Source organism: Melanostigma gelatinosum, assembly GCF_949748355.1.
Source record: "Melanostigma gelatinosum genome assembly, chromosome: 18".
Lineage (NCBI taxonomy): Eukaryota > Metazoa > Chordata > Actinopteri > Perciformes > Zoarcidae > Melanostigma > Melanostigma gelatinosum.
Window position 1 is genome coordinate 7,486,630 of NC_136651.1, and position 144,179 is coordinate 7,630,808.

Sequence of the window (144,179 nt, forward strand, 5' to 3'; positions counted from 1 at the left end):
AAAGCCTAGAAATCGTAAAAAGAGCAGAAGATTGGACATTTTTTTTAGTAAAACGTAATAAAATAAGGCACCAAAGACACAAAATTTGTCGTAAATTTGTTGGAGATAAAGGAAGATACAGAACACAGATCATTAGAAGAACAGAAAAAGGACAAAATAAGCTCTGCAGCACAATGTTATTACCTAATCAGCTAATAAACCTTAAAACTAAATGTTACTATTTTTGAAATGCTTGATACATCTTCATCTATCAACAAATACTTATATAGACTCATATATGGTCATATAAGTAGATGACTTATCTTTCTACATTTACACTGCAGATTTTACTTAAATAACTACAATCACACTATTGATTTTCAAGGTAAGTGGATTTATTGTATTCATGGTTGTAAAAGAGGCAGGACCATGAAAAAAAAGGTGAAAGTGGTAAATCTGTAGATGATATAATGCTGAGACATCTCAATTGGAAGATTAGACAGAGAATACAACAACTATGGACTTAAGTATTGTTATTAGCACACTGAAGCCAAGAAAATACATTTCAAATAAAAGGGGTAGTTGAGCAGTACACACTGTAAGCACTCTTTACATGCAGTCCTTCACGACTTAGACATTCTCAGCTTGTATGCAATGATGTAGGTACAACATCTGTGAACAAAGGCTTATCAAGTGTCTCAGATTAGGTGAAGCTTCCCGTTAGTTTTGCCTTTTACTAAAACAGGATGAATACACAGAAGATAGCAATGCAACGAGACGGCCTTTGTATAATGCGCTGCAACCTCAAGCACAGCTCATGTGCAATCACTCCATTGATTACACATCAGCAAAATCATTTAAAAAAAAAAAAAAGGTTTCTCCAGTGTACTTAGTCTTTACTGCAACTGGAAACGTGTTGGTGTTCAATGACTCAGAGTGCAGTTTTTACACAGGGAAGTCCAGGTTGATCTACGTCGTTTACATGTTCTGTAACATCTGTATCTATGTTTATGATCGAGTGTGTGGTACGAGTTCCCAGTGAGTTTCAAAAGGAGGAAGTTTACAGTGCTCCCTCACAGCACGCAATCATGGCTTGATCTACTTTGTGGGAAAAAGCAAACGAATGAAAGCTCAGTTTCTGACTTTCAAAAGAGACGGCGAGAGATCGAGTGGCAAAAGCAAAGCCAGGCTCAAATAATCAGAATACTAAATGTTTGTTTTTTTACACATACATTACTTCCTACTAACCACTTACAGCAAGTAGCAAATATATCAACCCTTGGAATCATTTTTTTAAAAAGCACAACGCTCACACTGTGATTCTAGCTCAACATCTGTAGGTTCAAACTATCATCTGCAGGTTTGCAGGAGTTAATCTGGTTGTGTGAAATATTGAACCCAACTTCCACATCACATGAAGACCTACAGCTCTACACAACCTGTGAGTTAAGGTCGTGTTTAATGCTTTCAGGTCGAAGATCTTAAGTTTAAAAAGTCAACAAACACAAAAAAGAGATTTAGCTTGTGGAAGATTTAATGAAGATATTAGATTATGTAGACATTAATATGGACTTTGTATGACTGAATTTCCCATAAATAATCAACAGAAAGCATCCCAACTGTAGTTCTCCCGGCCTGCTAACATGTAACTAGCTTCAGTGGTAAAGTTTGCACGATTCAATTTGTGGTTGTAACTATCAAAAAATGACCGCCAGTTAAATGAGAGTTCAAGCGTTTCTTTCTGCATTCATTGATTTTAAAAGACACTTACATAGTTTTGATACAATCCCAATACATTCTAGTGGTTACAACAGTTTAGTCATAAAACCTCACAGTAAGTGTGTGGGCCTGTAGTAATAGACATGCATCAAAGGCCAGATGGAGTGGAGAAGACAGAATGAATCACTCACAACTAAAAAAACAAAACAAAAAAGCCCCTAATAATTCAAAACCTTTATGCAATCCATCATTTTTACACTGTATACAAAATTGGCACGCACTAACGAGGAAAAACGGGTTAATAAGCCAGCGACGAATTATATCAAAACATAACTGTGTTTTCACTGTGGCTAGCTCGAAGGGTGCAGACAAAAAGCGAAATAAAAAATAAAGAGGCGGCGGCCAGCCTTGAGGACCGATCAGACATTCTCCAATCTAGGACTCAGTCTTTTTTTTGTTTTTCTTCAGGAAGGACGGTGTGCGGAACTTCTTTTTCTTTTTGGAGGGGGATTTGCTGGGAGACTCTTCTCCCTCCTGGTCGCCAGTGTCAGCGGGTTCCTCCCCCTCAGCCGCGTCGGCGGGGGCGGATTCCTCGGCAGGAAGTGCCGGGGCATCGGAGGGGTCGTCAGGTGTCAGGTCTGGAAGGGTCTGTCTCAGGGTGGCGGCGTCGCTCTCATCCTTATCGGTCTGCTCGGGTAAGGACTCTGGTGGGAGGAGGAAGGGGGAGAGTTATTGATCTCGGACGACAGACCGATGGATCTGCGCCGCTGAGCTCACACACCGCTGAGGCTGCTGCCAATCGATCCCCGGACAACTTATTGAATCCACGTGATTTAGAATCAGTTACTGTCTTTAAGCAATATAAAGGGTACAAAGGACTTCAAAAGGCAACATTCCCACTAGATTCACAAACACGCTGATGAAATATTATGCCGGACCCTTAAACTGACCTAAACCTTCCTCAGATCAAAAGCCAAACAAAGATGCAGCGTCTCTCTTACATCACATGACAGAAAAGCAAAGACTCAGCATCTTTTTAGCTTCAAGAATAAGCAACTAAACACACCACTTTGCTCTCATTATCCTCATTTTGACAGGCCCAAGCTGACACACAGCATGTTGGTGTTTACCTTCATTTAAACAGGGAAATCTTAACGAGCGCAGTTCCCTGGCTCATTTGCAGCCTGTGTACAAACAAACAAAAATCAAAGTCTACAACACAGAAGTATAGAGATATAAACACAAGTGAGGTAACAACAAGTCAGGGGAGCGGGATCGAGTTATATTCATGTAAAACTGCAGCTCTCAAGGAGAAATAAGATGAAATTAGGACTTTATTAATTATTTAATAGCAATGTAATCCAGTTGCTGGGAGTATAGAAACTATATAGCGCTGTTCCCTCTGGTCTTAAATGTATGTCTTGTTTTCACAGATCACAATTAACAACAGTAATCCATCTGTCCATTAATGCAGAAATTATTCTTGGAAAGATGTCAACTTGCTAAAGCGGATTCCGCTTTTCAAAATGGAGTATTTTTTAAATAATGTAACTGTAGAGCATGAATCCAGCGTGTGCGTTTGTCCCGGTGTGTTACAGTAAGCGTCCGAGGACGGCTACGTTGGGCTAAGAAGCCCTGCAATAGTTTTACTTTAGTCAACTTGACACATTAAAATGTCAGGAGTAGACGGGACCAATTCATGGGAATAAAACTGAATATCAAAACCCACGCTCGCTGAAAACAAGCTCTGCTTTTGTCCCAATGCTGTCTGAAATCATGCACCAGTCACCAGATAGTTAAGATAGAAAAGCCAGCGTCGTCCTTTAAAGATACTCCCAGCAAAAAGACTCACGAAGCAACAAGTGCCGTTTCTTTAAAAGCTTCAGTCGACCATCCAGAGGGACCACCAGCATCCGAACCACTGCCTCATGCTCGGGTACAAGCTCACACGTTGCGACTACGGCTTTGTTCATTTTTTTATTTTTTATATCGCTCACATGCTACGGAGACCAGCGAGAAAAAAAACAAAAACCTTTAGACCCGAGAAAACACTCCACATTAGTCTTAATGTTACATCTCTCGTGTCTGTCAGAACAGAGACAGATAAAATAAAAAGCACCACCACAGCCAAGAGCACCGGACCTCAACCGCCTTTAAGCTAAACAGTGAGTTGCAACAGCTGACAGCAGCAAGTTTGGTTGGAAAGCGACACCCAAATAAAGCACTGATGTACCTGGTGAAGGACTCGTCTGTAAGACAAACAAAACATTCAACACATTTTTAAAACATTACCCGATTTCTTTTCTTTCCATAAAACAACAAAACACAGTAGAACAGTGATAAACATGTGCAAAGAGAGGTTTGGTTATTTTGACAGTGAATAATTGGCAGGAGGAAAAGAGAGGTTATAAACATAAAAAGGTTTGGTGAGTTGTGAGGTTTACTTCAAGAACATCCTCCACTTTTGTTTAAACATCATTAAATCTTTAATGCATATTATTACAGATCAGAGGATCACAACTGCAATACATCAAATCAATCAAAACAAGTTCTTCGTATTTCTTGCAATAGTTACTTTTTTAACTTTTTAACAGACTCCTGAAACAGTAATATGTGTCTCGTTAAAAGAGGAGGGGCTCTGAAATAACCCCCATCAACCCCGAGAAAGAGATTCAGAGGACCGAGTTCAAACGGGTTAGTTCAGATCACAGGACAGCTCTACTAGTGAAGCCATGCAGAGAGAAAAAACAAAGGGGGTAAATGACCGAACACAGGTATGGATGGGTGATGGGTAATTAGGAGGTGGAACAGTACGTACTTACTATGGCAACAGGTACTCTTTTGCATTTCCATCCCCTGATTGTAATCGCAGCCACAAAGAAGAAAAAGCACAAGTAGAAACAAATGTCTATGCAGATCAAACCACGAGCACAGTGTTAAATCAAAATAAATTAAAATGTGAAATAAGAGAGAGAGAGAGAGAAAGAAATACCAGAGGACAATCTTAAAAAGAATGGTTGGGAACCATTCTTAGAAGACCCCAAAAAGATGGAGAATGAAAGTGAAGGGGTAAGGGAGATACGGAACATCGAGAGATATGTTACACAACATTTCAGGTATTAGATTACACCCGAGATCAAAGCTACTCTTCCTCTTCCTCCCTCATGCGGACAGTAGCTCATTCAATAAATTTGAGGTGACTGGAATAATGCCAATTATTGTTTAAATGGAGATTTAAACAACGATGGTTAGAACCAGTTCTCCTATAGGTGTAATCCAATAGTAATAAAGACCAAGAGGGACACAAATGAATATAAAAGTAGAAAGAAGTCAGTCATTGTCTTTCCAAACTATTTCCTGACATTACGTCTGGAAACTGAATTACAGTGATTTTCCATCTCTCATTGGATGAACCTGGTTAAACGATCAGAACCTCTTGGCCTGTTATTACAGAAAACACAGCATAGCACCTGTAGTATTGTTATTATTATTATTGTTAAAGACCACAACATGAACACACCCCAAGACAGACAGGCAGGCAGGCAGGTGGACGGGCAGGAGCCTCTGCGTCTCCTCTGTAGACCCTAAAGAAGACCCAAAACCCAGCAAGAGGACCGGAGAAAACCCATGCCGAACCAGGCAGAGTCGGGCCGCACCGGCTGTGTCGAGTATGTCAGGGCAACCTACCTTCGTCTGCTCTGACGGGGGTGCTGGGCGGCGTGGCGGTTGGTTTCTGGTTTTGGGGCTCCTCCTCCTCCGGCTCTACAAGCGGCTCCAAGTCTAGATGAAAATCAGCAGAAAATGAAACGGTAAGGAACTAAATCAATGACGCGATATCATTTGGATTAGACCCGAAGAGATATTTGCAAATCGCAAAACACTAAGAAAAAGGGAGAACACAGGGAAGCACACCGGGGAGGAAGCCTTAATCAGGAGAACACCGCAAACGCTGTCAAACTAATCAACCTGAAGAGATCCCAAGAACGAAACGAAACATTTGTTTGATGGGAAATCAGTCAGAGGCACAGAAGGGACACACACACAGATATATATATACACACACAGATAGATATAGATATATATAGATATATATATATATCCAGGACAGGTTAGCAGGAAGAGTCCACACATGGGATGCTCTGATTGGATGACCGAGCTCAGACACAGCGTCATCGAAAAAGTTAGCGCAACACTTCAAAACACTTTTAGACTTGCGGAAGAGAGCGCCCTTAAAGTGAGGGGATGGTTTCAAATCTCAAAAAAACATTCAAACTCGGCTGCTCGTCCAATCAAAATGCAGAAAGGTTTCAGATCAGCCACAACTCTGACGCCTTTGGACAAGGCATCAGAGATAGGGGATGGGGGGGGGGGAATAATCATTGAACGAAAGATTGAACTGTGGGTAGGGAGGATGCTTGCGCAGGATAAAAACAGCGGCAACAGACTCCAAACCCCCAGAGAAAGGAGAGGACACAGCAGGCTCCCACACTCCCAGGGCACGGACCAGGGCTGAGCGGGGGAGGAGGGAAGCGGAAGGCCTGATATTTTAGGCACAGCTCTGGTGTACCTGGAGCCCGATCTGCCTGATCTGCCTGTACCACTGACGGCTCCTTGCTGAGGGCTCTCAGCACGGCGCAGTGGAACTCCTTGTGCGGGGAATCTGGAGCTGACATAACCTCGCCGGCGGTCGAAAAAGCATCGTCCGCAGAGTCCCCGCCGGAGAGGACGAGGGAGGAGGAGCCCCGCTCAGAGGCCGGCGTGGCGGCTGGGGGCGGGGCTCTCTCTAAGATGGGCGAGTCAGCCACAGACTGTAGCGGTGCGGAGACAGAGGCTTCACCCCTCGGTCGTGGTTCAGGCCCAGGACGGGGTACGCCGGAGGCCGATCCCTCCTTACTATGGTCTCGCCCCTGCACTGTGAAGTCATGTGCATGTGTGTGGTGTGTGTGGAGAGATAACGTCAACCAATCTGAAGTTCATTCGATTTTTTTGCATGATTCTGCAGGAAGGTAAATATTATTTTATTAAAAGTATCCTTGCATGTTTAAAGTAGCTGCACATCAGATAAAGTGAACATCAGAGTGTTCTCTCGAGGGAGCGAGAGGTCAAGGAGGGGGCTGCGATTTATATACATTTATATTATGAACATCATTTAATCTTCAACAGAATCACATGGTAGAAGGGTTGTGGAAAGTATTTTTCATCCTAAACTATTAATTTCATCTTTTCCACCAGTCACCTTTACCTTCAGGCCCTCTCTGCTTCTGCTCCACCTCCTTGCGGTACTCCTCCATGTCCTGGTCGGTGAGCTTGTTGAAGGGGTTGGGACCCTGCTTGCTGATGATCACCCTGGGCTGGTACTCCTTTTCGATGATGGCCTTGGACGCGGTCACTAGCTCCCCCTTCAGGACACACAGAAGGAAGGCAGAGCGAGACGAGAGGTCAAGGGAACAGTTACTGCACGACACACGAGGAAGGATTTAGTCAATTGAAAACTAGCTGCAGTGTCGAATGCTGGCAGAAAATGGACTGGATTAACAGATTAGAGACACTTTACACACACATAACTACTATGCAGCATGAGCAGAATTATCAGCCAGAGGTCTCTCCTGCAGACAGACTCATGACAGCAAGATACAAATCAATGCTTCTCAAGGATTGTATCCGGCTCAAAAAAACCAACTGTATCCAAAAATCCCAGAGTGCATGAACATGTAGTGTAGGAAAGACTTGATCACATGACCACAAAATACACAAGTGAGAAAACAGCCTCTCCATGAGTCTGTCTGCAGGCTCAGAGTGACGGTAGGAGGATGTGCAGGTGAATGGTATTTGTGACTGGAGCAGCAAGTACCTTTCTAATTGATTTAGCAGGACTATAGGACCCCTCGGACACATCGAGGCCATCAATAGTGTCTGTGCAGTCAGACAGAGGGGCGTCCTGCAATAGTAAACCCAGTGAGGGGGGGAGGGGAGCACAACCCAGCTCTTAAACACCAGCACATTCAAACCAGCAGTCTGTCAGGCAGGCATGACTGTGTGCAGACTTTCAGAAAACGTACCGCCTTCCACACACACACACACACACACACACACACACACACACACAGGTGGAAAGAGTACTACGATATCAGGTACAAATACCATTATCTAAGTAATCCTAAAGTGCACGTGAGGCCACTACTTTCGAAAGAGCCAATTTGTCAACCTGACCATTTCAATAAGAATACACATAGAAATCTCCCAAATGTAAAGTTTGGAGAGTTAAGCTTTCAGAAAAGAGCTCAAAGTGAAAACGTCCTCTTGGTTATAGAATTTAAAAACACAAAATGAAACTGTAGGCTTATCTGCAAGTGTGTGTTTGTTATGATGAGTTACTTTCCACCTCTGCATACACACACAAGTATCGGACATGCATGCACAGAGAGATGGTTCTGGAAAGTGATGGGGGGCTTTGGAAAGCATAGCAGTGACGAAACAAATAGCCAAGACCATGCATTGTAAAGACAAAGGGTCCACACAGGGGGGGGGGGGGGGGGGGGGAAGTCTTAACAGAAGAACAATCAAGGACTCATTTGGCCCTTTAACACTTTTTAAACAGCTCTGTGTTACTTTGTCCGGCTCCTCATGGGGTTTGGATGTCCCGGAAGCTTTGGAAGTGGAGAAACTGAGCTAAGGGTTGCCCAGCAAAGGGCGAGCAAACCATGCAAACTGAACCCAAGAGGACAATTATCAGCAATTTTCCATTTTTTGCATGCACGGAAGTAAAAGTGTATTAGACTGTCGTGGAGCTCTGGAAATATTGCCAGTCTGAAAGTGCTGAGCCGGATAACAGCATCAACTATAAACTACGGGAAAAGGAAAAGCAAAATAAATAAAATTCAAAAGAAGAGATGAAGGAGGGAAAATAAACCGTGTGTGATTATGGACACGACCTGAGCTGGCAGGTTTGGAGCGCAGAGTGAGGTTACCTCTCCCAAAACACTACTCACCTGCCAGATAGACAATCTCTGCGGTCAAAGAACAATGCGACAGTTACAAAGTCACTCCGTGCTCTGGATATAAGTTACTCCTTCAGAGGCCGAACTTCAAGCACAATATTCACACTTTTCAGCACTTCGGTTTAAGGGGTGAATCCTGACCTGGACAGGATATATTATGCATTTAGAATTGAATGTATTTTAAGTAAATACACGAGACCAAACATGTATTTTTGTCGGTATGAGACATGTTTAAGTCCAGGTCAGGATGGCTGTAGCAGCGAGGGCTTCATGTGCAAACTGATAGACTGACCTGGTTGAAGTTACGATCCACTACGGCGCCGGCACACAGAACCTGGGACTGGGGCCCTGCTGTCTTTATGTCCTGCAGGTTCTGCTCCCGGATCTACAAAACAACAACATTATAAGTCATGCATAATAACAGTAAACTTGAATGGTCTTAAAGGCAGTAAAAAGGAGGCAGATGCGATACCTTATTCCTCATTTCCAGGACATCCTTTGGGTTGGTGTTCATTGGGATGAACTGATTGGCTGTGGCAGCCTGGCGGAGTCCGTCCTCCTTTGTCCACTGTGAACACCACATCAAGTGTTAAAACGTTACGAAAGCCTGAATGACTTAATATCTCAAGCACAAAAATAGATTTAGACAAAATACTAAGCAGGCTTCACAATCATGCTGAACTGAAATGAACAAAGTTGGATGGCTGTAAAAAGGTTAATAAGTGAACCAATGATGATGCGATTCATTTGCACTGAATTTAGCGGAGGACTGTTCTAATACCTCTCAGACGCTCATTTATCATCCCATGATATCAGGCTGCATCTTCCCAGTAACGTGGGGCTCAAACACAGACTGCAGGGACTAAACTGTCTAAATGCAGAACATTAGGCTTGTCCTCTTACAGGGTTGATCCCATATTCTGTGTGCGATTTAGAAACTGTTGCATGGAGCTGAAATGTCGTAAAACGAAGGACTTTGTCAAGAAATGCTAGAAAACTACACACATGTCCCTGTGAGCACGATGCGCACAGGAACATGTGTTTATGCAATTAAAAAATAGATTAAAATCACATATGTCACATATTACTGTGACTAACTTTTTAACGTTCATACATAGGAGTCAATGCTAAAAAAAAAGATGCTAAAATGCTAAAACAATTAATTTTAAAAAAAGCGCGTACTGGAAGTAAAATGATCACGAGGAGTTGCGGTTTTTTCAAGTTGCTGAAAAGTAAACACTGAGTTTTAAAATTCTTCAAATGGTTTTTTGGATGAATAGTTCAGAAGTGATCTGCGGAGGTGATGCTCAGTCAGAAACCGGTGAAAAGACCTCCCACATGACGACAGCTTGAGATGCAACGCCTGAAGCCCTAAAGGCGTATTTATACATGTTTATACCCGTATGAAAACCATTTGTCATCATCATTGATGTACCATTAGAAAACCAACAGAAGGACCACACTGAAGATCAACTGAGAACATCACAGAATGAGAAAAGTAAAAAATAAAAAAAAAAAAAAAAAAGGTAAAAGGGGGTGAGGGAGGGAGAAGTGACGGGGGTGAGGGCGGGTGACAGATGAGGCTGGCTTACGACGCGAGAGTAGCAGTGAGGGGTGAGCTGGCATCACCAGAGTCATTTCCCAGGCTGATACGCAACAACAAGGACGACAGAGATAAGAGAGAAACACACTCGAGGACACTCGCCCACGTTGGGACAAAAAAACAAAAAAAGCCACAAACTGAGACAAGAGTGGATCTTTCCTGCAGAGGATGTCACCTTTTATCGTCTTGACGAATAGAAAGAAAATACTCCATCGACTTTTCTACTTTGTTTTTCTTAACCTGGTAATGCTCAGCATGATTGGAGGGCAAAGAATACGTCTTTATTCTCTCCATTCCTTGCACCAAACTGAATGAGCGGCGGGTGAATATAGAAATCAAATCTTCAGCTTTCATGCAGCATATTCTGTTGAACCTTTTGAAACGAGGCATGTTGTTCGCGGTGGAAAGGGTAAGCTCATGACGTCATTCCTGTGCTGGTCTTAAGCTGGTCTGCACTAGATGAGGGAGGGTTTCTGGATGGAAGTAGCCGAGTATGAGATGAACATGTAAACGTGATATATACTCACTGAGAGAGAGAGAGAGAGAGAGTCTCACAACACAACATTTCCTACTTTCCCAACAGGAGATAATCGATTCAAAAGTCAGGTCAAATTCCATCGCCTTTTCTCGGTTCTTTTTCCAAACAATTCCACTCATGCAGGTCTTAAAAAGGTGTTTTAGGAAACAGAGCAGTACAACTGGGTGCAGTTGAAGGTGTTTGAGGAAAATAAAAATTAGAAAAGCAGGCTGCATAACTCTTTTACGAAGGAAATTTAATTGAACAAATGTTTACAATGTATCTGGCATTATTCTGGTGATTAAAGATTCTCAGTTAGAGACATGCCACCTCCCTCTTTTACGCTGGCAATGTAAATCTTAAAAATAACACTTATAGGGTTGATATGGACTCATATCTCACTGTACTTTTGTACATTTTCTTGAATCATGTTTGAGCAAACAAAAGCTAACTTCAAGATGCAAAGACTAAAACTAAAAGAGAGCTGCTGGGGGGCGGTGAGCTAAAGGGTGGTTAGCAACGCCGGCGCCGTGTGTCTCGCCGCATTCACCACGTGAGGACTCATGCCACACACCCCTGCTGCTCGCTCCTCTGGGGAAAACATCAACACCAACAATGCATTTCACTACTACACATGCAGTGGGGCATGCTTTGAGGAGGCTGGCCCGGCATCGTGAAGCATTAGGAGACCCGAAGGGAAACGGAGGGCGGACAAAATACTCACAGCTATGCTACGGAGGATTTAACAGAGAAGGGTTTAGAAAGGTGGGTTAACAGGACGTCTGCAGTGCCTTAAAAAAGGCTCAATAAAAAAACAGTTTTAGCTTTGTGCTACACTTTTACTCCTCGCTGTCCCCAGAACCTCAGGATGCCGACCACCTGCCCATTTCCACCAACAAGGCAGCTGTAAAATCGTTACAATGAACAATAAGGTAGGCACAGACCAAGCAGTTGGTTATACAGCTTGGCACGCAGACACCAGACGAGAGAGACTGCAGCAAGGGTTTGACGTGATCGTGTGTTATGCTCGTCCACACCTTAGGCTTCGACTTGGGGCTGCTGCCGTCGGGCCCGTCCTCGCAGGGCTCGTCGGGCCGGCTGCCGGCATTGACCCAGCGGGTCTTGTCGCGCTGGCCGCGCTGGAAGCTCTGCTTCAGCGGGGAGCGAGCGCCTGAGTCGCTGTCCTCCCCGTGTGAGTAGCCACCGTGGCCGGGGGCAGCGTTCTCCGCGTCGCTGTACTTTTTAGCTTTGTCGCGCAATGCCGGGCAGCGGTAAGGGTAGCCCGTCCTGTAGCCCTGGGATACCGGAAGACAAACAACAACGGGGTTTAGCCATCACATCCAAGTGATCAAAGAACGAAGAAGTCCCAATTCCTCCTTTTTCTTTGTACTTACCAAGTTGTCGAGCATTCTCATGAAGGCCTCAAACTCCTGCTCCCCGACTTGCCACTTCGGGTGTGTGGACGACCCGTCGCTTGCCGGCTCTGGGACCCGCGAGCGTGCCTTGTATTTCGTTGGGTCCAGCAACACCAGATTATCCGGCCCTCCAGCACCGGCCAGCGTTCTCACCTGAAAGAAATTGGGAGGGATACAGACGAAGAAAAAAAAAACCCACAGACGGCGCCAGAACGCAGAAAAGGAAAATAAAATGTGGACATGAGGACGCACACGGACAAAGATGGAACACATATCAAAAAAGAAATGTGGAGAGACAAGGGACAAAGACAATTGTTATGAAAAATGCAGACAGACATATGGGGGCAAATATAACAACCCAAATGGAAATAAACTTCTTTGACATAAATAAATGTGCTTTAAGTCGTGCTCTGCAACGCGCGTCCTACCTGGATCTCACAGGCGGTGACCAGATTGTGCATGTAATAGAATGCTTCCTCCACCGTTGCACCTACAGTAACCAAGCCATGGTTCCTCAGGATGAACACCTGAAAGACAGGAAAGATTTTAATAAAAATACTATTTATCTTTAAGTCATTTTCCCCCATTGAGACACACTGTGCGTTTACCTTGCTAATAGGCCCAAGGTCCCTCTTGATGAGAATATTTTCATCCTCGTCCACCAGTATGCCGTGGTAGTCGTGATAGGTCACCTCACCCAGGGACAGTGCCTCAGGCGAGATGGGCAACAGGCCGCATTTCATAGCCGACACCTGCAACCAAACAGACCACACAACGCATGGCGTAAGACCATCGTGTCCAGGTCCGCGTTCACGTTGGGTGCAATTACTTTGTATACAGCGTCTCTTACCGCGGCGCCCGCAGCCGTGTGTATGTGCACGACGCACTTGACGTCGGGCCGTGCGGCGTAGATGGCACTGTGGAGATTGAAGCCGGCCAGGTTGACCCCGAGATTGGTGCTTCCCCGGTCAACTATCTCACCTTGAAAGTTGACTTTCACCTGGAGAGCGGGGGCAGACAACGAGGGGGGGGTCACCCAGCGTAATGAGAAGTGAACTAATCGTCACAGAAATCCATGATCGGAAAGTAAAAAGAGAAACTTAAGAAAAGACACTCTGTTCTGATAGAGATCAGCACATGTTCTCACCAGACTGGAGGCAGTGACTTCACTGTACAGCAGCCCAAAAGGGATGATTAGGAAGCGGTCCTCGTCTGAGTTCACCTTCACCTAAAGAGGAGCAGAAGTCAGTCGCATTAGGTTACAGTGTTAGTTCATTTCACTTACACACACACACACTAAAGCACGCCCTCTTCCAAACATCCAAATCAGACCGCCTAGTATTGTACAATTTACCCTATACGTGTATAAAGCACAGATTTGTTAATCAGGCCCAATGTGAACATATCTTTACTTAACTGCTGGATGAGAAATTCAGTTCAAAACCTCCGGTTGCATGATAAGAGAAAGAAGCCCATCTTACTGTGAGGTGGTTGAAGATGAGCTCGGACCAGCCGAACAAGTCGGCGAGCCGGTAAAAGGCGGCCAGCTTGCAGCGATGCTGCTTCTCGCCCTTGTCGTAGGAAATAGAGTCCGAGCCGCGCAGATCATTCACTGGAGTCACCATACCCAAACCTGAGAGGAGGAGCCGCGGTCAGACACAACTGATTCGGATTCCTTGCCAGATAATAACAATTACATAAGAGTCTACCTATTGGACTCTTTGTCCCAAAAATTAACTTTGGCATACGCTGCATTACTCATTGTGAGCACAGACGGAGCAGGGCTGAGGCCAAACAGTCACACACACACACTGCTTACTCATGTTGAGCGACGCCATGCCTCCCTGTGGTGCAGCTGGATACATGGAAGGCATGCTGGTGTTCATGAAGTCTGCAATCTGCTGCAGAGCCAGCAGGCTGGTGGGCGTCTTCCCCTTCTGCAGCTGATCCTGGATCATCGTCTCCAGCTCATCGCAGAATGCCTTCAGACAGAAACACAGGAAAATGTTAAATACATATATATTGTATATATCGATAGGCATTTCTTTTATTTAGTCCATCCATTTTATATCAATGAGGGGAAGCTAAATGACAGAAACACCTCTCTTGTATTAGACTGCAATAGGTATAGCTAGGTGAAACTAGTAACTAGGTAACTGAGTGTGTATCAACAGTACATGTGACTGAGACAGAATAAACCCTGACTGGAGCTCAACACAGTAAAATGCTCATTTTAAAGCACCACTCAGGGCTTTTTTCAGGACTTGAATACATCAGTGCTTTTCACACATACAATAGGCCTTTAAACAGAGCTGTTCTCTGTCCGCAGTATTCAGCAGAGCAGAGACAGACTGTTGATGGAGAATACACTGGATCCATCATGTGATGTTGAGAAAGCTGCTGCCTTTCCACTAAACAGAGCCTATTCATGTGTGACCACAGTATTTTGTCAGTTAAAGTAGTGGCTGTAGGGTAAATGTAGTGCATGCCAGTGAATCTGAATATATTCAACATGTCCGGTCCCACTGACCGGGCTCTGCAGTATCATGGAGACCCTCTTCCTCTGCTCCATCATGTTGAAGTCCTGCCGCAGGTCGGGCGCCATGTTCCTCTCTCTCTGGTACTCCGGGCTGCTCTCATCCACCCGGTCGAAGTACCGCTCCTTGTGGGGGGCTGTGGTGGGCGGGGGCGCCGTCACCACGCCGGCACCTGAGTCGCCGTTCATCCTGCGCTGGCCTCCTGTGAAGAGAGGGATAAGAGACAACTTTTACAGTTTTTTTCTTTATGTATAAATATTTTAGCGTGATTTATGTTTAAGTCTCCGTGTGTGTGCTGGTTGGCCATGCATCAATTAGGATAAAAACATTTGTGAAGTGAGGAAGTGAGCGTCGCATTCATTACACCAGAAAGCTAATCAGACAGACCACACTCTTCCCTACTTCCTGTCACGATCACGTGACCACCTCTCCCTCTTTCATTGATTTCCATAACGCGTTTCCTGGAATCACAACACTACTCCACAGTCAAGGCCGGGCGCCGGGAAGTAAAACAAAAACTGGAAAAGTCTCTCATATGAATATTAGAAACTAAAATCTCGGCTATTTCTACAGGTATGTTGTGGACCGAACTAATACTGTATGCTTGGGGATCAATAACTAACATTTAGCTCAACATCATCGCTTGTCCCCTTCTACTGACAACAACAGGAGACCCAGACAGATGTTCCTATAGATCCATGTCCATCCAGATGTCCATCTGTGTGGATAAACAGTCTCAGCCTGTCTGTCACTGCACAGACTACTCAAGCCCGGACTCTGAAGGACACAGTGTGTGTGTGTGTGTGTGTGTTAGCATGCATGGGTGAATGTGGGGTTGCTCTGGCCCATTAGTCGGCATCGATACAAATGTTCAGCCTGAACTACCATGACAACTGCAGAGCGAACGCGGAGCCTCCACCATCCCGCTGAGAGCTGGCAGAGACCCTCTCGCTCGTTCTGTCCCGCTTTTATCGGCGTTCTGACATTTTCCAACAGCATTTTTACACAAACATCAGGTCACCTGCTCCAATCAAGGCGTTTTATCTTTTCAAGCTGTGTTGGGCTAATTATAGGCTAACAATGCTTTGTCCAGTCTCACCTCATTTACTCATTAAATGAAGGGAGACAAATGGTGTTCTTTCTGCTTTTCATCTAGCATGTGTTTGTACCTTCAAATGAATATAATACATTCATTTACGATTTGAAAGAAGAAAGAAAGTCCACAGCTGATCCACAGATGTCAACAAGTAATTGAGATGTAGTTACTACATTTTGTGTATCCTTTTAAAAGGCTCATTCTGGATTAACTAAACAAAATCTCATATTATTTATTGAGAGAAATATTTAAATGAAATACCCTACAAATCATTACGTCTCAACTGTGACCAAAGAGGAGGTAGATGAGGTCGAGACCCACACTCGCTCTAATTTCATAAACCCAAATCCTCTTAGCGTCTTTGGTGTCTCCTCTCCGCAGTTTTCCTTTAAATCAGAACTACCGTCTTAAAATTGCAATTACGAAAGAAAGAATATGAGAAGTTGGATACTCGCTCTGCAAACATTCAGGAGGGAAAACTCTCGTTCTGTCTCGCGTGATTGGTCGAGAATTGGGACAGAAAGCGCGAGCGGGTCTCTGCCAGCTCTCAGCGGGATAGCGGAGGCTCCACGTTCGCTCACTCCCTGGCCTGTTATTAATACACATGTGTCACCGTGCACTGCAAAAATCTGTCAATTCTTAAAAAAAAAAAAGTCACTCTGGGCTAGGGCTGGGCGATATGGCCTAAAAAAAAAATCTCCGATTTTTTTACAAAAAATCCGATTCACGATTTAAATCGATTTTTTTCCCCCAAAATTTTTTGCAGATGACAGAAGCTGTTGAAAACAATTTTCTTTTATTTTGTGATGATTTTCCCAAGTAGGTTGATAAAAATAAAGTGCAAACAAAACCTGAACATTGTAGAAAGGTGCCTGTAGTATACAAAAAGTATTTGGTCACTCTTTTGTTTGCCTGAATCATTTAAATATAAAATTAAATTAAACATAACATTAAATGGCATTAAATAGTAGCCTTCCATTGTAAACAACTGTGCAAATGTAACTTTTTACAGTAAGCTTTTCTAACTGAATACACTGATACAAACACAGCATGAAATAAAATGTATGTGACCCTTTAACATTCACATTTTCAAAAGTGCAACATCTGATCTAACATCAACATAACATATTTTGCACAGTAAATAAGTGCATGTAAACAAAATCAAGTGCATTCACAACATAACCAACAGTATTAAACAGTAGTGCATGTTTTTTCTAAATTTTTTTGCCAGGAAGACAAGCCTGTCTACTACCTCTGGCTTCAGGCATGCACGGTGGCATGTAACAATGCCCCCCCCCCACACACTGAAAAGCCTCTCAGAGGGGGCACTTGTAGCTGGCACAGAGAGGTATTTCTTTGCTAAAGTACTTAGCCTTGGAAAGTTAAGTTGGTGACGCTTCCACCAGTCAAGTGGATCGGTGTCTGGGTCAACCTGCTGGACCACAGGTCAGTTGTTGCGGAGTAGAATGACATCCCCTCCAGCTCCGCAGAGATCCTTTGGCGTGTACTATTGTACAGCCGAGGCAAGGCAACGTCAGAAAAATGTTTACGGCTTGGTAGCACGTACCTGGGGTCCAAAGCTTTGAGACGGTGAATAAACCCCGGCTTTTCCACGGTGTATATGGGCACCATATCTTTTGCGATATACATCGCGACTGCATCCGTGATGGCTTTCCACCGGGCACTCTTCTTCGCATGCGGAGTACAGTTGGTGAATGTCTCCAAAATGCTGGGTGGTTGTTGTGAGGTGGCGGCGGCGGCCAGCAGTGAAGCTGCTGGCCGCCATTGTTTTAGTTTGTAAACAATGCGCGCGCACTCTACTACGGGAACCGAACGGGGGGGAGGGGTGGGGGCGATTTTCTCGATTTTCAATAAAACACATCGCCTTAAAGCACACATTCGAATTAATCGATTAAATCGATTTATCGCCCAGCCCTACTCTGGGCGAATATATACGTTTGTACTGATGGATACAGGCGGAGTTGGTCTGCATCACGCATCAAAGAAAGGTACAATGCTACAGTCTCTGCTGACTGACCCCGTGTCAGCTGGTGGAGACGATCTTAATGCTTCTAGACTGCTCGTCTGATCTCATCCACTTCACCCCGACTTGTTCATGCTGCGTTTGCCGTCTGTTGGTCATGCTCAACGATGGGAATCCAACATGCCTGCTGACAAAAGGGACAACTGGGGAACTGAAAGTGACAAACCTCTAGAGATACTAGACACCATTCCAGCATGAACATCTCTGGAGCATCTTTTTTTTTTTTTCTGTGGTGTATTTCTTGTGCACACTGTAGCAAAAACAATGGCCGTCGATGGGGGAAGCTTTCACTATCACAATGTTCAGCTCACAGCCGCCACCCCCCAGTCAGCCTCCACTCCTGTTTAAGAGTGCAATCACTATGGAAACCAAACACATTGCCATGGAAACGCGGGACAGCCTTTTGAGATCGCCGTTACGTAAGAGCAGCTGTAGGCCGACATCACGCTGCAAAGACCGTCGGTGTCACAAGGAGCACATCTTCAGACTACTCTGTTGAACTGACATGACACGAACACTATGTCTATATAGTTTAGTTAAAAGTGTAAAATAGACTTACAAATTACTTGCGTACACTTTTTTTGCAACCACCATTCAAGGAACCACTTTCTTAAACATTGTGCAAGAAGACCATGTGACAGGAAATGACCCTAACTGCTGCATGCCAGTCTCAGTAAATACAAGTTCATTTGACATCTATGGTTAGGTATGAAGGACTAACATGTCATATGGCATGACCCCAGGAAAACCGTAATCATAATAACACAAATTAGTATTTACACTACGGCATGAGCTCAAACAGGTGTCCATCATAATGCCTGTCAATTTTGGTTGTAAACTGAAATGTCAATATAGTAACCAATTAGACCAGGACCCTCGTTAAACGATGTGTTAGGAAAGAACCGTTGGTGTGCCTAAAGCTGCAAGTCATGCACGGCCCTGCAAATGTCGGGGAATTTATAGCACCCCTGACAGTAAGTGACTGGTCCTGGCACTGTATTGTCGGGCCCAACTAGCAGGGGAATAAGAGCTCATACAAAGCAGCAAAAGATTATTTGCTAGGACTTTAAGACACCGATGGTTGCCTGTGTACAGAGGGCCTCCGATACACAGAACATAAAACAGTCGCACATCAAACTGCTGTTCTTTCCGCCTCCATTTTCACTGTGGATGTGTAAAAAAAAAACCTCTTGGACTGGATGAATCCGAGGGGTTTTTACTTGTCTCCAAGCAACAGGAAAATGTGACGACGAATCAAGCATCCCATTCATACACTACAATATATGCCATCTGCATTTGTGTGAAAAATTAGAGGCAACAGCAGAGAGATGGCTCCCTCAGTCAGTACTAACAGTATGGCAAAATGTCTGATGGTTGACACATTTATTGATGTAGTTTTATGTCATGTTAAGAAATGGTGTGTCATCATATCGCTAACATAACGCTTCATCCCATAACTTGTGCTTACCATGATGATTAACACTCGAAGATGAACATTAACTCCGTTAAACAAAGCGACATATGATGTTTTGAACTTGCAATGATGTATTATGTGAGGAGAAGCTGGCTGGCTTTAAAAGCACAGGTGTGTACTCTACATTGTGCATATTTCCATTGTATCATAATTCTCTTTTGAGAGATGGAAGATTGCACTGAAACATATTTTCAGCATGACCAAGCTCACTGAAAAAAAAAGTATTAAGCAAAAAAAGATCCATTTAGTTTGTTCCAACAATATGCCAATCAAGCTCTTGGCAGTGGAAAGATCGTTATGGTGTGAAAAAAAAGAAAAAAAGATGGCCTCAAATTATTTACTGGTCTTTCTTAGTGTGTGTGTGTGTGTGTGTGGGTGTGTTTCATGGAAGCAGTTTTGAAAGATTTGAGCGAAGCACTCGGACGAGGCTCTTTATATCTCCGAGCTAGATGCCTGTCATTACGGGGGACGAAGAATCCACTAGCAACTGCTCTTTAGTGTGTGCGTATGTTTCAGACTCGGACTACTACGCCTCGTAGGAATGCGTTCGGTGTCATTTTAGCACTGCCCTTTGCATGGTCTTGTGTACCACGGAGTAATTGGCATACACAGAGAAGTCATAGCATTATGGACAACAGGATCTAACAATACATGTGAATATTATAGCATAAATTATGTCATAAATATCATACCACACTGCATGCAAACAAATTACATTGTTTTATGTTGTCTCAGCCCCAAAGCACAGTATCTATGTGTGTGACCTTACCCAGTTAAAAAGAGCACTAAATTGCATAGTTAGCAACTAGCTTGTGCACTTAGTGGAGCACTTAGCAGCTAAAGAGACAGATATTTCCCTCTGCTTTGGTGAGTAATGTCACCTTTTCCAAGCTGTCCAAACATTGTCCACCCTAAAATTAACTGAATGATCATCACATCGATTAGAGCCCAGTAATACATTTAAGTTTAAGTTGAGTGGCAAGTAAATGGCTCCTGAGACAAAGCAAACGGCATGCTTATTAAAAAAAATGGACTGTATGTAAGCGTCACCATCACTGGGACCATCGTCATGGCTCAGATATTATCTGCTGCATACCATAAAGGCCAGTCCGAACGCTGTGCTGTGTTAAGAGTGTGAGTACAGGGAGTCTTATCTGGCTGTCACATGGGACAGAGTGGTGGAAGATTGCTCTTTGAAACAACAGACCCCTCACTGTACAGTTTCTACTCGCGCATCTTTAGCCTGCAACGCGGACTCGCGCATCTTTAGCCTGCAACGCGGACTCGCGCATCTTTAGCCTGTAGCCCGCTAGCGTAAATATTTGAACCAAACATAGATATATAGCCTACTACAGCATATTGACAAGGCCATTAGTGACCTATGTGGTGTGAATGATAGTGCAAGTGTGACTGCTTTTGCATCTCTAATGTTCAAAATAAAGGCCTCCTCCTAAGTGATCACATATGGAGAGGAAGGAAGGAAAGGGTGAAATAGAGAGGATGGACTTGAAATGAGGAACACATTTTCAGCTGCACTGCAGTCAAGGGTGTGGGCGTGGGGAGTGAGAGTAAAACAAACACTGTATCTGGAGTGAGTGTGTATGCATGTGTGTATTAGTGTAGTTTGTGACAACATGGAGCCAGACTGACTAGAGCTAAGCTCTCTCCTTTGGGAGTTTCACTCATTCTAACGGAATTACCAAATCCAGGGAGTTACCATCCCTCAACACTCGCAGACCTTTTTTATCTTGGCCATTTGGTTTTTGCTAATCCTCATCCAGTATGAGGGGGAAGGGACTCCTCAGTCGACTTTAGAAAGAAGACAGACTGCGTTGGCCTAGTGGTTATGTTCTCCGGTTTGGGGATAAAACTGTCAACAAGGCACATTAAACCTTTACAAATGCTCAGGTTATTATCACCTTTCAAACCTCATACACACTCTCACTAGAGCTGGACAATCAGTGTTGCAACTAAAGCCCGGAGTGACATTGTTTTGCTGGAAACACTTGAAGATAATCAACTTTAATGTTACATAAAAATCTGAGAAAAGCAGCAAATTATCAAATCAAAAGGTTTCTTGATGATACATTTTGTCAGTGAATTCATCATAAATATTATGATAGGCTATTGCTTGATTGCATTAATTGCACTACTAATATACAGTGTATTAACATACACAATATTTGACTGTATATTTATAGTATGGTCCAACTTTTACCTCCATCTCTAGCTATAACTGTCTATAATATGTTTTGCTCAATGAATTTCACTAATAAGTGATATGACCTGGCTACTGTAAAAAACATCATTTCCCTTTAGGATTAATAAAGTACTTAATGTCTGGCATGATGTTTCCTCTTATACTGTGAAAAGACAGAATTAACAGTGACCTGCTTACAATCGTACAAATGAGTGTGCATATTGTGTATTATATGCAGGTCATGGTGCCATCTTAACAACAGGAAACTACTCTATCAACACACAACTGAATAAAGCCCATAGTCCTGCTTCAAAACACGCCCAGATTGGTAACAATCACACATACAGCACATGACGAAACGTTTCGGCCCGTGCAGCCCATATTAAATAGCTTCAGTGACCGGGGCGCATGTGAAACGCAAAAAAATAATGCAACAACAGGCCTGCTCGGGCAGCAAGCTAACGACACACACACTGGGGGCACACACACAGTGGCCCTGCGCTGTTGTTGTCCAACACAGGAAACTGCCTTGAGCTGCAGCGAAGGGATTTAAAAATCACAATAAAACGCAGAAATGCTGCGTTTTACAGCGAGAAAACGTGCACAGCAGCAGCGTCTCTGCAGAGAAACATATTAGCAAAAACAGTGAGGGAGCTAACCACACTAAGACACAACGAGAGCGGCGCAAACACTAAAAATACACACACATGGGCTATTGTATCGGACAAACCGCTGAAAAGCAAATAAAGTCGATTATTTCAAACCTTACCCTCTCTTTGATGAAGTGATGGAATATGAAAACTCGGTGAAAGCAGGACGGTGGGTTTCGCTGCCTTTATCCCCGACCCTGGTGAGCTCAGAGTGGGTTTATCTCTCTAGCGCTCGTCGTCCCTGCGTCGCTCCGCCCATCATTCCACTTTGGGTGCGGCAAAACTGCTTTTAATCTGCGGCTCGCTATTGGACAGTTTGGGAGGCACGTGACATAACCGGGGGCTGTGATTGGAGCATGGATTGTTTGCCCCGCCCCCAGCAGAAAAAGGGGGCTTTCAGTACACATCCATGTTTTTTACTTTACTGCTAGTGCTAAAGTCATGAAGATGATGAGCATGGGCGGTGGGAGATGATTTGATCCTTCACAGAATATGCAAAAAAGGCAAATTATTTTATTTCTATAACTGTTCAAGCATCAAAGAGGTAAAATTATCCAATATTTCACAAAAATGGTGTGTCAGAACTTTGTTTTTTTTCTTCTTTCCTCTCCCATTAATCACCTCAGATTTATCTGGTGACCCTTCAGAGGGGCCCATTCACGAGTTTGGGGACCATAGACTTAATTACCTAAATGTGAATAAAGTTTAAAACTAACCTCAACCAGCTGTAACAGTAAAATGCTATTATTGTCACAAAAGGTATCAGTCACAGTGATATTTGTTTCTGCTGAATGCATTTACTGAAGTAGGATATGGAGGCAGAACCTTTACTTCTAATGGAGTATTTCTACATTGTGGTATTGGTACTTTTACTTCAGTAATGGATCTGAGTACCGCAACAATAAGTTGAGCGCTGCATGGAAAATGAAAGAACAAGGAGTTCACAATTTCTAATACAATTGAAACCTGTATTTTATATCTTAGGTGCTACATATAATTCAACATTTAACCCGAATGGTATTTTAGATCCCATTCGTATCCTCCATTAGCTTGTTCCTGTGCAGAGCATGTGCTGCATGCATTTGTACATAAGTTATGTCGCACTTACAGAAACTCACAATACTGAATTGGTAATTTATCAACAGACCATATGCAATGGCTTTCAAAAACAAAGTATGATACAAGTATTTCTTAGGTTTTTTCTAAGGTTTACACAATAATTTAGTCTTCACCTCTTTGTCCCTGCGCAAACTTGTCAGATCAATAATTTTCTCTGTACATCTTATAGCCGTACATAATCATCCTCTCTATTTATATCCATATGTATTTGCACTATAACATATCCAGAACATGTGACTTGTATAAAGAAGTTGTATTTCTTATGTTACTGTTGGTCATTGGTGCTTAATATTTACATCATATTTATACTTACACCTGTTTTTTCATACTTGTGTACATAACCGCCCTGTCTATTCTTTATCCGTCTACCTTTGTTGTCCTTGTCCCTATCTGTGGAAGTACAAGATGCAAAAAAACAAGAGTCAAATTCTTTAACAGTGCACGGGTACTACTACACAGTTATATTGCAGCAGATGTCCTCATGTTGACTTTGTGGTGCAAGTCAGGCCATTTAAAAAAACAAAAAAACATCACAATAGCACTTGAGGTCAATTACATCACACTGAGGGTGGGCCCACTGCGGATTCTCAAACATTGCAAAGCGGCATTAGTAGTAAAATAAAATAAAAAATAAAGCTGTACCTGGCCTCCATGGTGTTTGACGGAACTAACATTTTCATTATAACTAAAACAAGGGACATATGTCTGCGCATGCGCAAGATACATGCATTTCCACGCAGAGGCAATGGTTTATTCAATATTTAGATGCCATCTTTGATATTTGCCACTAGATGGTGCTGCTCCACTACAATGGTGATAGTCGGACTGTAACGCATTATTGCAAAATGTTATTTCCTAAAGTTTACCTGACCAGAGTTTAGATATTACACATTATTGGTTTAGGGAAATATGTGGGCTACTAAACTTAAGTATAAAGTGCACCAAACGTCTGTATGTTTGTCCCAGAACTGACTGATTATAACAGAAAGACCTCACTCCTTCAGAAATATATATTGAGAGTATTTTAAAACTTAAGCTTTGCAGGATCTTGTATTAAAAGTTATAGGGGGCAATGTTCCATTTTAAACTCCTGAGTTTACTGCATATCGGACCAGTGGCCCTGACCTCTGACCCGTGGTGTTGATTCTCTCCCGTACCAGTCGACACACGCACTCCCCCTCTTGACTGATCTCAGACCAGCGCTGGCCCTTCCAGTGTTCTGAATAATTGTGGTCTGCCTTGTAGCATGGATACACCAGTGAGGGACTCTAAATATATCCAACTGGTGTGTCTGAAGAGTTCAGGCATGAAGATCATATACTTACACTGGAAATCAACACCTTAACTCTAAAATGCTCTCATCTATTGTGTGTATGTGTGGGAGACTTTCTGTTCCTGTTAAATTTACATTTTGGGCATTTATCAGATGTTCTTATCTACAGGAGCATTAAAATAAGCCTCACTGTGTGGCGTCTTTGTGTCTGTCCGTTCCTATTTCTCGAACATATAAACTAAGCAATAAAATGTCCTTGTGCAGAGTGGTAGTAAATTAACCATTGACAAGTTGAATTTGGGGGGCAGACAATACAAGAAAGACCTACGTATAGAAATCAGATAAGTACATATGTCTTTAAAAATGCAGATCTGTCTAAGTGGTGACAAATCATTTGAGCAGCAGTATTATGTTTGGGTTTCAGCACACATTCCTCGGTCACCTGTTTTCTCTTAGCAGCACATGTCAGAGAGTGAGTGAAGATAAACCCAGCTGCTTTACGTATTCATTTCAGGCAGCACTTACCATCCGCTTTTAACTCCAGCCAGCCTTCAACCCCGAGCTCTCAAATCACCAGGGGCTGATATGAAAATAAACAATTTGTAGTATAGCGGATGATGCCTGGGAGTATTGGCATAGTTAAGGACACGGCAACAGAAAAGGGACATTATAGACTTATTGCAGCTCGACTGAGCAGGTATATTTTCAACATTTGTTATTCAGAGAACCCACAAAGCAGCCACAGAGGTAGACTGGGACGCCGTTCTATCTTCCACCACCAGCAATCTGTCTTCTACTCAAAGATGGTATTGTATTCAGCCTGCAGTGCCATGGAAAGCCCCTCTCCCTCCTCCTCTGCCCTGCACAATGACACAAGGGTCAGCCTGTCTTTCCTCCACTGTGTTTTTGATTCACTTCTCCTCTAGGAAAATGTTGTGCAACCTCTGACCTCCAACAGTGACCCTTTTAACCCACTGGCCCCATCTACTGAGTCCCCTCAGCCAAGGTTTAAGGTAACCACAGAGGACATGACCTGTCTGGAAATGTGTGGGGTTTGAGAGAGTGAATCAAATTAAAAGGGATTCGTGTTCTCCACCTAAATTACATACCTGTAAAAAAGAAGCCATTGAAAAAAGACCTACGGTACATACAAAATGTACAAAAGTAGGGAGGAGTTAGAGCTAATTTTAACTTACTACATATTGTACGTGTATAGCTTTCTTTTATATGATGATTTTAATGTAAAGTGTCTTTGAGAATTATGAAAAGCGCTCAATAAATAAAATGTATTTTATTATAGTTCTACAGAATAAAATAACATTACTTTTTCTTTTGCTGAACTATACTCAGATATTTTACTTGAGTCATGAAATATATTGAAGTAGAAGTGTCGTTAAAGTAGTGAATGTTGAAAACAGAAATTTAAGTAAATGCAATCTTGAGGTACTTGTACTTTACTTGTGCATTTTCATTTTTTCTGTCATATACTTCCACTCCAACACAATTCAGAGGGTTAGGGTGCACACTTTTATGTGCACTGCATTCATTTGACAACCTAAATTAATTCAGATTAATACAAATTAATGTATATATTATGATGCAATATCATAGATTAGATTATCCCTTTATGAGATGCAACATTAAAGTGATGAACACAATCAATGCATCATTAAGTCCAATATTATGACATGCCATGAGTATTTTTTCAGTGCATTTTGATGCTAATACATCTGTACTGTAAACATTTGAATGCAGGACCTTTACTTGTAACACAGTATCTTTTAACAATACTTTTGCTTAACTTCAGAGTGTTTCTTCGACCACTAGGTCGCTCTCTCACCACCGCCGCCTCCCCCCCGCACCCTCCCCCCCGTCTGTTGATATCGCAGCCCGGAGAGGTTTGAATCCAGTATCTGGCCCCTAAGCCGCCATGCTGAGCTGAGAGAGAGAAAGAAAGAGAGAAAGAGAGAGAGAGAGAGAGAGAGAGAGAGAGAGAGAGAGAGAGAGAGAGAGAGAGAGAGAGAGAGAGAGAGAGAGAGAGAGAGAGAGAGAGAGAGAGAGAGAGAGAGAGAGAGAGAGAGAGAGAGAGAGAGAGAGAGAGAGAGAGAGAGAGCGCGAGAGAGAGAAACCAACCAACCAAACTTTGTCACGCTGCGACTGCACCGACGCTCATCTCCGTACACACCGGGACGAAGAGGAGAAACTTCCCCGCGGTGAGTAGCAACACGCGGCTTCAGTTCGGTGCACAGTTCGGTGAGAGCTAAACTCAGCTGCGTCAGGACTTTTCAAATTGTAAAAGTTAATTCAGTCGTGTTCGTGCGTGCCGTCGCCGCCTCCAAGCTCAGCTGCACTTGTTGCAGTGTGGCCGAAAACCCCCACCGAGACACAAAAGAAGAAAAATACAGCCGTTTATCTATAATTATTTCAGTGAAGTGTTTTTTTATGGCGCATGAAACTTTGAAAATACTCTCACCGCGACCGTTTTCAAAGCCGAACTGCGGAAAAAGAAAGATACGTTTAACGGACGACTTGCTGCGCTAAACCACGCAGTCGCTGTCACCGTCCTTGAAGCGCAAAATACCTCCTGAATCTAATATTACGTGCTCACGCAATTCTTTTTAAAGATTAAACTCCCCTTGCACTTTCAAAATGCCATTCTGGCAGCCGGAGGTCATGCTGGGGGTTCTCTACCCCCTTGGCATGCATAAATCAAGGGGGGGGGGGGCTCTTTCACTGCAACAACAATAGACTTTTTTGTTTTTGTTTTTGTTTTTATTGACAGCACTGAGGCATGCATATCCGCCTTACCACAGTTTATGTGAAGACTGGCTCTAGTTGGAGCATCAGACCAAACGAATACCCGCAGCGGCGCACTGTTGAGTCTCTCTTGTGCCAAGACAGGAGGGCAGAGCTGTGCAGCTGTGGCTCATCAGTGGATGATCATAAACCTTTCACCTGCATGCATGTCTGGCTGTGTGGGCCGGAGGGAGTAGTCAGAAGTGGTGGAGCTGCTTTCTGTCTCACCTTTTGCCCTCTGGCCTGGCGAACCGAAGTCTCTGTGTGACTCAATGACGCAAATGACTCGATAATGAAAGTGATATTTCGTTGCAGCCCTATTCCTGATTTGTCCCTACCGCATGCTCTTTAACATTGCACATAGGCTCATGGGAAATGAATGAATGCTCCTCATTTAAGAGCAAAGAAACGCCCCTCACATTAAGCACAGGCTTACATTGCGTAAGCACTGTGGAATTTTCAAACATGCCAGCTATTTAGTTTCCCCCCTTTTTTTAAAATACTGTTGTGTTTTCCAAATCATTTTTTTCCACTGCTTCGTCAGTGGCATTGACCCTCCCGCGTCTCCCTCCTCTTCGCTCAGCGTTTTCATCACATTGCACGGGGTATGACATCCCTTCCCTCAAGGCCTCAATGACTGTGCCTTCTGCCTCATCGAGTTTGACTCCACAGGTCCCTTTGCCGGGTCGTATCGGGCATCGGGGCAGCCTCCCGGATATTGTCAATACGAGGGGGCTGGCTGGCGTTTCGGTGGCACCCGGGCAAGCCAGAATGATGTCAGCCGGAGCCTCGGGGGGGGCAGGGGGCCCAGAGAACTAGCCAGAACAGGATATTGCTGTGTGATCATTCACCAGCAGCAGACAAATCATTAAACCACTGGCTGCGTGCTGCTGAGAGGCTCAGGCAGTTGTCTGTAACACTGACTTTCCCCTCGGGTTAGAGGTTGTGTTTGCGTTGTACGGTTTTCATTCGCTCTTGGAGTGGCCATCGGAAGGAAGGTTAAACACGGTAGCTGTATTATTTTGTGTGAAAATAACTGTAGACTTTCTTTGTAGACTTTCCCTTCCCTGCTTTTTATGAGGCGATCTTTGCACACGTGTTGCTTTCCCAGGACTTCCCATTTCAGGAAAGCTAATTTGTCTTCTTTCTGTTTTTAAACACGTGTGTCTGCATTTGATTTCTTTAAAATTCTATTCGTGGAGAAACTGAACTCTAAATGCAATTGCTCGGAGCGCTCTTGCTTGTTAATGATAACCGCTTATAAGCACGCAAACCCGTCTTAAGTATCCTTTTTTTTTTATTGTCAAGAATCAATTTAAAATGGGTGGGAAAGGGGAACTGCTTGGCTGAAAGAGAGCTTTGTTTTAAAGTTGAACTTTGTGCCGAAATGGCACTTGTTTTGGACGTCGGGGTTATTTACTTGGATGCCTTATTTGGTTTTCAGAACAAGTCCTGGCTGTTTGTCAAATTTCTCTCTGGGAGCATTGGAATCGCTTCTCACTGGAGCGCATCCAGTGTTGCATATATCTTTTGTGTGTTACTCTTCAGATCCAAATGCAATTATTCGACCACCTCAAAAGAGACTTTTTATTGGGAGACATCATGTTTCTTCACACGCCCAGAGTGACTGACTGTCAGGTAATTGAATAAACTCCTAATGGATTAGAGAGTGACCATTCATGAGCCGTCAGAGGCTTTCTTCTCATCTCCCCCTCTGCTGGGTTTGGTCGACCAGTCAGCCAGTCTCTGCCGTTAAAAGGCTGAAATACCTGCAAATGGCGTGGGCAGTAACTCTTCACCTCCTGCCGTGGAGGTCACTGTAAAAGGTGCTATGTCATTGTTCCCTCCTGCTCATTAGCAATTTAAACCTAAGGAATCTGCTGGCAGTCGAGTCAGCAAATTCAAAATCCTCCGCGCTGCGTGCTGAAAGATGCACACGACAGCGGTTGTGTCCTTTTCTGGGGAAACAAGGTGGGCGATTTTTCGACGCATGTCTTGCAGCAGCCTCATTGATTTGGTGCTGCAGGAGTTAAAGGGCAGAGGTCAGGGGGCCAGTCTGTGGTGCTCGGATGTTGAGGTGCGCTGGCTCAGTGAAACAGACATCGGGGACAACCCCCCCCTCCTCCTTTTGAAACACACACACACACACACACACACACACACACACACCTCCCCCTGCCACACCCTAGTACCCCAACACCCCCAGGCTGGAATAATTTCCTATTGGCATTTGGCAAAGAGAGACGCAGCAGACAGTGGCATGCGTAGGCGCTTCACGTGTGTGTTGCTGGCCATGCATAATGATTCGCTGCATTCCAGAGATGTCTCGGCAAAATTGTCTCATGATTTTCAAATCAGCTGATACAAAGACAAACACTGGACGTTAAGCTCGGTTTCCTGTTTTTCTCCGTTTGGCGTGTTGGATGACAATAAATAAAGGCGAGGAACAGTCCACGCCCTGCAGGGCTCAAGTCGCTTTGATTCTTTTCAAAGGACAAAAGTAGTTCTTGTATTCGCAGCAGTCGTCTATTTATTTGTAAATGCTGCGAGGAGGAGGAGGAGGAGGAGGAGGAGGAGGAGGACAGCGCTGTGTGACGCAGGTGAATGGGAGAGGGTGCTCTCTGAGTTTGTGCAACTTTCAAACATTTGTTTCGTGTTTGCATAGTGAGAAATAAGACCTGAGGATGCAAACTGTCTTAACGGTTTAACTGTGCGTGTGTGTTGCCGGTTTATTAGGCACAGCTGTGTAAAACTAATGCAACAGCCATGAAATGAATCATCCCGTGATCATCTTAATCTGTGTTGAAACTGCATTACTTTTATCTCGGTGTGGATCACTCGGGGCTAAATACAGTGCTGAAAGAGGGCAGCAGCTGGACCTGTAGTCCCCATTGACAAAAAAAAATAATCCCCACAACAACAGACAACCCCACAGACGCAGATACACACTACCCTAACCTCGGCCCCCTCCCCCAAGTTCCCCCTCCCCCCCTCCTCAGCAATTGTGTGCATTGACGCTTTCCAGAGGCTCGATCTCTGCGCTGTCGCTCTCCACTGGCGAGCAGCGCTTCACTGCCGTGACAGAGGAAAGGCAAACCAGACGACAACAGTCTGCCGCTGACATGCGTTAACGTGAAACAGCCCTTTAATGCAAGCGCCATCTCTCCACCCGTTGCAGCCTCTTGTGCTCTTTTTTTTGGTGTGTTTGTCGAGCGAGAGGCAGGGGGAGACCAAAGGAGGGAGTGTGTGAGAGCGGGAGGAGGTGACAGACTGCTCGTGCTGGATGATCATATTCTATTTTCTTTTTTCGTCTGTCATGCAAACCCGTGCAGACTTTCCCCCGTAATCACTGTGTGACCGAGCCGGTGTGTGGAAGAGCCTCTCTTTCTCTCCGCCTGCAGGATCGTCGCTCTCAGGCTTCTGGTAAGATTCACGTCGAGTGTGTTGACTGCTGGCGTCTCACGGTGTCAACACCTCGTTCCTCTGCCATAGCAACCAGATATGTTTTTATGCTCAGTGTGCGCAATGCGAGGAGTCTCCAGTACAGTTGATGCTATTTTTACAGAATTTGCATTTGGGAGGTAAATAATTCAGCGGTGTTGGTTGATGGCACGTTTTTCATGATGCGGTGAGTGGGGACTCTGCTGTGACTTTGAGGAAATACCCTCACGTTTCACTGGGATTAGCCTCTCTTTCATGAGTGTGATTTGGCATGTTTAAAGAACAGTATTTTCATTATTTATTATTATTTGTCTATTGTTTTGTTTACAGTAAAGCTGGGCGAACTCTGTGTGGTTTTGGCCTGACTTGGTTTCCCCTGAATGATTTTAGATTGGTTGTTGTTCAGCGTGCAGTTGGAGGATCACAACGCCTGATTAACGATCCGATGGACGCCTGGCATGTCTGAAATTCTGGTCAGCTGTCTTTCAGTTTGAGCTGTTCCCTCATGGCCGTTGTCAAAATATCGGTTCCGAACTGCAGTGAGCTTGTTTTTCTATTGTTTTACGTGTAGTGGCTCAAACTATAGTCTCTAGACTGCTGTGATATTAAACACATCTGCAGCTCCACATCATTTTTTTTTTATTATAATAGAATCGCACAAAGTAACGCTTTTCTCTCTTTTGTCAACATTGAGGATGCAGCCATCTTGTTTTTAATAAACTTTATTGCAATTGTCACGAAACAAACCCAACCAGGGGTTGTGTGCTTGCGCTCGGTGAGATCTGCCGAGTCCTGGCAGCGCGATTGATCCGTACAATGTGAGCATCAGTCGCAGGTTCTGGCTGTGCACAAAGGCTGATGAAAATGTGTAGAGTAAGTTAACGTAACGTACAAGTGTCTGCCCAGCTTCAGATGTGGAAACAGTTTGTCTTCCACTGGCTGGCTGTTGTCAGGATTTATAAATCTCCCTCCAGAGGGGAAGGAGTGGCATCGTCTCCCACAGCTTTGACATTTTCCTTTTCCTATCTCGAAGTCTTTCACTGGGCATCGCATCGCTTGGAAAAAGATTTAATTGTTTGTGAGTGTTGGGCTCGGGTACATCAAAGCTAGCTAACAGGTCTTTTCAAGTGCTATCGCTCCGCTTCAAAGAGTGCTGTGCTTCTGGCTCCAGTGCATCGCTATCTCAGCCGTGCACCGGTACAAACCAGTCCGCCTGTTCACTTGACCTTTCGTTAAACCACCAGCTGCAGATTTCTTGCAGCACGGTCTGGCTGTTCTTTATTGTTCAGCGTATACAGCACTGCATCATTGTTTGCGTGAGAAGGCAGGAGTTTAATTGCGGGCTTTTGGTTAAGGAACTCCTGGCTTTGCAGGAAAACACTACCTACATCGTCACAACAGCATGCACGTGCGAGCATGGGACATTTTTCATACAAAGCTCTCATTCTTGGGCGGATTGCCACACTATGCAAAAGCATGGACTCCTGCATACTTCAACAATTCTGTCATGTGAAGAAAAATGTCATTTGGAAATAGATTTTTTGTGCTTCTTGAGAGAAATGCTGTGACATATTTCGGAGGTAAAACACCATTTAAAAGCTTTCCCTTTCTGTTCCAGGGTCTATTACGTGTACTCGGCGGTCTGTGAATTGGTATCGAACCTTTATCTGCTTATGGAGCCTAAATCCCACTCTGTCACGTCGCAATCTGTGTTATGCCAGTTGCGTTGACACATAACCGGATCTAATCTATGAATCTAATAGTGCCGCTATCGTAATCTTTTAAAGGCAGATAAGCTGAAGAGCTAATGCCGGAGGGGTTTGGAGGCTGCTCATCAGCCAGAATGCCGGCAGTAAACAGCTTCTCATTTATGTGCATTCCCATATAGGCATCATTAGCAAAGTCATGGCATTTGTCACACCCTCTTTTATCAGTGATGATTTATGGATTATGCGAGCTTTGATGCTGGATAATGAAAACTGTCACCGTTGCTCCTCAAGTCCCACAACGCATTCTTCATGTGCGATCGGATTCCTACTGATCGCTCTCCGCCCAGAAGGGTTTCTCTGTGCTCTCTACTTATGCTAGCTGGCTGGTCGGCTGCCTCGGTAACTATGGTGACGGTATCCCTGCCCCCCCCTACAAAGTTGAAGAGACCCGGACTCGCCGGGCTAATTGTGAGCAAGTGAAGCGTGTGCGAAGTTAGCTGCAGCCCCGGCTCAGACGATGGCCGGCTCGGGGGATTGCTTTTGTCCTCTTGTGGTTGTCACAGACGTGCGGTAACCATCACAGTAGAGGTGATTTACTTGTTTTTATAAAGTGTTTGTTTCTCATCGGAGAGCGTTGAATCATCTCGGAACTTGACCTACATACAAAAGAGTAAATCATGTGCATAAATAATCAAAACAAAACTAAAACTTCTACTAATATGGGGCAAATTATGTTGCACTCCAATTATGTGTTTTTAACGGTAATTACAGGATAATGCACAACTATTATAATAGTAGCATCTTCAGCATTTTAACGTTTAACTGGATCTCTTTGGGTTTTAGGCTGTTGGTTGAATAAAACAAGCTGTTTTAAACCCATCACCTCATGCTATGAGGAGCATTTTTCACCATTTGCTGACATTTTATGGAAAAAAACATTGAATGGATAATGAAACTCAAGTCATGTTCCATTAGTGCTGGATATAATGTGTCTACTGTAGGTTTGAGTGAGTGATTTAACTCTTTCGTTGCTCTCCCTCTTCTCTTGCAGACTGGTGTTGTGACATTTTGCTCCTGTCCTCTCCCTCGAAACCGTTTCCCACCGTGTGAAGGAAAGTGAAAAGGAGTATTAATGAATCAGTATTCGCCAGCCGACGCCATGACAGACAAGTAGGTGGTTTATCTTGTTTTTTAATTCAAAGGTGTGCTTGTGTTGCGTTTGTGCAAAGAGCCCACTGTGCTCCCTCTGTGGCCCTGTTGTGTGGTGTGAAGTAAGAAGATGATGTTGTCTCTTGCGAACACACTTCTCTCGCTCTGCACACGATTGTCTCCTGGAAGTGTTCTGTGAGAGTGTTTTGTACAGCGGTGGAGGAGGATGGGGGTTCTGGTAGCACAGAGAGAAGTGTGTAGTGTGGGGGGGGGGGGTATAAAGACAGTCTGTTTTGCCTCTGAAGACGTATGACATTTGCATCAGGGCTGATTTGCATTCTTGCTCACTGTGCTGGTCTTGTCATTTAAAGGCTTTTGAGCCTTTGTCGTGGTACCTCTTCCTTTGCTCCTTCTCTGTGTTCTCCACCTTTTTTTCTCCTTTTTTTCGTGGTTCTTTCTCGGCCCTTTTCATTTGGACTCGTTCTCTACGCTCCCTATCTCTTTTTGTCTCTTTTGTTGAAGTTCGCCTTTGTCTCTCGTTTCGCCGTTTGTTTGGATTTGATCTAACTTGGAGGACGGAGAATTTGGGGCGCAGTAAGCAAAATAATCTGCTGTCGGCGTTCATAATAAGCGGAATAAGTGGTGCAGACCAGTCAGCTGAAAGGGATAGGCAGCAAACAGGCCAGGCCTATTATGTGCTTGAGTTCCAGAACATGGATGAGGAAGTTTGAAAATCATAGTTTGACCTTTAACGAAACAGGAGAAGCGGGTTGTTTGCAGACACTTTGATGAATAATGGTGATGATGTATGCTTTTGCAGGACTTTGACGAGAGGCAGAGGAGGTTTATGTAAATGCGTACATTGAAGTTTCCATGGTTGTGCGCTTAGTCAACCTCCTGCATCTCTCCACTTATTACTACTTATTAATACTTATTAATAAGTATATACTTTAATACTTATTACTGTTTACCCTTTTGACAGAGAGAGAGAAGGGGGGAGGTCTGATGACTCACTCTGTCTTTTTATGAAAAGGGCCTCAGGGTCGTTCCCCTGGCTAACACCAAGACAATATAATGTTAGTATAAAATATCGTGCATCTTGTTGTGGAGCCGGATAATGCTATATTAGATCAGAGGGGAATTTCTCTTGCATATTAGAAGGTTGTACCACTTCAGCTGTTCCTTTTTTTTTTTTTTTAAGGATGCCTTTTTGCCGAACCAGAAGTCTAGGCTTGGAAGTCTTTAAGTGTTTTTGGATGCAACATAAAAGGCAAACAAGAAAAAAACATATGTTCTTGGAAGCTTTATTTTGAAAGCAGGATTCAGCAGTATTTTTTTATTACGGCTCTGCTGGACCGAAGCAAAGTGAAGGTTGGGAGTTTCAAAGTAAGTGATGATGTTGTTGACAAGCTGTCCCGCTGGATGAAAGGTATCTGAGCAACCAGAAAGGGGGTGGCAGTCTGTGCGCTCGATGCTAGGCCTTGTTGTAGGACGATTGTTCGTCGAGAAAGAATGATAAATGTTACGCCAAAAGGAAGTGAGGGGAAAAGTTGGAGGACGTGCCCCCCGACGGTGATGGCGAACAAAGCCTCCCTCAACATGGGACTACTTAAGATTCATACAAAGGCAGAAGAAGACAGTGATTTAGTTTCTCTCTAACACACACACAGACAGATGCCTCCCTTTTTTTCTCTAGCTCACTCATGAACAAACATTTACACATAGCAGGATATCAGTGGACATTCCTGCAGAAGTATGCGTTCCAATCAGCATTCCCAGATACACACTAGCCTGCAGACACATCTCGAACAAGCAGAATACTTTGCATTCACAGATGTCCGACATTTTTCTCATTCGTATAGAAGTATTATGATTTGCGCCTGTGTTGTCCATGATGCAGATGTTGCTTTTGATTCTGGGGCTGATTATCCAGCTGCAAATATGCTCTCTCATTCTCAAAAATGAACATTGTTTCAATTACAGGACTTTTTTTTTAGTTCAGCCTCCTTTGGTACCAGGATGCTCCGGGATGAGGAAAAGTTTCTAAAGCCAGATTTTCTCCGTAGTGCTTGTAGACAGGGATTCATTCTGTTGAAATTCAAGCCTGCGTTAAACCTCTTCAATACACTGCTTTTTTTGTGTGTGTGTGTGTGTGTGTGCACATGTTTGTGCGAGAGTCCGTGCACCCTCCATCCAGGATTTGAATGAACTGGCATTTCCCCCAGTTGTTCTGTTTTCTTGCTTCTTTCAGAGGGATCTGCACCAGGGTTCCCTGTATTGCATCATGTATGAAAGAAGAGGACCAAATGCACAGTGAGACTGTAGTCGTATGAAAGTCTGCCACTTTTGTCTAAAAGACATTTCTACACGTGAGCTGTGGACTTTAGCTAAGTTCTTTCGGGAAAAACAGAAGCAAGAGGAAAAATACGTTCCTTTCGCCCTCGAGCCATTCTCGTGTGTCTTTATGCAACGATTCCATTCTTGTTTTCCATTTGGAGAATCCTCCTCCGTCTCACTTCTCCTCGTTCTTCTCTTTGTCCTCAACCACTGTATGAATTTTCACGCTTGAATATCCTCTCTCATAGCAAACCCTGTTTTCTCTCCCTCTGTCCCTCTCATTTTCCTTCCCTCCCCCACCTGTGGTGGTGTATGCTGACAGCCCTGTCAGAGACTTGGGATGTTTGTAGACGGACAGTAAGTGTGTGTGTGTGTGTGTGTGTGTGTGTGTGTGTGTGTGTGTGTGTGTGTGTGTGTGTGTGTGTGTGTGTGTGTGTGTGTGTGTGTGTGTGTGTGTGTGTGTGTGTGTGTGTGTGTGTGTGTGTGTGTGTGTGTGTGTGTGTGTGGGGCTTTTAAATGACCACGCTGATAGAGATGAGAGGCCTTTTCCCAGTCTGTTGCTGTTTGCTTTGTGTATCTGTGTCAGTCAATGTCCCACGTGTGTGTATTCATGTCGGTCTCAGGGGAGCAAGAATCCAAAAGCACCAAGAGAAAGCAGTTAAGAGCTTTGAAATGTCACTTACACAAAGCTGCAGCATGTAGTCTAGTTATAAACCTGTTACACTCCCTGGTGTTTGGTCAGAAGTCGCACCCTTGGGAGTAAACAGCCATTTGAAGACTGAAGGATTGTTAGGAGTACATGTTTGACTGAATGTTTGGAGATTGTTACATTTTTCATACTTTCCACCAATCACCTGGATGCAGAAGTTGTTTTATGGTCTTTGCTCTGAACTGCCTCACCATGCAACAGTTACTCCGTGTTGATTTTTAGGGATTTTCTAGGTTTGTCCACCGCTTTTGGTCCGGACTGAAATATCTCAATAACAATGACATGGATTGCCACAAAATGTGGGACAGACGCTCATGGTCCTTAGAGGACAAATCTACTTACGTTGGTGATCCCCCCCCTGACTTTTCCTCTCGCGCCACTATGTCGAAAACAATTGGATGGATTGCCATGAAATTTGGTACTTTGATTTTAGTGCTAATACACGAAGGTTAGCATGCTGACACGCTAAACTAAGATGATCAACGCGGTAAACATTATACAAAACATCGGCATGTTAGCACTGTCATTGAATGTGGTTCAAATACATTCACAATTCACAAAGGGTGCCGCTCAGAGAACTTGAGTTGTGCTGGTCATGAGATGCTTCTGAAAGCTGGAGCTGGGATCTTTTTATCAGCTCGGGGGAATAATCAGGTGTCACCCTGGAGCAAGCTCAATAGCCCGTCCTGTCAGTATGTTTACCATAGGCTGGGTTACTGAAGTAGCACCTATTAAAAAATTCGTTCTGGCTTGAAGAGTCTTCAAAAAGGCCAGCTTTGCCTGGTCCTCATTCAAGTCCACTCATCAATTTAAAAAAATCCAGACCCATGACATCTCCACTTCCTCTCCAGACCGCTGTGTCACCAAGGGCGTGGTTTTGGGGGGCGAGGCCGGGTTGGCAACCGGGCTCGACACCCACTCGGGACGTCCTGAATTGAGACATGTGAAGGCGTGGTGTCACCGGTGTCATTGAGATCCGTGGGTGCATTGTAGAAGTCTGTATCAGCTGTCACGGGGTTTTGTGGGAGCCGAGAGAAGCCGAGTCAAAGTGCTTCCTAAGGATGTCGAGGGGGATGCACCCTTTGGCCTACAGCTCATCAATCTTACGCAACTGTCATCTTCTCCCAGTGGTCCATTGACACTGTCTGAGGAGGGCGAGAGGCAGGGACTCGCTCCGTCGTGTATTGGTGCTTGCATGTATACGTGTTTTTTTTTCTTTGTGTGAGGAAGTGATAGGAGAATGGGAAAGTCTGGAGGAAGATGGTTTGCACTGCAACTATAAAGCATGGCTCTTGACCTTGATCTCCAGGAATAACTTCCTCTTTGGCTTTGGGAAACTGATCTGAAGTAATATGCTATTAATTGCGGTCAGCTAAAATCTATATTTGATGACAGAAATGTAATAAGCAATTCTAATACGGATAAATATTCCCCACCGCATCCAACTCATTACAGGATACTGTGGTCAGAGGTCTTGTCTGGACTTGATCATTTGTGAGTTAACTGCCCGTGCTTGTAGTCTGGTGTGCATCATCTCTGCTTAACATAATCAATTATTCTTCTTACAGTCGAGCCGGGGTGGTGGGGGGTCTGCATTACAGTAGCTTACCCCGCCGGGCAAATGCTAATGGTTCTGCATATTTGGGCTGATTTGGGTGACCTGAATTCAATTGTTTGGAAGATTTGTCTCTTTGTTCCGGGACAGTATTCGCTGCTTTGCCAACGACATCCATTGTGACAGCTGCAGTCTGTTACTTTGGGTTATTTATTCCTGAATTTTGTTCCTCTTTATTTATTTAAAGCAGGGGTCGCAAACTCCCGGCACGCGGGCCAAATCCGGCCCGCTACGTCATTTTATGTGGCCTGCGAATCTGCCAGCTAAAAAAAAAAAAATCTTTTTTATTTATTTATTTATTTTTTAAGTTAGACGAATAATAATAAAAATATCCCCATGGTCTAAATTATGAGATAGAAAGTCGAAGTTATTAGATAGAAAGTCATAACTAGAAAGTCATAATTCTGAGATAGAAAGTCAAAGTTATGAGATAGAAAGTCAAAAAGATGAGAGAGAAAGTCAAAAAGATGAGAGAGAAAGTCAAAAAGATGAGATAGAAAGTCAAAATTATGAGATTGAGATTGACAGTCAAAATTATGAGATTAAAAATCAAAATGATGAGATTGAAAGTCAAAATTATGAGATTGACAATCAAAATGATGAGATACTTAAACAGTTAGAAGCAGCTCTTTGACTGGTTACTGTACATGGAAATGTATTGTGAGCACATTGAAGACTACTTTAAACTGTGAATGCAGAGAGTTATTTAACAATATGTTTCGAGTAGTTACATTTACAACCGGCCCTTTGTGGGCGACCATGATGCTGATGTGGCCCGGAGTGAAAATGAGTTTGAGACCCCTGATTTAAAGGATGCATTTAAAGGAGGTTTTTTTTAGGATGTAGAGATAATTCGTCCCAGTTAAAGTACCAGAAACTAAGTCGAGGCAAAGCAAACATGCGAGCCCATGTTTTCCACTCGAGCACAGTTGGATTGTAGTGGACTGTGGGAATAAAGCTTGTCTACTTGTGCAGGGAGAATGTATTCAGCCTCGTTGTAAAGGTTTTCATTTTGCTCAGGGAAGCAGTCTAAGGGAACAGACTGGAATGTGTTGTGAATGGAGGTCTGACCATCTGTCACGACGGCAATAAGAAGATTTCTGCTTTCCTTCCCTTTTGACTTCTGAAATCTTGTTTTCATGCACTAAAAAAAAAGAAGAAAAAAAAGAATTTTCCATTTGACTGTTCTGTTACTGCTGATGCAGATTATTCCCTCAAGTCTGTTCTCGTCTTGATTCATTAGTGATGCACAACTCCAGTGCTGATGCTGTACAACATTCTAAAGGCCCTGAAACCTCTTTTCTAAATCTTAGCAGATTAGCTGGTTTTTTTTGAGTGTTAGACTTTTAAATCGATGGTACCGAAGGATGTTTTTATTATGTAGTCGTGTGGTTCTAGTGATCATAGTGTCAGACGTTGAGTCACATTTTATTTTGCAACACCAACGTATTAAAGTTGGTATTAAGGGTTTATTTGTCATACGTGATAGTAAACTGAATATCTTTGAGTTTTGGACTGTTTTTTTTTTTTTCTACACAAACCGATTAAATCGAGGAAACAATAACGCAATCCTCAGACTTTTTTTAAAGTAAGGTTTTAGAGGATTAAAGAGTGGTTTTACTGACAAGTGGTTGGATCCCATCTGCAATGGGGAAAAGAGAACGGTATGAAAACAGTTGAAGCTCACAATCTATACAAGTTAAACTAAAATAACTTTAAAATGCAGCGATTCTCTGCATCCCACTATCAAATTGATAATCTTATAAATCGCGCAACTTTCTCTCGGAGTAAAAGTCGTGCCGGTTTAAGGCTTGTGCCGTGGCTGACCTCTCATGGGATTAGCCCGCATAGAGCAGATACAACAGTGTTGAATGGAGGGGGGGGGGGGTTCAGTCTATTTACATCTGGTTATAAATCCCAGACGGACCGAAAAATGGTGTGAAGTTCGCCGCGGACAACCAAAAAAGTGCGAGAGGAAATGAATACAGCGGTCACAAGCCTCAGGTTCCCCCGATGGTATTAGCACACGATAATGTTTGTCATTTGGCTGCTCAACATTTATTTGTCCTTGGTTGTAAAAAATGTAGCACAGTACCCTGACCGGCATGACAGACAGATATGATATCACAGGCTGTAGATATTTGAGTCACTATGTAATTGTTTTGTCCTTCACGGAAGTATCTGCCTCACTTGTGTGTGTGGACAAATGGGTGATGGCCCTTTTATGCGGTGGTGAAGGTTATTTCATGTCAACTTTATTGTGTATATGTTCATCATATCTGTCTAACCATGGTCTAGACCAGGGATTCCCAAAGTGTGGTGCGTGCACCCCTGGGGGTGCGCGAGAGGAGAAGTGTAATGGCGGTCTGATGGTGTAATAATATTAAATATAATTTTTTTTAAATTTTAATTAAAAAAGTGGGAGTTTTCACAAAATAAAAACATGAATTATAAAAATTCCCTTTGTAAGATTAAAAATGTACAATCGTGATGTGTAACTGTATTGTAATTTGATTCAGATTAATGTAACAGCTATGGTTAATTGTAAATTAAATGTGATAATCTGCCTCTGAGCCTGTGCGTGTGTCCTCGCCATCCGTATTGCTCTTTAAAAGTGACTCCTTGTGTAACTGAAATTTATTGAAACTTTGCAGTGTTTCAGGGCGTTTTCACACCTGTAGTTCCTTTGCTTTGTTCCGATTCAGGGATTAATATGATACAATGTTGCAGTTTGTGTTCACACTGCAACATTTAACAGCGGACTAAATCTTGTAAACAAACGCCACGCGCAAGCAAACTGTTCTCTCATTGGTCCGATTTTTATGCGGCTATAAATAGGCTCTGTTGCTTTTTTTTAGTTTTTATTAATGGGGGGGGGGGTGCGCGAACCAGGTTGGGATGTAGAAGGGGGTGCGCGGCCTAAAACGTTTGGGAGCCGCTGGTCTAGACAACTAAGCGCGCAGATGCACAAAATGCTTCCTCCCTCTTGTAGGCACACACACTCTGCACAACTATCTTGTCTGATCTTTCTGTCTTCTCCCCCCCTCCCTAGCTTGAGGATTTTATAATTCTCTCCAGAGGAAGAGCGTCTCATCTTGTAAGGAGCCACAGGTCAGAAACTCTACTCCTCTCTCTCACCCCCCCCCCCCCCTCCTTTTTTTTGCTGTGCAGACCGACACTGAGCCCCTCACGGGCCAGCATGCTTCAACACGAATGCTGCATGCTTCTCCAACCCCCCTCCCCCTGTACCTACCTCAGGGCTTTGCTCCCTTTGTTTTTAATTCCCCCTGTATGACCACACCTGGGCAATCCACCTTTGATTTGATTCCGCTTGGCTTTGGTGCTTGTGTGAAAAAAACAACAACCCTTCCAATGATACTTTTTCCCTTTTCACCAATCATTTTGTCATTTGCCCTCTTCATGTGATTTGTTTTTCCCCTTAAGTTGCGATTCTCGTGTTTTTATCTGCAAACCGGTGTTCTATGTTGTGTCTATTTATGATGTTCATGGTGCACATACATGCAGCTGCCTGCTTCCAGTGGCCCATTGTACAACCAACTTTGCTCTGCATTTGACTGTTTGCTAAACCCCCCCCCCCCCCCCCCGAAACAGTGATGGTCCAATCATAGCTTGGTAACCGTAACTAGGCACGTCTGGCCTGTCAAGCTTTCTCCAAATGCTGAAGCTGTGTGAAGGGGGCTTGTAGGGTAGTTTAAAAACAAAGCATAGTGAAAGTAATGGATTAAAAAGTTGTCTAATGTTATGATTTCTGACGTTGCGTTACTTCCAATACCAAGGAGGATATCTTAAGCTTACTGTGTTATGTGGGGTAATTGATTATGTTCTATATATATATCTATATATATATATATATATATATATATATATGAGTTAGAGAAACGTTAATTTAGCTTAGCTTAGCAGTCACTCTTGAACGAGGCTTTTTGCAACATAACGGCGTGACAAGTGTTTTGAATTTTCAAGCCTGGCTTTGTGTTGTTCATGCGTTCCCTGTGCTGCGAAGGAAACAGTGAAATTAGTGTTTTATCTCCTGGTATGCCAAGTTCAGGAGGACACACTGTTAGCGCTGTGGCAGCCTGTGGGTGATGGGATGAGTTTTCACGCAGCGCTCCAAAGGAGGTATCTGTCTCTGCCGGGCCAAAATTACCACCATGAAATTGGTGTCTGCTGAGAAAAAGCAGAAGAGAAAGGGGTCCTCCTTAAAGGCAGAAAGAAGAGGAGGAAAATATAGCAGTTTGTTTTTACACTGATGTTTACAGCCCCTTCAAATGCCCTGTGCCTGGTGGGAAAGCCTAGTAACTGTCATTTAGTAGACTGTTTTAGTTTCGTCATTTATCTCATCGTATTCTTTCTCCAGTGCACCAAAAAATCTGTAAAATGTTTGCAATGTAGCGAAAGGCAATCATATTCCGATAATTATATTCCACATCAGTCGATTCAAAGCCCAGACCTCGAGTTTTATTTCACTCTGGGAGCTGAAGTCACCTGCCCTTAGTTATTATTGCTGTTTTAAAAAATACCACCAATGTGACTACCATTCACCAACTTGTGACCACAAGGCCTTCAGCTGGGCTTTCACTGCTTCCTAAAATAGTCCCACATTATACGCCCCAAGGCCTCGCTGGCATCACAGTAGCCTCACGGAAACTACATCAAGTGAAAGTTTTTTGACTTTACTGAAAGCTGTGGCTTCCATGTGACCCCAAGCTACATACTGCACCAGTATGTACCACAAGGTGACAGGTGACAAAAAAAAGTTTTCCTACAGCTTAGTTTTGGAAGGTGTCTTTTTTTTTTTTCTCCATTTACGGCAATGTGTGCATTATTAGTAATATTGGCATTTTGCACAACAAACATTATTCTTATATTGACAGTGGAAAATGGCTGTTTTCTACAGGAGTAATGCATTAATTGGCTTTAGGAAAGTGTTAATATTGCTGTCTGAAAACTACTTTTCAGGATGAGGACATAAAGGCAACCTCCAGATGTGTAAATGCATCAGCTTCTCTTTTCTAGGTGATCCTCAAAACTTAAGTTCATTTATTTTGTGCCAATGCAGATGTCAATAGTAAAACCTCCTCCACTGTTTTCTCCTTGTAATTAAAAGAAAATGTATGGTGATTATGTTTTCATGTTAGACTGCAGAGGCACATCGGGTACTCGGACGGGGAACACCACACAGGAACCCGTGTTCCTCTAGTTAGCTCACTTCACTCGCCTGTATGCTTATAGGGACGTTTTTCAGATCTTCCAGAACCACGTGGCTCGGGGAAAGGGCGTGTTGTTTTTAAAAACCTTGCCATCGGCCAACTAAATATACTCTTTACTGGACCTGACCCCTCATTTGCCTTTGCTGTGGCCACTTTAGGTTGACATGCTAGCTCAGCAAGGGCCCAACAACTAGTAATTATATAGGAGGGTTTCCATTTAACATCCCCCGTATAGTGTTGCCTTCACACAAGCTCTTTTCCTCAGTTTAGACATTTGGGTTTTCATTAATGGTACTTTTTGACTTCTACTACTTCACACAACCAGAAGTGGTTTTCTGCGTCCAGCCTGCCCCAGAAATGAGCATCGTGTGCTCCTTGTCATCATTCAGCCTTAAATGTAGACGTCAATGAATGAATAATGCTGTTAATCCTTGATCTGGCCTTTAAAAAACATTGCCTCCCATCTGTCATCCGGCGAGCTCGCCGCGGATAAACGTACGTCGCTGCTGCATCAGCTGTTGCAGTTGTCAGATGATGGTCTCTGTACGAGCAACAGTCAGCTGTGCAGCGCGGGTCACTCAGCTGTTCCCCGGCTTTCAGATGGATCTACGTTAACACGAAGTGGCTTCGACACGGTGGCTTTGCACTCCGCAACCGAAGGCTGATGTCTCTCTTCAGTCAATTCCACATGGTTTGGACGAGGACCACAGCTGCAGGTTGAACAGCTGGGTGTTGATTTATCCAGACAATTGGTGAAAATAATTAAAAGTAAGGGACCCTCCACACATTTACACATCGTGGTTGTGTAAAGCCTTTTGTGGCTCGAAGGGTAGCTGCATCTAGTCTGATAAAGTGGTTAATTTGATGTCACTTGGCATTGGCGTCTGTTGGGACTGAAGACTTTATGTGAGGCTACCAGAGTTCTGTAGCCCGCTCGTCATCACTGCTTGAGGCCAGCAGCTTCATTAGCTGCTGCTAGCGTAACTGTCGGTGCTTGAGTTGCATTGTGGGTGATGTAGGCCCCAAGATTTAACAAGGAAGAAGAATGCTTTATTCATTTTGATCTTTTTATAAGAGTATAAGAGCAGGTCTTAGTGCTGTTTGAGAGCTTTGAGACACTGAAATACATCTTCATATGTGTGTACTAAAGAAAGATGAGGCATACGATTACTGACGGACCATACTCTAATCATTTACCTAAATGTCATGGATGCAAATATCAATGTCTACCCTCATTGATATGTATTGGTTGGGCTACTGTCTAAGAAGCAGCTGTAGAAAAGATGAATCCCTCCTTCTTGGTGCTGAGTTGACAACAGCTCTAGACTTAACATGGAAGTGCAAAGCAGCAACTTTTAATGTCATATTGAACTGCCAAAAGAGAGATTCTTTCCACGAAATGAACTACTTCATTTCCCATTACACAGTTTGTTTGCGGGTCGCTCGGCACATCAGTATTATAGCAGCAGACGGAGGAAACGAAATGAGTCGCAGCCTCTTGGCTCGCAGCGGCAAAAAGGAAGAAGAGCATCTCTGTGCATTGATGCCGACGACGAGTACACGGAAAATGGAGCCAGCGAGGGGTTGGAGCCGTTGGCAGGCGCTGAATGTCCGACTCCTTCACATCGCCCTCCATCACACTCTGCATCCTCACCATACTCTCTGCTCACAGGATGCGGAGCTTCTTTTCCGGCTCTCTCTGCTTTGGAAATGAGATGCTAAGTGGTGGTACAGCTTCTGTCCACTTCAACTATTTCCCTCGCCATTTCTCTTTTTAGTATTTTGAACTGATGACCACCAACAAAGGACTTTTAATTCGTCTTCAGACCGACTTCAACCCTCCATTCATTTGAATGAAGCCGGTCCGTCGACTCAGCCGGTTTTGATTCACTGTCAGATTTCTCCCATTGTTGGCAACACTAAATGCATAAATAAAGGCCGTATCAAGCTTCAATTATATTTACTTCATGACTGAATATGAGGTTATTCCATGCCGTCACTGTTTCTACGTGGTTTCATTCACTGTGTTAGTGAGCGAGGGTTGTGTGAGAAGTGGAGATGGCTTTAATGCGTTGCTGAAAAGCAGAATATAGTTACATTTGTTAGAAAGCGCACATCGGTGCACTACGTTGTCTACGGTTTAGCTACGGGTCGGCAAGGACACGATTATCTTCATTTAATTCAATATCTTTGTCAATGTCTTTGTGACATCCTATGATGCTCTGCTACCAATGACATCAGGTGGAATGTAAAAGGAAATAGAACAAACAGGAGTAGAGCAACCAGCGCTGCTGTAACTGCTTCTACCGACCACTTTCTAGAAGTGAGTGTTAATAACGTGTACTGATTGTTGTTCTACATTTTCAGAACTTTCCAGAAAGTCGAGCTGCTTGTTTCCCACCAGTACTTCCCCGTTGACGGTAATGGACTCGGAGGGGAAATGTAAACTGTCAGCTTTTCTTCCTCCTTGATAGTTCCGTGTTCTGTCTTTACCGTAGTTCTCGCTGTAGGCTGTTGAATGTCTGTGCTGCATCTAAATGTGACTTATCTGCACCCAGCAGAGGGAAGTGGGTTTTTCTTTTCCGTTCTTAAAGATACGTCTTGTAGACCCGTTGATCTCTAAACAAAGAAGGCCATGAAGAAGCCACTCTGCATCTCTTATCTTTTTGTCCTTCACAAGCTCACTGCTCTGCCTTGAGTAGAAACTGCACACAGACTTTTTTACTCCTTTAAAAAAAAATGCTATTTTATTTTCATACAGAAATGACTGATCAGTGAAGAGTGCAGGTGTGGTGGCCTGCCTTGGTAATTCAGTCCGTTTGTGCTTGATTAGCTTAACAGTGTGTGCTGAAGGGGAAAATCGTTAATCAAGAAGTGTACAGCTGCGAACCCCCCCCCCCCCCCCACGCAGAGGTTACATCTGGTTATGCATTGATTTATTATCGTGACCGGCTTCAATCACAATGAATTGGTTGGCACACTCCTGTTGATTTGATTGTGGTGCATAAAGACATAAAATCACTTTCCAGTGTTTAGGTTCCTCTCACTTTCATACTCACGAACACATTCACAGGTCTTGTGAACAGATCGGCAGACCCCCCCCCCAACACACACACACACACACACACCCTGTGTCCTCTGTCCTCAGTGGGCAGCCTGCCAGTGTCTATGCCCCGTTAACAGCACAGTGCTGGGAACCCCAAGGCCCCGAGCAGGTGTCAACCTCCCCGCTCAGCCAAAGGAGCTGAACGGGGAGCACAAAGGGCTCAAAGAGACCTGCCAGCATGGTAACAGTCTTAAATGGCCCTGGCCAGCGTGGCCACTCCTCTAAATCTCCCAGCAGCATCGGGTAGCTGCCAGTTTGCTCTTTCTGCTACTGTAACACTGACTCTCAAAGCTTTTTTTAAGTTTGCCCCTAACGGGGTTTAGAGTGGTGAGATTGATGGAGGGCGTCGGGAGTGCACACACGGAGGGACGAGTCCAGTTTGAGGCTTTTATTTACGCAGCGTGTTCGAGGAAAACAAGCCAAAAACTAGAGGCTGAGAAGAGAGATGAATTTTTGTTTGTCTGGGATTTTCTTTTACCATGGATTTAGAATAGTTATCTCATCCGTTCACACTGTGGCTACGTCACTCCCGTTCTTTCTCCCCGTCTCTGTTTAACGGCTTCTTCTGCCGCCACCGGACAGTTTATGGATCATCTTTACGGGATGCTTCCACATCTCATGGGCTTGTGCGACCTTTTGAAAACCCTGGCTTGGCTCAGGGCTTAAGCCGCGTTGGCATTTAGATTGGCAAGACTGTAAAAGAAGAGGATGAGAGGGAGAAGTGATGCCTTTCTTCTGTACCGCCCTCTCTCTGTCTCTCTCTCTGTTCATTGTTGCCGACTCTGCGGTGATGATGTGGATGTGATGGAGGGGGTTGGAGTGGATTGGAGTGGAGGCTACCCTCATCTTCAGCAAACAATAGGTCCTTGTGTGTTTGACCCCCTCTTTAGCAGATTGGAGTCCATGGCTCGGGCTGAAGCCGGGATTGAATTCCACCGTTGCCGGATTTAGTCGGTGGAAACCCTCACAAAAAAAACCCCCAAAACAATCCCAGTGTTATGGGGGTCATAGCTCTGGGGTAATTTATTCTTATTTACAACCACATCAATAATCAATTATCGTTCTCTCCCCTTTTCTCTCGCTGTGGTGACCCTCATTGATCGCCACATGATATATCGCCCCTTCGGCTGCGTAATTGATGACTAACCTATATTTGAGCGTGATGGGCCACATTGGTGCTACAAGGTCAGTTAAAATGTGGTTGACAATGATTTATTTGTCCTATTGTCAAATTATCTGTTCAGTTGGTAAATTTAAAATGAGGACAAATGACCTAATGAAGCAGTAAAAGCGCTTTACATTCCCCTCGTTTTCATTCACTACTCCTTCTTTCAGCCGCCTTTTAAAAAGTCGACACCATTATTTTCAGTGGCTTGAATGCGAATTCAATCCACATTACCGAGACATGAGCCTGTGAGAGAAAAGTTTTGTTACCTCAGTCCTCGTCTTACAAGACATCCGATAACCTTTTATCCCCATGCGACCGGCCCCACCCATTTTGCGGAGGTGTGCTGCGGATACTTTAGCAAAACCAGAATGACCTGCTTTGTGCCAGATCGCTTTACTTCCTCAGAGGACTGCGTGCTATCGCCAGCCAGAGCCAGCTGCCTTCTGTCTATTACAACAACAACAACGTTGGCCTTCAGCGTCCTCCCCATCAACTTAAAAGCCAACTTCATCTGCGTTAAACGAGAGGAACGCCGGGGTACAAAGCTGTGGCCGACACGCCCCACACTCGCGTGATTGGATCAGGAGACGGGAAGCACTTGAATCTTACAATTGAATTATGTCAGTTCATCACTTTTCTGAGTTAATACCATTGCAGTGTGGCTAATATTGACGAGAGTAATCGCTCTTCCGTCCGTGTCAGAATGAATTTGCTTGACCGTCATGAAAATTGACCATTAAGATTATTTTAGATTTATGTTTGGCCAACCTTGCATGTATTACAAGCAGGATTGAGAACGGATTTAGAGATTTATTTTAATATTTAACTTAAGCTTTAAAGCATGAGCCCCCCCCCCCGCCCAGCTTTTCTGCTGACCTAAAAAATGCGGTTTGGTCAATCAGAGGATATATCACCATTTTAGACAAAAAATGTTGTTAGTTATAATAACTGAATCTTCAATATTTGAGATCCAAAATAAAATGCACAGCATTTCAAGATAAATCCATGTACCTGTCCTATATTGAACTGTGACATCGTTTTTTATTTTATGCATTGTCGAGATTTATTGAGGCCATTTGTGACCAAAACTACCGTTAACTATGTATTATATCACTTCTCAGCGTTTATGAATACTTTATTGATTTTAGCAGAAGAATCTGCAGTGACTTTGTTTTTTTAGGTTTTTTTGAATATGTGAAGCACGGACGTCCTGAGGTGGGGCTGGATTAATGATGGACTTCTAGAAAAGGCACAGAGCAGCCTAATGGAGTCCTTATCAGGCGCATCGTTCGTGAGCGGATGCACCGGGACGGAGCTGTTAAAAGACAGAAGGATCGCACAGCTGCACAAATTGGACAAATCGAAAACGACACCGGCATCTGATAAGAGCCGACGGATGCCAGGAATGCTGTCGTCATCTCCATTGTCGTCATCGTCACCCGAGGCAAACGGATACACCTCTTACTGTGCTTAGACAATAGTGCGGCGGAGTATAATACGTTTTCTAAAAGGGGGGATTTTCTTAAGCCTTGAGGTGTTAAGTTGTTGCTTAACACACATGCCGACATCAACTGAAGTGTCATACAGTAGTCCTAACACGCACAACATAAACGGCGCTGTTGATAGAGTTTAATGCCGCTGTAAGTGTTAGTTCAGGACCTCATCACGTGCTGCAGCCCTCCCTCTCTCGCCTCCTCACTGCCCCCTCTCTGATGGAGCTTCTCATCCATCCGTCTTCCTGCTTTGTTTTACATTTCTGAAATGTTTCCGAGATCCAAACGCAACCAGTCATTCGCTAAAAAGTTTAAGATTTCCTCTGGCAGGAACGTATCAACATTGCAATTGTCAGAGTTGTTTATGAACTTCCTTTGTTTGTGGTGTGAAAGAGGGAACGGACATGATTAGCATTAGTTCCTGATTATTAGGTGACTTTTGCAGCCGTGTACACCATTTGCTTAAAAACCCAAATGAATAAAGCGCATGAAAAATAAAAAGGCACACGAGGGTTTTTCACAACATTCCTAAACTGCTATAAATTATTCGTCATTGTTGATTAATCTGCAGATTATTCTCTCAATTCATTGATTCATCAATTAGTATTTAAAATATCAATGTTTTGTTTGTGAAAAATGCCCATCACAATTTTGCAGTCCAAAACCCAAAGATATTTAATTAACTGTCATTTATGTAAAAGAACACTTGAAAACATACATTTCACACATGCTTTTATTGTAGGAGTGTTTTTTTTTTGCTTCCATTGATTTTATTCAAATGCGTGTGCTGGCTTTACTAACCTACTAAGCGACACAAAGAGGATGAATCAGTTCCGCCAGCTTTCAGTATGAGGGAAGTGGATTTGATGCCTTCCCCCTTTTTAGCGTGTGTGCTGCGTCATAAGATATCAGCCTGTGAGGAGCCCAGTCATTTCTACATCCCTGTAGAATATTTATATTTTTCAGCACACGGTTTTAGTGTATTGCTTTTACTTTTTGTCTTGCAGAGGAAACTTCACCGTTCCGAAGTTGTCGGAGTCCAATATGGGATTTGGCGTGCTGGGAGTGTTTCTGGGGCTGCTCCTGGAGGTCTCCACCCACGGACCGCACGCTGTGCCTCGAACCTCCTGGAGACACCAAGGTGAGATTTGATGCCATTATTATATACGTTCTATAAATAAAATATTCTAAATGTAATATTTCTGAGTAATTAAACATAAGGTGTTATGCAATTGAAATAAATAATGGTTTCAGTTTGGATAACTAATCGTTCTTTCGGTAAAAATACCAAATATTTGCTAATAATAGTAAATAACACAATTTAGACGTTACTAATTATATTCATACAGAAAAACATAAAATGCAATAAAGATGTCAATTTTGGCTCTGGTAACTTTGAATTACCATGTTATTTATTTGCTTCTCTAATCAATTGATTTTAACCAACTAACATGTAATCATATAATATAATAAACAAGTTCTAATAAGAGGTTTTGTTTTGTGTCCTCTTGTAAATCACTTCTGGTAAATGTTCTCTTGAAACCTCTGTGCTGATTTAAATTGTAACCTTGCTTGAGTTACAGAGTCTACGGGCACTCAGTTTGGGAGGTCGTACTTGTTAGACTGAGTTGGTATTTATGAGCTTACACAATGTTGAAACAAGAAACAAGAGACGCTAACATGAACTTCAGTTGCTCCACTCGCAATGCGTGGAGAGCCGAGCCTTCACACCACACGGATGGATAGATCTTTGTGGTTTCTAAAAACTCTTTCCACTCAAGGTTCAGGGGACACCTGTTTTCTTAACTGTATCTCAGACAAACCTCAGTCTCACCACAGCTCTCAAGTTAGAGCGTTCAGGTGTCCGGCGGACGTTCTGTTTGCATGCTGCCATTTACATTTTTACATCATTTACACTCTAAGAGAGGCAAACATCTCAGTGTGAGGGTTCACAGCCTCTAATGAAACTATCTTTATCTCAGCTTACATCCGTTACCTTTTGTTGAACTGTTGATATTTACCCGTTTACTCCTGATGAACTTATGGTGTAACTTCAACCTGCATTAAATGTTTTGGGGGTTTTTGGCCACTTGGGGGCAGCATAAACAAGCTGTTAACATTGTACTGACATATTATCGGTTTCTAAAGTTGTTATGATCAACTTGTGAGCGAGATGGTGTATGTTTAAACATCCAGCACTAAGCAACATTAGTATTCATTTTGAGTAGTTTTTCTGTCCACCTTATAAATGTAAATCCAACATTCACTCTGCTTTTAGCTCCGTTTTTAAATTAAATTCTCAATACTACTGAATACAAATGTTAACAAGAGAGACCTTTTGGGGACGGTAAAGTAATGTGATCCAATGGTTCTGTGCTCAGATTTAGATCTGATGGAGTTTTCGGAGCCTGAGATCTTCAACTACTCCACGTTGTTGCTGAGTGAGAAAAGAGACGCGCTGTATGTGGGAGCCCGGGAGGCCATCTTTGAGCTGAGCAAGAAGAATGTGACGGTCAAAAACAACAAGGTATCAAAAATACAAATGAGATTCCTAACAGGAAGGAAAAAACATGTTCAATTTGAGTCATGATTTTCTTTAAAAAATGATTGTTTTAAGGTTCAATGGACAGTTGCGGAAAACCCCATGGTGATGTGCACGCAAAAAGGAAAATCAAAAGAGGTTGGTTCAATAATAATTATAATTTATTGTTGGTGTTTTTTTCTGAACCCACATGTTGTCAGAATCACTCTCTGTAGTATCAATACAATCTAATTTGCTCATCGATTGCCTTCCAGAGGGATTGTCTGAACTACATTCGAGTGCTCCAGGTCGTAGACGATGAGCGGCTGTATGTCTGCGGCACGCACGCTTTCCAACCTCAGTGTGACTACTTGGTAGGTCAATGCTCCATCCCTCCTCAACCGGAAACGCCACACTGCAACAATAAACATGTGACGGGGCTCTCCAATCATCCCCCCGCGGCCGACGGCTCAACTTTGACCGTGAGCTCCTCTTTCAGAACCTCGCTGACTTTTCGTTGGACGGTCGACCTGAAGATGGCCGGGGAAAGTGCTCCTTTGACCCGTCGCAAAGCTTTACTACCGTCATGGTCGGTGAGTTGGGGCCCAGTTTTATGTCATTTCACAAAGAGCTCTGTTGGTTGTCAGCCCTGCTATAAAAAGCACAATAATCCCCAATAATCTGTTATTTTGGGAGGCAAAATGGACTTGCTGGATAATAAATTGCTGTTTTTGTTTTATTCTCCGCTTTTCTGTCAGATGGAGAACTGTATTCAGGGACGTCTTATAACTTCTTAGGCAGCGAACCGATTATTTCCAGATACTCTCCATCCCAGTCCCTGCTGAGGACGGAGTACTCCACATCATGGCTCAATGGTGAGTAAGGGCAATGTGTGATGAGTGAACATCTTGAGTTAATGTCAATAAAGTAATGGATGAGAGAGAAGGAAGAGCTGCATCGGTATCTCTGCTGTTCATAATACCAAATGAAATGACAAAATCGTTGCCAGCAGCAGGTTGTTTCAGCTGCCGCTCATTAATGTGAATTCTGCGAGTAACTTGATATTGGGCCAAAATTAAATTGGGAGTAAGTAAAATATACTCCACTCTGTAACAACACTGTACGGCCGCAAGTGGACTTTCCCTCATCGTCGCGACGCATCGCTTTCAGGAGTCAAATTCTCCAGTTTCACTTTCGTTCATATCAATAATTTAAGCTTATAAACTTAATATCTTTCAACCTTTGGACCTCCAGTAATTGGATTGAATAGCTAAGAATAAATAAGGTGTGTCAGATGAAGTAGTGTACAGCTGTTATGTCAGTGTGACAGATACATATTTATAGTCCTTCCTACATTCCCTTTAGACCGATACCTCTCTCTCTCTGCTTTCCTTGCAGAGCCCAGTTTCGTTTTTGCCGACGTGATCAGTGACGGGGGAAACAAAGTAGACGGCGAGGACGATAAAATCTACTACTTCTTCACCGAGGTGTCGGTGGAGTACGAGTTCTTTGGCAAGCTGCTCATCCCCAGGGTGGCGCGCGTCTGTAAGGTCAGTACACGTCACGGACCATCTGCACATACCGGCGGCATCCCTCTTCAGCCCGTATCCACCTGCTGTCTGTGTTTGCATGTCGTTCTTCTTGTGCAGCCTTCTTTCCATTGTCTTGAATCTCTCGCCTGTGCTCATATCATGGTGCAAATCAAGTTCGTCAGGTGGTACGGTATCTATTGGGTCATGCACATACATCACCACTGGAGGGGCACCATGATGCAAAGAACAATATATGTATTTGTCAAATGATAGAATTGGTTAAAACGTTTTTTTAATATAATTAAAATGATATATATGTTATGTAAACCTGTTTTGCTAATGCACTTACTCATCTTAAATTCATACAAATAGTTATGATACTGTCTGAATATTCATGTTTTACTTGCATCTTTGCTACAAAGAGCTCTGTGACCTGATGTTCAAATCTAGCATCTTTTTAGGAGAATATTAATCATGAATATAGATATTACCTGAAAAACAACATTGGCTGGACAAAATATGTCTGCCAAGCACTCCTAGAACTTAATGCTTTTCACGAATGGTAATATCTGGAGGTGGCTTAACCAAAAATACAATTTTGAAAAGTAATCGGGGCATGTCCTCTCCCCCCCATTCCCAGTGGAAATGAAGCCAGTCTTCTGCCTGCCATTCTTCCTCCCTCCTCTCATTCCCTTTCCCCTCCATCTCTTTCCTCTGCCTCTCCCCACACACTGATGAACGTCTCTCCCACAGGGCGACCTCGGCGGGCAGCGCACCCTGCAGAAGAAATGGACGTCCTTCCTGAAAGCCAAGCTGGTGTGCGCCATGCCTGAGCTCAACTTTGTTTTCAACGTAGTACACGATGTCTTCATCCTGAAGGCGGCAGACTGGAGAGACACCGTCATCTACGGGGTCTTCACCTCCCAGTGGTCAGTGCTTTTGAAGATCTTGAGTTGGGGTCAGAAAAGGACTGTTTCAATATTAGGCGGGTCCTTAACTCCACTTCTTTTCCCTTCCACTTCTCTCCCGACTCCATCATCATCCCTGTCCCCCAGGGGTAACGTGGGCTTGTCTGCAGTGTGCGCTTACAACATGACAGCTGTGGAAGAAGTCTTCTCTAAGGGCAAGTACATGCAGAAGGCCACAGTGGAGCAGTCCCACACCAAATGGGTCCGGTACAACGGCATTACTCCTTCTCCACGTCCTGGAGCAGTAAGTACCTTTCACACCGCTCCAACAGTTAAGACTCAGCTCAGTTTGGTGTGAATACTTGTGGAAATTTGATGAAATCCAGCGCCAGGAAATGCTTTATTAAGTATTTAGAATACAGACGTAAAAGAAAATGAACGGGGGGAAAAAATTATATTTTTTAGGAGACAGACGGATGTGAATTTACTTTACAAGAATAAATCATTCAATGTCTCCTGTCTGCGTTTTTCCTCCACCAGTGTATTAACAACCTGATGCGACGGCAGAACGTCAGCAGCTCCCTCCACCTGCCAGACAAGACCCTCCAGTTTGTGAAGGACCACCCCCTGCTGGAGGACCCCGTCCTACCCATCGGCAACGGGCCTCGCCTCATCACCAAAGACGTCAACTACACTCAGATTGTTGTGGAGAGGGTGCGCGCGCTCGATAGGAACATTTATGACGTCATCTTCACTGGAACAGGTCAGAACACATCAGTTATTTATACACATTTGAATTTAAAAACTGTTATAAATGAGGCTGTGCTTCTGAAGTTTATTAGACATTGACCCTGAGAAATAGACAATATGTAAGAATATTGTAAATATTCAAACACAATAGAGTATTACATTAAATGACAATTGCAGCAGGATGCCTTCAGCGCGACACCTGAAGTACTAGTAACAGCTGAGCATAGCTGGAGAATAGTCTGGTAAAACAAACAAGGGACGGAAGCTGACCAGTCTGAATATAGCTGATCCCAGTGAGCTGACTCATTCAGTACATCCTGTGTTCTGATAGTTTGTTTTAAAGAGGCTCATTTCTGGCCCCTGCCTCGGCTGAATGATTTGCCTTTTACCGTTCTCACCTTTAGATAAGGGAGTCCTGCACAAGTCAGTGGTGTATGAAGGAGAAGTGCACATTGTGGAGGAGATCCAGCTCCTGAAGAACTCTGAGTCCATCAAGAACCTGCTGCTGTCCTCGGAGGTCAGTGATGGTACAAAGAGACCGCCGCGGCACAAGAACTAGAAAACGTGTTGTGAGCTCAACAGAAACGCATAGCGCTGACGGACAGTGTGTCGTTATGTGGTGCTGTACGAAAACCTTTGCAGGCAGCCGCTTTGCTGTTATAGGTTTTTATTTATTTATTTTTTAAGTGATTTTTAGACTTTTGTGTAGTTTCGGGTTCATATTTGTGACCTTTTGAAATCCATAAGCCTATTTCTTTTGTTGTGCACTCTTTCTTTGGCATATCTACGTATGTGAACAGCCTTGTGCTTCCACAGACACGCTCCCTGTACGCTGGTTCAGACTCCGGTGTGGTCCAGTCCCCCACAGCCTTCTGTGGCCGGTATCTGTCCTGCGATGACTGCGTCCTGGCCCGAGACCCCTACTGTGCCTGGGACCCTCGCACTGCTGCCTGTGTCAATATCTTTGATGCTCCCAGCCAAAGGCTCAGGTAATCCACATACCGGTCCTCCGCTCACGCATTACAACACTGGATGACGAAAGCAAAACCACCAACGAGAGACATCTTAACCGATACTCCATCCAGTTTGACCTGCTTTACTGTCTCAGTCTAAATATTTCTTCATCTCAGAGTATTTTAGATGGCGATGAAAATGACGCTTGTTTGTTTTTTCAGGAAGCTAATCCAGAGCCTGAACGGTGACGCAGACAAGTGTCCGTCAGGTAGGGTGCAACATGCTCACATACGGCCGAACAAAGAAGCTTTATAACATGGACACTGGATACCGATTTAGAAATCAAACATCACAATTCTGAACGTCCTAAATATAAGCCGCGTTGTGTGATTGTCCTCTATTGCACGTTAAACACTGAACCTCTCACTGGGCCCAAAAGTCATTACTTTCTCTTTCGTTTTGCCTCTCAGCATCAAGTCCGCCTCTGAAGGACTACCGACGTGTGACAGTGAAACCAGGCAGCTCTGCTGAGCTGCCGTGCCTGGGACACTCCAACCTAGCCCAGGTGATGTGGAAATCCAACGGCTCTGCCCTCACCGAGGCCTCTCGCTTCCACCTCATAGGCGAGAACAGCCTCCTCATTTACAGCGTGGCTGCGGAGGATCAAGGCCACTACGAGTGCTGGTCAGTGGAATGGGCCCCGGCTGCCGGGAAGAACTTCAGCCGCCTCCTGGCCGGGTACGTCCTCGCTCTGGATCTCCCGCCCAGAGCTCCACACCAGGCAGGCCACGTTGCCACCACCCTCGGCAGCCAGGAGATGTCGAGCTCACACGCCGCCGAAGGTAATGGTAAGACAGAGAGAGCCCTACTAACGTCGGCCCTTGCCCCTCCCAGCTTCACAGCCACAGTCCACCTCACCTCCCCACCCCAAACTGACTCATCACTAACCCTGCCGCCCAGCAGCACAATCAAGTTCCAGCCAAAGCAGCGTCTTCCCCCGAGCTCCAGCGCTCCGCGCCCAGACAGCCGGGACCCGGCGGCTGAGTATTTGCAGCACAACAACAGCACCGCCCTCCTCTTCCTCTTCCTCCTGTTTTTCCTCCTCTTTCTGGCCGCGCTGGCGTACAACTGCTACATGCAGTACCTTCCGGCGCCCTGCCTGCGGCTGCGAGCCGCCCTGCTGGGCACTCACAAGAGCGCCCATCAGCCCGAGTATCGGGCCTGCGAGGCGGGTCTGATGGAATCGTCTGCGACCGACAAAATTAACATGACGGAGCAACCGACGCAGAACGGCAGCCAAGCCACTCAAAGCCTCCGGGCGCTCCGCGACACCGGGTATGAGACCGAGCCGGAGTGCGGCAACGGTCAGATCCCGTCCAAGGAGAAACCCTTCGATGTGGACTGTGAATCTCAGCCCATCCAGTTCGCAGATGCAGATGAACCTTACTGCTAGCCAGAAGCCTCTGCTCTGCTCTCTCAGCACAGAGACTATTGATAGGGAGGGGGGGGGTCACACTCTTGCTGCGTCTTTCCACGACTCACAAATCGAAGTGCTTTCCTCTGTATGAAAGTATGTTCAGTGTACAGCATCACATGACGTTTAATCATCACAAGGCGTCAGGCGTCCTACTTTGAGATTTAACTCCTGTCTGGTTTAGGGTTTATGACGATAAAGCAACAACTGTATTCACAGAAGCTGCACCCTCTCAGCTTAGTCCAGCAAGAAAAGCTATTTCTTAAATTCCAAATTGGAAACATTGTTTACCAAATTGGTAAGTTACTTTGATGTTTTCCAAATTGGAGTCATGTTTTGTTTTTTTGTACAGCCTGGGGAAAATATTCTCTTGAAGCTTTTGCATCTTTTTTCTTTCGGAGCAACATGTCGGCTGATGGACTTGAGTCAATGCTTTGACACTACGGTCATTTCTCAGGGAAGATGTTCTCAGCACGTTCTAGCTGTGTACGGTGTTGCCGTCTGCTTCGCCTGGTACGTGGTTCTTTATCTCACCCAGTGAAGTGGCAATGCCGGGTTTGAATGTCGGAGAAAGAGAGCGAGAGAGAAAACAAGTCGACGACTTGCATGATAGAACAATGCTTAAAAAAATCAAACCACTGTCTCGTTGTGTTTGAGTGATGATGTTGAGTTTCTCTGTATTTGATGTTATTTCCTCCCTGTGACGTTCCTACATGGATACAACTCTGATGCTCCTTTGTATTAACCTCTACTCGTCACTTTCCCTCGTGGTCTCTTAATGACATAAATATGTTTGTGACGTGATGCTTGACGATATCAAACATCAGCCCAGTTTATACAAAAAATATTTTTTTATTCTTATTTTTAATTAAGCCTTTGGTTTTAGAACATTCTCAGATAATTATTATTGAAGTTGAGTCGTGTCTGTGGTAATATCATTTTGTCTATTGTGTAAGTAGTTGTGATCATCCTCATTTTTTATTTTATTTATTACAAATTTGTTGTTGTTTTTGTTTTAAATCCCAGCCCATTAGTCTCCCTATTGTCTGTGTTGCATGTCACCCCTTGTTTAGATTTCCTGGTTTCCTCAATACTCTCTCTTCTCCCATCACTCCCTCCCTCGCAGTCTCCTCTCCCGTCGACACTTCATCTTCCCTGTCCTCCTCTGGAAGTAGCACTCCCTCTGCCCTCCCTTCCTCCTCCTCCTCCTCTTCCTCCACCTCTTCCTCCACCAAGCCCCACGTTGTGGAGGCCCGGGAGGCGGAGGTGAGACTGTTGCCTCCCCTGCTGAAGGACCAAGCCTGGGGGGCTCACGCCCAGGAGGCCTTCCTGCTCTTCTGCCTGGCGTTGGGTGAGTGGTGTCTCTGGCATTGACACGGTTCACACCTCCCGAACCGGAAATCCATTCCTCTCACTTTTTAACCCTCTCCCCTTTTTCACTCTTTCTCTTCTCTTTCTGCATGTTGCATGTTACCATTTCCCAAACATAAACTAACCGTGTGTGTGGAGATCTGTTTATAACGAGCCTGTCCTTTGCTTCAAGGCGTAGTGGAGAACTGTTCATCTCCATTTCAGGTGTCTGGTGAGATGCCTTAGTGAATGTTGAAAATGACTCGATTCAATATTGAACTGTCAACTTCAGTGATCTGGTTATCTGACAATTCTCAATTTTACGTGAATAAAAGGTACAGTTTTATTTATAGTGTTATGTAACAACAGTCTGACGTGGAACCTGTACATTTTTAGAAAAGATCCTTTTTTTTTTTCTTTTTTTTTTTAAATCCAGGGTGTTGTTGTAGACTCAAATGTCTTACATCTCAATACTTTATCTGAGTCATTTCTGTGCCTGTAAATATAGTTGTACATATGGAAAAATACCATTTGAAGATGTACATAAATTTAGGGGCTGTTTTGGGACTTTCTCTTGGTAGGGAGGCTAAATAAATCTTGTCGAATGTTTTCAACACTGGCTTGTTTTGTTACATTTTTGACTTCAGTCATCTTTTTTTTTTTAATAAAGAAATGTGATCTCATTACTGACGATAAATGGCCAAAAGATTAGGATTCTGTTGCATATACTGGAAATAAAAACTCCAAAATATCAGTGACAAAATCAAATATGTGAATTCTGTGTAAACTACTTCCGGAACAGGAAATCTGGCTTCATTAGTGAGTAAACCTGTTCAAGATGCACTGAATAGGAGTTCTGAGATCAGGCAAACGTTTACACTGCATGCAGTCACACTTGACCCACACAAACGAACCTACCAAAGGCAAGTATTCCCTATCGCAGTCCGTGTGGCGTGTCAGTGTCTCGACCATCCGTGGGGGGGGGGGGATCAACATAAAGTCCTATTCTGTCCATCAGGTCCCAGTGATGTCCGCATTCACTGGCTAATAAATGGACACAGTCTGGACACGCCCATAATGGAGTATCGCCGGCCGGTGGGCCAGAGGGAGGTACTAGTGAGCAGCTGGCTCCAAGAGGGGCCGCTGATCAAGGACGCCCGTTACCGCTGTGTCGCTGAGGCCAGCACAGGAAGTGACATGTCCGAGGTGGACCTCCGCCTCACTATTGGAGGTATCCGGACCTGAAGCTTGTATGGCTGTGAGAATGTCCAGTGTGTCTACTTTGACGATACGTATTTTGAGATATATTGTGAGCGATCCATGTTTGGTAATGGAGTGCCTGGGATTAGTTGCAGCAATGCCACTGCCATTATTTCCATAAAAGACGTTGCTATTTGACAGATGAGGAGAGCATTCCATCCAGGGATTTGATCCAGTGGAGAGGTGCACTCACAGAGCATGAGCAGCTGCTCAAAAGATGGCAGAAGGCCTGGGTAGGTCTATGTTCATGCATGCGAGTGTGTTTTCTCCCAACGTCATACTGGTTATTGTGCATTTGCCCAGGTCAACTTGCATCATGTGCACCCGTCTTAATCCGCCCTGCATGTTTGGCTTTAGGCCAGTAGTTTGAACTCTGTTTTGTTCTTGTTCAGCACTAGAGAAGTACAAAGTCCAGATTCATTGGGGCAAATAATTAGGAACACAAAGCTAAAGCCAGCTGGTTCATATTCCACGAAATCAAGTGTTTTCGTGTTCTGCAAATTAACTTTATTCTACTTTTTTTCTGAATGAAGCGTTTGTTGTTTTTTTTCAAACCCTGACAAAGATAACTAAATTACTAACCATTCCTGCAGCTTTTTGGTGAACTACTTTTAGCCATCACATTTAACTATATTACACTTAAACATGTTCTGTTCCACATGATCAATTAACCCCATTCAGCTAACTGTGTTCCCGATAACAAAAACACTTTTATGTTCCTTGAACACGATTACTAAAGGGGTCTTCCAAATATAGACGCACAAATCTTGTGACATGTTTAACTGTAAGGAACAAGTTTGGATAAACCTACATGAAAGTTTCAAGACTCAGATCCAGTCTCTCTTTTAGTTTGAATGAAGATGTGCTACTTGTACTTGCATGCATCCAGTTTGACCGGAAAAACATGCAAGCTCCCTCAATGCACGTTTCTGAATGGTGAACTTAAGTCTGTAATTCAGACTGAATTATAATTTTGTTTCATTATTTAAATTACTGATGAAACTGGAGATGTTGGCAGTGATTCAGAGGTCGAGAACCAGACTAGTTGAACATCTGTTATCAACATTTTTTACCTTTTTTATTTTTTTTTTTTTTTTACATCCTTGTCTTGTACAGTACAACTGTGTTTCCCTCCACAGGAAAGCTGTGACGGCCACTGAGCTCTGTGAAGACGACATGAGCTTCACTTGTGTTGGCTGGATCCGGTTGTGAACATGGTCCTCACTCAGCCCAGGTGGACCACACCTTTTGACACTGAGGCACGCAGTGTCACTTCTTATAGGAGTTTGATGGAGAATTCACGACGCCTACCTGGCTGTGACGATGGCGTCGGGACTCCTTCCCAAGCTGACGAGGAGATGAAGGTCATCGGTCTGAGGATGTTTGGGCTGCCTCGCCAAATATGCATTTCTTTCTATTTTTATTGATACAAATGAACATCAGTGCTTGTATGGAACAAACTGATGGTGTATGGGGAGCACTGATCTATATTTGTGAGCGATGCAGCATCTGTGGCCTGTAAAATAGTTTGGTGTATTTGTCTCGGCTGTTGTACGGTCCTTCAAAACTACCTTGCAGTTTGACATTTTTACTTGAGGTTATGCAGTGTGTTGGGCATTTCTTTTCTTTCTTTTTTTTCTCCTTCCAGAGAGTTAAAGACTGAGCTTATTCACTGGATTTTGATTTCAGGAATTGAGAAGTTTACGGTGGGGAAGTAGGGTTCTTTTCAACCACAGTGTATCTCTGATGTTTGACATGAAGCACGCTTTTATCATCGGGTATAAAAGCCAAGCATCCAAAGAAGCCGTCCTTCGCATTGGTTGAATTGTTACGGTCTGTGTCTTACTGATTTCTGTCTGCAGTTTTTGTTCACAATAAAAATGTGACTACCCATGTGACTACACACTTTTTATGTCAGGTTAATCAGGTTTACGTCAGATTAAATATTCACAGATCTCATTCACCCTTTTCTAAACATGTTATATGCTGAGTGGCACGGTGACACGTCAGCCTTTTCCACAGGAACACTTTCTACCATCTGAATTATTAACCTACCGACCGCTGTACATTTCCCCTTGGAAGCCAGTTTTGACATTTTCAGAGGTTAAAATATAATCGTTGACCGGAAACATATTTTCTTTCTAGATGTAGGTTGTATACCTCACCTGATATTTATGCCTCACAGATTTATAAACAGAGGGGTATTTAATATTGTATCCTTAATTGACTAGGGATAATCAGAAAAAAAGTTACACCTTAAATGTTCAGTACAAGACATTTGATGTGTAACAAAAAAAATCAACTGAGAAATAAATGTTTATCTGCAAAGTTTCTGGAGCTCTGTGATGCTTCTATATTTTTCATGGCGCCATCTTCCACAACTGGAGTCATATCGCCCTCATGTGACCAAGTAAAGGAGCACAAGCAAAAAACGGAAAAAATAACAAGATATTCATTTGTTTATGAAATACATTTTGTTTATTAGAGGCATAGTCTGATACTGGTTTAATCTCTGATCTCTATACAATAACAAAAGCCATGTTGATTTTCCAGTTATCACAGAAAAGCAGCATGACTGTTTTATGGAGTGACCAATTGAATCAGCCCGACACGCTAATTCTGGCATGACGTCACAATTCCTACTGAATGTATGAAATCACTGTTGTGAACCTGCAACTAAAGCAAACACTTAACATATCATCAGACATAGATCAGAAATAGAAATAATGTGGAGATTATTTTCACAAGTTTAAACAGACTAGATCCAAGATCTTAAAAAAAAAAAAAGTTTGAGAATAAACCAGTGCATTTTGCAAGCAACTGAGGACCGTGATGTCTGTGTGACCCAATCAGAGTTATAACATGAGGGACCTGGTTTGTGGATCATGGAGGCCCATGAAGCCGTCCTTGGAACATATTTAACTATTTCCAGTCAGAGTCAGCATGTTCTGAGGTTTGTACACTATTAATGCCATACCTTGAAAATTACAAACAAAGATGAGAAAATCAAGACTGACGTGTGTCTCATTTCTCATTTTCTGTATTCATGGGGTTAATTGGTCTATTTTAGGTACAGCGGGACAGGCTGCAGCACTGCATGTCAATGTAGTCATATCCTTTGTGACGATTATCACATTCAGGTGTGCTTAAATATTGCAGAAAATATAAATTGCCACAGATGTGTAGATATCACAAGGTTACAAAGTCTTTTCTGACAAGTACCTGGCCTCTGTTGTCCCATATCAATATTGTGTGCATCGGTGCCCTGGGGGCTTTTCTCCAGTTATGATGCCATTCCAAGAAAACACAACATAATCGAGTTAATATCCCATTAGTAGGCCCGAGACTAATAATCAGATTTGGAACTAGAACCAATTTCTTCTGGACATCTCAGAGCATGAGTCAGAAATGTTTGTGCAGCTATTTTTGTAGTAGCAGTCTCCTGCAGGTTCTGCATCGCCTTGTAATCACGTCAATGGAGGACAGGTGACACTTGTTTACTTCCGGGTTTAGCTGCTCTCTCCTCCGCTGAGCAAGGTCAGCGCCGGACATGTGTTGATGTTATGCGTGTGTGTGCATGTTATCTCTGGCACATTTTGCAGACGCAGTTTGCGCCCAGGTGAACTGTTGCTAACTGTTGTTGGTTTGCGGCTTCAAGGTTTGCTTTCTTTCAGAAGTAGTCGCCTGGTCTCCTCATTGACTTTCTGTAGTTTGTATTGTGCACTTTAGCGCGTTCATGAGTTGCTCCATTCGCACTGCTGTTTTTGTCCTTTTTCTTATTTTTGGGGACATCTTTTCCTGTCTTGATTTATTGTTGAGATTTACTAACAATTTAGTTAAAGCGCAAGCACTGAGAGCATGTTTTTAGATAATGTATTTAACAAAAGTGACAAGTGATGTTTAGATTGCTTAATTTAGTCAAAGGCTCCAATTGGATGATTTAGGTAATTTGACATTTACAATAACAAACCCATCTTTTTCTTTCATGTCTATCATTGTTGGTGCATTGCTATCTAACAGGAGTGCCCCAACTTAAATTGTTATATGGACAGATGTTCAAAAATGTAGTCCCAATGCTCAATACTAAATCATCTGTCATCCTCATTCCCTGTGTGTTTTACAATAAAACTAAATGTTTCTTTGTTAATATTTGTGTTGCTGTGTAGAGGGTAATCAGCCATGAAAAGTACCTTGATATTTATCTACTTTCATCTCAACCTTGACAGAATGCCTTCTGCCTTTATTGATGCAACAAACCTGTGTGTGTGTGTGTGTCTCAGGTGGCTGTGACATTTTCAGTGGGGTCAGAGGTCGGCCTTCAGAGCAGCAGTGACTTCAGTCAGCTGGGGAAACCTTTCCTAACGGACACAGTGGGTCTGGGTGAAAATCAGCTTTGTACAATTTTGCTCACTTCTCTTCTTTCAGTCTTCATTTTCACTTTTCTGGCCCTCCTGATTTTTCTTTTTTCTTTTCCAGTTCATGCTCCTCCTACCATTTTAGACTAAGGACAATGCTGAAGGCAAATGTCTGGCTGTACTGTAAGATTCGGATCATGCTAAACACCCTGAAAATCTTGCCCAACTTTCTATATGAAAAGGCTCAGTACAATTTTTAAATTAATATAATAATCATGGAATTACAGAGACCATACACAGCATATCAAACTTACATATTCCATGCACTCATACAAACCCAAAAGGTGGCGGTGGTTATAATGTGCTATATAAACACAACTAAAACTGAAAGCTAGTCTATATAAGGCAGCGTGTGAAATACATTTAAATGTAGTGTATCATGTGTTTTTACTTCAATGAAATGGCATATTTCTGGGAGTTGTAGTTTTTAAGAGCATAGATGAACCTGAAAGTGTTTACAAACTACAAATACCACAACTTTTGACAATTATATTTTAGTTCGGGATATATTTGGCACTAAACGACAGCTGGTCAAAATACCAAGAATCCAGTCATCTCATACATGAAACAATGCAAATGAGTTTTTACTTAAAATATATTACATCAAATTGTAATTTAACTTGATTGGATGAATGGCGTCTACTGTAAGGTTACTGTATCTCTAGGGCTACAGACATAAACATATATGGTCCTCTTGTACTTCCGCTGCATCTGCCGCTTTCTAAATGAACCATTCAAAGAAAGCTCAAATGATGCCCCAGACGTGATTATGACAATGAGCTCTCAAGGCTACACATTGTCCGCACAGGAAATTCTTACATCACGCAGGTCTCTTCAAGTAGGCTATCAATATTGTTTCCCTTTGCTATTCATTTTTATGTTACGCTGAGCTTTTAAGAAACATTACATATACTTGTATAACCACAGGCAGAAAGGTGATTGAATTGTGGTCACAAACAGACTCGTAATGGGTCGTGGATTTAGGGCAAGAAAATGACACTCTGTTCTATTCAGTGTGAACACAATGGTAACCAAATGTTGAGTACCGGTAACTTTGTATTTCTCATCGAATATAAAGGTGTCCCTGGCCCACATAATATGAACAGACATGCTGTATATATGGGGTCAATATTTGTTGCCATCATTGATTAACTTGGTAATAAATGTGTTCGTGGGATGTAACTCACAGTAGAACAAGTTGGAACACTGCATTGTTGGAGTAATAAAGCAAACCAGTGGCAGCCAATGGATGTAATGGACACATATTTCCCCCCCAATGTTATTTCATTCAAACCCGAGCTTTCACGCTAATCATTTAGTTTTATTTTATTAAGTCTTATTTTATTGAGTCTTATTTTAGACACAAAAAAAGTCAGATTTAAGTTTTATGTATATTCTACATATTTAGATGTTTACCCATACCAGCGGACGGCTGAAGGGATGGCGATATAGTTGGTTGGTTGGTCCACCACTTCAGTCGGGGCTAAAAATGTCTCGGATGGATTTTGTACACAGATTAATGTGAGAGAGCCGCTTCTACCAGTGTAAACCCAATATACTGAGGACTAATGCCCAACAGTCTTCCAGCTCTAGTTTGGCACGAGTGATTTTAGACGTATGCTGTGAAATAGGCTGCTGCAGTTAAAGAAGTGAAATCTTGTTTTATGGGAGAATTTGTGTCAGTCAATCTTGAAAACGAGTATCCGATGGCTTCAAAGAAAATATCCAATTTAAAATAAATTTGACAGGGCAATAACATGAAATGCCGTCATTATGTAATTTCACTTTAACTTAACAATATGCCAATAAATCTATTGTCATCTGTACCACATGTTCATGTTTTATTGTGAACGTTCAGTCATCATCAAATCCAGAGCTTTTCATTGCTGTCGGTGAATAGTGGACGTTTTGATAATGACAAAGAAATGGTCTGATTTTACCAGTTGCTTGTGTCTGCCCTTTCTGTAACATTGGTTATTTTGCTTCTAGCTAGTCTGAAAATAACTCTTGCTTTTTTGAATGTTTTTGGTAACCTGGCAACAGTAGTCAAGTGGAGAAGTGTCTGCTGCTTTCCTTGCCAATGAATGCTCTTTTCCTCTGTCTGTCCTTTCCCATTCACTCTTAATGTATGTCTGATTGAGATGAAAACCTGATGATAAATCACGTGTTCCATTGAAAAAGAACATTATGTTCCTACTTCTTTATGAGTAGTTATTCTTACAGCTGTTAGATTTGGGGGATTATTAGGATGACTTCTATATTTTCTTAGTTAATATGAAACATGTATGAAATGAGCGAAAGACACGTTCATATTTGTGTTGTCACTTTACCCTCTTACCTGTGGGTTGTTAATATGTTACAAGAATATCATTGGAAGAGGATAATCCTGTTTTTGCCATCTTAATTGTACTTATTAGACACTGTGACCTGTCCACACATCGACCCTATCATAAACTACAGGAAGTTTCGATGTGGCCTATGCAGACTACTGCACAGGAAATGCTTTATTTTTGTTGATGGTGATATTTCAAAAAGGAATAGTGGAAATGGATACCAGCAAATTAAAGTTCAATTTGATTAAACGATCAAAAGTGGGGGCGTGGAATGTCACCTCGCTGACGGGGAAAGCAGCGGAGTTGGTGCAGGAGGTGGAGCGGTACCAACTGGATATAGTTGGGCTCACCTCCACGCATAGCACTTGTTCTGGAACCAAACTCCGGAGAGGGCCTGGACTCTAGCCTTTCTGGAGTTACCCAGGTTGAGAGGCTCAGGGTGAAGGTGGGTATACTCACGAGCCCCTAGGCTGAGCGCCGCTGTGTTGGAGCTTTCCGCGGGAAACAAGAGGGTCGCCATCAGGCCCCTGTCCGCGAGGTCTTAAAATTTCACCTCTGGTAGAATTCTTCGAGCATCCTGAGTGGGCTATGTTCAAAGCCTCCATTGTGGAAGCGGCTGCCAGGAGCTATGGTCAGAAGTTCACTGGTGCCTGCCGTTGTGGCAACCCGCCTAAAAACCCACTGGTTGGGCCCTTTTTGGCGCCGCTTCAGTGTCTTGTGGAGGTCGGGTACAGTACCTGTGGAGTGGAAGACTGGGTTGGTGGTTCCCATTTTATAAAAAAGCGGGGCCGGAGACCCTGGCAAGTCTGTTGGGTCATGGGTGTTTGCCCATCCAGTCTACATGTGTTTTGTGGACTTATAGAAGACTTACCATGGTGTCCCTCGGGGAGACCTGTGGGTAGTACTGCAGGAATGTGGGATACCGGGGTCATGAGCCATCTGGTCCTTGTATAACCAAAGTGAGAGCTGTGTCTGTATACGAAATCAAGCACGTATCCAGTGTGCCTTGGCCTTTGTCAGGGTTGTGCCTTGTCTCTTGTTTGTGATTTTCATGGACAGGATTTATGGGCACAGCCAAGGAGTAGAGAGTGTCCAGTTTGGGGACCTCAGAATTGTGCCTGCGCTCCCTGCAAATGATGTGCTTCTATTGGCTCTTTCCCACGCCTGTGAAGCGATCGGGATGAGAGTCAGTACCTTCAAGTCTGAGGTCATGGTTCTGTCAGAAGACGGTGGATTGCACCCTACAGGTTTGGAGTAAGTCACTGTCCCAAGCGAGGCAGTTCAAGTATCTCGGAGTCTTGTTCACGAGTGAGGGAAAAATGGAGCGTGAGTTGGACAGGCGGTTCAGTGCAGCACCAGCAGTGATGGGGGCGTTGTACCGACCATTGTGGTGAAGAGGGCAATTTACAGGTCCATCTACATTCCAACCCTCAGCTATGGTCATGATGAGCTTTGAGTGTTGACCGAAAGAATGAAATCCCGGATACAAGCATACATCTGGAGTGAACTCGTGGGTAGAGCCACTACACCTTCGCGCCAAAAGGAACCAGCTAAGGTGGTTCTGGTATCTGATCGAGATGCCTCTTGGACTCCTCCCTTTTTAGATGGTTTTTGGGTACGTTCAACTGGTAAATGGCCCCGAGGTAGCCCCATAACAAGCTGAAGGGATTATATATCTCGTCTGGCCTGGGAACGCCTCGGGGTTCCCGAGGAAGAGCTGGATAGCATTGCTGGGGAGAAGGTCTAGTATACACTCCTAAGCCTGCTGCCCCGCGACTCAGATAAGCAAATAAAAAATGGATGGATGGATCAAATTATTGAACTAAAATATTGACATCCCTGAGCTTCCATAGAGTAGGCATACTGACTCAGCTTGCACTGATTATCATACACACGTTTTGGTTTACAATGTTACATATATTAACGTGAATAGGACGAATAACCGCAAAACACCAGCTTAGAACTGCAAGATGGTGATTTTTATAGTCCTTTCTGACGTATAGACAATCATCATATAAAAGGATAATACAATTGCAGTGGACTTTTATTATCGATGATTAAAACATAAAACATTAGCATACAGGATGTAATTCTAATAATTAAATCAAAAGGGATGCTAATTATATATTTTCAAAAGATGCCAGATTTGTCAATCCAAAATATATTTGTTGTTCAAGTACATTTGTACTATCTGCCCTCTTATACATAAACAATGCATTGATAATTAAATGTGTAGGTGGTAACTGTGCACATGAATGTGAAAAAAAGCTGTTTAATGGTGACAATCAAAATCACGGGGGTGGCATTTTTCCTTCTAATTTCTTTTTTCTGGATATTTTTCTCTCTTCTTATTGTGTTAACAAAACAATGGCTTATCAAATCATGCTAACAACGCATATCTGACGATGTACGTCACATTTTTAAAGGGCAGTCGAGAGAAAACAAAATGTACACCTGTGTCTGGAATGGTCTCTTCCACTATTCTGCAAGCCTCCCCTGAATGAGTCATCCAGCCAGCTCCTCATTGGATAAGACCATGCCATCCCAAGGGATTGCCTTGCAGAGGCAGAAAGGCCTTGCTTCCATTCACAGAAATATTGGTATGCCAGCCTGCTATTTCATTCACATAAAAGACTAAATATTGCATGCTTTTTGTCCTCTGCTCTTTCCCTCCTTTGTCTTTTTTGCCTCCTCTTTTGATTTGCGAGGACCTGTCTTTTCTTCCCTGCTTCTGTGTTTGCCTCTTTTTTTTTCTGAGGAGAGAAGGCAGACGTGCTGTTTTTTTTTTCTTCTTTTTTTCTATATTTGCCAGGCAGGAAAGAGAGATGTTGGGAGGGACTGCAGTGCGAAATCTGCAGCAGAGTGAGAGCGGAAGCTGCTTATGAATGAGTGTCAGTCTTTCGGCTTTGCTAGATGCTCCTGAGGACATTTTACATGAATGGTGTCTGGCTGTGTGCTTTCCGCTACCGTGGGAGACAAAGATGCTTCATTGCTGCTGGTGTTAAGGAGACTCGTGGGCCTTTTTTCCTGCTATCCTTTTGATTGTTTCATTGATTCATCTGCCTGAGAAACATGTCGTTCGCACTGTGTTTTTTTTCAGTTGTGTCATTCATGTAATTCAACCTGGACCAACTGCTGGGTATTTGAGACAAGCTGTGAGATAGAATCTGCTTCCTTGTTGTGAAATGTTTTTAGTCCTTTGTTGCAGAAGACTGAATTAGTGCTTCACATTAGACACATGTTCCCAAAACAAATTCAATGGAAAAAATGCTTTGTTCATTTTTGCATTAATGCCTGATTATAAATATTTTGGGCAGAAACAACACGTATTTTAAGAAGTCATGGGTTCTTGAAAGTACATAACTGAGGAGTGATGTCTGCCCATATTCTGCAGCTATTATAAATTAACACGGACATTATATTTATGATGTTGCGTATTTCCGGTCATGCTAACATTTTACTGTATTGTTGCTTTCAGTGACTTACTGTGTAGATTTATTTTACATTCATTTAGCAAAAAGGAAATCTTCAGGAAACATTTAAATCGAGATTTTATTCTTGAAACAAAGACATCTGTATTTTTTTGTTAAAAGATTCTGGCAGGATTGTGGCTATCAATTAAATGGATGCTAGTTTCCATTACTAATTTCATTTCTGTGATACGTTTATTGTGTGTATCATCCTTTTTATTTAAACTTTTATCAATTCATCAATTTAATTGCGTATAACATGAATTCAAGCTCATATTTCCCGATAATTACGTTACCAAGTTGACAAATCAAGCTCCCTCTCATTCTTAATTTCCTTTTTCTCAGAAAGACAAATGAGAAGGAAAGAATTAAAGAGAATAAATATCAGACTGGGGAATTTAAAAATTGATTGGTTCTAGTGTGCTGTAAGTGGGAGGTTTTTTTTCTCCCTCCGACAGGAAGTGATTTGCAGTGTTCAGCAAGCCTTTTGTTGAGAAGGTTTTCTCAGATCAGTGAGTCATGCTTTAGCTCTGAGCCGGCAGGCAGCAGTCAGTAGAGAGTATTTGCTCTTCCCTCGCAGTATCCGTGATCATCGACAACATAGACCTTTCTCTGTTCTTACTTTTTGGATTTTTGAGGCTAGAAATCATCATCAGCAGCAGCAGCAGCATCACCGCTGGAAACCAAACAAGCTGCACCACAACACTGGCAGCCTTTTAGAGACCTTTTTCCTCTCCATCCTCTTCCTCCTCTCCTTCAATGCTGTGTTTCCATGGATTGTGTCTGTATATTTCTATCTGACGGATTGGATTGCAGCTCTGGATTTTACTGAGAGTAGATTGGACTTTGGCGGCAGCAGCAGCTCAACACAACCACCACTGTAACCTCAATAGAGAAAATTAAAGTCAGGTGGCCTGTGATTGCTAAAAGGCGTTTGCTGCCTGTACCGCTGCTGCTATGTTACAGGAGAGGGTAATCAGCACGGCTCAGCCACGTCTGCCAGCACACTTGTGAAAGAGGCAGGCTGTGCGTGTCGGTTGGTGGAGAGAGGGGAGAGAGCAAGAGAGAGAAGGGTATGCTTCACCGTACCAAATACAACCGCTTCAGGAATGAGTCAGTAACATCCGTCGATGAGCTTCTCCACGGCCTGTCCATGAACCCCAAGGTCTCGGCCACCCCACAGTCTGCAGCCGAGACATCTTACACACCCCCGACTGAGGTCCAGCCCTCCTCCGCCACCACTGCTTCCAGCACCCCCACCAGCCACGGCTCTGACCACCTGGAAGATGGAGGCACCACCCTCTGTACCCTCATCAACAAGGTGTCCGGCCTGAAATTCAGCAACTCAGGCAGCCTGCTGGGCATCAAGGGTCTGCCCTCGGCTGTCAAGGACCTGGCTGTGTCTAAGCTGCAGGGGGGTGGGGGATCGGGCTCAGGCAGCTCCAGTGGCCCGAGTCCCAGTGCGGCGACGGCGGCAGCCTCTGGGGTGGGCGGCTCTCTGTGCAGCTCGGCCTCCCATTCGACCCCCTGCTCGCAGCTGGAGCCATCAGCCGCCAGCATGAGCAAGAAGAGCCGGCTGGACGAGCTCCCGCCCGGCGGAGAGGACTGGAATCCAGGTGGAGGTTGTGGACTGGTGATCAAACCCTCCAGAGGATGGCTCCACTCGACCGAGAAGATCTCTGGTCCAGGAGTGACATACATTGTGAAGGTTGGTCGTCTCATTTCCATTTTTGTCCTCTCCTTCTTTCCCATTCTCTCTTTTCTTTCAATGACTCAAGCTCAGCCACATGCAAGAGGAGTGTGTGGGGGGGGGGGGGTAATAGTTTTAGGAGAGATGTTTTATTGGCACATAACGTGCCCTTGAGTGGGTGTATGTAGGTTGGCTAGCAACCAGCAACCAGAAAATAGACATTGAGTAATTCAGGAAATACAGAGGGTTAACATTGGGCTGAAATAGAGGAAAAACCTGTGATGGCAAAACAAAAACGGTGATCATCAGTGTCATTTTGAGTATGCAGTAAACATTTCAATTCCTACAGTCCGTCTCATGTATGTGGACGCACAGCGTTATGCTTTTGTAACCATGGTGATGTGTTATTCTGTACATTGTGCGTCTCTATGAGCTCTACGGCTGTTTTAGCTCGCACACAGTGAAATGGTGGAAATGGAGGAAAAAAGCAAACACACACAGTGCACGTTTGTCTCGTTGCAGCCGTATTGTAATGTTAATGTTGTTCAGCCATCATGCATCATTTCAAGCAGCACAAGTTTGCGCACAAGTAAGAGAGCTGTGAATATCATCGTGCCGGCAGTGAGTCACGAGCATGAGGAGCGATGATGCTGAGGCCTGGCTCTTCAAGGTGTAAAGTGAATGAAGAGGCTGAAACCATAACTTAGCAGTTAAGTGTGCATCTTTTTTTTATTGATGCTGCACATAAAATGTGGTTTTGTGGCGGCTGGATGAGCATACCGGAGAGGACTGCTAGGTGACATGTTGTATTCCAAATCAAGTTACACCGCATGATTGCCATCATATGACACGTACAAGTTGCCCGAACAAAGCCGACAGTATCTGTGACCAGCGTGACATTCCATTAACTGCATTAAGGACGGCGGCGCTTATTTGTCCAGTCAATGCTGCTGAAAGCATCCACACTGAGAAGGGAAATGGGTCCGGTCGGTGCCCCCCCCCCCCCCCCCCCCTCTGCCTTTCCTGTGGTTTGAGGTCCTGTGTGTATTGACTTCAATGTGGTGTTATGCTCACGGCACTTTTAATTAGCGTCATGTGGTCACTCCTCGCGCATCATGCACCATTACTCTAAAGGGACATTGATTGACAGTGAGACTTTTTTACTTTCGCTTTTTGCCCGCGGTAACTATGTCTAAAAAAAGATAACAAAACAATAACGCCCATCTTTTTTTTTTTTCTTGCATTAGTTAGTATTTTGTAATATTTACTTCTCGTGTTTGTTCTTATTGTGTGCATACTTTTCATTTTATTCAACATTGCATTAACCTTTAGCTGAGTGGTATTTATGGGTGAGTGCTTTGTCCTTTTGACCCGACATATCCTGTCTAGACTGCACAGAACTGGACTGTATAATATAACACTTCTAATTCAACAACTGTTCTGGACCATCGACACGTTTTGTTACATCTTTTCACCTGAGTGCAGCTAAATGATATGAGAGCCACTTTTTCTGTTTGGAAATAAACGAAATGTTTAAATTCATGAGCATAACAACAAACCTCCAGTCGTCAACAACTCCAGCCGGTATGATGTTTGATTGTGTTTCAGGTTGTTTGTTATAAAGTGTGTGTCTGTAGCTTTTGCCGGTCCATGTTCACCTGACAGGACATAGAGGTTGTGTTGTTACTTGGGATCAGTTATGGCCTCTTTAGAGCTGGCTTCCCATCGACGTTCATAATTAACTTGAAGTGCAGTTTTACTTTGTGAACCATGTGCTTGTTCGTTGTACAGCATGAGAGAAAAACATCTCCATGTTGTGCACAGAATAGGTCTCGGCCAATTTTAGAATCCTGAGATATATTTGTGTCCCTGCTGAATAGTGCACTTCAAAAACTCTGTGTTCTGAAAACAGAAAACATTACACATTTGCAAACGTCATGTTGACCGAATGGTATTTGTTTGCTGGCGCTTGCAAAACGCTCACTGGAGAGAAGGGCCCTCATAATCTGAAAGTTATGATTCTAATAACTTTGTTCTTTCTGAAAAGGAGTGGAAATAGAAACGCTGGGGTGTCTGGATGTCTGTTTTGTTTACAGCCAAGTTATGAATGTGATTCTGATAAAATGTTCTCAGTTTGCAATATTAATGGTTTTATGGGATGGGAGGAAAGTCACCGCATGTGGCAGAGTACCACACTGATGCAGTTTCCAAATAACTTTATTTATTTTCCAGCTTTGCATGAACTTTGTATCAGTCTTTGCCTTTGGACACTCCTGCTGGATGTTTGATTTTAACTAGAAAGTAGAAAACCATGATACACATCTGCTGATGAAGTACAGGTTTAAGTCAATTTGCGAAGGTTGGATGAAAGGATCACAACTGAAGTTGCCAAATTAATATCCACTCGTTTATATAACCATTCATAAGAGCAGTGTAATGTTTACCTGAATTTGTTCTCGGTGTGTTTTGTGCAGACTGTATGTTAAGAAGTGACCCGCTGAAAGACAAACCTGGAATGTCAATGGCCCTTTTGTACAGGAAACATTTTAAGTTACTTGTTTTTCTCACCACAGTGTTTGTCGTTGGATGGTTGGATATTTGGTGTTCTAACAGGATTACCAAGTTAAAATGACCTTGTGGAGTTATCTTGCAACCAAAAACAAATCAAAGTGCTTTGTGTGGGACCGTTAGTCCTAACTAGCACGTTCCTTCCTCATAAAACATCTGTAAAAGTGATTTTATTTTTATTTGTTATTTTGAATCCAGCATTCTTTACATCCATGTTTGCTAGCAGCCTTCTTCTGTAGAAGTATCTTTTGTGCCTCACTGCCAAGGTGTACACACTTTTGGGCATGTGTGTCGCCGTGCATGTGCACAAGATGCAATAAATCAGGAACTCTCTGAAAAACACTGCTCCATAGTGCTCCTAGTAGTCAAACACCAGCAACTGGATTGGTTGAGTCAATTGTTTCCTTTCTGAAATTAGCGCTGGTTTCTCGATATTAAGTTTACGTTGTAGTGATTGTGTATAAAGTGAAGGCAGGCATTTAGATTTAGTGAGTTTTGATTGGTAATGCAAACTAATCAGGCATATTTTCTTTCTGTACAGCAGTATGTGCTTGTTATGAATGTAACTTTTCTTTCTTTCCAGTACCTGGGCTGTATAGAAGTCCTTCGGTCGATGAGATCACTGGATTTCACCACAAGATCACAAATCACGAGGTAAGGCCACACTTGATGCTCTGACTTTTCATGATTCACTTTTTATCTTTAAAACAAATCCCAGCCATTAAATGCTGATTGTTATTGTGTGTACCCAAACATAACACACACAAGTCTGGTGCGTATTTGTTCATAATGTAGACTCAGTGTAACTTAACTGTCTAAAATGATTTATTCGAGGGTTTATTTGAATTTTAAAGTAGCAGTTGTTTTTAAAGATTCAGAAAAGTTTTTTTTATACCAGGTCTGAAATATTAGATGATTAAACCAAATCCTAAAACCCCAAATATACGAATACAAGATATTATTTGAGGTGAAATCTGTTTTGAAACTTGTAAGAATAGGAAATTATAAGTTTGCCATGTTGAGAATCAAACTCATGAATTCTATTTTTAGCAAATTAGCGGAATGATATCTATGCTCATACCTGGGTTTGTGTCTGTTGATCACTCGTGTACTTAAGCAGATGATTTCAGTGACTAAGAGACGACAGTGGCAACGAAAAGACCAACAAATATAAACCTATAATTACAAGCAGAACATTAGTTCTCAGTATTAATAATGTTCAATTTTTAAAATGGACAGGATTTTGATATTTTATGTATTTGGAGTACATCTAGGTTGCCTGTTATCACAATTTGTTTGCACATCGTGTTCTGTGACTCCATGTGTATCTTTGAAATCATTGACCAATGTGCTGCCAGGCCAAGGCCAACAGCGAATCGGTTTGTGTCATGTCCACTTTTATGCTTGACTTCCTGAAGTCAGTCCACACTAACGCTAGCATGCAAAGCCACACAGCAGCAGCCTCTCTCTCTCTCTCTCTCCCTTACTGTGTGTATGTGTGTTTCTGTTTGCCTCTAATAAAGAAAGAGATGGACAAACGGAGAGAAAATGTTCCGTCTCAAGATATTGCTATTATTAGATTTCGCTATTCTGAAAGAACCTACTGCTGTGTGGGCTTTATCCGCGTAGGATGCAGAAATGAATGTTTTCGGTCATGAAACCAAATTCACTTCTTCTCTGGGGGGGAATTAGATTTTTCTGCATCAAAGCAGCTCTATCTTTAGCCACCATTTAATCCATATGTTGTTGTCTTTTACATAAAAGTGATGGCACGGATAAAACGGTTCACTTCACATCTGAAAGACCGTTTTAGATTTCACTCTGTGATGTGTAGCCGTATACCAGATACAGCTGCATGGTTCCGAGAGGTGCTGTGCATTTGTGTTATTCCCTATAGCACCATATAAAACACTACACTGGATATTGAATCTTGACTCGGGTCTCTTGTGGCCAAGGTGATTTCATTTCATGTGCAACAACCTGTAGAGTTCATGCTCGCTGTAAATACAGTTATTTTTCTTTTAGGTAAACGTATTCATCTTTTGGTTTTGGGGGTTTTTTTGGTCCATTTTCCATTTATCAATGGACAACTCCATGTTCTCATGTTAATAGAAAATAAACACAAAATCCAAACATATTGCAGCAACAGCTAATTATTCAATATGTTCATCAATATAGCAATGACCATATCAAATAACAGAACAAGACAGTGCATGTCAAGCCCAAAACATATATGAACTTGCATCTACTTTACATTCATCCAATATTTTATTTCCAAAGGATTCCCGAACAGTCGAGTAACTCACAAACCAGACTAATAATAGCCGTAATAATAAGTGATATTATCATAAATAATACAAAGGATTGAATTATTAGATTATCACACAACAATAAGAAACCACTGAAAGTAAAAGCGCACCATCTCATGTACCCTTAAATATCTGCTAAATCTGCTAAAATCAGCTTTACTTTGTGATGATTCGTTAACTTTGGCGTGCTCAGCATGGTGTAACTGCTGAACATCAGCATGTAGCATTGTCACTGTTAGCATGATGACATTTGGCTGAGAGTTCTGCTGTGCTTATGTACAGCCTCGTAGAGCAACTATGGCTGTACGGGTTTCCTTCCAAGATAACAAAACAAAAATGTTCTTGGCAAAGTACATAATCATGGAACTGTATTTAAATAAAAAGCCAAAAATAACAGTGATTCTGGGGCTGTCTATGGTCACCATCTTGGCTTCACCCTCCTCTCGCCCTCCCTCTAGGGAAGCCATCAGCCTGGTGTGTGAGGCTGTTCCAGGGACCAAAGGAGCTCTGCGGAAGAGAAAGGTACATGGATGGACAAGGAGGGAGGGAGGTCGGGTGATGGTGTGAGCGAGCACGGCAGTTAAGCGATGCCCACACTGAGAGCTGAGAAAATGAATGTTGGTGAAAGGTACAGCAGAGAGAAAAAGAGGAAACAGCATTAGATATTCATTTACCCTTCCACGATCTATATATAGCATCGCCTCTGTACGTTTCTCTCATCCTTCCTTCATGTAAAAAGAGAGGGAAAACGGAGACAGATGGAGAGAGGAAGAAATGATGAGAGAGAGAGAGAGAGATTGTACTTAGAGGAGAGAGATCAAGAGGTATGGGACTGCATGTGCGTGGGCGTAGCTCCAGCCCACGATGCATTGCACACCGCGCACACTGCTTAGTGACTCATGTAGCGCACAATATCTGTGATCAGGAGGCTGAGCCTAGTGTGTGTGTGTGTGTGCTTGTGTGCGAGCGCCTGCCTGCCTTCCGTGTGCATGTGCATGGTGTGTGTGTGTGTGTGTCCACAGTGTGTGAGGAGACTGTCTTAATGTGGGGTGTGAAATGAAGCATTACTCTGCTCTCTAGAGCTTGTTCAAATGTCAGGGAATAACAAAATCCGAACTGACTAGTTTCTCTCTCCGAATAGATGTAAGATATAAGATAATGTCATGTTGGCTGTGTGACAAATGCACTATGGTGATATCAGCTTCACACTGAGCCTTTTTAATGGGGGGTTGGCTAATTTTATCTGGCCTCTTTGGCTCGTCTCTTCTTTAAAATCAACAAAATCAACATCAATCGATAAAAATATTCAACTGTAACGTTTTCTCTGCATAGCCTACAGTTGCTAGTGGTGAAATGGCAATTGTAATACTTCTTAAAAAATAGTTTGCCATTTTCAAGTTATAGCTTTTCAGCAGCTTAGCTTAGCATAAAGGGGGGGGGGGGAGTTTCCAGTCTTTTTGCTGAACTAACCAGGTCTGCCTGCTAACCAGCTGCTGGCTGTAGCTTCATATTCACACACACACACACACACACACACACACACACACACACACACACAGTGATATTGATCTTAACTCTCAGCACGAATACAAACAATACATTTTTGAATTATTCCATTTCGATAGACTGTTTAATTGGTGAAGAAGTGACTTTGTTGTTGTAATTAGTTTTGTTTGTGTCGTCCTCTGCTCCTCTCAGCCACCGTCAAAAGCTCTGTCCAGTATCTTAGGGAAGAGCAACCTGCAGTTTGCTGGCATGTCCATCAACCTAAATATCTCCACCAGTAGCCTCAACCTGATGACCCCCGACTGCAAACAGGTCAGCGTGCAACCTTTCGTAAACAATTATAGGATTCCACGAGCCACGTACATGTGATGAAAAAGAGATACTGTGCGATATTCAGGAAGATAGTGTAGCACCATTGTGTTAGGGGGTCTGCACACACCTGGAACCACATATACTGTGTGTGTGTGTGTGTATGTGTGTGTTAGCTACAGTGGGTTAAAAATAAGATGCCTAAGAAAGATCCACTGCAGAAGGCCATGGGATATGATTGAAAGCTCAGTGGCCAGCTAAGTAAGGGGACCTTGTGGTTTAGAACATTTACCACGCATACAGAATGTGTCTCCAAGGTCAAGATTAGAATGAAAAAGAGGACATTTGTTTCTAAATTTAGATCCATGAGCAGGCGAACGTATTTTTAGCTGTTGCTGGAGTGACACGATTTAAAAAAAATATATAATTAAGGATGTTTGTTCAAGGAGGTTTATGTAACAGAAGAACGGTTAGAGAAGGAAGAAGAGCACCAGCACATGGCCTCTCCAGATGTTGCGAGAATGACCAGAGGAGGTTGGCAACCTGACTTTCCCTGTCATTTTTTTATTTCGTTACTTATAGGGGTAATGAAATCGTTTTCTCTGTGGTGGGGGTGGTCAGTGGTCACCGTGTGCTTTGCCGTCTACCCCTGTGTCTTTCTTGATACTGCCAGCAGATGGTGCCAAATTAGAAAATAAATAATAACTCTACACATAGCACATCAAACACGACAGAATAACATGTCTGATATCTTGAGTATCAGTCCCTCTGTTCCTTATCTCAGCGTTGTGGCCGCATTAAAATTAAACCAGTACCGACCTTCTCATCTAACTCTTGAATACGTCCAATACGGCTGCCTCACGGTGCCTTAGATACCGCGCAGTTATCTCTCATTTAATTAGTGGGGAAAGGCAAAGAAATGAACCATATTCTGATGTAGGTTTTAAACTACGTGTGTAGAATGCATGCATGTGCCTTTGTGTGTGTAAAGAGGCATTTGTAAACCCATTTGTGCTGCATAAATGTGTTCTTGACAGATCATAGCCAACCATCACATGCAGTCCATCTCCTTTGCATCAGGTGGAGACCCTGTAAGTATCTCAATGGCCTTTGTCTTGTGATAACTAAATACTACTTCATCACAAAAATATTTGATAACCAGAAACCAGAAGATAAAAGTTGTGGTATTTCGTGTTTTTTTGTTTTTTTTTAGGACACAACAGATTTTGTTGCCTATGTAGCAAAGGACCCCGTTAACAGAAGAGGTAGGCGTTCATTCCTTTGGTACCCCGTATAGAGCGTGTCACGCGCAACATGCTCATTAAAATGTGTTGCTCCCGCCCTCGTCAGCATGTCACATCCTGGAGTGCTCTGACGGACTGGCCCAGGACGTCATCAGCACCATTGGCCAGGCCTTTGACCTTCGCTTCCAGCAGTACCTGCAGTGTCCGTCAGGCAAACTGTCCTCCTCGCATGACCGGTGAGAGGTTCATGACACCCTCGCACACATGTACAGCTTCACTAACACACACACTCGCACACATTTGCAGCTTTGAGTTTCATGATCAAACCATGTTTTTCCCCCAGCGTATTAAACATGGAGGAGTTACCATGGACAGAGGAAGAGGAGGAGTCAGCAGAACATCCTTACTATAACAACATCCCTGGCAAGATGCCACCCCCTGGAGGCTTCATAGACACCCGGCTGACGAATCAGAATGCGGCGCCGGATGGGTGCCAGGTACAACTCAGTTCATGTGAATTAATCTCAGGAACTTGAGCAGAGTAACTTCAGTTTTCATGTGGCTGTATCTCAATCTCAATAACAATTAATGTTGAGACATCAATATCACGGTCTCCCAACTGATACCTGTGTGTCATCAGATGGGCCCATGTTCAGTTGATCAGACGTATTACCAAGGGCGGCACTGTGGAGAAAACTGGGGAGATGAAAGAAAGTCCATATTCATACAACAGGGTAAGAAAGTCCAAGCTTTCCCACTACTTCAATACATGGGACATGTTTTTTGCAACTTTGCAGAATGCCATCAACTCTGATTGTTTCTCCAAATGTCTACCGTAGGATCATTTGATATCAACAGTCTGCCCGAGAGTAAAGGTCAGGCACAAAAAACAGGAGAGATGCCCGCGTATGTGAACACTCAGCAGATTGATGCCCAGGTGCTCGCGGCGCTCCAGGCGGAGGCGGAACATGTGACAAAGGGTATGGCAGCTGCGGCCAAAGAGAGCCCACAGAAGGACCTGTTTGACATGAGTAAGTCCTGGTTTCTGTTGGTCATGTGATCTGAATGGCGGATTCGTCGAGATCTGTGCCGTGCTTTCAGAGCAACATTGTGATGACTTTTCTAACCAGAGTTCTTAATGATAGAGGATTCTCGGCCGACTGTTTCGCAGTGACGTCGCTGTGGCATTAATAACACCGCATCAGCGCGGAGACAATAGGAGGAGTGTTAATGTGCACGGCTACATTCTTTCCTCCTTTCAACTTTCACCTTGGCTTTGCTATTATTATACATGAAAGACCCGTTTCATAAAGTTAGGTGTCACCATGTATGAAGAATTCATGACAAATTACACGCGAGCAGTGAACTATTCGAAACCGTTCTTGTCTGAAGTTTGAGTGCAGGTGTTATCATCCACCGACTGTAGTTCTTTTCAGCGTCACCATAATTCAAATGCAGTGTTTATCCATAAAAAAAAATAATAAAAACCTGCATTGTTTACATCCAATAATCCAGTGAGAAATGAAGACACTGTTCTTAAGTTTAAGCACTGATGATCTTGTGTTTGAGACACATGTTTAGGTTCTCAACTATTAGAGTAGCTGATATCATGGATGAGCATAGTTTACAAATCTAGACAGCTGCATGATGTCAAGGTAAAACTTTCGCAAGCGACATCCTTCCTCTATTAATTCATCATTGCGGCACTGCCCCTCGCCTCTTCCAGAGCCCTTCGAGGATGCCATTCAGTCCCAGTCCCATCCGCCGTCCCAGGGGCCAGCCCAGTGCCAGGTGGTCTCCGGTCTCCACAAGGCAGCATCCGTGGACAACTCGAGCCCTCTTCTCGTGCGCTCGGTGGCCTTCCGGGCGCAGGAGGAGCTGGAGGGCCAGACGTGGTACCATGGCAAAATGAGCCGCCGGGACGCTGAAAAACTGCTGAAAGAAGACGGGGACTTCCTGGTTCGTAAGAGCACGACCAACCCAGGGTCCTACGTACTGACGGGCATGCACAATGGACTCGCCAAACACCTGCTGCTGGTGGACCCTGAGGGCACGGTAAGACATGTAGAGTGTTTCAGGGAGATATCTGTAGAAGGAGAGAAAGAAAAACTCAACTTAAATGAAACTCCTTATTAGGCCACAACTGACATTTGACATCTCTGTCTCTTTTTCAAAGGTACGGACAAAAGATCATATATTTGACAGCATTAGCCATCTTATTGGCCATCACCGGGACAACAATCTGCCGATTGTGTCAGCTGGGAGTGAACTGTGTCTCCTACAGCCTGTTGGAAGGAAACAATGATGCCTGCAATGCCTGGTGGGGAGTGGGAAGCTCTGAACAGTCTCTCCTACCGCTCTGAAACTCGAAGGGGAAACACGAAGAGGAGATGCTTGAAGGCTCCATGCGCTGACAGTGTTGTTGGGGAAATTGGCCCGTGGTTATTTACTGGAGGCACCGGAAGACGCAAGATTTGTTAAAGATGAAAAAAACAAATATTTATAGAACTGGTATTATTTTGTTGTGATGACTGAAATGCTATATTTTTGAGAAGACATAGGTGCATTTGGACATAATATCTTGATTTGGTGTTTTAAAAGATTTAAAAACAAAAAAAAGACAATTGTTCCTGTAGTTTAGATGAAGTGCAAATCAAACCTCAAAGAGGTGTTAACAAGAGTATTTTAGAATAAAAATCTGAAATTTTAGTTTTGTCTGTCAAGCACAACCACATTTCTACAGAAGCCGTTGGCTAAGAGGTCGAGGAAACGAAAACAAATGCTGTTTATAATGAATTGCTTTAGAAAGAATTTCCTTTAATCTCACCAATCGCGTGACGGCTCACTCTAACAGTCACTGTATGAAATCTGCTTTTATTGGGGAAACTAAATGTGTTTTGCCTTGCAGTAGTCACAAAGTGTTGGGGTACAAACGGACATCCTTCATAGTGCTATCAATGGCTTTAAAGAAACTTTTTTTTTTTTAATGAAGTATTTTCTCGCGTCACTGCAGTCGCATGACTTAAAATCAACTGTTCTTGTGGACATTGTTCGTAGACCTTGATACCCTTTATTTGGAAGAGGTGCTTGTGTATGCTGACACTGTAAAAAATAGTTATGCTTTTAAACCAGTGATTATTTCTGAGTTGGGTTTCTCTGGTGTGTAGTGAATTATTAGTTTTGGGGCTTGAGTCATGCAAATGGGTATTCTCACATTCTTAATTAGCACTTTCTGCTTCTTTTTCTTTTTTTTAAGTGAACTTTTAAAAGTTATTATTTGAATGACCACAAATTAATAGCACAATCAGAAAGTCGGATCATCTGCGTCAGTTGTCCCGAGATGAATTACCAATGTGTTGAGATGTAATGAACACTTTTTACTGAAGAGGCTGAATTAGACAAACGCAGTGTGCACTCGATATACAGAATTAAATGTTTAATATTGGATCACCTTCACTTATTGATGTTAAACAAACTGATTTTTTTTTCTCAGTGTGCTGATGTCTTACGGCAAGACGACTGTACTGCCACTCGATGTCACCACAGAAATACTTGTTCACCCCGTCCCACTCACTTCAATCGCCTTGTGTTTTTACTTATTAGCAGCAAAAGATGCTGGCTTTGTATCACTTTCAGTATAGTACACAGGGAAATACGTTATTGCCGAACAGGTCAGAGTTCATTTGCATTTTTGCGGTCCACTGTACACAATCATTCCTCAGAACAGTTTACTGTAATTCGTGTTCGACATTGTTTTTGTAGAGTGGGAATCAAACATTTGAAATGGCTCATAGAAATAGTACACAGACTTTTAAAATGCTCTCATCCTTACTGTTGTCAGTTCTCTGATGGATACCAAATGAATGGGGCATTGTATTTGATATGCACTGGACCACTTCAATTGAACCAAAATCAGCATGTGTTCAATTAGTTTGACAAGACAGATGCAATGTAATATAACGTGCCTGTATTTTGCTGCAAGAGGGAGTGTACAGTACATGCATCTCACGACAACACGTGTTTTGGCGAAGAGCCGCATTTGGGATTGTTCTGAAAACATCCAGCACCAGCTTCATGTTGGTTTAAGCCGATAAGACTCTCCTTGATTCCTTGTGTCCTTCTGAGCAGAGCGCACTAGAGGAGGAACATATTGGATTCCTTTTTTAGAGAAAGGTGTGAAGAAAAGGGCACAAAGAATCATTGATTTCACTTTTGTTGACCGTAGTCCACCATTAACTTTTAGTCGAATTCTTTGTGACATAATTTCATCAAATCTAATATCTTGGGAGAAGAAATGATGTGCTAAATACAAAAATAAAAACGGCACTAGTATCAAGAATTCTTTTGAGATTAGTGTTTATTTCTGACGGGCAAATTTGTAGAATCACCCGGGCAAAATGTGCAAAGTTTTGAACAAAGGAATATATATATATATTATATATACGGTATATCTCTGATAACGTGATCATTTGCTGTGTGGCATGAAGAAATTATACAACCAAACATGCTGGGACACAAAAAGAACATGGCTTCTTTCTAGATTTCTGTTGATGAAAATGTGCCTTTTATTTGTACAAATGGTGTTTTCCGTTCTCTTTTCTCTCTCTTTAAAGTGCAATAGCTGATCTTCAATGGGGCATGCCTGTTCACTAGAGGTTGTGTTTTGCCCTGCTGCGTGTTGCTGCTTGAGACGACCGTTTCCTCTCTCTATCTGTCTCTTTCTCTCCCTCCCTCCCTCCCTGTTATATATTATAAATGTATCATTTCCAGATTCTAAATATAGATCTTTGTCGGAGGGAATCGCAAAGAAACTCACTATTTTGGAACAGGTATAGTTTAAAAAAAAAAGGAAATAAAAACAAAAAAGTCCAAATGATGTTTACAGATTTAATCTTTTGGTTGTATGGGTTTATCATTATTCTGTATGACTGTTGGCAATAAAACCGTAAATGTGTAGAATCTCTGTTGCATCTGCTGTAATAATCAACACCATATTTCAGTTTATGGAAGATGCCGTTTAAACCACAGTGGGATTGGTTAATCCAAGTTATTTATCGAGATATTTTGCCATACAGATAGCTTTTAACAATGGAATGTTTTTTGGTATTGAAAGAATAGAAAACAAGATAGAAACTATTCTTCTGGATAATCCACAGAACAGTAGTTCCTGTGAAAAATGTTCACAGTCAGGCCTTTGGATTATTAACATGGATGCTGTGTCTGGAAAGAGATGTTGGTGTTGAATACCTTTCAGTTATTTTACAAAGTGAGCAACACAAACAACAATCCATTCACCTCCATTATATTGTGGTGGCTGCAGAAATCCCAAAAGCGGGTAACTCTAAACCTGGACTTAAACAAAACGACCTGCTTGGCCGGATACCACAACAAAATAAGTGAGGAAATAACACGCATTTGTTCGTAGACGTTGTTTTCTCAAAGGAAGAAGGAAGACAGTGCACATAACAAGGACAGAACTGCACTACCGGAAACACGAGGTTTATTGTGTCAAAGCGAATACTTTTGTATCACATAGAAAGCTGCATGTACAGTAGTGAACTACTTCCATTTCACATGCTTGCAGTCACACATGCCTCTTCCTTCAGTTTACCGGCTTCATGCTTCTGACGGTGATCGTGTTGACTTCCGGAATAATCTGATAAAACACAGACGACTTCATTTTGGTACTAAAACGAGGATTGAAGAGATTCTGTACGACTTATCATGCAGCCTGTTATAAAAAAGATCTCGTCAGCATTGAGGATATTAACTACCATTGTTAACCGGCAGATGGAGCCCCGGTATCACTTTAAAGCTACTGCTGCTGAATAAACAGCATCCATTCATTATTTGTAGTGATAACAGATGTTCTTTCTTTATGAACAAGATGCCGCTGATGTGATGAAAAGAGTAGCACGTTTGACTCGCCAGCATTTGACCTCCTTTACATCAGATACACAATTTATAATGCCGTTACTTCTGAGTAAATAGAAAAATGACAGAATGGACTGCATAGAATAATAAATAACTTCCATTGTTTGTCATTACAGCACATTTTGTTTACATTCTTCATTACATTATTTCGCAGGACTATAATTGCACTTTAATTCATGGCAGGTGATTTTTCTATTTCTTTTTTTTGTCTTAGATTGCCACATCTGTAACCACAGAGGTATGGTTACAGATGTGTTGAAGGTTAAGAGCACCAATCATTCGCAAATCGTCATTGTCCTGTGAAAACCTCACAAAATGCCCACTATGCACGTCAAAAGAAAAGACGTTTTCAGCTGTGTGACGCTGCATTTCTTTCATATAATACAACACTGTTTTAGACGGTTTAGCTTCTCAACCGATAAAGAGTTTATCCTTCAGTCAACTGTAAAACGAACCAAATTCGGAGGTACGCGCTCCTCACTGGACGGTGATGAAATATGACCTGTACTTCACAAAGAGGTGGTGTTGAACGTGCTCGTCGAACATATTGGCCTAATGCATTGATCCGTCCAATGCCAAACTTTGGATGATGCAGATACATCACGAACAAGCACAAAGGAGAAACCACTGCCCTGCAGTCTAAGAAATCCTTCATTCTCAAATCGATCACAACTCAAATTCCTCTTTGTCCCCAAGTTAACTGCACAAGCCCACGAGCTCACACGTTGGGAAAACCCTCAACTTCCAACTCTTCGTGTCATGTTCCCTTTGTTCAGTCTTTCCCGTCACTCTCAATGACGGCATGAGACGTCCCTCCTGTCACCACTGACACCTCCGTCTCCCGCCCCTTCTCCGGCTCCGCCCGCCTGAAGCTCTGCTGGTTCTGGTTGGGGTTGTTCTGGCTGCTCCACGACTTGCTCCGGCTGCGGCTGGGCTCCAGAGACTGCCTGTGCCCGCTGCCGTTCGTGGAGGCCTTCCCCCTGTAGCAAACGCCACACACCAGGCCCAGGAAGGCCCGTCTCATCTCGCGGCTGGCCAGGGTGTAAATGACCGGGTTCATGGCCGAGTTGAGCACGGCCAGGCCGATGAACCAGTCGGCCTTGTAGAGGATGGGGCAACGCTGCTCACAAGCCACGTCCACCAGGAGCAGGATGAAGATGGGCGTCCAGCAGGCGATGAAGACCCCGACTACGATGATGACGGTGCGCAGCAGGGACATCGCGTGCTCAGAGTTCCTGTTCTTGCTCACTTTTTGGCTGCTGGACTTAACCAGGATGTAGATGCGGGCATAGAGGACCGATATGGCTAAGAGCAAAACCATGAACACCGTGATGCAAAAAGCCACATATTTCTTGGTGTAGAGAGGGAGAACCGTGGAGCAATCGGGGAGGTTGTCCAGGCAGTTCCAGCCGAGAATAGGCAAAGCCCCAAGAGTTATGGCGATCAGCCAGCAGGTCCCTATCAGCAGAAACACCCTGTAGTTCTTGCTGGCGTCATAAGGCCTCATTTTGATCATAGTCAGGTGCCGCTCTATGGCAATAGCCAGGAGGCTGAAAATAGAGGCGCCCAGTGCTACAAACATGCTCCCCTCTCTGGCGAACCAGAGAGTGGGGGAGAGCTGCAGGGTCGTCTCTCCTGACAGGAGCAGGTTGACCAGGTAAGCGACTCCAGCCAGCATGTCGCACAGCGCCAGGTTGCCGATGAAGAAGTACATGCGGTTGTGGAACCTGTGGTTTCTCCATATGGCCACCAGCACGGTGAGGTTCTCCAGGACGATGAAGCTGCATATGACGAGGAACACGATGGTTTTGGTGTCCAGGACGCCGGGGCTTGTGCCGACGGTCGGCCGGTGGTCCAGCTTCCCCGTGTAGTTGTAGTGGAGGTATATCTGAGGGTTGATCATCTTCAAAGCTCCGGCTGCTGACACTGGATGTCAGAAGTGAGCAAGGAGTCCAGTGTCAGCAGATCCACCGTGTTCAGCTGCGGTGGGAGACGTGGAGGAACGTGGGCGTTATTACAGAAAGCAGCCACGTTTATAGTTCAATTTATTGTATTCATCCAACAATATAGAAATGTATGCTTTTATCTGATAGGATAATCTAGTTTTCTTCATTCTCGTGGAAACAAGGGAAGCAAATGCCTGCAGGAAACTTTTTCAAACATGCAGTCTAAACCTTAAAATACACCATGATGCTGTTTGTTTATTTACATAGAAATATTGGACCATTGCCCAAACGACCAGAGACTCATTTAAAAATACAAAGTCATCTATATATCGGCTTTTTTTTTACATTAATTTAGCTTCATTAATTTTTTTATTAAAGTCATACACCGCAGACATGGATTTCACTTTAAACCGTTCAGCTAATGAGCTTCTTTTTGTTGTTGTGCCGATCTAGTCTTCCCAGCTGACCGCCTTAACTCAACTTACCGTGGGATGCTCGCAGTCGGGGTCTCGTTGAAAGTGAAGCGCGCACTGGAAGACATACATTTCATTGCTGAGTTGTCGATTCTCCGCGCGACCCAGATTTGATGTTGGTGAATTGGTTCCTTAATTCCTTCTGCCGCGGCTCAGTGGAAGAGAGCAGCTCCTCATCTTTCACTGATCTCTAAAACTCCGGAGCCGTTGTCGACGGTTTGGCTGGAAGTCACTCCCCTCCTTCTCCCTCCTGCAACCCGGCCAGGCAGCGCAGGGGCGGGTGTGGGGTCAGTTCATGAGGCAGAGCCAGGAGCTAGAACTTATATATACAGTCTATGGTGGAAACTCAAGACGTTTCTAAGTTATGTTGCACTGATATTGTCCCAGACATGTAGGAAAAAAGTACAACTTAAATAATACGTTTCAGAGTCCTTAAGGTAGAATTTCCATATTTATTGAATTCGAGTTTTGCTGAGATATAGTATTTTTTGTATGTTTGGTGTACAAGCAAGCGATACAATTCTATCCCGCTAGCTTTCTGACTAGATATAGAGAAAGATAGAAAGATGGAGAATACACAGATAGGCCACAGTAGATTAATTGATCAACACTTTTTAGAACAACTACTACTTGAATAAAAAACAAACAGAGAATATAGAACCCATGCTCTCTAATGATAAGTGCACAGCAATGTAATATGTTCAGCAATGCAGCAAAAGCCTGGTCCCCATAGATTTACTTACACACCATAAATTCAGCTTACTTTCACCTATAGCCCAGTCAGCAGAAATTCATTTTCTTTTTTCTGGACACACAAAAAGTGAAAGAGCAAGGATACAATAAACTGTACGAGTTTAGGTTGCGATGACTGCAGCCCATCCTTTGTTCTGGTCCTTCTCTTGTGACCTCATATCCAGGAAGGATGGGCAGGGCTTGCAGCAAGGAGAGGGACTCAGAGAGTCTGAGAGGCAGCAAGGCAGATGATGACTCTCTCAAATAGATGCGACGGGGTGGAATCTACACTGCAGAGATTTTTAAGAAAAGCTAAACATAAAAAAGCCCAAAATGTGACTACAACAATAAACCTTATTTTAAAACTCGAGCAGTCATGCGCACTATGCCCTGTATTTGTGCACTATGACTCAAACGCTAAGAATCTCACTGCTTCACTTTAAACAGTGCCACACATTTAACTGCTTCCACGTTTCCCAAAACCATGCAGATATTGTACTGTGTCGCAGACCAACTCATTAAAGATAGATCTCTTCCAGTGTCTGCGGTTATTAACCCAGAGGAATGTTTTGTGTGGTAGAATAAACAGCTGTGGTCTGGCATTGGTCCATCGGCATTGTTACAGTCACAGTTCTCAGTCATTTCCTGCAAGTTGCACTGTGCCAGCAGCAATGGGAAAATCTCAGGAACAAAAAAAAGCCAAATAGCTACTCTGGACCCGCAGCAAATCTGGGACCAATCACAGAGTGGGTCGACGTGAAGGCAGCTGGATGAACAGACCGGCAACATGGTTGGAAAAACCTTGTTTTTTTTCCGGCAAAACTACAGGGATGTGGGGCTCGCATCTGCATTTACATCAACTTTGAGCCAAATATGAAACCATCAGCAAGTCCAACCCCATAATATGTGGTTAGAGTGAGTCTATGTCTATGTGTATTCATAGACTACTGAAGAGGAGCATGGGTGGAGGGTTTTCACTTTTGCAGGACCACCCTCACTACTTTGTCAGCAACCACTTCTTTGGTTTAAAGTGACGCTGAATTTTCCTGTCATCTTTGTCAGCAGGACAGTAATTAAAGCTGTCTGTCGCTGCCATTATCCAGCATCGCGAGCTGCACTCCAGTGCTGTAAATCAGCGATGCACCGTACGTGTGATTTCCTGCTATTATAATGCTATATTATTTAAGTATAAACCTACAAGCTGCAACCCCTTATTTGAAAGTATACATACAATGAAACTGTTTAGCCAGCTGGTAAAACCATTCCTCAGGGAAAGTTTCCACTGCTCAACTACAGCCTGCCCTGGACCTTAGAGCTGTTTCTGTGTGACATTATCAGTGGTTGGAAGAAGTATTCACATGCTCTGTTCAATAAAAGTAACAATCAAACAGAACGTTTATCACCTAAATGTACTTCAAGAGCTAATTATGCAGTAGAATGTCCACTGTCAGTCGTATATTATTATATATTACAATATCTTATCGTTGGTATTCATATATTAACATATAATCAGCAGTTTAATGTTGCAGCTGGTCAAAGCTGAGCTACTTTGGATATTTTAATGCATCATATTTCATAGGACGATCGTGTCTTTTGTTTTCCATCAAAGTAACCAATATTTACAGTAAAAAGTACATTTGTAATGTATTCAGCAGAAGCATGAAGTAGCATAAAATGAAAATACTTCATTAAAGCATAAGTACCTGAGTGAATGTACTTAGTTACTTTGCAGTGCCGGACATTGTTTTCTGTTGACTAAAATAAAATACAACAGAATATGAATGTGAGCTAACATATATATATATATTTTAACTTCGTGAGCTTTGTACATGATGCACTTGCTGTCTGTAGATATAAAGCATTTAACTGACTTCCCTTGACTCAGGAGATGAGCATGTCAGAATATTCATTGTTAATCATAATGCAATATAAAAGCAGAGCTTACAAAAAATATTCTAACATTCATAATTGATTATAGTGCGGTTTATAACACTAGTGGCATAATATCCTCTCATCCAAAGCAGATAACTTGTGGTTAAATGAGAATTCCCGGATAGAATATAAAGATAAGGACCCTTGTGAAAGCACATTACAAAATGTTGGCCGGCATCACTGCAGCCACTACTTTAGCCAGCGCTTGCCTTGTTCGAGCTCCCGACCCTTCAAAGGAGTGCAAGAGCTGGGGTCAAAGCCGTGGGCAGTGGGCACATCCATGTGCAATTACATGAAAACCCTGCCTTTAATTTCACCCTCGCCATTTTGAGGCAAAGTACACCCCGAGAGCCTGGGCTACAAATCTGAGGTCGGACAGTCCCCCTCCTGCCCTGTGGCTTTGTGGCGGCAGTATTTCTAGGCACGGCGGTTCTCTTGCATGCAACCCAACAGAACAAGGCCCCGGAGACGTAACTCAGGAACAATTTCAGCTGCGGCACAGTTTAGTCGAGGATCTGCCAACTTCAGAAGGCCACACAAACAGAAATAGGTCTTTTAGTTCTGTCACTTCCTTTTGCTGCAGGGGTATTTAGTGCTCTTGCCTCTAGTTCTTACACCGTTAAGCGATCTCTGTCCATTCAATTTAAGACACTGGATGGACTGTTAAGGAGCTACTGTACTATTATTGAAGTCAGGCCTGTTGGCAGAGCTGAAATGAAACCATCCGATTAATCTCTCAGCTGGAAACAAATGAAATGGAAAATTAAAAACTCTGCACTTAACACGGAACATGGGGAAAAAACCAGAAGCCATAGTTTTTCTGTAGTAGACTCACACGAGGGCTTCCGTGATAATTGCATGGTTCCCAGCCAAGGTTACTAACTGCTCGGGTGCATGTTTGCACACATCATATTTCCCTCATGCATGCATATGACAACAAATGATCAGACATTTGAATAAAGAACCATCACCAACTCTTAATCAACCGTGTGTCGATTTTTGCTGTGATGGCACCTTGCATTCTTCGGGTACCACTGTCTAGTTATATGTATAAATATATACATACATTATCTGTAACTGGAGCCGATCCCAGCTGACATTTGGCGAAGGCAGAGTACACACTGGACAGGTCGCCAGACACAGAGGCAGTCAGCCGAGTCACCAACCATCGTTGGCTTGGGTTTTTCCTCTGTTTTGTTTTAATGTACGTATGAATGTAATTAATACAGGGTTTTAATCAAGTAGGCAGTTGTTGGTGTTAATCTGATGCATTTATTTCAGTTTATACGGCTCAATGGTTCAGCTAACAGCCTCCATCAAGATAAGAACTAAGTCACTGGACTGGCATTGAGACCAACTACAACAAATAAAATCAACTGAAGGCCAAACGAAGGCCGAACACATGTCGTCATTATTAGGAAAACAAGCACCAAAAGAGAACACATCGTATATTCAAGTTAGTGAAAGAATTTACACAATACAACATAAAATGTAACAAAAATAAAGCTTTAATTAAATACTAAAAGTCAAATGAAGTCACTATGTGAAAAATAACATCATAAAAAATGGTCTAACCAGCCAGCCCAAAAGTTGTTCTTATTAATGACTTAACTGAAAAATAGATGACTTATAAAGCTTACTGAAGTAGTTACAACTTATAAACACTGCAGTATGTGCTCCTTTCAGCCCATTCATTCTGTGTCTATAAGTCATTTTGTTGAAGAAATGTATTTAGACGAAGTAGAATAGGGAAGTGGTTTATCGCAGTAACGTTTTCTATGTATGTCGGGACACTGTTTTAGCTTTCTGGGGAACTCCATCTTACAGCTGTAGTCAGAACAAAAGTAAAGTTTGATCGGTCAGAAGGATTTTGAGACTTTTCTCAGCAGTCGAACAAATTGTAAATGCAGCTGCTGGTATTTATTTTAACACCGTCTTGACCTCATGTCGAGACTTTATTTCTTTGCCCCGATGAGTTGTCAGTCAGGCTACCGCGCCATAACTGCATTAGGTAGGGAGCAAAACCCTTTCCTTTTAGTTGAGTGCAATTGCGTTGGCCTTCCAGACAGTCAATGTGAGTGTGCAGCAGTAGTCCATTTATCACAAGGTTGGGCTCTTCTCTCTCAGGCCCATTAGGTCTACAGTGTACTCAGAGCTTGTTGTATTGATGTCCAGCAGTCATTGTCATTGCCTGACTTACTGCTGAACGGATGGCCAATACATTATCGTTAAGCAGAGAGGAGTCTGGAGTCTTTGGAGCCGTAGGCAAAGTTCATATGTAAGCCAAAATATCAATGTCTTACATGCATTATATTTATTGATCTTTCATTAAAGCTGCGTCTGTTATGATGTGGTGTGTTCATGGACCCAAATGCAGACTCAGACAGCAGAGTTCTATTTCAAAACCACGATAATTTATTCTCAGTCAAGGGAAAAGACAGGAAATGGACAAAGTCAATAGGAGGCGTCTCCACGCCTAAATATGTTGATTTAATTTGCTCATATTCATCCATAAAGGCCTAAATAACCACCCAAGGTGCTCAGTGACCTGCTGGTACCTCTCAGGGTTTCTGGCATTAAAGGGATGGTAAGAGGCCGGTAATCCTAACTCCTCATTATGTGGAACTCCTCACCCACAGATCAAATTGGATCATGACTGAGAACTCTGCTTCCTGGTCTGATCTCTGTGTTGTCATGTACCAGGTCCATACAGAAACAGAGTCTGCGGTCATGTCTCACAGCATCATCAGAATAATGTGTATTTTTCATTTACCGTAAGATCAATCACCTGACTCCGTATGATTTCGCCTGACTCTGCTCAAGAGAGAAAATAATCTTTGTTATCCGTTTGCTTCCTGTCGGTGGAATCAATAAAACTGCTCCTGAGCTAAATCACTAAGATGCATAGTAAGTGTACAGGAAACCATTAAAGCTGCGATGATTAAATGTAGGTGCGCATTAGGCTGTACTACAAACTCCTGCTGGTAATGGGTGCGCATGGCAGATGCATGCATGCCAGTATGTGCACCTTGAGTACCAGTTGAGTTGAGCTATTGAGCTGGCTCTATAGTTGCTCCTGAATTATAAAAACCCTATGAGAACAAGGCAGACACACAAAGCATATGATGCACAGGTTGGATGAAATGGGTCACCAAAATAATGACATATTCTCCACCATAAAGGCTTTTTAACTTTTATGCAAATAATTTGCAACTATTTTTTTTGTTAATTTTAAACAATGCTGAGTAAATATATAAAAGGAGTGGGATTATAGTGAAAAACTAAACATAAACATAAACTAAAGCCAGATTCTCGTAATGTAAGGTCAAAAAGCCAGATTCTCGTAATGTAAGGTCAAAAAGCCACAAGAGACAGGAAGTTTAAATGTACTTTAAACTTCCTGTCCATAACAATTTGATCTGTTACTCCTGCAAGAACGTAATTCATATACACTTGCAGGCAGTCATTGCTAACTCACTTTCCAATGTTTTTAACAGTGAGAGATACGTGAAAACTGTTTTAAAAGTCGCTATCTGTTTTGTTCGCCAAAAACAACAGTATGAAACTCCCTACCTGTCAAAACTAACCTTAATTATTTCTCTAAAAACCCACTGGATGCTCACTTAGTGGAGCATTAAGCAGGTATTTCCCTTAGGAGTTGGTGAAGACCAAAGCAGAGCTAGAAGGAGAGTGAATATTGTACTTACATTTGCCCAGTGGCCAGGAACACAACTCCAAATGAATGATGGTATTCTTACTTTTTCACTGGATGTGTAAATAACGTAACTGTTTGTTAACAAGTTCGCCAAATCAACTTTTTAAGCTTATAATATTTCAGTGTTGTGTTCATAGCCTATTTCTGCTGCCTGCAAGCGGCCAAACAAATGTGTTATTGTAGGTTTAAGAAATTGGGACAGCCATAGATCTTCTTTTATATGACATCTGTCATCAGACTGTTGCCATTATGTTGATTTCAGTATTTACTGATTTGTAAGGTTAGCCTCTTTTGAGGTATTTATGTATTCATTTACCAGTTTCAGTCTTTGTTACCTTAGAATGAGCCATTTATATCTACGTACGGAGCCGGCCGCCTTGTTTCTACAGTAGCCCAGAACGGACAAACCAAACTCTAGCTCTAAATTGCCATTCACGTTGTTGCGTAGTTCTGCTACACAGGGGAGACGTTTCAGTTGGTTGCAATCTGCAACCTCACCACCTGATACCGCCAAATACTAAACACACACACACACACACACACACACACGCACACACACTACACTTTTAACATTACGATTTGTCGAAAAACACACATTTTACTGGGGACCCCCTCAAATGACCACCTGTCACTACATTGAAAACCTATCAACATCACTGGTGACCTCTTTTTATGTAACCACTATATAATCTCACACAAATGAATTATTTGAGTAATATTAATACTGCGATAGTCTTCCATCAGCACTTAAATATTTGGAGTGCTCAATACATTTGGAGCTGCTTACATGTACGTCAGTGAGCTGCTTTCTAATTATGTCATACACATCGTTCCTATTTGAGCTCTTGTAACAGACAAACTGTTGCTTTTCCAAGGCCCTTTGTTTTGAAGTGGTTTCCTCATCAGCCCCTCAGAAGCCCCACAGAGAACATCAGACCCTGAGGCCGCCAGCAGTCCCTCTGGCCTAACTAGCTGCATTGTGTAGCTGCATTGTCACACGGCTTCCTCAGAGGATGTCCATTGGAAACAATTTGTGCGTGCAAGCATAATGCACACACACACACACACACACACACACACACAAAACCAGACCCAGAAAGGACTGTTATGTGTACCAACATGGGCCTTCGAGGGTCATCAGGGTGGTGACAAAGAGGAACCCAGACAGCACTGCAGGTTAATAGGTCAGGAAGTCACACCTCAGGAGGGTTGGGGTTCAGGAAGTCACACTCTCACACACACACACACACACACACACACACACACACACACACACACACACACACACACACACACACACACACACACACACACACACACACATATTTTACACTTTCTCTTGTGGGTGTACATTTTCCACATCTAACTGTCTGTCTATGACTCACACTCTTACTGTGATCTATAACTGACGACTGAGACTGGCAGACACAGAAAGGCCGTTATATTTATTTTGTGGTCAGGTAACAGCTCACTGAGTCCCATTGTTAATCACAGCAAGGTGAAGCAACTAATAGTATTCTGTGTTAATATTTATTTCTATTATTTTTGTCAAACATTGCAGAAGAGAGGAAAACCTTTTGGCATGTGACAGTAGGAAAAGCACAGGTGTCACGAATACAATGAATGTTGGCTGAATTCTATTTAGTTGCCTCAGTTTCAGGGTCCTTCTATTCATTATTTTTATAGTAATTGAGTATGAAGTTTCATTCCACCTTGAATAATAATATTCAATAGATTTGTCATTACAGTAGGTTTTCTTTTGTATTTTTTTACGAATACCATATTTGATTGAAAGTAACTTGAGGTGTTTTTTACTTATCTTGAGAAGCTTTGTTGAGCAGTTCCTATATGAGTCCCCAATGTGTGTTTCGTGCACGACGACACCTGAACTACAGGTGGCAGTAACCGAGAAACACAGTAATGCGCCATCAAATGAAATTAAGAAGAAGACTGCAAGCTGGTAATCATGGATGCAAACCGGAGGATTTAAAATGTCCAAAATTATTTTTTGTAAATCGTCTTTGCTCATGTTTTATGACAAAGGAAGAATCCAATACTACACACAATGCGTTCTGGTGAGTAGCAATAAACGTGCACATAACTTTTGTTTGTTTACAAGAAAACTGCACAGGGCACCATTAGCTAGCCTAACGGTGCAGTTTTCTTCAGCAACATGCAATGAAGCTGATGTTAAAATATTTGTAATCGAACAGAATTTAACAGACAATGAATATAAAAGAGGAACAGAAACTAACAACAGATTCTTAAGTCAACCTTTCCGAAAATATCTTCTGAGCATCACCTCACAAGTCAGAGCTTTTGAATTTCCCTGTCAGCTTATTGAAGCATTTACAATATTCCGTGTTTAAGTTTAAGTGAAGGGGCACTGGTTAAATGACAGACAATTGCCTAAAAGTCGTTTCAAATATAGCTTGAGTTGAAATATCATTTGAAATATGACTTTGCAATCTAAACCAAGACATTGGCTGACATCCGAACAAATTGTTGCTGAAAGATATTCTGCTTAAAGAGTTTGCAGTCATTTGAAAAATACTGGAACTTTCCTTTATTACTTCCTGTGACATTTCTCGAGTCACTCCATCAATGCAGGTGCACAAGTTTATCAAGACAACCCTTCATCACATCACTACACCCTGTGCAAAGACAGAGCCAAACCAACAGGAAGCAGCTGCTGCAGACCGTCTCTGCCCCACATGAAAGGATGTGGTTTGTTCTGTATGTGTCTTAAAAAAAGCTTTCACCACAGGCCCTTTATTTTATGTTCTCAATTGATCTTTACAGACTTTCACCCGAATCTAAAATCACAAAAAGAAAGAAACACATCTTCCACTGCAATACATATGTTTGTGATTATTTGAATGCTCCTCGTGAAATATTAATTACCTTTTTGAAATCTAAAGTGAAATAAATTCTTGCCACAAGTTAAACTTAAATCGTTAGCGCCCCCCAGAGGGGAAAGGCCACATCAGAATGGAAAGCATGTTTCAAAGTGAGATATTATTACTTTAATGAGCCACTGGCTGGAAAACCATTTAAAATGGTGAAAAAGTCAGCAGCAGCAGTTTTTAATGTGCTTTTAATCTTATAATCACTGTCACTTCAACATCAGTCTTCGACGTGTTGTCTGTTTATTGTTGGTCACACAGTGTATATTCAGATGAACATGTCATTTTGGATAGTTTTAATATTCGGAAATATAAACAGGGTCGGGGTACAGTAGCACTTGTTTTCCACTAGAGGTCAGGGCAGAGAAACGGACGAGCTCAGTATGAAGCACAGCCGGTGAAATTAGCACTTTTAAGCAATGAAAACAAGAGTGTGACCTTGTATTTAGAAGACAAACAATAAACTCTCAGTCAATAACTAAACCGGACTGATCTGACTCTAAAGTTTTGATCAACACAGCTAAAAATATCAAAGATATCAGAGTCTCTGCAGCATAATTCAATTCAATTCAATTCAATTTATTTTTGTATAGCCCAAAATCACAAATTACAAATTTGCCTCAGAGGGCTTTACAATATGTACACATTTGACATCCTCTTGTTCCGGAACCCTCACATCGGAACAGGAAAAACTCCCCAAAAAACCCCTTTAACAGGGAGGAAAGAGGAAGAAACCTGTGGGAGAGCAATAGAGGAGGGATCCCTCTCCCAGGATGGACAGAAGTGCAATGATGTCATGTGTAGAACAGGATAGTGAATTACAACACATTCAATGTAATTACAGCACATTCAATGTATGACACAACCACGACAGGAGGCAACACCTGGTCCAGGTTTAACCCGGATACACAGGAACCTGTGAGGCGAGAAAGCACAGAGACTCTGGTGAAGAAGCAGGTCAATCATGTGCATTAATGGTATCGGTAGTATGAAATAGTAATGTGAGTAATAATAAAAGTTATATTAGCAGTTGGAGTCAGCAGGGCCATGGTAGGAGGATGGACCAGGGTCCAGATGAAACCATGCTCCATGGAAACCTGTGAGGAGAGGAAGCACAAGGACTCCGGGGAAGAGACAAAATCAGTACTGTGCATTAATGGTATCGGTAATAGGATTAATAATGAAGATCGTAGTAGGTGTCAGCAGGGCCATGGCTGGTTGAAGAACCAGTGTCCAGATAAAACTGCGGTTAAGAGACTTATTAGAGCAGCCTGAAAATAAGGAATTGCAATAATCTAGTCTAGAGGTAACAAATGCATGAACTCATTTCTCTGCATCGCTTTGAGACAGGATGTGCCTGATTTTTTAAATATTACGTAGGTGAAAAAAGGCAGTCCTAGAAATAAGTTTTATCTGAGAGTTGAAAGACAAATCCTGATCAAAGGTAACTCCAAGATTCTTGACTGTGGTGCTGGATGCCAGCGCAATGTCATCTAGAGAAACTATATCATTAGATAACTGATTTCGGAGGTGTTCTGGGCCGAGTAGAATAACTTCAGTTTTGTCTGAGTTTAACATCAGGAAGTTGCAGGTCATCCAGGTTTTTATGTCCTTAAGACATGCTTGCAGTTTAGCAAGCTGGTTGGTTTCATCTGGTTTGATCGATACATATAATTGAGTATCATCTGCATAACAATGAAAGGTTACAGAGTGTTTTCTGATAATATTGCCTAAAGGAAGCATATATAAGGTGAACAAGATTGGTCCAAGCACAGAACCTTGTGGAACTCCATAACTGACGTTGGTCTTCATCGAGGCTTCATCATTTACATAAACAAACTGAGATCGATCCGATAAATAGGATCCAAACCAGTTCAGTGCGGTTCCTTTGATGCCAATATAATGTTCCAGTCTCTGCAACAGGATGTAGTGGTCTATAGTGTCGAACGCAGCACTAAGGTCTAACAGGACAAGAACAGAGACGAGTCCTTTGTCTGATGCGATTAGAAGGTCATTAGTTATTTTTACCAGAGCTGTCTCTGTGCTATGATGCTTTCTAAATCCTGACTGAAAATCCTCAAATAAACTATTGTTACACAGAAAGTCACACAACTGATTTGCAACTGCTTTCTCAAGGATCTTAGAGAGGAAGGGAAGGTTAGAGATCGGTCTATAGTTGGCCAACACCTCTGGATCCAGAGTGGGCTTCTTAAGAAGAGGTTTAATCACAGCTACTTTGAAGGACTGTGGTACATGACCTGTTACTAAAGACAGGTTGATGATATCTAATAAAGTTGTGCTAATTAATGGTCGCACTTCTTTCAGCAGCCTAGTCGGTATAGGGTCTAAGAGACAGGTGGAAGGTTTAGACGTAAAAATTGTTGAAGTCAGTTTGTCAAGGTCAATGGGAGTAAAGCCATCTAAACATATATCAGGGTTTACAGCTGTTTCTAAGGTTACTCTATTTGTGGAAAGATCGGTCGAGGGCAGGAGATTATTAATGTTCTCTCTAATAATTATCTGATCATTAAAGAAGTTCATGAAGTCATTGCTACTGAGGTCTATAGGGATACTCGGCACAACAGAGCTGTGACTCTCTGTCAGCCTGGCTACAGTGCTGAAGAGGAACCTGGGGTTGTTCTTATTTTTCTCTATTAACGATGAGTAATAAGCTGCTCTGGCATTACGGAGGGCCTTCTTATATGTCTTAAGACTGTCTCGCCAGAGTAACCGAGATTCTTCCAAGTTAGTGGAACGCCATGTTCTTTCAAGGTTTCGCGATGTTTGCTTTAATTTGCGGGTTTCAGGGTTATACCATGGAGCGAACCTCCTTTGTTTTACCAACTTCTTTTTTAAAGGAGCAATAGAGTCTCGTGTCCTTCTCAGTGAGCTTGTAGCACTGTCGCCAAGATGATCAATCTGGCTCGGACTAAAGTTAGCACAGGAGTCCTCTGTTATATTGAAGCATGGTATTGAGTTAAATACAGACGGAATCGCTTCTTTAAATTGAGCTACGGCACCATCAGATAGACATCTAGTGTAGTAACTCTTGCTTAACGGTGTACACTCCGTTAGTAAGAATTCAAAGGTTATTAGATAATGGTCCGATAGAAGAGGGTTCTGTGGATAGACTATTAAATCTTCCATGTTAATGCCATAAGTCACAACCAGGTCGAGAGTGTGGTTAAAACAGTGAGTGGGTTTCTGTACATTCTGACAGAAACCAATCGAATCTAACAATGAGATAAATGCAGTACTGAGGCTATTGTTCTCGACATCCACATGAATATTAAAGTCACCTACAATAATTACTTTATCTTAGAAATATCATATAAATATGTTGATTTAATTTGCTAATATTCATCCATAAAGGCCTAAATAACCACCCAAGGTGCTCAGTGACCTGCTGGTACCTCTCAGGGTTTCTGGCATTAAAGGGATGGTAAGAGGCCGGTAATCCTAACTCCTCATTATGTGGAACTCCTCACCCACAGATCAAATTGGATCATGACTGAGATCATTTTGGCTCAGCTTTGAAAGAAGGATCATTCATGTAGTTGGGATTTAATGTAATGCAGGGTTTTATTTTATTTATTGTATCAATGTTTGTGTTTGTGCTGTTTTGTACGTATTTGCATATTTTAAAGACCCATCCAGGTGGTGTAAGTGGTGTGGTGTGTGTGTGGCATTGGTCTGTGCTAAATATGTTCCATGAAAATAAAACAAATAGTTTTACTTACCCGTTGATTTAAATCATTTTACAGAAGTAGCAAACTTTATGCGAAATGCAAAAGTTTCAGAAAAAAATGTACACGTCAAACAAATCGCTGTGTTAAATTTGACCGAATTTGGTTTCATATCGCACTGACTCAATACTGGGTTAACATTACTCAATAACCACGGGGAGACCACTTAGAACCGGGACAATACAGACATTCACACGCATGCAACTTGGTCATTTTATGAAAAAAAAATACTCCGAAAGAAGAGCGAAGTTCAACATTTCGTGTCTTTATAAAACAGATTTGCAAAATATAGCCAAGGCTCATTCATTTAAATATGCATAAATAGCAAGAAAATACTTTCCCATTTCAATTCAAATTCAAATCACTTCTTTATACACAAATCAGAGATGAACATTATATGAAAAAACGGGGCTGAAGCCCTCTTGATTTGTTGCAGCAGAAGAGAAAACACAAGCGTACTGTATAGCGAAAGCGACAGTTGATTAGTCAGAAATATACATCCTCTGAAGACACATATCCATAAACATTTAAACAAAGTCGTATTCAAGTCTTTGAAATATCAAAGTACACATCTTTGGATGGATGCCTTTTTAAGATCAATATACATATATATATATATGCTTTTTTTTACATCAGCAACGCAACCGTAATTAACAACACCATGGCCAAAAAGTTTGTGTCTATGTACAATCGTGCAGACGAGGAGCTTAAACCAGAACAAGGCAGTGAAAGGCTAATAACACATTATCAAATGTCCTGATTTATTAGACTTCAAGTGGGTTCCCTTTGTTTTGGAATATCATTAAATAACAATGTCAGGATCAAACATACTTACAGGACATGTGCCAGACTACGCCCTGCTCTAATAAACCCTTTTTAATGTTTTTTCTTTTTTTAAAGCACTGGTCCTTTTTTAACACTTAAAACACAACTATTCAAAAATGTAACTCACTTTGATTTGTTAAGATGAAGGCTTATTTTTATTTTATTTAAATTGTATTTTATTAATTGATGTCTACTTCACTTCCCTTTCATTGTGAGACTGAAACGTTATAAAAACCTTTTGTTATGTATTTATTATTTTTACATTCATCATCGTCACTAATTCAGCGTTGCAACAATTGCAATAGGTCCTGCTCTGATTCTTATATTTGACTGCACATGAATACTTTTCAGTATAAAAGCCTCATCGCGTCTTGCTTCAGAGGACATTGTAGAATTGAGATGTTTTAGAATTAATAGCATTTTAGACAACCGTGTAGATAAATAATGCAAATAATATATATCACAGCATTCCGATGGTTGTCCTCATCAGCAGTGTCAAACTGTTTGCCTCCTCTTAAATGCTGTCAAAATAATTTGCAAACAATTATTTAACATGACATCTTTGAAATGATTTCATTAGACTGTGTCTGACCATCAGGAACACAAGTCTGTTTTACTCCTGACTCAGCAGGTTTCAGAAGGTTCATTGATCTCACTTTCACTTTTTGAAAAAGGGGCTTTCGCTTCCTGGAGCAGAACAGACGCAGAGATTCAAGAGACTCGTTTTTTTTCTTGTCTTTTTGTTTTTTCTTCCACGGACCACAGTTCATTTGGCCGGCTCAGGGATGGGAGGAGCGCGCTCCAGTCTCATGGTCCAGGGGTCGGAGGTCGCAGCATAAAAAGGAGAGTGGGTAAGCACTTCTTCTCCAGCCAGGGCGAAGGCAAACACTCCCCTCTGCCTCCCTGCTGCTGCCTTCTCCCCCTCTGCGACGCGCTTCTCCCTGCCGTCCCCGCTCTTAAAACCCAGGCCCCTGTTGCCGAGCATCTCCCCAAGTCCGTGACCCTTGACCCCCTGGTACGCGGGGCCTAACCCGTTCTCCTCAAACCGGTTGTTGGTGGCAGCAGTAGGTGGGCACAGGAAGTTGCTGGTGGTTGTGGACCGCCAAGCAGCTGGTTTTCGTCCTCGCCGGGGGCGGGAGATGCGGCAGCTCTGCCTCTTGATGTGTCGATGCAGGTGGTCGGACCGCGTGAAACTTTTGTAGCAGTGCTCGCACTGGTACGGACGGACGCCCGTGTGGATACGCAGGTGGTTCTTCAGGTCGTAGTTGTGGACAAACTTGGAGTTGCAGTGGAGGCAGATGTAGGGCCGCTCACCGGTGTGCTTCCTCATGTGGATCTTGAGTTTGTCTTGTCTGAGAAGAGAACAAAACCACATGTTTTTGTACAGTGTGTTGTGGAGGGAAAGGTTAACACGTAGATTACAACATTGCTTTTCTTTGCCCTTTTTAGATCTTCTTTTGCACATTTAAAAATGGCAAAGATGATTTGTCTCCACTGACAACATTAAAGGTGGAAAATGTGCCAAAGCGGGAGGATGTTGGTGAGTGATATATCACTAATACAAAGAAACCAGCGGAGGGGGCTTTCCACTTTGAGCTCTTTGATATTCACACTTGGTGAAAACACATTAACCTCAGTCAAAAGAGAAAGGGGTACTTTTTCCGTTAACCCTGCGGATTTACATAACCCGGTGCTTTGAAGTCAAAGCACACAGGAACCGGAAGATCTCGAGAGGATCTCTGTGTGGCCTGTTAATGTGGAACACTTAAAGAGAACTAATGATGATGGCCTGATGAGAAGTGCTGCTTCACATACCTGGTGAATCGAACTTCACAGATAGTGCACATGTACGGTTTCTCCCCTGTATGTGTCCTCATGTGCCGCGGCAGTTTCCCAGCTCCTTGGATGACCTTGTTGCAGATTGGACACTGCTGCGACGCTTTAGGCTTCATCTTCCTCTCCTCCTCCAGCTGCCAGGGAGGGAACAGCGCCCCCAGGTGGGAAGCGGAGCTCAGGAAGCTCAGGTACGACCGGAAGTCGGCCTCATCCTTTATCGGACCCAGAGCGTGAACTTCTGACGGCACTGACCCGGTGTTCATGGTGCTGCCTAGGCCCGAGCTGACGAACTCCTTCAGGAAGTCGCCGTGGAGCAGACTGAGCGGGATTTCCTCTTTAATCTCCTCCTTTATGATCCCTCTTTTCGCTGCCAGATTGAGGGGCCTTGAGGCGTTGAGCGGAGCGGAGATGGGGAAGGCGTGGGGGAGCCTGCTGTGCTGTGGTGCCCCCGCGTGGGGATGCTGGTGGTGGTTTGTGTTTAGGAGCTGCTTGGGGAAGGTTGGGAACTCGGTGGCCCACATGGAGGGGTAGAAGCCTGGCAGGAGAGGAGAGAAGTTGGCCCTCCTGTCCAGTGTTGACATACGGGGGTAGAGACTCTCCTGGAGGAGAGACTCGATGGAGAAATCCTTCAAAGCCCGACTCTCCATACTCTCCTGCAACACAAGACGGCATCATCAGCCTTTAGAACTTTAGAATTCCAAAGTATTATTTTTTTCTTCCATAAAAATACAAGATAAGTAACAGAAATCAAATATCCAGTGAAGTACCTGTTTGCCTCTCATGGTGTCTGGAGACTGGGACTGTGACGACGCTCTGTGCAGGTCAAACTGCTGGTGGTACTTGGAGGTGCTGGGAGGCGGCGAGTCCTCCGTCCCCGGGGGCGTCTGCTCCCCCCTGCTCTCCGACGACTGCAGCGACCTCTCGCTGACATTGTCCTCCTCGTCCTCCTGCTCGTCCTTCCTCGAGCCCTCGTCCTCCTCCTCGTCCTCCTCTTCTTCCTCCTCCTCCTCGTCTTCCTCTGCATCCTCCTCTTCCTCCTCTCCCTCCTCCGCTCTCCCTCCTCCGCCTCCTCCTCCGCCGCCTCCACCACCGCTGTCCATGATCTCCAGGCAAACATTGATGATGCAGGGGATCTCCAGCATCTGAGCTGCGTTCAAGATCTCTTTCACGTTGGACGCCGTCACGGTTAGAGTGGATGTGTAGGCGAACTCCAGGATGGCTGTGAGGGGCTCCGGGGCCACAAATTCGATTTCGTACACGGCCGCCGTGTGATGATGATCACCGTCAGCGGTGGCCACTGTGAAGAGCTTCTTGAAGTACTGACTGCAGGCGGCCAGAACGGAGCGGTGGGTGCGGTACTCCTGGTCACGGACGATGAGGATGACGTCGCAGAGCAGCCCGTCGCGGCGCTGCTCATTGAGGCTGCAGAGGACGTCGCTGCTGTGATTTGGGAAGGGGATCCCAATCCGGTCCTCCTCTCTGTGATGAACCATTCTCCTCTCTGCTGTTATCTAGATAGAAGGCAATAACAATGCACTGTTTCGTGACACTTAAAGAAGAAGGTCACACTGAAAAAGACATAATTCTGTGGGACCCGCATGTTGCTCTCAAAGCCTCCACCAATCCTCACTATTTTAATTTGACTAATAGTCTTTCGTGTTGTGCGTCTCATGTAATGTTATAAATATCTGGTAATCTTTCAAAAGCCTGGAAGGCCATTTAACAACAGCTTTGAAGGTATTTCGAGAATCCTTCAAGACTTTTTATAGTCTGTCTGGATAAAATAATATTCAGTCTTGTGAAAGATACTTTGACCTGAGTGAGATATTCCTGAATATATAACAAATTAACAAGGAGAAATGTCACCAAGGATACCATCTTTGTTTGAATAATAAACAACTTAAGTAAAAAAAAGTTCTTATTGTGCAGCTGTGTGTTTTTTTTGTCTGAAAATCCCTGGAGAATGTTTGACAGTGATTCATTTGAACAAGTCCTCTTTGATTTCCTGTTGCCAGGTGATGATTGGTCACAGTCATTTTCACAATAAAAATCCACATATAGACGAGTCAGTATCATAAACATTTTTGTTATCTTGGGATGAAGCAGCACTCGATTTTACAGCAGTGATTCTCTGGAGGAGGAAGTGCCAACGGGACGGTGATGAGGGCATGTTAAAGCAAATAGTGACGCAGTTAATTATTCTAAAACATCGTTTTAAAGAGTGCAATCGGAGTGTCAAGTTATCCACATCTCGTCGTCACTGATGACAAGCAGCATCCATTCATTCGATGAAGGGATTTTTGAAAGTGTCTACTTGAATAGATGGAGGCTCCTCAGCGAAGCTGATATTGTTAACAACAATGAGTGACAGTCTCGCTTTATGAAAATATACTGGAGGCTTACTTGTTTCTGTGCCATCTGTGCAGCAAAGGCAACAAGCGGTGAACACAGCATGTCTCATTTTCAGCAAACATCACATCTCGTAATATTTTTTCTTGAATGTGCTATCGCGATTGCTGATACAGGACGTGTTTCGCCCGTGTGAGTTAGGGAAACCCATCATCTTCGGTGACACATTAAACAAGAGTCGACTTTTTTTTCCGCAGTAACATTTTTGCTGCTGCTTCTGTTCGACACTTGATGATAAGTGCGTGAGAGTTTCTGCGATAAAGTGTGTCCCTCTCGACTGTCTCCACCAGATACGAGCACAAAGCAAGCCGAATACCTTCACTTGAACAATGCGATTGGGATGTGGTGAGAAATGAAGAGAACGTCAAAAGAGGTCAGATTGTACTCTAGATACTGTATCCTGTCAAAATGCTTACTTTTGCAGTCTGTCCTCTCCCCTCTCATTTGATTTACGTCTCTATGACTGAGAGCTCGACATTGTTTTCCAATGCGCTCGCAAAAATCTCTGCACACTTTTCTTTAAAGCCTTCATTCCACAGCTGCCTGAGTTCCTACCTGTTGATTCACTGTGCTGTTGTTTACAGCTACGGTGATGAAAACGTCCCCTGGCAGGGTGCTCATTCATTCACATCTATGAATAGAGCTTAAACTTAGACTCCACACTTGGTGGTCACTGGAGGCATGTGTAGATAAATACTTTGAAGCGGGCCCGCTCACCACAGCTGCATTGTTGACTGGCTCTAAATGGGCCAGGGCTGAAGCCACACACACACACACACACACACACACACACACACACAGACACACACACACACACACACACACACACACACACACACACACACACACACACTTGCTTTTGTGCTTCAGGGGATCACACCAGAGAGGGAAAACAAAACTCTTTTTCAGAAAATCCCTTCGTTCACCTGCAGGTATACAACTTGGATACCAATCTTACATGTAGTTTATTCTTGTCCATCTTGTTGCTAGGTAACTGTTGCTATGTCCATGTCATTGATACAGTGTGGTCATAATTAAAAATGTCTACAGAGGGGGTGGTGGTATAGGATATAGGACCACAGACCTACTGCATGGAGCTGCCGCAAACTACTCCGATGGGAAAACTGGAACAAAGGAGCAGCAGGGAAAAGTTGCCAGCTGATGAAATTATATATTTGAAATAGAAATAATGAATGATGAACAGAAAATGGGATTCTATCCGTATAAAGTTTCAAACAAACACAGTGGTGTGCAAATCCTGTGCCGTAAGCTCAGCTAACACGCGCCGCATTATAAAACGTTGTTCACTGATCTGTTGTGCAGATTAATGTTGCCTCCAGAGAGACAGAGCGATACCCTTTTTCTATTATATTTCACACCACAACATACATAAAAGTTATAGCCCGGGTAGAAGGTGAGAGAATCGCCAGTGGGAGAGCTGGGGAGAGATCAGATGGCCCTAAAAGTTCCCTAACAGGTTGCACAAACACCAGCCGAGGGGCCCCTCCCTGGAACAGCCTGCCAAGGCAAACAATAGTGCAGAGCTTGGAACAACACTGAGGGGATAAGAGGGAGAGAAAAAGAGACGGACTGGGAGGGCTTGGCGAACCCGCTGTCATTCGTTTGCTCTCGACCCATCCCACCCACTCCTGGAACTATGAGACACGTGCTGCTGTTGCTGTTTGTACGCCTGGTGCCCCAGCGAGCACCACTCCCCTCCGTTCCCACTGTTTGCCTGCCACTAGCTCGTGCTAGCTCTTAGCGGCCGGCCCCTAATTACAATGTGGAGAGGATCTAAGGAGGATGTGCCGCATAGACAGGGAGGGGGAGGAGGGCACAGCTTTCCCACCACAAGGTCCTGGAGCGACATTTCATCAGCCAAACAGCCATAACCCTTTTACCCTCCCCCCCCCCCCCCCAAACCCACCCCACCCCGTGCAGCCAGGGTGGGGACGCCTTGTGAAAGGACTCTGATAATTACTGTTGAAGTCATTTGGCTCCTCATCCATCTTACTCTTCCAGTAAAGTCAAGGAAGGACAACCTCACTTTTTCTTTCTGATAAAAACTCACTCGGTTCACGATTGTCCGCCTATAACAACCTGCCATCATTAGGGGACACGGTTTCTGAATAAATCAAAAGTCCAAATCATATTTTTTTGCAATCGTCAGCTGTAGCACCTATCTCTGTTTATCGCGCATGCGTCACAGAATAAATTGACTGAACAGGAATTTCAGTTCCATGCGTGAAAACTATTCATACCTCAGCATCAGCTCAATTAATAAACGGACCTCTAATGCACAGTCCTGCCTTTCTGTCCGTCTCCCTCGATCCGCCTGCCGGTACCGGCCACGTCTCCTCTCACTCACTTAGTCACCAACACTTTCAACTCAGCACTCCCACCCCAAATGATGTGTCACCTCCATTCAGCGTCGTCTTTGTCCCAAGAACTTCATCTGCTTTCCGGGATCTGACCACCACCACCTCCTCCTAATCATTCTCCTCTTCCTCCTCTCCTTCTCCTCCTCTCTCTGTCCCTATTGCAGCTGTATCATCATTATGCCTGGAACTTGTCCCCAGCCCTGACCGCTCGGGCCACAAATCAGCAGCTAATGTCCATCTCAACCCTTGTCACGGGCAGACACCCATTTGGCCTGTAAGCTACAACACCCAGGCCTAGTTTATCCCTGTCAGACCAGTGCATCCACCTGACCCACATGCTAAATCACCAGCAGCCAAAGTTTACCCCTGTCACCAACCGCCCATAGCAAACACCCGCTGAACAACAGTCACAGACGGACAATTGCACGGACAATAATTTAGAGTATTGACAGCCCAAATCCACCCCTTATTAGTAGAAGACATTGATTTGACCTACTGTGTAAGCTAGTCCATTATCAGCAGTACAACAGTGCACCTGTTTCTCCAGGAGACACCTCCTTGGTTGGAGTTTTAAATGACAATTGTCTGGAGCCTATAGGGGGAGATTTTAAATTCTTAATTGCTGTCAACTTGAGCAGGTGAACAGCAGATGATGCCAGTTACACAAACCGGGTTGTGTTTTTATCTTCTCAATAATGATGAAATGTCTGGGCCAAATGTGAGCATTTAACTGCACAAGTTTTGCTTAAAAGTTGAGGATCGCTTGAAACTTATTTATGGGACGTTTACACAGAGTTTGGTGCACATTTATTCCACATTTACGCTGCTATAAAACAAATGTTGTAGGAAATGATTGTGCTGTCATACATATTGTTAATGTCAATACAAAATTACTTTTATTAGATATTAACATTTTGGTTCAATACATTTCTAATATGTGTCGCCATAAACCTCACTTTAAATAAGAGAGATTCTTGTTAAAATGTGTCAACAGGTGTACCAATAAATTCATTATTAGATTTCATTTTTCCCTGCTATTACTTTAGCAAATAATCTACAATTTATGCCTTTAATTAATACTAATGTTGCATGTGTTATCAGTGTGGTAAAATGAAATATTTGAAGAAAACACAGAGTCTGGTCTTAAGAGATCCTGAGGCCAATTTAGCTCTCGCTGCTCCTTAAAGAGCCTGTTTGCACTAAATGTCATCTCTCGAGCCTTCGGGGGGCCCTCAGCTACACACCATTATCTATCTCAGCCCCCAAGTAAACACAAGTTTAGGGTTCGCTGCTGAATATCGGTTCAGTGATTAAGAATGTTGCTTCTAAACGTTTTGCTATCTAAAGGACAGATTCACCCTATGTTTCGGGTTTGAAATTATCTTTGAGTCTTTGGGAATGGTACAATATAAAATCAAAAATATATTTTCTAAATCAGGGATATTATTGCAGTTTTATAATCATGGCTTGTATCCTCAATTCAAATGTCTTATTTTTAAAGGAATTACCATAACGTGCTGAAATTAAAAGGAAAAGTGAATAAAAAAAGCAATATGCCTTTATTAACACAGACAGGTGCAGGTTAAAAACTGCTCATGAGATATTATCAGAGCTAAAATATGTGATCAAGCAAAAATTGATATGACATTGATTTAATTATGAATTATTTTGTGTTTGTGAAAGACTTTTGTGAGCCTGCTAAGAAGGTGTCTAGCTTACATAAATATTACAGTATCTGACACAATGCAAACTGAAGAACCCTCAAAATACGGCTTAATTTTGTCTATTATTTCCCTCTTACACTGAATTGTATCCATTTTCAACAATTGTCGTGCTCAGAATTTCAAGAGAGCATTTGGTGAGCTGAAACAAACAAATCTTAACACATGAATGACAATAAAAAACTGGTTAACAATTATAAAGGTGACACTGGTCATGGCCTTTTGCAACTACATGAGGTAAGAGGTTCATAAGCTGGCAAACAACAAGTCTGCTGTAAACAGTAATTTACAGCTCAGCCTCAAATCCATAACATGTTTTTATTTTGTCCCCACTCACAAACATCCCCTCTATCTTCATGAACTACCTGAGTATGTATTTTGGATTTAAAGGAGAATGTCGTATAGATAGGGAATATCTAAAAGCGCAATGTATAATTACTGCTGGAGGCAAAACACATACTTAAGCTCACTTAAACTACTATGTTTGAAAGACGTGCTGCGATGCTATAAACGCTCATGCTATTTCCAGAACTTTACAGCACAATATTTACACTCCAGCCTAAATGATTACATGAGCCATTAAGCGACTTTATTCACCTGTTTGCACCTTGTCAGGTCTTTATGATCTGGAGCTACAACACTCTTTAAATAAGGAAGCTAAGTGCTGCACGTGTGCTCACTGTAACATAATGCACAAGTGCAAGCTTGTTCGCACACATGCAGACTTTGAAACAATGTGACAAATTATTGTGGACATATACGCACAGACACACACCCATGTGCATACTCCGAAACTCTGGCTTCCACAAAATTCACACATGTCTTGATACGTTCGCCAGCATTCCACAGCTTTCAGCACCCATCACCTACCGTGCCTTCAGTTTCTTGATTCCCCTCACGTGTCTTTGTATTTCCAGACTACGAAGAGGCTCTGTTGCTCCTCGCTTGACCTCTCAGCATTGCCCTTTTTAATTGAATCACAGCTGCCTCTCTCTTGGCCAGTCTGTCAATCAGTCAGCCAGGCGGTCAGTCCATTCACCAGCTCCCCACACCGGCCACGGATGCCCATTCACAAAAATACATAAAGAAAGAAAAAAAAAAACACCCGAGGAGGAATATCCAATGAAGAGACGCTAAAGCAGCGCAACAGAGGAGAACAGAGTGTGATTCTTGGGTCTGTCTGTGTAGCAGAGTGGCTAGTGTGGAGTAAAGAGTCAGGCTCACTGTTGTGTGTGGCTCATGTAGGACGAGCGAGAGAGTGAGAGGAAGGGCGGGAGGGCAGCAGCACTGCGCTGTGGAGATGTCGCACCACTAGTTTTTATAGCAGGGTGGGTAGCTGGAAGATAATAATACCCCATCCTCCTCCACAACACAAGTTTAAGCGCACTGTGTAATAAGCCCATGGCGCAGACACCCTCTGATTTAGGTCAGACAAAATGAATTTTTAGTTGTGTTAAGAGGGGATTTTTGGTATAAAGGGACCGGGGCAAAGAAACTCGACGGGGTTGTTTGGGGAGACTGAGGGAGGGTTAAAAAAAAAGGAAAGGAGAAAGAGAGAGAAAAGTTGGGAAACTATTTTGTGCACCTCTTTTGGTTGGTCTCGAGCTGAGATGAAGAGATATACAGGACTAAAAGTAGTCACTCAGAGAAAGCTACAACTTAAAGCCAGTTAGTTTCAGTTTAACACCGGTTTAAAATAGAGTCCTGCTATTCTCTCTTTCCTCTTAAATATGGTTCCGCCCAAGACTAAATTCCTTCCTCAAACTAACATACAACAGGCTCTTTGAGACCTCTGTGCACGTCTTCAGACTATGAAGGGTTAAAGACAACGAGGTGCACGCTGGGTATGTGTAGCCCCCATAAACACTCAGTCACAACAGACTAATTACTGAAAACACATTAACACACTTTAGCGTGTGGCACCCTGCAGTCAGAACCCTATAAAAGTGGCTGAGGGGAAATATTACTTAAAAGCAGACAATATCTGAGACGGAATTGAACCACAAGCACTAAAAAGAGACCACAACCTGTTTGCAGTTTTATTTTCCTTTTTGTGGAAACGTGTTTTTTAGTTTTTTTTCAAACCAAGGTTTCAAAAACCAGGTTGAAGAGAACAGAAAGCCAACGCCAGATTCCTGTTTTGAGTCATAAAATTGCCAAAGAAGCACGGTAACAGTTGGTGAGCAGCCCACCACCTCTACATGGAGGAGGAGGACGTTCATGCAGAAAGGTGTAGAAATAAGCCACTTCAGTTTAGAAGAGGGAGCCTGTTTAGCAGGTGATTGGGTAAATGTTAAACGTCACGAAAATGTGAGTTTGCTGTTACAAGTTCATGGAAACAAAACGTAATGGCACAGAGCATGGCTTACAATACTGCTTCCTCAGGACGTGTTATAGTGTGTGTGTGTGTGTGTGTGTGTGTGTGTGTGTGTGTGTGTGTGTGTGTGTGTGCGTGCGTGTTTGTGTTTTTTATGACACACCAAGAAAGAGAAAAAGCTTTTCCTTTGCTTCCACAGACAGGCCAAATGTTATGACATAGCACATTCACAGGATCTGAAAAAGCCATTGGGCTGTCCTGTATGACATCATTAAGCCACGCCCCTTTGTATTACTGAATTATTATTTTTCTTCAATTAAGTTTGCGTACAGCAGGAGGGCTTCACCGACCTGGGCATAGACTGTATAAAATACGCAAGTAGTCTCTGTGATCTTCCATCTTGGAAGTGATGACGCAGCCTAAACTCCCGGCGAATCCAAAGAGGCGGATCGTCGGTGGAGCTGAGGCAGTAGAGGAGACAGCTATAGCAGTTAGCAGCTCCTGACCTGAGACGACACCCACCTGTCGCTCAAAGCGTCCACGCCCTCAATTATGCCTCATTTTAACTGGTGAGTTGAATAATAATTCACCCCTCGTAGTGTCGTCAATAAGGGGGAAATTAGCAATAAAGACCAAAACAGTTTTTTTTGTAAAAGGCTGTAAACATTGACTCAATTTTGGAGAGAGCCTCAAGAAGCCGTTTTAAAAAAAAAACTGCAGTTTTTGGCCCTTCCTTGTTGGCTTCATTTTTCAGAACCGGAGGTTGCGGCTTGCGTTTATTTTACACTTGAGGAGGACTATGTTTTTGTCCGACAGACCTAAAAACAAAACAGTGGTACAGATGATAAGTAAATTTGATTATCTAACATACAATTAAGAGCATCCTCTCCTTCACAAAGCGAGGAAATGCAGGATTGTTATCTTAGTGGTTACTCGGCCTTCAAATCGACTCAAATATTTCTAACCGAATCATCCGAATCATAACTGACAATCGGACTGTGAAAGCAGTCCAATTGTGTTGAGTTAACCTCCACAAACAAGTCGACATCATAGGGTCCATCAGACTGCTATGCCCACTTCCCTTTGGGGAAAACATGGACTAAAGCAAACCGCAGCCCATGCCCTGGTGGTTTACGCTGTTTTGTACCGGGTGAGAGCTGAGGCCAGCTCACATTGGCATCTCGTATATATAAACAGGGTTAGCCACTAACTGCTAGCAGGCCCGCCAGACGGCCGGCAAAACAACATTTGCCATCGTATAAGATCGGCTATCTATTCTAGACGCGTCGCTGCCGTCATAGCAGCACACTGTAAGTGGTACCTGTGTGGACTGCTTTGTTCTAAACGCTGCAAACTTGGGCAGACGTGTGACATGTAAAATACACTTTTTGTTTTTTGCTGTGCAGCTCTTAGGTGTTTCAGCCCACTTGCAATGTGCACACAGTATAGCATGGCGGATATAATACAAGCATGAAATCAATTATATTACTGTCTCATGAAGAAGAAAAATGATGTCGGTGCTTCTGCGTTTTTATGTTTCTTCAGTGTATAATCATCAGGCTAAATGACGGTTCCTTTCCGCCCTCTGTCCTCCGCGAGTGTCAGGCTTCACCAACATGTGGTGAGTCTCGTCGCTCAGTCTGAGCGCTAAAAGTCACAAAACAAGAAAGGACTCAAGGGGGCTGAGTAAGAGTCATCTGTTGTGTCTGTCTGTCTGTCTGTCTGTCTGGCGTCTCAACATACCTGTTTACTGCCACCTGCTGCGCCCAGCACGATACATGTACCAGGGCACCAGATTGGCACTTTGCAGGGGGGTGGGTGGGTGTGTGAAGCATCGTTACATGAAGTTGATATCGTGGTGACGGTTGATGCTGTACAATATCATAAGCAGTGAGATTTCTCTCAGAAAACGAACAACTCAGACTTTAATGTAGGAGCAATGCAGTCACATACCATAGAGCACTAATTTGCATGTTCCAGTAAAACAAAAGTCTCGCACATAGGCTTGTTGTCACTATGAATTTGGTTCCTTGACTATTAAGACCTGTGCTTAGCCCTGAGTGTGATCACTTAATGCTGTTAATATTATTTGTCATAGAACAAAAAAAGAGGTAAAATCAGTCGTTTCGTGTCGGGAAATGGCACAAAATGACGATGTGTTTACGCAAGTGACAGAGATCTCTAGTGCCACGTTTTTACAGTGTCTCTTGGAAGGCATTCATGTGGTTCCACTAGCTTGTACACATCAGAAGTGCCAGAAGTAGTTGTGTGAAAAAAGGGAGCTTGAGAGAGAAGTTCATGGTTATCAGACCTTCCCTGAATTAATAACTGTAGCGACAGATAAGCATAAAAAAGTGCCCGACTTAGGCCCTTTTACCCTGGTGGGTCGGAGCCCAGGTGTGGCTTGGTGTGGGAGAGAAGCAGGAAAGGGAGGCAATCGTCCCCCAACAGTCCAGAGATAGAGCATAGCAGCAGCCTCCCCGGGCTACACCCCCTGTCTCCAGTCCAAGGACAGAGACAGACACACACACACACACAGACGCAATGTAACACAAAGGGAGGCAGGCACGTGTTAAACCTATCGTACCGCTCTGCCTCGCTCAATCACAGAGACGCACACCTATCTGTCAGGTCATTAGAACTCACCTTGGAGCATGCCACTCGGGTGAGTGAGGTGAGGGCGTTTCCTTTCTGCTGACCTGTCCGTTTGTGCTTTAACTTTCTCCTGTTTTGTCTTTTTTTTTTTTCTTCAAACACCCTAATCCAGGGGTCTCAAACTCATCTTCACTCCGGGCCACATCAGCATCGCGGTCGCCCTCAAAGGGCCGGTTGTAAATGTAAGACTGTGTAAATGTAACTACTCCTAACATATTGGTAAATAACTGTCTCTGCATTTGATTATTGTTTATTCAAGTGTAAAAATATTGTACATGCAGTTATATAAATGTAAAAAATATATTTAAGCACATTTCTGTTATTATAACTTAAATCCTTTAATTTAATTAAGTTAGTAAAGAAACCCACATTACTCGATCAAAGATCAAACTATTATTGAAAATATCAAAGAGAAATATCAAACACAAGTTATTAACTTTGTTCAAAGCTTAAAATCCTTTCAAGGGTGCATTTGCACAATCATGAAGTATTTCATGTGTTTTTAAAGCTACGTTTAAAGTAGTCTTCAATATACTCACAATACATTTCCAGTTCAAGTGTACAGTAACCAGCCAAAGAGCTGCTTCTGTGACTGTGTGTTTAAGTATCTCATCATTTTGACTTTCTATCTCAGAATTATGACTTTCTATCATAGTTATGATGTTCTATCTCATAACTTCGACTTTCTATCTCATAATTTCGACTATGGGGATATTTTTATTATCAAGTCTAACTATATTCGCGGGCCACATAAAATGACGTGGCGGGCCGGATTTGGCCCGCGGGCCGGGAGTTTGAGACCCCTGCCCTAATCAGTATCGGAAGCTTGAAGGGAGGACAAGCTGCATGGAGTTACAGTGTTTTGCAGGTGGCCGTAATGAACTCCCTGCTGTGGGTGAGGGTAGCTTGAATGTATGTGGGAGACAAATAGAATCATTCTTTATGTTTAAGGGAAATTTTATGATGTGGAAATTTATTTTGGATCCAAAACTGCAAACAAAATCTACGAGTTGTCAAACCGCCGAGCCACCACTTCCATGTTGTCGCTTCAGAATTTCTGTATTGCGTTTGTTTGATTTGCTTGGTGTGAATATTTGTGTGTGTGTGTGTGTGCATGTTGGGAGGGTCGTGGGGTGAACGAGGACAACTCCTTGTGGTGATAACGAGAAGGAGGCCAGCCTTGGCGGGACAGCCTCTGTCTGCCCTCAGGTGTGTGTGTGTGTGTGTGTAGGCCTGTTTGTGTGTGTGCGCGTATGTGTGTGTGTGTGTGTCAGCAGGAGAGCCCTCGGGCACTCTGGCACCTCCTAATTAAAACCAGTCAGGCTGCAGGGCAGGGGAGACAGATGCCTGTCATGGCACACACACACACACACACACACACATGCATAGCGTGGCGGACCACATTCGACCACATGTACACTCAAAAAAACACAAAAATACAATAGTGTGATGCGTAGGTCAGCTATTTTTGGACTCGCACCCAATCTCATCCCACTCACTCGGGTATCACACCGGTAACTAGTCTGTGTCTGACCCACATGACAAACGAGAAGCCGTGAAATCAACTCGGCAGTAACATAATTCATGTTATTCGAGCCGCTGATAATCCGAGACAAAGAAGGCTTTCCCATGCGTGATTGTTTCTGTTACCTGACGGGTGCATATTGGAGTTTCACGAGTGAATCCATTACTTATTTCCAGTGCTTAGCCTTGGGTTAAAACGAATATATCTATTTGGGTTAAAAATCAGTCAATGAGCTCTCTTTAGTTGTATACCTGAAACCTGCTGGAGTATGGCCAACACATTCACCAGTGACACACACCAAGCATGCCTCACACTCACACACACACACACACATACACACACACACACACACACACACACACTCTCACATGCAGTCGTGACCCATAGTGGCTTCCAGATTGACACATCTCTCTTCCTCCCCAGCACAGAATGAGACATAATTGTGCTGAATGTCTGTTACCTATACCGAGTCTGTCACATTTCATTCTCTGTTCCCCCCCCCCATGTACAGCCCAGAGCTGCAGGGCACCACATATAGTACTTAGCAGGCTAACTGCTGTTTGTCTGGGGTGGGTGGGTGGATCAAGGCATGCTGCTCTGCTTTCTCTCCCAGTGATTAGATAGCATGAGCAGGCCAGCTAGCCTAACCCACACACTCATGTCTCTAAAACTACCATCCAGCCCCGCTTTCTCTCTCGCTGCCTCTCACACACAGGTGGGTGGACCCACTTATTCAGCCCAGATCTTTCTTTTAGACATTATGAAATCATGCTCTCTCTTTTTTTTTTCTTCACCCAACACCCTAATGCTGAATGACAATCAACTCTCTGTTTCCTGCAGACCTGTTCTACAAAGTAGAGTTTTAATTTCGAGATTGCTAAACTCAGAATGACGTCTCTTTGCACTTGTCACTCGGCTGAGGCTTAGGTGGGTTGCCAGTGGTTACAGAGGCCTATTTTCTATTATCTAGGTAACATTCGGGAAACACCCACAATTTTGAGTGTGAAATGCTTCGTTGCACAAGCACAATGCAGATTGTGGCCGCGACTGACATTTCAGATGTAGAAATGTGTGACAGATAATTGATACTGATCCTGGTGGGGAATACAAAAAACATGAGGGAAAGATAATGCTCGTACAAGTATTATGAGGAATTCATATTAAATAAAAAAGTTAAAGGTATTTCATGAAGGTATTGAGTCTCAGCAGCTGCTAATGTGTTGCAATTAAGTTGAAATAAAAAATACACCTTATAATTAATGTAACATACTGATGCAAATAACAAATTCTTGACGGTATTTGAATGCATATCAATAATAATATAAAGACATTTCTATTTTTTACAAAAGGCTTACTGTAGTTTCTTCTAACTGCTAAAGAGCTGGTGTGGGGGCAAGATGTTGCTGCCAGCTGTTAAGGTATGTGAACATAATCAGTCACTTTATTAAAGACAAATGTTATGAAAAGCAGCAGCAGGGACAGAGGGAGTGAAAAAAAAGAGGAGAATGGTGGAAATGGAAAAATTGTAAACGGAAAGAAAGAAAATAGCATGAAAAGCAGAGAGGGTTCGATCGAGCCGACCTCTGGGAGTGCGAGTGCCTGCCTCCCTGGCTCGCTTTGTCGTTTGAGCCAAGCGCTGTGTTTCGTGAGGAACTCAAAAAGTACACAAATCCCACAGAAGGAGCTTTTTTGGCAGGGCTCGGGCCTGCCACCCACGGCAGCCTCTTCAAGCCTCCTCCCATCCTCTATTCATCTGTGAGGGGCGGCTTACTCACCCAGCCCAACTCCACACACACACACACACACACAACAAAACCTGGAACGCCGTCCTACGGAGGAGGGCGGACACGCACACATGCACGCACAAACAGCTACTCGGCCATTGTGTACATACAAACTCACAAGCGTGCATCAACCTGAACTTAAAGCGGGTCGCTGATTGATGATGTCTTAGCTGTGCGAACAGGGTTTGCAAACACTGATTTAAGACGACTATGGCAAGAGGACATCAGTGTCAAAGAAGGTTAAAGTGAGACTGCATGCCCGTGTAAATGCTGTTACACGGGCATGCCCACACGCTGTCAGGTGGGAAGAAGGCGTGTGGACTCATTCACTCTGTCAGTCTCATAATGAACACATTGCAACGTTTTTGCCAATTATGAAGCTGCGTCTTCATTCATTTGACACGTTCATCCGCGGCTCTCTATGTTTCTCAATCAAGTACTCTTGCGCTCTCGCACACATTTACCCTGTAGAATGCACCTTTGTTCAAATTCAAGTTCAGATCCTTTACATTGAATATTGGCTCATCGTGTATATATACAGTATGCTACAGGTGAGATTGTGCAAACATGAGTGAAATGTGCCTCAGGTAATGTTTGTTAAACATCCCGATGTAACAAAAGACCTGCCAGGATCAGGTTCAGTTGAGACAGTCCTGGCAGGAGGTGTGTGACGAGAGTAGGCGGTAACGTCGACGAGACTTTATCCCCATCTAACCGCCGCTGTGACAGGAAGAGAGCTCTATAGGTTCTGCCTTTGTTCTTTTCATTAATGATGAAGGCTGATAAGGGTTTCAGGCTGAAGCATGTCTGTTCTATACATGCTGCTTTGAAGTTTTTTAGAGGGAACATTCAGTGTACATTGGTCTCTATAGGGTAGGCTTTTAAAAAAAAACGTTTCTTTTATTGAATCATCCATCATGTGTGCCTGTATGAACCAACTCGTCAGTAATGTGGTTCACCTGCTCGGAGGAAGCTGTGTTAATTACATTTGAACTGTTTTTACAGCACAACTGGGAACAGATAGCATTTGTGAATAACTGCAATTGGTTTATATAAAAGTTTAAATGTGTAGTCATCGGCAGTAGACTACTAAGTCCCAAAGAAATGCTCACGAACAGGAACATGGAGGTCGCTTGACACGTAACTAATTCGGATAATTCTATGAATCATTCAATTATAGTTTCTCAGCTTCAAACAATGTAATACTTTTATCTGATAGATCAGCACATCATCACCCTTTAATAATACTGCTAAAGGTCAACAGTTGCTCATGCTATTTCATGGGAGGGGGGGGGGGGAGGGGGGGGTTACAGACCGGAAGAGTGAAATAATCTTGAATGTCACACCTCTGCCCCCACATGTGTGAGAAGCTGACTCTTACACATGTTGTTGTCTGAGAATGAAAGCGACTGTCGAGATGGATCCACAGAGGGCAGATGTCAGATCGTTTATCTCCGCGATGTCAATTAATTAGGAGATGTGACACAGTTTCACGTTGACTTACAACCACTCGGGCAGATTCTTGCTGACAGAATTGTGCGGAGGACAAAGAAAGATTTGGAGAAATATGTCATCGTGCACAATCATTCATTCATCGTGCAGTTATACAAGCCGCTGCTGTCATAACAAGTAAAAGTAAAATAGTAAATAGATAGCAGTCTTTCAATCTGTTCCAGCTTTGTCATGCTTTCACTTGCTTCCTCCTCAGTGTGTGCTGTTATGTGAAAGGGGAGGCTTTCATTGTGAGCACATCTGTTGCAAGACACGCAGGAAAGTTTCTGTACAGCACGGAGAAGAGCTGGTTTTCCCTTTTTTTTGTCTTATTATAAAAAGTTTGAGACGTGGAGCGATTTGCACCTTAAAGTGGGTACACGGGGGAACCTGATTCTACAAAAGGTCAGCCATCCTTTAGTCTGATTCTGGCGCTCAGTGGGTAGCCGACAGCTCTTGCACGCTTTGAAATTTTTGCCACAACACACACAATATGAACCTCTCATTATGACTTTTTTTAGGATATGCGAAATAGTAGTACATGTAAGTGGAAAAAAAAAAAAACCCCGAAAAGAAAGGAGAGCCAAAGAGACAGTAAGATGTTACTGACCTTTTAAGAAGAGAAGTTTTGATTTCAGTTCCTCTGTAGCGCACTCAGTCGCTGTCAGGAAACTCAGCACTGTCTCAGCACTGGCAGACTTATGAAAGTGAGAACAGGCGAGATAGAGACTCAAATTTGCTCTGAAGGTGTGTCAGTGATTTGGAGGAGTGAAAAGGTACCGTTCCATGAAACGGTTATCTAAGAAACACAACAAAACAAAAACTGCTACGCCCACCAACCTCAGCCAACACCCCTCCCTCCCTCTAAACCAAAAGTATTTGGCAGCGTTCCCTGCAAGTCCACCTGTGCTTAGGGGAGGGGAGTGACGCGCACTCACGCTCACTGGGCCAAGCCTAAAAACCTGAAGTGGTTATGGCAGAGCTGAGCCTTGGTAATAGGGCTGGAGGACATAGGTGGGACTTCTGGTAAGCCTGACGGTACGGAGCCAGAGACGAGGTTGGGTGGCTGGGGTATAGCCAAGCCAGGAGCAAGAAGCTGGAAGCACAGCAACTGCTCATAAAACAGTCAAACTGAGGCTGATGTGCAGCTGGACGACTGCACTGAGATTTCAACACAAGAAGTTGTTGTAGTATTAAGCAGGGTTGAGCCAGTGGGTGGGTCTGTGACTGTGCCAAACAGGAGCTAGAGGGGTTCATATCAGGTATTGAACAAAAGACATATCAGGGGAGAAATGAAAAGAGTCGAAGAAAAGGTTGTGCGATAGAGAGTCGGTGACAGTATCTGAGTGTGTTTGGGTGTGTGCCTCACTGTACCAGCCCGTACTTGGCAAGACGTAAGAACCATTGTGCTGCTCTGAAGCTCTTAATGCAGCGTAATGGGAATATAATAAGAGGGTGTAATCAGTGATGTAAATGCTGCTTGAAGTGCCATATCAGGTGAGACGAGGGCAGTGGGCACCATGGGGTCTGACGATGCTCAAACATGCTCCAGGGAAAAGGTTGTGGTTTTGTGACATTGGGTCAATAAAGTAACACATAACAGTTAAAATATCTAACGTATTCCTTAGCGGTGTGAGTAAATATAGCTTGAGGTTTATTTATTTCCATTTTAGAATTTAATCATGGAAAATAAATTTGAAAAACAATCAAAAACGACTTTAAAGCATACTTAATCTATGTTGTTCTATTGTTATATCTGTTTTAACCAACAGAAGGTTTAGTACCACATGCTACCAGTCCCAGCTGTGGCGACATCCATCCATCCATCCATCCATCCATCCATCAATCCATCCATCCACCATCCGCACTTATTTCATTAGTTACATGGTTAATGATTCAATTATTGAATGTCGTTTGCATCGCGACTACAGTACCTAAATACTCCCATAGACTTAATATTAATAGACATTTTGGGAAATACACAAATCAGTGTTTGCTGAGAAGATCATTACCAGTCTCTTAACATAACACAAGAGTCAATCATCTCATCGAACTCTCAGCAAGAAAGCAACTACTTGTAAGTGAATTTCCCAAAATGCCAGATTTCCCTCTTGAGGAATGCACAATTTCCATAAGAGCACCCCAGAAGGAATTATCTCTAAGTTTGTTCCAGAAGCACACACAGTACAAGGTATAAATACTTAACAGGTTCAAATCAATATAAAGTTCACACACGGTTCAGTCATGAATCTTTAAGATTTTCCGGAGCTTTCTCTCTCACTGTACCTGCTTAGAACAACATGATGGGATAGTTCACAGTCATTGGGGATGTTTACCACCCTGTTAATTACTGAGGCTCCACAGAAACCTGAGCAAGAGGAGACACATCAAGGGCAGAGCTGAGCATTTTTAATTTCTCGCCAAATAAAAAGGGAATAATCTTGTGCAAATTGTGTTTTTGTACAAACACGTTTTCTCTACGGCATGCGCAAGTATTCCCTCCAACTCTGCTTAGAATCAAGAATTTCTAATGACGTCAATGAGTGTGTCTGCTAACCTGGTGGGTGTGCTTTTATCTTGTACGTGAAGCAAGGGGCCAGTGTACAAGACTGCCCCCTTTGAATACAATATAAAATGCTTACAGTACACAGAGCAACATCTCTAAATTACACCCACATGCTTCTGTTGCTTTCATCCCGCCACCTGTGAAGTGGGTGTGACCATCCAATCCACCAAATCTGTCAGATCGACCTGTTTCTGCTTGCGGGCCATGTTTTGGATGATGGAATCTGTTTCATGAATAGCTTTTGTTGTGTTGTGAGATTTTGTGTGATGCTGTAAGTAGGCTCTTCTCCTCTCCCCACACAGTGATACGAAACAGTTGATATAGTTATATGAACAATCGTTAAGTGGTGGTCATTTCGTTTTTGTGCTTCGACAGATATATCCAATGAATGTTGTTTAGGAAGATCGACGACGTCCTGGTCTTCGGTCCAAACGGTCTTTTTTTTATATCTTACAACAAAATTATCAATTCAATGATCAATCAATTATCGTCGTTAAATAGCATAAGTCGCTGTTGCTAAGATATCAGTTAAATGCCATGAAGAAAAGTATAAATGTCCTGTTAAATATGTCAACAGAAAGGAGAGTAAAGAGCAAAAGTTGTTCCTTCCAGCTAACTAAAACGAGAGGCAGAAACGTGGGTCAGAGGTGTGTAGGTGTGTGTGGGAGTTGTCAGTTTGCAGCAACATCTCCAACATTATCGGCAGCTCTCTCTGATTCCAAAGGTTCAAACATATGTGGCCTGACGCCCGACATACAAACTACCACCTCTTTGTCCACCTCCTCTTTTAGAGAGGGTGAAACAAATCAAATGGTCCTCGACAGTCACAATCAGTGTCCATCTTTCAGGCTTTGTCCTGCCTGATTTTGGACTCTTATGTTCATGGACAGACGAGAGCGCTCACCTCTTAGTGTGAGTGACAAGTTGGGATTGGTTAAAAGAGGTATATGTTGGTTTTAGGGGCTCTAACACACCATTACTCACCAGCTGTAGGAAGTATGTCCCCAAGAAACCTTCCCATAGCTGCAACCGTAAATGAACCGCTATGATAATCATAGAACCAGTTTAACATGCCGAGCATGTCACAACAGACGTGGGAGTGGGAGAAGAAGCCAACGTGAAGACATAGAAAGGGAAAGGCGAGGATGAACGGGGGAGACTTAAAGAGCTCAACTGAAGAACATTGTCTTAACGTTGTCTGTATTGGACCGACTTACTTCGACCAACAGACAGTTGCAGAAGGTTGCACAGATTCTTCATCTTGCATTTTGCCAAAGAAAACAAGGACATTTTGGGAGAAAAGGATCGTAGCTCATAAATGTGGCAACACAAAGAAAAGAAAAAGCATCAAGTAAGCATTGTGTTTCTAGAGCAAAACAAGCACTCCTCAAACACCTTATTTCAATGCAAATATTTACAACGTTATGTTTTCCACACAATAGTACTGCCCATTTTAAAACCTTTGTATTTTGAAGTATTTGTCCCTGACTTCGAGGGAGATTAACTATAATTGAGCTCAATTGAACTCGCCATTAACTCGTCATGTGGTCCAGGATAATTCAGCTGTCAAGGTAGTACTGCAGTAGTAGTAGTAGTAGTACCTTTTCTTGAATAGGTGTGCTGTTCACTCAACCTCTTGGTTGCATTGGTCACCATGGAGACTGCCTGAACATCTGTATTACCACTGGAACAACCATGTTTCTATCTGCTACTTCATCAGATGAGAAGATTGTCACCAGAGGGGCCAGTAGGCAGAGATTGATACCTTTGGATAGAACCATAATTCAGAGGATGTCACTCTCAGTCTTGGGAATTTAGCTCATCGTTGAATATGAAATCTCACAGGCTGAAGGTAGACAACTTTATTGAACACATCAACTACTGGAACCTAGGCCACCATTTCTTTCCTGCTTTAGTCAATGCTGTTGCGATTAAGTTAAATAGGGAGGTAATTTGCAACCTGATCTTGTTCCAACAAGAAAATCACCTTTCGCAGCCAGCAGGAATCTGGAAACAGTTGTTTGCTGGCCAAGGCTGGTGCTTCCTCATCGTGATGTTTTGATAGGATGACGCTGTATTCAGGATTCTGTCTGTCACGGTTTGACCCATGCAACAGAAAGAAAATGATCTTTATTATTTATTTATTTCTTATATCTATTATTTATTTAGGTACTAGCTTATCTTGTCTCTGCATCACTATTGAGCTTCCTAGCAAACCTGGCCTTAGATACTGTTCATGTTAATCTTACAGGGACTGTATTTGCTCTCCTTACATCTGTTTTATTTCTGACAGGGTCTAAAACTAACAGCTCTTGTAAAAGAATACTGTAGATTATGTCTTGCAATTCCATCCCACCAGCCTCAATGCCAAATTTCGGCCAAAGTGTGTGTGTGTTGGGGGCTGCAGCCTTGCTCAGACCACACTCCTCTTCAAACCAGGCCTTTTTTTTTAAATCTCAACGACACACCTGTAAAGTTTCATGACTGCATCTTGCACAGTTGTGACACTATCGCGTTGCCAAAATCTGTCCACAGACAGACATATAAACACCTGTCAGAGCACTGAAAACCTCTTTGGCGGTAGTTCTCGCTACAGTTGGTGTCTCCAGGGCCACATTTGTACAATGTTGACACACAGAGCCACAAGGCGAACGCAATACCAGCCACACGCTGTCACGGCTGGTAATAAAACAATAAAATGCTGGATGTGGTTGCATTGTTTCTCAGCTCATGGACTGAGAGTGCTTCCTCTTCGGAGTGGATAACATTTGCCGGACCAAAGCCTTCATATAGAATGTGTCACTACACTGGCAACCCTCCACACAATAACTGCATGTACCCTGGCAATCACACCCAATGTAGCAAATGCAGATACATTTCACAATAAAATACAGCGGTATTTACAGCAGGTTTACTTTGATAAAGGAGCTTAGACATTTATGAAAGAATTTGTATTCATTCTCATCTCAGGCAAATATGATCGAATTGCAGGAATGTCTTGTTCATCATTTGAAATTATGAATATCTGTACCAATTATCACAGCAATCCATCCAGTAGTTGTTGAGACATTTCTATTCTGGACCGCAGCGGTGGATCGATCGACCAACTTTGGCATGATTAAAATGATCTTGAAGTTCCGATATGTATTTGGTCTCTGCGTGAACTGAAGTACCTGAGGAAGAATGCAGTACAATGAATTAAGTGTGCCACACTCTGAGAAGCACAGAGGAGCCTAATTGGAGTGATTTCTGACAACTTGTCAGTGCTTGTCTGCTTGATATGTTTCATTGCATTTATTGTCAGGTTTTCTATCAGTTGAAATTATTCAACTTGTGTTAAACTGTAAAAAAGAAAACGTATTTTTCGTGAACAAGTCGGGGGAAAAGCCAGAGAAAAGATAATGAGGGAAAGGAAGAAGAGAAAGGCGGAGCTTGTGTGAACCAGTCTTGCCACTTCAGGGGCGTGACGCTGGTGCTGCTTTTGTGAGAAACGTCAGCACTGGCCATCTCTCAACCCCCTCCACCCCGTCTTTCACCATATCCATTCGTACTTCCCCCACCTCTCTTCCTCTCCCCCTCTCTTTATCTCCATCCCCTCCCTCTCTTCCAGCCAGCCCTGCCACAAAGCCCCACCCACAGCATGAGAAGACAGGGAGAGCAATATGATCTAACCACACTCCCAGAGATATTACCTCAGCAGCCACCCCCTACACACACATGCACACACAAACATACACTCCTACCTTCCCCTCTGTCATACCCATGCACTCCACTCCACCCCCCCAGCGTTCCCTTCCCTTGCTCCCCCTGATCTCCTCCTCGTCCTCCACTCCCTACAAATACTGCTGCCAGGCCGTAATGTTTTTTCTTAGCCTCTCCTACACAGTTTTCACACAGTTTCCCTCTCCCTCAACATACAGCAACATCCCACACACCCTGGGCCCAGCTGACCCACTGAGAGAGGAGGTGGGAGAGCTTTGGGTGGGCAATAACGCCACCACTGAGGGACAGGCTGCACGGCTGTTACACCAAAAGAGATGACTGACGAAGGTTTTTAATCAGCAGGAAATGTGAACACGATTCCACGCTCGTTCGCTTTGCTTTCAACGAATGAAAAAAAAGAAAAGTAATCACATCTTTCCCAGGTCTCGATCCCTCTGCTGGCCCACATCTTTTGCTGATTTTGCCGATTACATGCTGTTTTTGCAACAGTTTGGTCGAAGCCGTGATGATGTGGGGTTGACAGGATGTGGTGTAGGATTCATTCCTCTCCACAGAGAGAGAGAGAGAGACAGCTTTAAAGGTTAAGGTGTCTGTTTTCAGTCTGTTGTGGTTTTCTCAGTAGGGTCCAGAAACCGAAACAGCATCCATCTGTGGGTCTCAGCAGATACACACCCCCCTGGTGTTTGTTTCCCTTTGCCTCAGAGCCTATAATACAATCAAGTTTGTTAGCTGGTTCGTTAGGATTTGTGTTGTCATGCTGAATATTTAGCTTATCCCACATGGGATTTCAAGACACCACTGAATAGAAAATGAAGGAAACAAAATGCAATTGAACATTTTGTAAGGGAATAGCAAACTCAGTCTTTGCGCGTCGTCCATGTTTAAACAAAACTAGTCTACAGCTCTGTACTACAGCGAAATACTTAAATTAGCAAACGCGTTCACGAGGTTGACATGCTGTTGATCAGCAGGTGTGATGTTTACCATGCTCACCGTCGTAGTTTCATATTTGCCGATAAGAACGAAACACAAAGTACAGCGGAGTCATCGGACTCTGTGAATCTTTGGCCTGACGATGGCGCCATATGAGAAGTTGAGCAATCCCCACGGTGCATCCTGTGGGGAACATGAATGTTTGCGCCACATTTCATGACAATCCAGAGACATTTCGCTCAAAAACCCCGATTGTGAACCCCATTAGGATACATTGTCCGGGAACTCCGAACGTCGGTGTAAAGCAGGTGCTAATCCGTCTTGCTGCTGTAGAAATTTCCAACGCAGGAGTACAAATGATGACCTGCTGGTGGCGCTAAAGGAACAGTCACAGGGTCACTGTGGCTGTCACATTCTGCCTCTCTGTTCCATCCTACAGCCAGTTTGTGTCCAGTCCTGCATGTCCTGAGTCATTACAGTTGCAATCCAATGATGGTTGAGATCAACAAACAGACAGACATTGCCATCCATAGCGCCACACTTTAAACATTTGTTTGTGGTTTCCAGATATATGTAACTTGTTTTTAGTGAGATGGAACAAATTTGAACAATTCAGATTCGATCTTCATCCTCCAGACCAACATACTCTGTCCGTTTCAACATTTCAACGAATGGCAGATCTAATGGAATTTCAACATTCGTAAAAGAATTTCATATTATGCAACATACTGTGCTGGTTCATCAGAGGTCAGTTTCCAACTCATAGCTGTCTAATTACCACTGGCCAAAAACTACAGTGTGGAATTATTAAAAATATTATATTTAGACTCCAAAAAATATGATGTTTTGCTCTCCAAACAAAAGTTCATGGTGTTGACCTCGGATCCACAGAGCAGCCAATTTGGGCAGCGGATTTTATTAATTTATTATTCAAAAGTCAGAGCATACTAAACAGAAAACAAAATTCATTCTTTTGTTTTAGTTTCTACAAACAAATCTGATTGTTTTTTCACTATGAATCACATTTCTTTATGGATTTTCTGCATTTTCGGTCCATATTGTTTTGGATTATTCTTTTGCACGTTTTTTGGTGATTATGATAGGGTGAGTAAGTATAGCCACACATTCTTCAGCTAAAATACTCTGAATGTACATACTGTAGGGCGACCTCAGGTCCCACGGGAATGAAACAAAAAAAAGAGAGAGAGAGACGGATCTTACGATGCAGCCGTCCTTCATGATGACTTGTTTCCTGTCTTCCAGATTGAGCCAGACACATGTGGGACAATGTAAAAGTATATTCAGTGAATGATAATAATCCCCCTGGTCTATCAATATCCACATAATCATTATGGCCAGCAGAGAGGAGAGGGCGCTGATCAGAAGAGGATTGTGGGTTTTGCAGTTCAGAGTCGCTAAAATAGCCATTCCACTGGTGGAGCATGTGACTACAGGGACCAGAGGAGCTCGAGAAACGTCCCGGCGAAGTTGATGAAACCACACACTGACACAAATGACTGGCCTCGGTGACTTTCATCTCAGCCCGGAATCCGGGGCCCTGGTCAGAAACAAGCAGGCAGTTATAGGCCACAAAAGCACAAGTTACGGGTGTCAAGCCGTGCTAGTGAGAAGGAAAAACACACACTGCTGAAAGGACAGGAAATGTTTTATTTAAACATCTGCATGGTAGTTTGATTCAGGAAGATACTTGACTTTTTATTGGGTGATGCGGTGCTTTTCTTTCTTATCAGTTGGTCAAATTGGAGTCCACAAATTAAAATGATTTAATTCTACATTCAAAAATTGGATGATCTGAATTAGATATGCTGAGGATGATAAGATAACTTTTATCGTTCCCAAGGGGGAATCTTGCTTGGGCAAAAGTGCAAGTCACTGCTGTGAGATGAAGAATGAAAGCTGTTCATAAAATAGTTCAACATTTATACACTTTGACACATGGCCCCTGCGAGTGTAATGTATTTTTGTATTGTCAGTTTTGAAGTTAAATTTTCCCTGACAGTTTGTGGTTACGGTCACTCACTATGGAAGCCAGTGTTTAGTGTATGACTGGTTTAAGTGCCGTGTTAAACAGGACCAACAATTGATAAAGAGGTGATTGTGTGTGTGCAACATGGGAGCGTTGTTTGACTTGTGTGCACACCTGCAGGTGTTTGAGCCTCTGTGTATGAGCATGTGCTTCTGCATGTGCACGCTGCCCCCTCACTGGGCGGCAACAGGGCTGAGGTAACATCACACGCTTCTTTCTTTTTTTTCTCTTTCTTTTTTTTTTTGATAAAATATATATAGCTTGAAGTAAAAAGCTCTCATAACTACTGTGGTTTTTAGTGTTGCCAGGTCAACCTGCCCACTCTACACTCAACAACACTGGAATGGGATGGGTTGAGCAGGGGAAGAGGTGAGAGAGGAGAAGTGGGAATGATAAAATGAATTTGGGGAGGGAAAAATGATGGCAGGGAGGGGGTCTAAGGGGGAGGGGGCGCATAGTAAGAGGGAGGAAAGGGTGGGAGAGAGGGATGAGGAGGTGGGGATGAAGTAAGAGGGGATATAACAGGGGGAAAATAATTAAAAGAGGAGACAATTGATGCATTAGGGAGAATTGTGGTGATGAAGGAGCGACATGGGGTGATGCAGCTCGAGGTGACGGATGATGATAAGCTCCTTTTGCACTTTGACGCCAGCACTTCACTCTGCACTGTAACAGCGCTGTCCTGGCATACCCTCCATCCACTTATTTTACATGAGATCAAATGTGCCTGCGTGCATGCGTGTCACCGTGCGGGTGTGTGTGTGTTTGCAGTCGGCCCGTCCTGCCAGCTGCCAGTGTGTAGCACTCAATCCAGCAAAGGCGAAGCCTAATTACAGACGCATGGCTACAGATTTAGCCGGCATGCTAACCATAACGGAGGAGGCAGCAGGGAGGGGATCGCTTGGAAAAGTCACGGCTGGACGAGAGGTTCACAAGAGCGGACCACAGGGACAAGGGAGGGGGGGCACTCTATTTCAGGATCTGCTGCTCTCATTATTTATCATCGTGGAAGGCTCGGCAACAAGAAGCACCCTACAATTGACTGCACACATCGACGCAAAGGGGCAGACGTTGAGCAAACCCCCCAACCCACTTCATGCATGTTGCCATCTATAAAAGCAGCATTTCCCTCATTTTCGAGCGCCAACAAACTTGTCTCCGCCGAGGTAACACCCAGTGCGAGCAGGGTGACACAGAAAGCATAGTACTCATTACAGGGATGGATTCCTCTCGTGTCTGGCAAATACTAAGCGAGACGGAAAGTTTTCCAGGTTGTCCAAAGTGATCCATGCAAGTGTGTATGTATGTGCAAGTAAGCCTGCATGTATGTGAATGCGTCCCGCGTGTGTGTGTGTGTGATGGACAGTTTGTGAAACCAGGGAGGGTTGGCAGTTAAACTCTGAGCTCACCCACGACTCTACCACTTCCACCCACAGTGTCCTCTATACAGCTGCTCTCACTGAGCCAAACTCACACTTCATCCTCATCCCTCTCTCTCTTTCTCTTTGTGCTTCTCTCCATCACTCCCTCCCTCCCCTCATCCATCCACCCATCCATCCATATCTTTTTTAAATTCACTCCCTTCTCTACATCTAATCTTTCCTTCTCCTTCCCTCCATCTGTCTCTATTTTTCTCAGTTGCTACCCTCTACCCACCTCTTTCAGTGTGTTCATTTTTATGCAATCTCTTACCATTCGCTTTCGCTTACTATTTCAAACTTTTGGACTTTTGACACAGCCTATCCCTGTGCACGGCCTCAGCACAGGAATAATTATTTTCACAAATGTATGAAACATCCATTCCAGGGCCTCCTCATGTCTACTTCAACATGCCAGTTTTTATTTGAGATTATGTGAAGACTGAGGGGGGGGGGGGGGGTCACAGAGCTGAAAGGGGTAAAGGTTTGGCATGTGCATGTGTCTAGAGTTACGTTCAGAATTTATCAACTTATTAAAAGACAAAGTTACAGTATCTTCAAGACAAGAACTTCAAAAAAGATCATATTTCGCATCCACTCTTGTCTTAATACTTCTTGTGTTCATTCAATTACTGTATAATTACAGTAATCCATCAGCCATTGGTACGAAAAGATGACTCAGCGATGAAAAAGAAAAAAGTCATCCACAAGAACAGAGGAGTTGACTCACAAAACAACAGCTCAAACACAAAACCAACTCGGTGTTTGTGCTCCGTTTATCAGGGATCAGTTGACCAGAAGTCACACAGCGTTATCACGATCAGGCTTTCATTGACGAAAAAGAGGAACTTGCTCTTCGAGTTTTCTCTGATACTCCCCAAACTCCATCTGCTGACGCAGCTTCAGCACATCCCATCTGCTTTATTATAAATGTCCATGAAGTAGTGGCGTGTCCTCCTGAAGCTGCCAAACTAAATTGACAAAATTGGCTCTTTTTTAGATATAGTATAGGCAAGACAATCGGGGGGGGGATAGTGGTGGAAACCAATTTTGTTGTGTGCCCTAAAAGCAATTTTCGTCATTTAAAAATAGGCTTCGTTCCTCTTCAACCTGCGCACACACACACACACACACACATAAAGACACACCGAGGCCGATTAAAGGTTTACATGGTGACTAATGGTTTTGTGCTTTGCAGTCAGTCCTACCACCAAAGTGCAGAATGTTTTGGCTCAAGGACAGAACTGCATAGTACAGTGTTTTCTATTTTATAAAAATACATAATGTACGTTTTATATTCAGAATTTTATTCAGAATAAATGTTGATATTAATCAACAGACGTTCTGAGCAAGCAGGATGTTTTACACATTCATCTTTATGTGCTGTGCTCGGTTGTACTACATCACACAGATAAGTACAGTACGTGTACTTCACAGGGTGGAAGAAGTAATGCTTTAAGTAAAAGTAACAGTACATTATTCAAAAAAGACTCTATTACAAGTAAAATAACTGCTTTGAAAAGCAAAATAACAGAATTAAAAGCTGCAAAAAATGTACTCATGACCCGTCTGACTCTGATAATCACGCCTGGGGAGAGGTTATGTGTTCGGCCATGTGCGTGTCTGTGATTGTGTGCGTCCGCGACTGATGGAGCGTGCACCTCTGTGTTTGCTAATCTCGCATCCTGCTGCAGCAAAAGGCTGCAGCAATCAAGTTAATGTACTTAATGGCTTTCCTCCTCTGGTCCTTCACCTACAAGTTCAAAGACTATCAGGCAAAAAAGTAATAGAAAGACACAATTTATAACTTTGTCTCATGACTGTGTTTAAATGTTTTATTCATCAAAAGGCTAATATATACTCATGTGACTTTCTTACGACCCAGGTGGTGCTAACAAATGTGACGCATGTATACAAGTCAATAAATATATATATATATATTGGTATTATTTATGTATAAATCTATAACTTGCATACAATGAAGATAAGTTTCTACCCCAATCCTCACGTTGAAAAGCAACAGCCACCCACCACTGGTTTGAGCTCTACCGTGTCAGCAGTGCAGTATGGGAAATGAGGAGTGGGTGGGTGTGTGACCCGACGACCTATCAGCAACTTGCTCAGGGCCCAGCCGCACACCATCAACATCTCCCTGCGCTCATCTCCAGCTCAATCGATTGCCCTCATTTTCACATATACAGAAGGAAGTTGCAAGACGTGTGTGAACTGGGGGAGGTGGAAAGGAAACTGCGTCGCAGATGGTTGTTGTGTTTCTTGAACACGCAACAGTTTGCTCACCTTCTGGGCTTGTTATCAGTTTTACATGAGGATTCCACGAGAGAAAGGATGTGAGATTATGTCTCGTTAGAGTACATCATATTTAACCTTGTGCATTACAAGATTGATGGTGATTTAGAAGCACATTCATATCATGCAGTATTTTTTTACCGAGTGGGCTTCACATTAGAATTTGACATTCAGCAGCTTATTACTAAAAGTGTGTTGCCCACACATTACCTGAGTCTTGAATTAAATGATAACAATCCTCGTCTAATTGTACCACATTGTCAGGTCATCAGGGAGATCCATCAACGCTTCAGAGAATAAGGTACTTATCACTTACTCAGTTTTACGGTATCTTCATGTATACGTTGTGGTTGTGTACATGGGAAAACTTTGCAAACCACAACATTATAGTTGATACAGCGATTTTTTGAGAGGTATTACTAAGCTGTTTGTTTTACTGTTCTCCTGGGTGAGCAAGTGTCAGCCCAGTTTTACATACAATTCATTTACTATTCTGAATTTGATTTATTTACAGCCTAACATATGTTGAAAAAACATGCAGTAAGCAGAGTAAAGAAAGAAAGCTTGTCCGGTATACTGTTAATTACACTCAATTTGGGACAGTAAACAGGTCATGCTGAGCAATTACGGTATATAGACTATGTTTCATCTGTACGTTAACTTCATTTTTCAAGTTTTGATTCCTGCAATTTGGTTGACGTTGGACCCAGAGATGGCCGGGAACTCAGGCTTGACACGCACACACACACACATAGATAAGAAATGCTCAGAAATGTCACCCGTGAGTCGCAGGGGACTGATGAGATTCAGCAGGTGCAATGTCTCTCACACCTTCTCTCACACTTGAGCTCAAGAAAAGAAGTTCCCACTTTTGTGTCCATTTTATCAAACAGGAAAGCTGTCTGGTTCGAAACATTTTTAATTCATTTTAATAGCCATGCAAGTAATTGTATTGTGATTGTAATTAACTGGATAAAAAGGTTCAGGTTCTGGGTTTAGATTCTGCTAGACACCCTTGCAGAGATGGAAAGCGATATCAAATTGTTGTTGGTTTCACTTTTATACCTTCCCTCCACTATTAGGCATATGCTTGTTTTGTACTGCATTTTGTCAGTGAGGCAATTAATAAATAAACACATTTTTCTGACCCAACGCCGTTAAAAATGCACAAACTGAACGATGATCTGTAAACATCTTCCCACTTTGTCGAGGTAAAACCAGTACTTCCCTTATAGAAGCTGAGGTCGGGCCTCTCTCATATCAGGTGTCAGCATCTTGAACAACTGAAAAGAGAGGAGTCAGTGACGCTCTTTTTCTGAGTGTGACATGGGCTAAAAAATCTCATTATCACAATGCGTGCGTACTGTGCATGAGATCGACCAGAGGTGAATCACTGTTCCTTGATTTTCTGATACATTATTTCCTCTGATAAGAGTGCAAGGCAGAAGAATAGACAGTGACACCTTTTTCCGTCCTGATAGAAATGTGTAGCCAATGCTACAACACAAAGGATGTGGTGGATGTAGCAGTGTCAGGCCATCATCAAAACGTTGAACCGTAACAAGCAAAATGACTCGCATTTCGCCATGACCATTATCGTTCTCTAACCTAAACCACATGTTTATTCTTGTAATCATGACGATGGAGGTCCTCTAAACTTAACTACGAACTCATTTGAACCCAAACCATCCTCTTTCCCTCACCAAGTTGTGTTTGTTCCTAAAACTAACAGAGCCTTATATCATGAAACTGTTTTATTCTTCCAACAGGGATTTTTAAGAAGAGAAATATAATCAGATGTAGGGATTACATGTATCATTCTGCGGTGCAATAATTGTAGTTTAATTTGGAGAACTTGTTGGATATGGTAGGGTTTAGAAGATCCAAGTATTTCCTGGCAATTCTTGTCAAAACCTGTTCTTGTTTCCAATGAGACACCTGCAGGATTATCAACTGTGTGTGCTTGTGTGTTCACATACTGAAGAAGATAAAATGAAATAAAGAAGTCTTCTCCAAACCTCATTAACACTCAACTGTCATAGCTGTGGTCTGACTTTAAAACTGCTATTACATACAGCAATTTAACTTTTCACCTTCCAATTAATATTCATAACTGGAAATGAAACTGTCTCAATTTAATACTGATGCCTCTATAAAGGAGACCATCAGTGTGAAAGATTGGCTATTTCTATACAGTTATCCTGAATGCTTGTCATTGGTGCCACTGGGTCGGATCCCAATGCGAAATCAGAGGAAATAATGCAGATTCTCCAGCCGGCCCTCTAGCAGCGATCTGCCCGTCGCGGACTGACCCAGATCCGGCTTCACACTGTCGTCTTCGACCTGCAGTCAGAAGGAGGAGAGCTCAGCACCACCGTCTCCCGCTTCGGCCAGGAGCAGAGCTTTGACTGGCTGCAACACAGACACAGACACTATGGTGCTGGAGGCCTAGCCTGTTTTGCTGGGCCCGCTAGAGGGAAAGAGGCACAAGAGAACCAGAACTGAATGAGGCAGACTGTCAGACTCTGCTGCAGTAAAATGAGAGGTTTTCTGAAGGGACTCTGGTACTCGGAAATAGTACCGCTTTCATCCACAGGGGCCGCCAACATCAACACAAAATAAAAGTTCCATGTAGTAGCTTTAAGTGTAAATATGCAGAACCTGCAAATATAATCTACGCCGATGCAAAGCAATTCTCCAACTCTTCAAAATATAATACAAATATGGTAATTTAACAGATAAAGAATCCACAATTCAGTTTTTTATAATCAGATTTAATTTATGGTGAGAAATCCTAGGGATTAAAATCATAAAATAATATTATCGGGGGGTAATAATTTTAAAATCCTATGAAATCCTTCAACCATTTCGATGAGTGGAAGACAAAATACGAGGAACAAAAATAATGAGCAGGTTGGAAAGGTCAACATGTGTGATTGAACCCCGAGTGTCATTTGAAGAATGAGATCGCCTGTAATGGATCGAGATGATTGAAGCATGATGTGAGAAAAGCAGCGGTGTATATGGAGGAGTTGAGACTGGATCTTTGCTATGTGTGTGTGTGTGTGTGTGTGTGTGAGGAGAGTAAAGAACAGAAAGAATCTGAAGACAAAGGAAAGAAGGACCTGTACACAGCTGATGGGCTGCACTTCGTGTCTCGGGGTGTAATGCCAGATAAATAAACTGGAGAAAAACACAAGAAGTACATGAGACTGGCATGTACATCTCTGCCATTATAAAGACGATATAAGTAAGACGATTACTTAATTAAGATGCTGCTTTATTCACTGTTGCTATATGAATATTGGGGAAGTGTTGTGATTTGAAACAATTAGCTGAAATACAAGTGGAGGCCCCAAAAGGAGAGTGGCCATGTTAGACAATAACATCATAAAGTAAGTTATGAGAGCGATCGAGCCTGAGATTGACTGGCAGTGAGGGCCATGGTGGAAAATATATGAGTACATTTACTCAATCACTGTTAACTTTGAGGTACTAGTACTTCACTTGAGAATCTGCATTTTAAGTCACTTTATACTTCTAGTTCACTACATTTTAGTGGGAAGTATTGTACTTTGATTCGTGATGCACCTGGGTCTCATAAGTGTGTGTGTGTGTGTGTGTGTGTGTGTGTATATATTATATATAAGAATTGAGGAGGGATATTAGCATAGAACTCTTCCTGTCTTCCTGGACTATCCACATAGGTCCTTCCCTTGTTCCCTTGAGGAAACAAGCTATTCATTTGCTTGAATAAGTCTTGGACAGCATATACATGGCGATCAACAACAAACAGGAAGAAAAGATTGCATTCTCCCCTCTTCTACCCTTTCAGACAGTTATTTGAGTGACAGGTGCGAGAGTTTCCCTCGGCTGGTCAGAAATGATCTTGAAATCAAACGGAACAATGGTGGCATACCGAGTCTGCAAAGTCTGTAAGCCTGTTCATCCTGTAAGTGCTGGATCCTGCTGAGAAACACACAATGTAAAAGATTGAATTGCCTAAAAATAGAAATAACCATTAGTTTATGTTAAAAGCAATTTACCACTCTGTGTGTATTTTACATGATGTATACCAGTTAGCGCATACATTTTACTGGTACATTTCTCTGCTCTGGTCCTGGCTGCTGTATCGCGAGGTGTGTGGTGGCTCTAATCAGCTTACTCCTCTGGGCATCAGCCTCTGGCCGACGGCACAAAAGGCCTCACTGGGACCACCAAAATCCTTCCTGGGCCATTAAATACCACAAACACATCAACCGTCACACACAAACACATGCTCACACACACACACACAAACGCCTTCATAGGCGCACACACATTTTAGGATACAGCATACTGTATCTAGATTCAAAAGGTTTCAGACTGTTCATCTCATGCGAGACCACCGAGCAACGCAACAGATGTGGCGCAATTATTGTTGTTTCAACCACACAGAATACAGAGACGAGGTTTAACGTACTTTCTATCCAGCACAGGCTGCTGAAGCGTTCGTCAGGAAGTCCACTGACCACCTGCAGATTTTGATGTTTTCATAAAACCGAGATAGTGTTTCTCTTTTTCCGAGAAGATCAGTGGAATACCCAGTGTGAGGTTTTGCTATCTGTTGTTTTTCTTGTAGATTGATGTGAAAAGGCTTAAGTTTCTGGGTTGGTGCTGCGGGTTGGCCGTGTCAGGCCATCGTGAGGTGGGCCTTTCCCCTTTGTGTCTGAGTCACACACTAATGGAGAAGATAAGAAGGATGTGTATATGATGGCCCCTTTAGATTAGAAAAGGTCTGCATTGTGTGTTTGTGCGCGTGTGTACTTTCCCTATTTCTTCATGCCTTGGTTGTGTATTTTAAAGCTGAACTGAAGTTCGTTTTTTGCTGTTGCTCACTATATATATATATGTGTGTGTGTGTGTGTGTGTATCCATTTAAATTAATTATTTTATACTTTTTCTTTGCATTAATAGCGCTCCCTACATACAATTCTCGTCCGTCTGTACATTATGCAATATCTGCTCCACACAAATGTCCTACTGTCCACCACGCTGAATAACATTACACAGCCCCACTTGGAGTAATTGATTGAGAATATGTGATTTGGGACATTTCCATAGTTGCCATGGTGCGCCTGGAACTAAGATATAATCAGGGTTATCGCCATGGGGACGCATAAGCGCCTCCCCTCGGTGTCCACGATGAAACCTCACAGCAAGCAACGGCTACGTGTGTGTGTGTGTGCATATACGTGTGAGCGTGCGTCCTCCTGCAGGTGTATCCAAGCAGCAGCAGCAACTCTCACACTCTCTCACCAGTTTCCCTTTACTTTCCATGTCCTCACCCCCCCCCCCCCCCACCTCTCCCGCCCCGCCTCCCCTTCCGATGCCTTTCCTGCCCGCCTGAGAAGCAGAGGCCCGGCCTGCGCTGACCTCACCCTTAGACCCCCAGGAGACACTGACCACTGCCCCGCTTCCGACTGTCTCACAGCCCCAGCCAGTTATCCCTGCTCAGACTGAAATAGCATCTCAGCCTCACATCCTCTGCCTATTAGCAGCCACATTCTCCCTGCCAGTTGTGTTAATGGCACCGCACAGGCTTTGTAAAATAGTAATTAAGTGAAAATCAGCAGCAGGAACGGCAGAGTGTGACGACGGCACTGGTTTATGCAAATTACACAGCGATGAAAAAATCTATTTTCTGGAACACAAAGCTGTATTCTTTTATTTTTTTTTACTTTTCTCTTTTCTGTCTTTCTGCTTTTTTTTGTGAAATATCGAATATACATTTGATCTAACTGAAAGAATGTTTAGAGGGAAAATGTCTCTGTTAGTGGAACAGCTCACAGAAATCTTTAAATATTAACAGTTAACAGTGTGTTGTATTTTACAAGGTTCTATTTTATGTGAAATCTGAAAAGTAACAATAGCTGTCAGATAAATGTAGTGGATTAAAAAGTACTACAGTTCCCTCTGACAGCAGAGGGACCTTTCAACACTGGGTTTAATATTTCATATTATTAATATAATTCAGCACTGTTGCACTGAGGTCACCTCCAAGTTTGAGTTCAGCTGATGGACTATATTTGACAGACATGGAAAAGAGGATGATGTTTTAAACTAAAATGGAAAAGAGCAGGGAGGCACAAGAAGTAAGCGAGGACAAAATGATTTAATAATGTGGCTGTAGCTGCGTATTTCAGATCAGATTTCAGAAATCTGTAATCTTCTGTTTGTCTGTCAGGACCAGTTCCCTCCCTAAACAAGATGCAAAGCCTATAACTGTGTTGTTCTTCAGGTGCGGGTATCTAATGGGGTTCAGGAAACAGAATTGAAATGTTGGTTAAGCGTCTGAGTCGTCATTCGTGATCTGCAACAACAGATTCAGCTGGTTGTCTCAAGAAATTCTTGAGCCTCCGGTGGTAAAGATACAGCAATATGAGCCTGACAGGGAGGAGGGGTGTCAGAGTTTCATTATCAAGTCATCAAGTCACCTTACAGGGCAGCAGTGTTCAGTTGGAAATCAGCATAGTTCCCTGTACAGATACAATGAGAGGTAATTGTGCTAAAGGTGAGTGATTCTGGCAACACATTTTCAGTATTGTAAAAAATATATATGCATATTTCTTGAGTGACATACAACAGACTAATATGATGAGTGGTATTTTAAATCTTTACATTTCGGAACTTGAAATGTATATGTTTCTAACCTCTCGCTGTTTTATAGGTTTCATTGCCGCCTGTTTATTTTTGAGCAAACAAAATGAGAACCCAGTGGTTCGAGTGAGCAGAGAGATCACACAAGACTAAGAAAGAAAATCACAGAAACTTCATTGAAGAAAATGACTGTATGAACAGCGTCCTCTCACTTATGCATCTCTGCCAGTTTTTATTCAGTATGCAGCTATTCTTTGCTTTATTTACCTGCTGTACTTTTAAATGATTAGCACATTGATGAACATAAGTTTTTGCTAAAGCTTTTTAACTTCACTTAAATAGAGAAACTCGCCGTTAACCCTTAAGTGAGTGAAGTCGTTGGTTTCCTCGTGGTCAAGTATAAAAAACACCAACTGAAACTGAACAATTACAAACTCAACGCTCCTGATGACAAATGCAGGAGAGAATTGTTGCTGCACTCAACGGGCCCCTTAAATCATTAATTGTGAGCCCCACACCCCAAACCCTGCTTAAAAAGAACGAATCGAACCAAACATCTGTTTATGCATTCATTTCATACACTCAGTGGCACATCACATTCTGCATTGCAAATGGAGGTGAAGGTAATGAAGCTTATGCAGTGTGAAAAGGCCAATTACTCTGGTGTGTGGTGGCTGGGACTGGAGTCTGCTTGGGCTCCCTCCAGGCTAGAGACAGAACCTAGTAAACACCTCATCAGCTGATGACACACACACACACACACACACACACACACACACACAGTGCTGAAGATCGTATGACGACTGTGGGACACACAAAAACACACGCTCCAATGAGGAGTTTGCATGTATGTTCATGCATGTGCATGTAAACAAATGCATCAGAGATGTGTTTAAAACTATGCGTTGAAACGCTGTGTATACAAATGATCCAACTATCTGCATATTCACAACAGTAACCTTGCCAGCGGATGAGTCGGGAGGAGAGGGAAGAAGAGGCGGAGAAAGAAATGAGCCAAAGATCCCTTCTTTGTGTCTTCTAATACTTTAAATGTCTGCTGCCCATATCACAAAAGAAAGAAATATCCTGAATATGGACTTGTTGTGTCTTGTTTTATATACACGCTCGCCTTTTTTTTTTCACCGGATACACGATGAAATCTCTCGCTGAGAGAAGCAGAGAATGGCAGAGACGAGAGAAAATGAAGGAGACAGGAATATAGGGGACAGACGGGAGAGGAGAAAAACAGGAGAGCCGTGCAGCAGGAGGCCTCTTGTCTCACCAGTTGCAGAGGGTCATTGTGGGGGAGGTGCAAATGAAAGCGTGCGGGCAGCGTCTTGCACCTCGACCCAGACTGAACCCCTCCCCCCCTTGCCCTTGGTGGTGTTGGTGGCCTGTGCATGGGTGTGTGTGGAGGATGAGGTTTTATTTTTCTTGGGGGGCGGGGGGGTATCTCAGGGGCATTAGACATGCACAGGTGAGTCACAGATGTAGCCGCTGTCACACGCACTGCATATTTCAGGAGTATCGTCATGGGGCGGAGGGGCACTTGGGTGTAGGGCGCGCCATGTGCCTCCCTGTACGTCGGACAGATTATTTTGATATCTCATTGTGTAGAGCAGGGAGTGTGGACCGGAATTCAGCACAGAAGGGAGACCTGTCAGTTGTGTTGAGAGACAAGTGTGCACAAGAAATTAGGTGAAATTATGCTTGTAAAAGCTACGCACTAAAAGACATAAGAATGATGCCAATGTGTTGTGTTTGGGCCCTGCTCATGAGTCGTGAGGAAGTTAAAGAAAGTATTGCAGATTAGAGGCCTTTGAAGAGGATACACATTTTAAATTGCATGCAGAGTGTTTCAGGATGTTGAAGTCACTGTTTGTGATGCATGCATGGTGTGTAGAACAAGATAAAGTGACACAATTGTGACATTTTTAGAAAACGAAAGTATAACTGCACATGATCATTTGTGTATGAACAACTTAAATTGGTTGTGTGTCTTATATGACATTCTACCCTTTTTGATATGTTGCATAGATCATATCACTCATGCAATAAGATTTGCGTCTGGCAGTTTAGTGTCTCATTATGTTAGTATGCAGTACTTCTCCAAAATAGATTATCACAAAACACAAAATTGCCCATTTTACAAAATATATGTAATTTATTTTACAAATGAGTGAGAAAATATTCATCTGTGATGAAAAAAAGACATATAAATATCAATAAAATATTTTTTGGAGATAAAGCCTCAGATTCCCCAAAATTAGTCACCAAATGTGTTTATCAGACCTGCGAGACATTGCGTGTATTCAGGAAATGTGTTCACCGCAAACAAGGGAAATGGAGGCTGGAAGTTAAAAATATGACACGTTCATGTGATGAAATGATCATTGAGAACGTTTCGCTCTGCCCTCTATCCGTGTGTGTGTGTGTGTGTGTGTGTGTGTGTGTGTGTGTGTGTGTGTGTGTGTGTGTGTGTGTGTTTGTTTCATTCACATCCTATCTTGACCTATGTGACTCAGCATGGGTTTTTGTGGTCATATAATCGGGATGCCCTCGCACATAAACCATAATCATCTCCCTTTCCAGCTCTCAACATTAAAGGCCACTCATTTTTTCTACCATGTAATAATAGGGAACATCCAATTCATGCCTTACAACGGCTTGTAACTTTGTACAAATCACATGCCCATCAAAAAGCTGGCGCTTCCCTGGTGGTGTTTATTTCGATTGCTCAGGAGCAAAAACGTTTAAAAAAAAAAGTAAAAGTTGAATGTAATCCTAAAAGATTGTCTATAAATTCGTTTTTTTTTAAGTCAGTGAGTTGGCACGGATATCAAATGGAAGTGAAATTGAAATTGAGGAAGGAGAAAGATAAAAACAGAGACGATCAAGGTCAGTGTTGTAGACAAGGAGTGACAGGACACGAATCTCTGAGAAACACTCCAACTAAAGCAGCAAGAGGAGAGGGAGGAGGGAGTAATCTCTCTGCCTCACCAGAGGAGAGGAGGGTGGGAAGAGCTTGGACCTCACTGCGCACACACACAGTCACACACACACACAGACGCGTTTCCATGCAAACAACTTGGCCATGCCGGGCGGTTAGGTGGGAGGATGTAAGGGAGAGGGCTACACCCTTGTGCAAAGCTTTGTTGTGTGACACATAGACAGCCCACCCTAGCATTCCCACCCCTATATTTGGCCTTGAATACAATTGCAGGTTTGAGAGTGACAAATCGGACTGCAGGCAGGCAGACTGAGACGAGGACAAGGGCAACATTACACGAGTAGAAGGGGAAGCCGCTATAGTGGAGTGGCTGTTTGGCAACGAGATCATAGATATGGAAGATATTGGACAGCATGCACAGTGAAAACTCATTTTTATGTGATTAATAAAGCTTTACAATTATAAAGAAGACGTTCATAAAGGTCCTTCCTGTGTGGAGTTTAAGTGAGCTGGTTACTGTAATTAATAAGTGTGAATGTCTGTCTGTGTATCATTCTGTTAACCCTGCTATCCACCCAGTGCATGCTGGGAAAGGATGCAGATGCATGTGACACTCGCAAATAGAAATAAGTCAGCAGAGAAAAATAATGCAGATTTTAAAAAGACTTTCAGCACATTGGGATTGATGATCAACTTTTCACACAATTTATCTCTGTGAATCCAATTAAAATCAGCTTGTTTGATATTTATTTGTTCATTTCATTTTGAACTCAAACCACATAAAATTTGATGGTTTTCAAAATAAGATTTTTTTAGGGCTATAAAATCAGCAATTTTATTTCCGTAAATGTATATTTATCAGCTTAAAATACAATATTTTTTTTTATTGAAAGGTAATATTATGTATGTGAAATTCCATGTTATTGACTTGTTTTTGCAGCATAGACAAAGATAGAAAAACATAATTTTTTCTCTTATTGAAAAAATAAAGGGCTAAAAATGTAAAACACTGAAATAGTTGAGGTCTTATTTAAATGCACACGTACACATACACCAACAATGTTTAAACCCTGTATACAAAATTAGAGCAGAGAAAAAAAACAACACATGCACAACAAGGATTTCTGTTCTGTTCTTTTGTTTATTTTTCTACACTTGTGTTACATGTTTTATCCATGTGTGTACACGTGAGTGTGCAATAAGGGCTTGTGACTGTGAGTGTTGTGTGTGTGTGTGTGTGTGTGTGTGTGTGTGTGTGTGTGTGTGTGTGTGTGTGTGTGTGTGTGTGTGTGTGTGT

The 144,179-nt window shown here is 43.0% G+C and overlaps 5 protein-coding genes across 24 annotated transcripts; 2 read left to right on the forward strand and 3 right to left on the reverse strand.

Moving 5' to 3' along the window:
- Positions 1-1,917: 1,917 nt before the first annotated feature.
- Positions 1,918-22,483, reverse strand: add1 (adducin 1 (alpha)). Of its 18 annotated transcripts, XR_013772815.1 has the most exons (19): positions 22,352-22,483; positions 14,762-14,970; positions 14,051-14,213; positions 13,713-13,864; positions 13,379-13,459; positions 13,082-13,231; positions 12,840-12,983; positions 12,660-12,758; positions 12,211-12,384; positions 11,854-12,111; positions 9,169-9,264; positions 8,989-9,081; positions 6,935-7,097; positions 6,266-6,610; positions 5,386-5,478; positions 4,521-4,554; positions 3,932-3,947; positions 2,829-2,882; positions 2,388-2,402 (listed from the first exon to the last, which is right to left on the reverse strand). XR_013772815.1 is itself a non-coding variant. In XM_079289614.1 (18 exons), the coding sequence occupies exons 2-17, from the start codon at positions 14,954-14,956 to the stop codon at positions 2,831-2,833; spliced, it is 2,274 nt and encodes a 757-aa protein (XP_079145740.1). In that variant the 5' UTR covers positions 14,957-14,970; positions 22,352-22,483; the 3' UTR covers positions 2,264-2,402; positions 2,829-2,830. The 18 variants fall into 18 exon arrangements, 15 of the variants coding, with proteins under 15 accessions (XP_079145739.1, XP_079145729.1, XP_079145732.1 ...); XM_079289614.1 differs by lacking the exon at positions 4,521-4,554 and having other exon boundaries at positions 2,264-2,402; XR_013772813.1 differs by lacking the exon at positions 3,932-3,947 and having other exon boundaries at positions 2,375-2,402; positions 4,517-4,554.
- Positions 22,484-26,697: 4,214 nt separating this feature from the next.
- Positions 26,698-62,087, forward strand: sema4d (sema domain, immunoglobulin domain (Ig), transmembrane domain (TM) and short cytoplasmic domain, (semaphorin) 4D). 3 transcript variants are annotated; one of them, XM_079289488.1, is made up of 21 exons: positions 26,698-26,837; positions 33,622-33,740; positions 41,433-41,491; positions 50,386-50,519; positions 51,760-51,905; positions 51,996-52,058; positions 52,175-52,273; positions 52,399-52,492; positions 52,658-52,774; positions 53,298-53,449; positions 54,185-54,360; positions 54,487-54,643; positions 54,880-55,102; positions 55,494-55,606; positions 55,906-56,078; positions 56,265-56,311; positions 56,514-56,891; positions 58,644-58,868; positions 59,886-60,098; positions 60,269-60,360; positions 61,267-62,087. In XM_079289488.1, the coding sequence occupies exons 4-21, from the start codon at positions 50,423-50,425 to the stop codon at positions 61,285-61,287; spliced, it is 2,586 nt and encodes an 861-aa protein (XP_079145614.1). In that variant the 5' UTR covers positions 26,698-26,837; positions 33,622-33,740; positions 41,433-41,491; positions 50,386-50,422; the 3' UTR covers positions 61,288-62,087. The 3 variants fall into 3 exon arrangements, with proteins under 3 accessions (XP_079145614.1, XP_079145615.1, XP_079145616.1); XM_079289489.1 differs by having other exon boundaries at positions 56,514-56,885; XM_079289490.1 differs by lacking the exons at positions 59,886-60,098; positions 60,269-60,360; positions 61,267-62,087 and having other exon boundaries at positions 58,644-59,483.
- A 9,333-nt stretch (positions 62,088-71,420) lies between these two features.
- On the forward strand, positions 71,421-82,276 carry shc3 (SHC (Src homology 2 domain containing) transforming protein 3; the record flags this gene model as incomplete). The annotated part of the gene is made up of 12 exons (XM_079288805.1): positions 71,421-72,053; positions 75,187-75,257; positions 77,371-77,434; positions 78,611-78,730; positions 79,765-79,818; positions 79,941-79,992; positions 80,078-80,207; positions 80,315-80,468; positions 80,612-80,705; positions 80,811-81,002; positions 81,698-82,026; positions 82,148-82,276. The coding sequence occupies 12 exons, from the start codon at positions 71,421-71,423 to the stop codon at positions 82,274-82,276; spliced, it is 2,022 nt and encodes a 673-aa protein (XP_079144931.1).
- A 3,173-nt stretch (positions 82,277-85,449) lies between these two features.
- Positions 85,450-88,421, reverse strand: s1pr3b (sphingosine-1-phosphate receptor 3b). The gene is made up of 2 exons (XM_079289106.1): positions 88,337-88,421; positions 85,450-87,885 (listed from the first exon to the last, which is right to left on the reverse strand). Exon 2 carries the CDS (start codon positions 87,806-87,808, stop codon positions 86,678-86,680), a length of 1,131 nt encoding a protein of 376 aa, XP_079145232.1. The 5' UTR covers positions 87,809-87,885; positions 88,337-88,421; the 3' UTR covers positions 85,450-86,677.
- A 13,185-nt stretch (positions 88,422-101,606) lies between these two features.
- On the reverse strand, positions 101,607-111,575 carry zbtb7c (zinc finger and BTB domain containing 7C). Its single transcript, XM_079289046.1, has 4 exons — positions 111,398-111,575; positions 104,784-105,527; positions 103,996-104,669; positions 101,607-103,532 (listed from the first exon to the last, which is right to left on the reverse strand). The coding sequence occupies exons 2-4, from the start codon at positions 105,507-105,509 to the stop codon at positions 102,947-102,949; spliced, it is 1,986 nt and encodes a 661-aa protein (XP_079145172.1). The 5' UTR covers positions 105,510-105,527; positions 111,398-111,575; the 3' UTR covers positions 101,607-102,946.
- Between the last annotated feature and the right edge of the window lie 32,604 nt (positions 111,576-144,179).

Excerpts from the sequence above, each read along its gene's own strand:
- add1 (XM_079289603.1), bottom strand. The coding sequence starts at position 14,956 with ATGAACGGCGACTCAGGTGCCGGCGTGGTGACGGCGCCCCCGCCCACC. Across the intron at positions 9,082-9,168 it reads TCCTGGAAATGAGGAATAAG|ATCCGGGAGCAGAACCTGCA; the intron begins GTATCGCATCTG and ends GTTGTTTTGTAG. Across the intron at positions 7,098-8,988 it reads TGGATCGTAACTTCAACCAG|GGGGAGCTAGTGACCGCGTC; the intron begins GTCAGTCTATCA and ends TGTGTCCTGAAG.
- sema4d (XM_079289488.1), top strand. The coding sequence starts at position 50,423 with ATGGGATTTGGCGTGCTGGGAGTGTTTCTGGGGCTGCTCCTGGAGGTC. Across the intron at positions 52,775-53,297 it reads CTCCACATCATGGCTCAATG|AGCCCAGTTTCGTTTTTGCC; the intron begins GTGAGTAAGGGC and ends CTTTCCTTGCAG. Across the intron at positions 56,892-58,643 it reads ACACGCCGCCGAAGGTAATG|TCTCCTCTCCCGTCGACACT; the intron begins GTAAGACAGAGA and ends CCTCCCTCGCAG.
- s1pr3b (XM_079289106.1), bottom strand. The coding sequence starts at position 87,808 with ATGATCAACCCTCAGATATACCTCCACTACAACTACACGGGGAAGCTG.
- zbtb7c (XM_079289046.1), bottom strand. The coding sequence starts at position 105,509 with ATGGTTCATCACAGAGAGGAGGACCGGATTGGGATCCCCTTCCCAAAT. Across the intron at positions 104,670-104,783 it reads ACACCATGAGAGGCAAACAG|GAGAGTATGGAGAGTCGGGC; the intron begins GTACTTCACTGG and ends CTTGTGTTGCAG. Across the intron at positions 103,533-103,995 it reads TGTGAAGTTCGATTCACCAG|ACAAGACAAACTCAAGATCC; the intron begins GTATGTGAAGCA and ends TTCTCTTCTCAG.